The 144,179-nt window shown below is 43.8% G+C and overlaps 1 protein-coding gene and 1 pseudogene across 1 annotated transcript; one reads left to right on the top strand and one right to left on the bottom strand.

Annotated features, from left to right (window-relative positions):
* Positions 1–9,533: 9,533 nt before the first annotated feature.
* On the bottom strand, positions 9,534–16,051 carry LOC126930145 (thyroid receptor-interacting protein 11-like; annotated as a pseudogene).
* Positions 16,052–47,442: 31,391 nt separating this feature from the next.
* NUAK1 (NUAK family kinase 1) lies at positions 47,443–124,294 on the top strand. The gene is made up of 7 exons (XM_050750341.1): positions 47,443–48,030; positions 80,309–80,429; positions 100,033–100,184; positions 103,006–103,071; positions 114,372–114,491; positions 116,650–116,782; positions 119,636–124,294. Exons 1-7 carry the CDS (start codon positions 47,773–47,775, stop codon positions 120,787–120,789), a joined length of 2,004 nt encoding a protein of 667 aa, XP_050606298.1. The 5' UTR covers positions 47,443–47,772; the 3' UTR covers positions 120,790–124,294.
* Positions 124,295–144,179: the final 19,885 nt, after the last annotated feature.

The raw sequence follows: 144,179 nt of genomic DNA, 5'->3' as shown, positions 1-144,179 counted from the left end.
CACTTGAACCTGGGAGGCAGAGACTGCAGTGAGCTGAGATCGTGCCATTGCACTCCAGCCTGGGCGACAGAGATCAGGGGGCAGACATAAAGATCAGGAACTTGTAAAAGTTAACCTCCCAATTAAACCTCTCAGATTTCTCCTGTGTGATATGGAGATAGTAGTGGGTGCTTTGCAGGGTAGATGTGAGGATGAAATGAGATCATGGACATACAGATCCTTGCATACTGCACACTGAACATGCTTTTTTCTCTCCTGCAATTCCCTCCCTTTCTTGCTGCTCTTTGGGAATGTCCTCTCTATCTCTGGGAGTAGCTCCTGGGTCACCTCCTCCAGGAAGCCCACCCAGCTCTCAGTCAGAGTAAGGCTGAATTTCCTCTGTGCTCCCACGTTTCTGTATGCTTTCCTTTCTTGGAGACTTCCTGGCAAGGTAGTCTAAGAAAAGTGTTTATGTCTGCCCTCTGATCTCATTTCAGCTCTTTGGAGGGATTTAATTTTATTCATGAGCCTATTCTTTAGTAATAAGTCCCTCCCTCCCTCCCTCCCTTCCTTCCTTTTCTTTTTCTTTTCTTTTCTTTTCTTTTTTTTTTACATGGAATTTCACTCTTGTCACCCAGGCTGGAGTACAATGGCATGATTTCAGCTCACTGCAACCTCCGCCTCCCAGGTTCAAGCGATTCTCCTGCCTCAGCTTCCCAAGTAGCTGGGATTACAGGTGCCCGCCACCACGCCCAGCTAATTTTTGTATTTTTAGTAGAGACCAGGTTTCACCATGTTGGCCAGGCTGGTCTCAAACTCCTGACCTCAGGTGATCCACCCATCTTGGCCTCCCAAAGTGCTAGGATTACAGGTGTGAGCCATTGCGCCTGGCCAGTTTTTACTTATTTCTAATGGACAGCGCATGGCTGTTCAGAATAAAGACTGCACTTCCCAACCTCCCCTGCGGCTAGTATGGCCATGTGACCAAGCTATGATATAGACAGAAGTGATGTGGGAAACTTCTAGACCCTTAGCCAGAGGGGGTCTGTCTGCTTTCTCTTTCCTCCTTCTTCCCTGTGGCTGGAAGGCACATATGGTGGAAAACCATGGTAGATCACGTGGGTGATGGCAACACTCTGTATTAGTTTGCTGAGGCTGCTGTAACAAAGCACCACAAACTGCATGCTTAATCAATGGAAATTTACTCTCTCACAGTTCTAGAGGCCACAAGTCTGAGATCAAGATGTTGGCAGGATTGTTCTGAGGGAAGGATCCATTTTGGGCTTCTCTCCTTGGCTTGTAGATGGCCATCTTCTCCCTGTGTCTTCACGTCGCCTTCCCTCTGTATGAGTCCAAGTCCAAACTGCCCCTTTGTAGAAGGACTCCAGTCATATTGGATAGGGCCCATCTACTCCAGTATGACCTCATCTTAACTAATTATATCAGCAACGACCCTGTTTCCAAATAAGGTGGCATTTTGAGATACTGGGGGTTAGGACTTCCACATATGAATTTTTAGGGAGGCACAAATACAACCCAGAATAACCTCATAGTGGAGGCTGCATTGCCCCGATGACCTTTCAGGGCCGAAGGCCTTATTCCCACAGCTGCCAGCTCTCAGCTATCAGCCCTCCTGAGAATGGCTCTCAGCTAAAGGGAGTCTTCCAGTCCAAGGCCACACCCCTTCCCAGGGACAGCAGTATCCAGTGACTAGTCTCTCTCTGTGTGTATCAAGACCCTGCTCCGTTATCTCAATTCGGACAACTCTGAAAGGCCACCACAGCTTCAGGGCTCCCCTGGGCCTGGCTGAGGCCTTGATTGTGACTATATCACAGCCCAACTCCTCCCTCTGCTGCTTAGTCCAGCTTTGTACCTCTTCCCACAGGTGTTCATCCTGAGAGGCGCCTTCAATGAGCTTCCTGCATGTGGAGCTCCATCCTGAAGTCGGCTTCCTGGGAAGCCCGCACCGCAACATACCCTAATGACCCCAGAACGGTGAAAAATTCTGTCTCTGATCCCAGGGAGCTGCCATATTAGCCCTGTACTGTTTACACCCAGCCTGTGATGTGAGAAGAAAAGACACTTCTTCATCAACCGTTGGTGTTTTCAGTCTGTTGTTTCAGCAGAGTCTATATCCTAAGTACTTGCTGGAGGCTGCAGGGAGGGATTAACACAGAGAAGGTGGTTGCACCCAGTGAGCTCTGATGGTCTTTCTAGTCTGGATTTTCCAGGATTCCCAGATTCCGTGAACATAGCATACTGGGCAGCGATCCCCAAATCTGTCTGTGCATCACTAAAAAATACTTGTTTGGGAGTTTATCCCAGACCTCCAAAATCTCTATGGTCACGCCCAGATGGTCCTGATGCAGCCAGCTGGGGCAGCCTCTATGAGTGGGATTTGGGAGGCACTGGTGTGTGAGAAACTCAGTGAATTTTGATTGGGAAACTTAGTTCCAGCTCTGAATGTATCTCTTCCTAGCTCTGCTATCTTTCTGGGTTTCAATTTCCTCATGCCTAAAATAGGACTAAGTTATTTGAAAGTCCTGTGCTCTGCCTCCTATAGAAAGTTGCACGAGGCCAAATTGAGCCCAGATGAGGGGTTCTGAAGGGTCAGGAGAGCTGTCTAAATACATGAGGTGCTATTATCATTATTGGTATTGACGTTAAAAGGCTGTTTTGGTCACAGGTTGTGCGAACAAATACTTGACAGATGGTGCTTCCAGAGCGCTCCCAGGGGCCTTGTTACTGGGGGATTTTCCACTGAATGCAGTCCTCTTTCAAAGTTTTTGTTTTGTCTTGAAACCAGAGAGCCAGTGAGAAGCCTTGGTTAATCCTGGATGTGGCCTGAGCAATTCAACTAGCGGAGCATGGGGCAAGCCTTTTATCTAGGCCTCAACCTTTAGTTGACCCGGGAAGAGAAACGCTCAGTCCCGAAGACAGCTCTCCACAGTTGACCAAATGTGAGCTGCAGGCTTATTGCAGTTCCCAGAAGTCTCTGGACTGAGCTGAGCCACTTTCTCTGCCTTGTCTAGATATACTTTGTTTTGGGCAGGTGTGGAGGGGGGAGAGGGAGGGGGAGGGGGATCATAGCATATTGCAGTTATAGGGACCTTAGAACCATCTAATCCAACTAATCTTCATGTTGGTAATCATGACACAAAACCCAGAGAAGCTTAGTCTCCTGCCTAATAGCATGCAGAAAATTAGAAGACAGCTAGGAACAGAACACAGGACTTCTAACCTCTAGGCCTGGGGCTGTTTACCCACCCACAGAGGCTGTTTACCGCAGCTACCTGAGTGCCTCAGCTGAGCGGGGGAGTGGGGGAAGGACTGGACCCAATTCCACATCTCAGCGACTGGTTCTCCCTCTGGTGTGGCAGGGCCCTGTCAGAGGTGACTCTCCACAAAAGCAGCCACAGTGACCTGGCTGACCCTGGCTAACCCGCTTTCAAATGCAACGGAAAGTTGATGAGGGTCTGATTTCTGCCTCCAGGACTGTCCCGACCACTGCCTGAAATTCCTCCATTAACACCCCTCTTTGGGGATGCCTCTCTAGGATTTCACTATTTAGAATGTGCATACCCCTGGGAGCAGCGACACTTTTGACACTTTTCCATCCGCTCTGCCTGAGCAGGTCCTGAGAGAGTCAAGCAGAAAGCATTTGGGGGTGTGGTGGGTTGGGGTGACAGGAGAGGGTGTAGAAGCGAGGACTTGGGTTGTGGAAAACAAACTTTTCTACCCATACTCTGGTGACAGCCTGACGGCTCTGTGGGCCTGGCCCCTGCCCGGACGAGGGGTCATGTGCCCTTCTCACCTGATGGTCTTGACCTGACTTCTAACTTCACCGAGGCAGCCTGGGAAATCCAGGCTCTCCTCGGAATTTCATCTGCCTTTGACTCCGCTCACAGAGTTGAGGTAAGGGTTTTGGGGGGCACCGCACCTGGGAGCAGGAGGTGCTGGGAACAGGGGCCCAGGCAGAGGGCCAGGTCTCCTTCCGGTCATTTCTGGGGCATGGAAGGCCTCTTGAGGGTTTTTGCTTAAGGCTTCAAGTTGGCCTTGGCCAGAGTGCACAGTTGGTGCTTAGCGGCTATGATGGCCATGAGAGGGCTTGGGGAGGGAGTCTTTGCAAAGTCAGGGAAAGCCCTCCTCATTCTTGTGTGATTTCAGGGGAAAAGAGGAGCACTACCTGACCCCTAAATTTGCTCCCTCTGTTGACTCTGCCTTCTCACAAAGGGATTTCTTTGAAAAAATAGGGTCTGACAAAAAATAGCCATCTTCCCATCCTAATGGTGGAGTAGCGCTCCACCGCTGCCTCCTCACCCACTCCTCCAGGGAAAGGAAGACTGTTGTCTATTCATTTATCCCTGCCCTGCCAATCCATTCTCTGTTAAAGGCTGTTCTAAGTCTGAACCTCTTGAGAGTGCGAAGAGCTGGTGGGGGCAGATCCAAGTGAAGAAAAGGGAGCATCGCGGAGGCCTGGGCAGGGTTCAGGAGCAAAAACCGTGACGCCCTGAGACTACCCACAGCTGGAAGACTTACCTCTCCTAGGAATGCAAGGAGATTCGGAGAGGCTGTGGCCATGAAAAGGGCTACAGGGTAAGATCCGAGGACACAGAAACTGCACTTCTCACCCTCTGGTCTTTGCCGGTGCTTCCCATGGACTGTGCCCAACAAAAAGCCAGAGGTGAGGGGAGCCCAGGAGATGCACTCCCCAGGGCTCAGCCTTCCAAGACCAGAGAAAGAACAGAGAATGGATTGGCGGGACAGGGATAAATGAATAGACACCAGAGTCTTCCTTTCCCTGGAGGAGTGGGTGAGGAGGCAGTGGTGGAGCGCTACTTCCCCATTAGGAGTGGGAGACAGGCCAGGTGCGGTGGCTCATGCTAATAATCCCAGCACCTGGGAAGGTGGAGGCGGGCGGATTACGAGGTTAAGAGATTGAGACTGTCCTGGCCAACAGGGTGAAACCCTGTCTCTATTAAAAATACAATAATTAGCCAGGCGTGGTGGCACGTGCCTGTAGTCCCAGCTGCTCGGGAGGCTGAGGCAGGAGAATCACTTGAACCTGGGAGGCGGAGGTTGCAGTAAGCCGCGATCGCACCACTACACTCCAACCCAGCAACAGAGCGAGACTCCATCTCAAAAAATAAAAAATATAAAAATAAATAAGGAGTGGGAGACAGAGGCCAATTTTGGCGCTACTCCACAGGTACAGAAAGCCCCCTTTATCTGTGGGTTTGCTTTCCACGGTTTCACTTACATCAACCACAGTTCCAGAAATAAATGATTCATGTTTGACATATGGTCAGAAGGTCAATAGCAGTCTAACGCCACGTCACGATGCCTGTGTCATTCACCTTACTTCATCTTATCATGCAGGCATTTTATCATCTGATGTCTTCACGAGAAGGGTGAGTGCAGAACAAGAAGGTATTTTGAGGGAGAGGAGAGAGAGACACACCACATTCACACAACCCTTATTATAGTATATTTTACAATTGTTCAATTTTATTTTTAGCTATCGTGGTTAAGCTCTTAACTGGGCCTAATTTATAAGTTAAACTTCATCATAGGTGTGTATACACAGGAAAAAACGTAGTACTGCATATATAAAGTTTGGCACCATCCACAGGAATGTATTCCCCACAAATAAGAGAGGAAAGACTGTAAATAAAAGTCAGGAGTGAATAAAAAGCCCTATCTATCTATCTATCTATCTATCTATCTATCTATCTATCTATCTATCTATCTGTCTATCTTAATCTATCTCTATCGTGTATATCTGTCTACAAATTCTAGAAGAAAATCAGACGCCGTCTAGAATAGCAGCTAAGTGCAGGCTTTAGAACCAGGTCACTGAGTGCTGGCTGGGCCACTCACCAGCTGTGTGAGTTTGAGCTGTTACTTTACCTCTCTGAGGCTCCGTTCCCTCATTTTGCAGTGGTAGCAATGGTGGCTGGGAGAGTCAGATGACTGAGTATATGCAAGGTGTTTAGAACAGCTCCTGGCACGTGGTAGGCAGCTATGTCAACAATTCTTTTTTTATTTGTTTGCTAAAAAAATTTTCTTATTGTGAATGAAGACATTGTCAACTTACATATATCATTTTTATTTGGAGTATATTTTCACCTTAGAGTGGTCTTGAGAAATTAAAAAATGCATTAACTTTAGCTCTATACATAACACAACTTAATATTAAGGTTGGATTGGAAATTTCCCACATTTAGATATTTCCCTGAAAATCAAAAGACAATTTATCAGTTTTACATAGAAAAATCTTAATAAGTATTTAACTTTTTAATAAGTTAAAAGATAAAGACTGGCAAATAATCATAAATGTCAGAGCATTAAAGCAGCATTTTTTCCATAGGAATATATAAAATAAATATTACCTATACTTACTCAATATTCACAAAATTAAAGATAAATTTTTGTTGATGGAAGATGTTTTAAATACTTTGATATGTGGAAAAACTTCATTATCTTTAAAAATCAGGTTCAAATGCTTTTAAGTTTGATGCATGATAGCATTTTCTAAATAATTCTCATTACTCTTCTGTCCCTGAAGACATAGCTTTTCCCCCCATCTATTGATTGGATAAGGATTTTGATAGTTTCTGTACTCTTTTTCAATTAACCATTAAGAGGTTAAAAGAAACCAAAGGCTTTATTTGGGGGAATACTGGACGTTTTAGTTGGCTAGTTGAAAAGAAGCCTTTCCTTTTTTCCTAAGGTTTTGTTTAATTTTGTTTTTTCTTCCTTTCATTTTTTAAAAATCAAGAATGACAGGAATGAAAATTCAAACAATTTGATCCAGAATTATGCTAAAATTAAATTCAACAGCTGGATGAATTTTCTACTACAGTATAGAGGTTGAAAACCATTAGGAATGTGGTGAAAAACTATGGTAGGGAAGGTGGAATTCAACCACAAATTCTGAGTGGATAGAGAAATAAACAGAAAAATTACTGTAGTTAAAATGTTGCAGTTAAATGCACTGTTAGCAATGTCCTACTGCCAACATTAGAATCATATGTTTCATCACTGTCTGGTTACTAAGATGGTTCTGTGAGCAGGTGGTTCATTTCTGACACAACTAAGTTTCAGAAAAATCGATGTGTTATATCTGGTTTAGATCAATGAACACTAAGTATGCATACCAGTCAGCTATAGTTTCAATGACACAATGGAAACATTAGGTAGTATAGCTTTAGGACAAAGTCACATACTTATTTAAATAGCAGCCATTTAATATCACGCTCTGTGATGTTTAACTATGCAATTCACCCACAACAGCTTTTAAAATTATGTTAAACTATGGGATGAGAGGGGGACACGTTGTTTCGGTCAGAGAAGGAAATACTAAAAATGTCACAAAAGGCATTTCAAATATGATGACATACTACCTAAATACCATGCATACCTTTTTCAAATTAAAAGAGAAAACTTTTTACAAATTCTATTTCTTAAAAATAAAGGACTGTGTGTGTGTGTGTTTTTAACTTAGAAACTAATGTTTCATTTGCTCCACACTGAAATGAAACTTCAATGGCAAGCGGCAAATAATGTAGAATAGTCAGTGAAAATATCTCTGCTAGGAGCGTATGAAAACCAAGGAGTATGCTGGGCACAGTGGCTCATGCTTGTAATCTCAGCACTTTGGGAGACTGAGGCAGGTGGCTCCCTTGAGGTCAGGAGTTTGAGACCAGCCTGGCCAACATGGCGAAACCCTGTCTCTACTAAAAATACAAAAATTAGCCTGTCATGGTGGTGCACACCTGTAATCCCAGCTACTTGGGAGGCTGGGGCAGGAGAATCACTTGAACCCGGGAAGCAGAGGTTGCAGTGAGCTGGGATCATGCCATTGCACCCTAGCCTGGGCAACAAGAGGGAAATTCCGTCTCAACAAAACAAAACAAAACCAAAACCCAAAAAACCAAGGGGTAACAACTCATAGAGAAATAATAATGGGCAAAAAACCAAGAGGAGGCAGCTTGACAGTTCTAATATAGAACTTGTATGACCACTTCCTTTAAAGTATACTAAATAAAGAATGGCAATATAAATTAGTTATCCAAAGAGATAGAAGACATTCTGAAGCAGCATTCTCAGTTACTTCATTTTTCAGAAATAGAAGTTTCACCCATCAACGTCTAATTAAGAGTTCTAGTCTTCCAAATATATTAGAAAGTACAGTTAATCACAGCAAAACTTGCAAGCAACCAAAAATAGTTCTGGCCTGAGCCAGGCCTATTTACATATTTGAATTTGTCTCATTTTCACCTTTCTTTGTTACATAAATGTTTCTATTTTAAAGGCATATAGAAATTTACAAAATTTGCAAGAAATGTCTTTTTAAAAATGTACAACTTCAACTAATAAAAATATGAATATCCAGATACAGTTAGGTTTCAAGTTAGGATTTTTTTATGATGGGTTTATAAAAAATTGAGGAAATACTCTCTTCAGTTTCAGACATCTGGGTACTAGTGCTATCAAAGGAATTTCACTGCCCTCCGTCGCTACTGTGATGAGAACAGTTAGGTCTCGGATTGCTATACCTCATATATCAGGAAGTGGCATGTTCAGTGATATTGCTAATTATACTTATGTAGATGCAGCTGTATGGTTTAACACTTATATGAAAGTTGTATGAATTTGTGTAAAGAAACATGTTTTAAGATGATGTCTTTAAATAGATATCGTAGCTGTTAAAACTAAGTGATATATCTGCACTACATATCCAACAATAAAAAGGAAAAAACTAGTGATACATCCAAAAACTTGGATGGATCTCAAGGGAGTTACGCTGAGTGAAAAAAACGCCGGTCTCAAGAGGTTACATACTGATTTCATTTATATAACATTCTTGAAATAACAAAACGACTGAGATGGAGAACAGTTAGTGATTGTCAGGGATTCAGGAAAGGGATCAGGAGGTGGCTACGATTATGAGAGGGTGACACGGGATGCTTGTGATGGAAGTGTTCTGTATCTTGACTGTGGTGGTAGTCACATGAATCTACAGCCAGGGCTGGGCACGGTGACTCATGCCTGTAATCCCAGCACTTTGGGAGGCCGAGATTGGAGGATCACTTGAGCCTGGTAATTCAACACCAGCCTGGCAACATAGTGAGACCCCATCTCTATTTAAAACAACAACAACAAAAGAATTTACACACATGATGACATTACACAGGACCAAATACATACTTCATCTCAGGGCACCGATGACCTTCCAGGGACCATCTTGTTGGCCTATTACCACAAAGTCCTCTAAAGATGATCACTATATGCTTCAAATCAACTTTCCACACTATGCGGAGAAGCCACTACTAGTATTTTTTTATTCTTCATTTAAAAAAAAAAAAAACTCTCTTGACAAACCACAATCTCCAGCTTAAATGGGCTTGGAAATCACAGAAGGAAATAGAAAGCTAACATATAGCTACTAGTATTTTTGTCTGTCTGTATTCTTGTAAATTAAGATGAAAGATAAATCAAATGTTCCTAGCTTAAATTAGGTCAAATCAGAAGGAATAAATCAGATGATATAGCAAACACTTCCTCTTGACACCTGCAATCTCTAAAAGCATTAGGAATATTTTTATTAAATTCAGAGGAAGCATTAACTACAAATAAATACGTGACGTTTTTTAAAAGGCCACTTGGTGATAAAGTACATATCTATAGTGTTCATGGTTTCTTTAAAGTGCTAGACTGTCTCTGGCTTGAGAATCTTCTGTTGTTTCACAAGGTCTTTCAACACAGCTCCAGCGTTGTTGTCAGGTAACACTAGCAAAGGTGTGAATGTGGGCCAAATATCTGAGATGGGTTTCAAAAGAAGATGCTGGGGCCCACCAGGTCCAAGTCCAGCTGGGTTAGTAAGAGGTACACCCGCTGAGTGAGGAGCCAAAAACGGATTTACATCTCGTCTTTTACCCGACCTGGATTCTGCTGTATCTTTAAAACTTTCTGGTGCATTTGTATCTAGTTTTCTCCTTCCTGGTGAATCTAGAGGTTTCATATCATGAACAGAAAGCTTTGGTGGTGGAACAGATGAATGAGATTCTGTTTCTGGAAATTTAAGAAAAAGTTCTGAAAAAGAACTATTAAGCACAGATTGCTGATTTGGTCTCAAAGGTGTGTTGGGAACACTTTTTGATCCTCCTTCAAGCCACCCAAGTCATCCACCTGGTAACACTACCCTGATCGTCATGAAACAACTGCTCCATCTCCTCCCTTCTGACACCCAGGATGCTTCCCATCAACCGGAACATGTCAAGACGCTGATTTTTTTGGTGTGTGGAAATGACTGATGAAGAGGTTTCTCATTAGGACTTTGTCCACTTTTCCTTCTAAGCTGTTTGCTAAGTTCATCAATTTCTTTTGTACATCATCCAGCATTTCTTATCGGAACTCATTTTGTTTTTTAAGTCCTTCAATTTGTTCTTCTTTTGGATCTGACTGTTCTGTAAGTCTTGATGCTGAATTCAATGCAGCATTTGCTTCATCCAAACCTTCCTGTGATGATATCACTTTTCCTTCCGGATTTTCTGCCTTTTTCTTCCATTCAGCTATAAGCTGTTTTTGCTTTCCGAGTTCAACAGAATACATAGCTTTTTCCTCTTGCTGGAAATGCTGTAGTACCATCTGCAGGTTGGCCAGTGACAGAGCATACTGCTTTACTTGTTCCTGAGAGGCAGAAAGCAGCAGCGCAGTTTCATCCCTTTGCTTGGAGACTATATTCAATTGTTCTTGCAATGACTGTACCTACACATTGGCTTGATGACTTGCATTTTCCATTGCATTAGAGGACGAAACCGGCTTTTCCTCCAATACTGTGACTTTCTTTCTTAGTTTAGCCTATCTTCTGTGGCCAAAGCTTCATGGGTATGAGAATCTTCTGATTTTAAAAGATGATTACGCAATGTCTCTAGCTCCTGGTTTGACTGAAATTCTTGGTCACGTAAACGTTGAACCTTTCTCTGTAGGGCAGTGTTTTCCCTTTGTTTTTGTTTCAGGGCCAACATGACTTGGTCTCTCCTGTTGAAACTCAACTGTCTTCTCCTGCACTGATTTAACTGCATTTAAAAGCTGATTTAACTCCCAGTCTTGCTCTGTTCTTTTTCTTTCAGTAACTGTTCAAAAGCAAGAGTCTTCTCCTTCACTGAGTGGCTCTCAAACTCTTTTTCTCGCAGTATCTAGAAAACTTCATGTTAGTCTCTTGTAACGCTTGATATTCTGTTTCCTTTCCCCTGGAAGTTTCTACTATTTTTTCATTTTCTCCTTTTAGTTTGCCAATGTCCATCTCTAGAATTAATATTCTCTCCTTCAGGTTTGTTACTGCCTGCCTCAAAAGTTCATTTTCATTTACTTTGTTAGTGAAATGTTCATTGGAAGAAAGTAATTGATCACTTTTGGCTTTGAGGTCTTTTTCCTTAAGCAACTTTTGCAAAACATCTTGTTTCTCCTTTAGCTGCTTAATTTCTGAATTGGTTTGTTCGTGTTCTTTTCTTTCTAGCTCTGAGGTGGCAGCAATCGAATCAGACAATCTGTGATTATTTTCCTGGAGAGTTCCAATCATTGCATCTTTTTCCTGTAGTGATTTTCTTTGCTCTTCTACCTCTTGCTGAAGCAATTCAGAAGATTCACTCAACACATCAGACTTACTTGCTCTAAGAGACTCTGCTGACTGGGGAGTAAGCAATGACGCAGAAGACAGCTAAGGTGAAATAATATCAAGTTTTCCTAAAAGAAGATCCTTGGTATTGGAAAGCTGCCCAGTGCCGTGCTGAACTTGTGTGAATTCCTGCCCCAGATTTTTGAATTTGGTTTCATTCTGCTCATAACTTTGAATCGGGCCGGTATAGTTCATTTGTAATTTAGAATTATTATTGCTGTCAACCAAAACCTGTGCCTGCAGTTGGTGAAGCTCTTCCTGAAACTGGGCTGACTCGTATTGCATATTTTGTACTGTGGTCACCACTTGCTGTTTCTACTCTTCCTTTTTTTTTTAACTTGCTGTTTTAACTTGTCACGTTCTTGTAGAAGCCCCTCAAACTGATTACAATTAACACCTCCAGCCTCATTACCAGTGCTGGATGTCTGTAAAACTGCCAGTAAAGTCTGACATTTCTGACTTAGTGTATATATTTCGATGTCTTTTTCTCGAATGATACATGATAAATTCTGAGCAGTTTCTCTAAACGTATCTTGGTCACTACTTTCAAATCTAGTGGACAATTTTTTATTTTCATCTTGCAGTTTGATGAGAGCTGCTTCTTTGGCAGCAACTATATCCATCATTTTGTGATATTCTGTTTTCAGATGGCTATTTTCCCTAGTCTTCTCATTCAAAACAGCTAATACCTATTCTCTTTCCATAGTATAGGCCTGCAGTTGCTGTTGAAGATAAATAACATCTTGAGTATAGGAAGTTGAAGAAATTCTAGCATGAAGAGCTTGTATCTCCAAATCTTTCTGCTGAATAATCTCAGTTAGTTTACCAACTTCATCTTTGGACAACTGATCAATCTGTTTAGTTGAAGATATATTCTTTTCATTTAGAAGTTTAATCTCTAGTTCTCTTTCTTTTATTCCTTTCACTGATCTTATCTAAAGCTTTCTGGACAAATGGATACTGATCATAAAGAAACTAAGGACATTTTGTCATCTAGTTTAGAAGAGCAGAAGCAATTGACACAACTTTTAAATGAGAAATTTTTATTGAAAAACTTAAAGATATATTCTTATCTTTAAGTTTTAATTTGGCAGAAAATCTGGAAGGAAAAGTGATATCATCACAGGAAGGTTTGGATGAAGCAAATGTTGCATTGAATTCGCATCAAGACTTACAGAACAGTTAGATCCAAAAGAAGAACAAATTGAAGGACTTAAAAAACAAAATGAGTTCCGATAAGAAATGCTGGATGATGTATATAATTTAAGTTATCTTTAACTTAAAGATATATGCTTATCTAAAGTTTTCTGGACAAATGAATACTGATCATAAAGAAACTAAGGACATTTTGTCATCTAGTTTAGAGATAAATCATGCTTTTCACTTCCATTTTCTATTTTAAGGCTCTGAACTTTTGTTTCTTGAAAAATATCAGAGTTATCTGTTTGAATGTCTTGTCTTTCTTCACGGAACTGGATTTTGATTTGATTGTTTTTTGCAAACTCTTAATTTCCTCATCTGTCTCTAAAAAGAGCTGGGTGTGTGTGGTGTTCATTTGCTCATGCTGGTATCTAAACTCATTCATTTCCTTCTTCTGCTCTTGTAAAGACTGAAGTAGTTGCATCTTACTCTGGTTTTGATCTTCAATTATCTTTTGATGATGTTTAATTGCCTCTTCAAGATGATCCTTGATTATGATCAGTTGAGATACCTCAGATTCTAGTTCAGTAATACTATCAAGGGTTTTAGGATCAGTCACAGGTGTGGTTCAACTCTGCTGTTCCCTGAGTCGTTCCAGTTCTTCTTGCAGACGATTATTTTCTTCTTTCATGGATCCAAGACTTCTGTCCTTTTCCCATATGGTCTGCCTTAAAATTTCATTTTTTCTTAAGGCCTGAGAATATTTATCCAATTTCTCCTGCAGCTTTGAACTTCTTTAAGTTTTTCAATAAAAATTTCTCATTTAAAAGTTGTGTTAATTGCTTCTGCTCTTCTAAACTAGATGACAAAATATCCTTAGTTTCTTTATGATCAGTATCCATTTGTCCAATATTCTGTTTGGGTTCTGCTATTTCAATGTCTTTCTTTTGATTGAGTTTAGTTAAATGCTCATGTTCCAGCTGTAAGGCAGAGGTATTCAAATTACGTGCATTTGACAGTTCTTCAGTGGTTTTCTCTCATGTGTTTACTTCTTCCAACAGGCTCTTTACAGCCCGACACAATTCTGCTTCTTTCCCTCCTTTTTCCATTTTTGGAGTCTCCACATTGGTGATTTTTTTCCCAGAGAAAGCTGATTGTTAGTAGCAATAGATTCTTCCCAAGTGATGCCTCACATCTTCACATGCTGAAACTAACTTTTCATTTTCCATTTTGACATCAAAAACAACTGTCTTTAAATTTTCATTGAGCTGTTCTAATTCTGAAAGACTTTGCTTTAAGTTTCTGACTTTGGCTTCTCTTTCTTTAAGTAAGTTGTCCTTAAAATTACTACTAGAGTCTTGATTTAGAGACTGAGTTAACTCATTCCTGACTCTAGGAAGCTCCTCCTCATTTTATCTAATATGCTCCTTAAGTTCCAAATTCTCCTGGATGCTTACAATTTTTTTTTGTGTGTGATTTATTTAGCTTATCTACTAAAACTTCTACTTTGTCCTCAAGTTTCTGGTTGGTTAAATGTAAATCATTTAGGGCCACTTCACTTTGAATTAACTTTTCTTTCTGTACATCCAACTCTTTAGGAATGTCCATTTTATCATCTTCAAGTTGATGAACTCTCTTTTTTTCATCATTTAGATCTTGTTTCAGTTTACTGATGGTGCTATCTCCTTCATTTTGTTGTTTTGATAGCTGATTTTTTATCAAAATCATGTGCTTTGTAGTTTCTTGATTTTCTCTGTCCAATTCTTCTATCTCAGCTATCAGTATTTCCTTTTCACTAATACTCTAATTGAGTTCTTGTTCCTTTGCCTCCAAATTAAGTCTTAAGTCATTTAATTCTGAATGCAAACTTATGCCTCTTGTAGCTGTACTTTTAATTACTTCATATTCATTGTTGGATTTTAAAAGTGATATCTGAAGTTCTTCCTTTTCTTGACTCAGTAATGACTTCTCTTTTTCTAAAACTTTGATATACATTTTAAGTTTCAGATTGTCTTCAGCAAGACTGTTATCCTGGTTTAAACTACTCAATCTCATTATTTCATTTTTGGCATCAGACAGTGCTTGTTGTACTCTGAACACTTCTTCCACTGAGGCACACTGTGCAAGAATTCTTTACTTTTCTATCACAGTATCACTTTGCTTCATAGCATAAGACTGCAATGTACTACACTCCAATTTCAAGTTTTCACATTCTTCCATTATTTATCTCTTTTCCACATTTAGCTGTTCTTATTCTCTCCTCAAAATAACTCTACCATTTTCTGCAGAAGATAATTTTTTATTTATATCTTTTATTTTATCCTCAAGCTCCTCAATTTTTTTTGGTGGACTTCACTTTTTCTGTTTGTAGAGGTTGGATAGTTTTTGCATCTCATAGATTTTAGAGTGATCAATTTCTGTAACTCCAGAGCCACCTTGTTGTAACAGATTTTTGAGTTCTTCAATTCGTTCTTCATAGTCACTTAATTCTTCTCGATGTCGTCGACTTATTTCTGTTGGTGTGCTTTGTGCAGTACTGATATTTCATGTTGATGGTCATCAATTTCCTGACTTCGGTTCTGTTTCAGTTCCTTAATGATATTTCATAGTTTGCATGTTTCACTTTGGGCAGAGCTATGTGTTCTTTGTGCTTTCAAAGTCTAAGCAATATGCCTCCAATAGCCAACTTCAGACTAAAGCCTTGAAACTTCATATGAGAGTCGGTTTATTTCTCGTTGGAACAAAATTATATCAACAAAGTCCACGTCATCGTCATGGAAAGCTGAAGAATGATAACTAATCACATAAAAGAATGAAGCTGCAGTGGTTGCTGGTACATCGCCAACTCCGGAAGGTACTGACTGAGTAGATGACGGCAGTTTCAGCAACTGATCCCGGAGCACAATCTGTCTGGCTTTAAGATGGCTGATTTCTACCTCTTTTTGTTGAAGTTGATTTCTGCAACTTGTAGAATTCTGGTTTAATTTGAAGCTCTGATGCTTCATATTTCACTTCCAGATCAGTAAAAAGTTTCTTACGCCTTTCATTCTCTTGATCTCAAGATTGAATGAATGGCTTCAATTTCCTTTGTCCTAGAATCAGGTAATTCTACTTCCACTTCCTCCCAGTCCTCCATCAGCATAACCTTTGTAAAGTTTGAAATCTGGCCAGTGAGGGAAGCCAGGCTGTCCTCGACTTGACCCAGAGACTGGCCCCAGCCGAGCCGAGGCTCCCAAGCCAGGACGACATCGCGGTGACTTTGGTGAACGACCTGGCCCGCTCGGAAAAGAAAGGTTTAGTGCTGTCGGACGATCTGACCAAATATCCTTGAACGCCTGCCTTCGTGAGACTAGTCCAAAACACTCAGGATTCGATAACACAAGGCGGGGTTCCTAGGCAACGCTGGCTCTGAGTTCTGCTTAGAACCGCAGAGGCCTGGCCTGAGACTTGACCAGGTGCCTACCTCTAGTGACACAGTCACCCATGCAGGGTTTCTGCTCATTCCCACGAATTCCCGCTGTCCAGATTGGGTCACTTCTTCCTCTGCTCTAGTGCGTTTCCCCAGTTCCGTGAGCAATGCCTGCCAACTCGACACCGGCCGCCATGACACTCGCCAACAATTCTTCCTTTTTTTTAAATTTTACTTTAAGTTCTGGGATACACGTGCAGAACATGCAGGCTTGTTACATAGGTTTGCATGTGCCATGGTGGTTTGCTGCACCCATCAGCTTGTCATCTATGTTTTCAGCCCAGCATACATTAGGTATTTGTCCTAATGCTCTCCCTCCCCTTCCCCTAACTCCCCAACAGGCCCTGGTGTGTGATGATCCCCTCCCTGTGTCCATGTGTTCTCATTGTTCAACTTCCACTTATGAGTCAGGAAATGCGCTGTTTGGTTTTCTGTTCCTGTGTTAATTTGCTGAGAATGATGGTTTCCAGCTTCATTCATGTCCCTGAAAGGACATAAACTCATCCTTTTTTTATGGCTGCATGGTATTCCATGGTGTATATGTGTCACATTTTCTTTATCCAGTCTATCATTGATGGGCATTTGGGTTGGTTCCAAGTCTTTGCTATTGTGAACAGTGCTGCAGTATGTGTACATGTGTCTTTATAGTGAAATGATTTATAATCCTTTGGGTATATGCCCAGTAATGGGATTGCTGGTTCAAATGGTATTTCTGGTTCTAGATCCTTGAGGAATCACCACACTGTCCTCCACAATGATTGAACTAATTTACACTCCCACCAACAGTGTAAAAGAATTCCTATTTCTCCGTACCCTCTCCAGCATCTGTTGTTTCCTGACTTTTTAATGATCACCATTCTCACTGACTGAGATGGTATCTCATTTTGGGTTTGATTTACATTTCTCTAATGACCAGCAATGATGAGCATTTTTTTATATTTTTGTTGGCCACATAAATGTCTTTTTTTGAGAAGTGTTTGTTCATATCCTTCCTCCACCTTTTGATGGCGTTGTTGTTTTCTTGTAAATTTGTTTATGTTTCTTATAGATTCTGGATATTAGAACTTTGTCAGATGGATAGATTGCAAAAATGTTCTCCCATTCTATAGGTTGCCTATTCACTCTGTTGATAGTTTCTCTTGCTGTGTAGAAGCTCTTTAGTTTGATTAGATCCCATCTGTCAATTTTGGCTTTTGTTGCAATTGCTTTTGGTGTTTCAGTCATGAAGTGTTTGCCCATGCCTATGTCCTGAATGATATTGCCTAGCTTTTCTTCTAGAGTTTTTATGGTTTTAGGTTTTATGTTTAAGTCTTTAATCCATCTTGAGTTATTTTTTGTATAAGGTGTAAGGAAGGGGTTCAGTTTCTGTTTTCTGCATATGGCTAGCCAGTTTTCCCAATACCATTTATTAAATAGGGAATCCTTTCCCCATTGCTTGTTTTTGTCAGGTTTGTCAAAGATCAGATTGTTGTAGATCTGTGGTGTTATTTCTGAGGCCTCTATTCTGTTTCATTGGTCTATATATCTGTTTTGATACCAGTCCCATGCTGTTTTGGTTACTGTAGCTTTGTAGTATAGTTTGAAGTCAGGTAGCGTGATGCCTTGAGCTTTGTTCTTTTTGCCTAGAATTGTCTTGGCTATATGGGCTCTTTTTTGGTTTTGTATGAAATTTAAAGTAGTTTTTTTCTAATTCTGTGAAGAAAGTAAACGGTAGCTTGATGGGAATAGCATTGAATCTATAAATTACTTTGGTTAGTATGACCATTTTCATGATATTAATTCCTCCTGTCCATGAGCATAACATTTTTTTTTTCCATTTGTTTGTGTCCTCTCTTATTTCCTTGAGCAGTGGTTCATAGTTCTTGAAGAGGTCATTCATGTCCCTTGTAAGTTATATTCCTAGGTATTTTATTCTCTTTGTAGCAATTGTGAATGGGAGTTCACTCATGATTTGGCTCTCTGTTTGTCTTATTATTGGTGTATAGGAATGTTTTTGATTTTTCCACATTGATTTTGTATCCTGAGACGGCTGAAGTTGCTTCTCAGCTTAAGGAGTTTTGGGGCTGAGATGATGGGGTTTTCTAAATATACAATCATGTCATCTGCAAACAGAGACAATTTCACTTCTTTTCTTCCTATTTGAATATGGTTTATTTCTTTCTCTTGCCTGATTGCCCTGGCCAGAACTTCCAATACTATGTTGAATAGGAGTGGTGAGAGAGGACATCCTTGTCTTGTGCCGGTTTTCAAAAAGAATACTTCCAGCTTTTGCTAATTCAGTGTGATATTGGCTATGATTTTGCTATAAATATCTCTTATTATTTGAGATATGTTCCATCAACACCTAGTTTATTGAGAGTTTTTAGCATGAAGGGGTGTTGAATTTTATTGAAGGCGTTTTCTGGATCTATTGAGATAATCCTGTGGTTTTTGTCATTGGTTCCGTTTATGTGATGGATTACATTTGTTGATTTGCATATGTTGAACCAGGCTTGCATCCCAGGGATGAAGCCAACTTGATCATGGTGGATAAGCTTTTTGATGTGCTACTGGATTCGGTTTACCAGTATTTTATTGAGGATTTTCGCATTGGTGTTCATCAGGGATATTGGCCTGAAATTTTCTTTTTTTTGTTGTGTCTCTGCCAGATTTTGGTATCAGGATGATGCCGGCCTCATAAAATGAGTTAGGGAGGAGTTCCTGTTTTTCTGTTGCTTAGAATAGTTTCAAAAGGAATGGTACCAGCTCCTCTTTGTAACTCTGGTAGAATTCAGCTGTGAATCTGTCTGGTCCTGGGCTTTTTTTGGTTTGTAGGATATTAATTACTGCCTCAATTTCAGAACTTATGATCAGTCTATTCAGGGATTTGACTTCTTCCTGATTTAGTCTTGGGAGGGCATATGTGTCCAGGAATTTATCCATTTCTTCTAGATTTTCTAGTTTATTTGTGTAGAGGTGTTTATAGTATTCTCTGATGGTAGTTCGTATTTCTGTGGGATCAGTGGTGATATACCCTTTATCATTTTCTATTGCCTCTATTTGATTCTTCTCTCTTTGCTTGTTTATTAGTCTGGCTAGTGATCTATTTTGTTAATCTTTTCAAACAAACAGCTCCTGGATTCATTGATTTTTTGAGGGGGTTTTCATGTCTCTATCTCCTTCAGTTTTGCTCTGATATTAGTTCTTTCTTGTCTTCTGCTAGCTTTTGAATTTGTTTGCTCTTGCTTCTCCTGTTCTTTTAATTGTGATGTTAGGGTGCCGGTTTTAGATCTTTCCTACTTTCTGATGTGAGCATTTAGTGCATAAATTTCTCTCTTAACACTGCTTTAGCTGTGTCCTAGAGATTCTGGTATGTTGTCTCTTTGTTCTCATTGGTTTCAAAGAACTTCTTTATTTCTGCCTTAATTGCATTATTTACCCAGTAGTCATTCAGGAGCAGGTTGCTCATTTTTCATGTAGTTGCACAGTTTTGAGTGACTTTCTTAATCTAGAGTTCTAATTTGATTGCACTGTGGTCTGAGAGACTGTTTGTTATGATACCTGTTCTTTTACATTTGCTGAGGAGTATTTTATTTCCAATTATGTGGTCAATTTTAGAATAAGTGCTATGTGGTGCTGAGAAGAATGTATATTCTGTTGATTTGGGGTGGAGAGTTCTGTAGATGTCTGTTAGGTCTGCTTGGTCCAGAGCTGAGTTCAATCTTGAATGTCCTTGTTTATTTTCTGTCTCATTGATCTGTCTAACATTGACAGTGGGGTGTTGAAGTCTCCCACTATTGTTGCATGGGAGTCTAAGTCTCTTTGTAGGTCTCTAAGAACTTGTTTTATGAATCTATGTGCTCCTGCATTGGGAGCATATTTAGGATAGTTAGTTCTTGTTGCATTTATGCCTTTACTGTTATGTAATGCACTTCTTTGTCTCTTTTGATCTTTGTTGGTTTAAAGTCTGTTTTATCAGAGAATAGGATTGCAATCCCTGCTTTTTTTTTTTTTTTGGTTCCTATTTGCTTGGTAAATATTCCTCCATCCCTTTATTTTGAGCCTATGTATGTCTTTGCATGTGAGTTGGGTCTCCTTAATACAGTACACCAATGGGGCTTGACTCTTGATCCAGCTTGCCAGCCTGTGTCTTTTAATTGGGGCATTTAGCCTATTTACATTTAAAGTTAATATTATTATGTGTGAATTTGATCCTGTCATCATGATGCTAGCTGGTTATTTTGCACATTAGTTGATGTAATTTCTTCATAATGTCATTGGTCTTTATATTTTGGTGTGTTTTTGCAGTTGCTGGTACTGATTTTTCCTTTCCATATTTAGTGCTTCCTTCATGAGCTCTTGTAAGGCAGGCCTGGTGGTGACAAAATCCCTCAAAATTTGCATTTCTGTAGAGGATTTTATTTCTCCTTGTCTTATGAACCTTAGTTTGACTGGATATGAAATTCTGTGTTGAAAATTCTTTTATTTAAGAATGTTGAATATTGGCCACACTCTCTTCTGGCTTGTAGGGTTTCTGCAGCGAGATCCACTGTTAGTCTGATGGGCTTCCCTTTGTAGGTAACCTGACCTTTCTCTCTGGCTGCCGTTAACATTTTTTTCCTTCATTTCAACCTTGGAGAATCTGACAATTATGTGTCTTGGGGTTGCTCTTCTCGAGGAGTATCTTAGTTGTGTTCTCTGTATTTCCTGAATTTAGATGTTGGCCTGTCTTGCTAGGTTGGAAAGGTTCTCCTGGATAATATCCTGAAGAGTGTTTTCCAACTTGGTTCCATTTTCCCTGTCACTTTCAAGTACACCAATCAATCATAGGTTTGGTCTTTTCACGCAGTCCCATATTTCTTGGAGGCTTTGTTAGTTTCTTTTCATTCTTTTTTCTCTAATCTTGTTTTTACACCTTATTTCATTAAGTTGATCTTCAATCTCTAATATCCTTTCTTCCACTTGATCGATTTGGCTATTGATACTTGTGTATGTTTCACAAAGTTCTTGTGCTGTGTTTTTCGGCTCTTTCAGGTCATTTATGTTCTTCTCTAAACTGGTTATTCTAGTTAGCAGCTCCTGTAACCTTTTATCAAGGTTCTTAGTTTCCTTCCATTGGGTTAGAACTGCTCCTTTAGCTCAGAGGAGTTTGTTTTTACCCACCTTCTGAAGCCTACTTCTGTCAATTCGTCAAACTCATTCTTCTTCCAGTTTTGTGCCCTTGCTGGAGAGGAGTTGTGATCATTTGGAGGGGAACAGGCTTTCTGCTTTTTGAAATTTTCAGCATTTTGGGGCTGGTTTTCCCCCATCTTCGTGGATTTATATACCTTTGATCTTTGATGATGACCTTTGGATGGGGTTTTTGTGTGGAGGTACTTTTTGTTGATGTTGGTGTTATTGCTTTCTGTTTGTTAGTTTTTCTTCTAACAGTCAGGCCCCTCTTCTGCAGGTCTGGTGGAATTTGCTGGAGGTCCACTCCAGACCCTGTTTACCTGGGTACCACCCGCAGAGGCTTCAGAACAGCAAAGATTGTTGTCTGCTCCTTCCTCTGGTAGCTTCATCCTAGAGGAGGCACCCACCTGATGCCAGCTGGAGCTCTCCTGTATGAGGGTCTGTCGACCCCTGCTGGGAGGTGTCACCCAGCCAGGAGGCACGGGAGACAGGGACCCACTTGAGGAGGATTCCACTTATATACCTTAGCAGAGCTTGAGCACTGTGCTGGGAGATCCACTGCTTTCTTCAGAGCAGGCAGGCAGGGACATTTACGTCCGCTGAAACTGTGCCCATGCCTACAGCTGCCTCCCCCCAGGTACTCTGTCCCAGGCAGATGGGAGTTTTATCTGTAAGCCCCTGACTGGGGCTGCTGCTTTCTTTCAGAGATGCCCTGCCCAGAGAGGAGGAATCTAGAGAGGTAGTCTGGCCACAGCCACTTTGCCACGCTGTGGTGAGTTCCCAACAATTCATTTTTATGAAGAACTAGCAAATAGTTGGGTAACACTTCCTAGCTAAAAAAAAAAAATTTGCTATTCACCAGGTTATGGGGGTGGGTCTCGGGTCTGCTTGCCCCAGGTTAGATTCAGGTTCTCAGTCAGATACCCAGGGGTGACCCTCTAGGGGATCTTTCTGGGGACTTTCTCTTCCAGTTCATTCCTTTGAAAATGGGAGGGAGTGATTCTCACTGGGGTACTAAGAATTTATCACCTCCTGGCGGGTAAGAAGGAGATATTTACTTAGCCCAGACCCAAAAAGGAAAGAAAAGGGAAGGGAAGGAAGAAAGAGGGGTAGGAACTGCAGCAAAAGGCACCAAAGGGGATATGTGGGACCCAAAGACAAGTCCCACGGGGGCAAGTGGATACTGGGTTTCCCCTCCCACTCCCTTCCACAGGTCTTCTCCACCTGAACTGCAGTGTGACTTAGTGGGGTCAGCCAGGCCTGCCTCAAATCCCTCTCTGCCCCTTCTGAGGTGGCCCCTGGGGCAAGCCATGAAAAAAGCCTCAGTTTTCTTACCTGTAAAATAAAGACAATAACCCCCTCATTTTTCTTGTAGGGAGGTTAAATCCAATAAGGCATCTGTGGTGCTTGCTAGAGTGCCTGGAACAAAACGTGAAAGCAAAATTTGATCAGGAAAAATAAAACCAAGGGCCTTGAACAGACATTTCTCCAAAGAAGATACAAGTGGCCGATAAGCACATGGAAATATAATCAATATTATTAATCATCAGGGAGATGCAAATTATAACCTAAAGGAGATACACACACCAACACATGCACCCATTATTATTTTTAAAAAAGAAAACACAACATAACAAGTGTTGGTGAAGATGTGGAGACATTGGAACCCTGGTGCACTGTTGGTGGGAATGTAAAATGGCACAGCCACTGTGGAAGACAGTATGGCACCTCCTCAAAATATGAAACATAGAACCACCATGTGATCCAGCAATTCCACTTCTGAGTGTATACCCGAGAGAAATGAAAGCAGGAACTTGGAGAGAGATTTGCACACCCATGTTCGGAGTAGCATTACTCACAGCAGTCACCATGTGAAAGCAACTCAAGTATCCACTGAAGGATGAATGGGTAAACAAAAGGGATATATCCAACAAAGGAATATTATCCAGTCTTAAAGTGGGAGGGAATTCTTACCAATTCTATAGCATGGATGAAACCTGAAGACATTATGCTCAGTGAAATAATCCAGATACAAAAGGACAAATATTGTATGATTCCACTTATATACCTGTTAAAGCAAACTAAGTATGGCCTGAGAAGGACTCCATACTTTCCATATATTTGAGTCCTTGTGATGAACCGTAACCTAGCTTAATAGGCAGACAAAATTGAAAACCTAACTTAGTAGTATGCAACTGTAACACTAGTGAAGTCTTGGCCAATCCCAGTGGCTACACTTCAACCATTCAAACACTGCTGAGTGTTCAAACTATGTTTAAATAAGGCATATACTGAGCTGTAACCAATCCAGTCGTCCTGTACCTCACTTCTAATTTCTGTACCTCATTTCCCTTTTTTTTTTTTTTTTTTTGTCTATAAATCTTTTTCCACCAGGTGGCTGTGTCGGAGTCTCTGTGAATCTGCTGTGATTCTGGGGACTGCCCAATTCTTGAATTGTTCATTGCTCAATTAAACTCCTTTAAATTTAATTCAGCTGAAGTTTCTATTTTATTATGCCTGAGAGCAGTCAAATCTACAGAGACAGAAAATCTCTACAGTAGTTTCCAAGGGCTGGGGGAAGGGGACATAGAAAAATAGTTGTTAATGGACATGGAGTTTCAGTTGTGGAAGATGAAGAAGTTGTCGAGGTGGATAGTGGTGATGATTGCATAATAATGGGGATGTGCTTGATGCCACTGAACTGTACACTAAAAAATGGTTAAAATAGCAAATGTTATAAGATTTGACATCAAACAAGTAAAAGCAAATAAAACCAAGGAAGTTATCATAGCAATGTTATTAACAATAATTACTATTATTTTTCTGAAAGCAGATCCTGTTTATTTTCTTAACACACTTTTCTTCCCTGAGCCTAGCACGGTGCCAGGGTCTCAATACACAAAAGCTTAAACCAAAATGAAATACACAAACTGAAGAAGCAAAAATCCATGGTAGTTATAAGGATCTTCTCCCCTTCTTCTTCTTTGTCATCCTTCTTCATGCCCTTCCTCTTCCAGCGGGCAGGTCCTATGTCCTTTCACTGTTTTATTTTCAGGACCTAGCACTGTGCCAGTTCACTAGATTTTTCTTCAATGAATACCTTACAAAAGGCTATTCCTGAGAAAGGCTTGCCTCCTAGTTACAACAGAGAAATGCACCTTGAGGCTATTGACTTGGGCTATATAAATACAGCAGGGTGGCCGGGCGCGGTGGCTCAAGCCTGTAATCCCAGTACTTTGGGAGGCCGAGGCGGGTGGATCACGAAGTCAGGAGATCGAGACCATCCTGGCTAACATGGTGAAACCCCGTCTCTACTAAAAATACAAAAAACTAGCCGGGCGTGGTGGCGGGCGCCTGTAGTCCCAGCTACTCGGAGGCTGAGGCAGGAGAATGGCGTAAACCCGGGAGGCGGAGCTTGCAGTGAGCCGAGATCGCGCCACTGCACTCCAGCCTGGGTGACACAGCGAGACTCCGTCTCAAAAAAAAAAAAAATAAAATAAAAATAAATAAATAAATAAATATAGCAGGGCATGAAGAAGCCAATAAAAAAGATGCTCCTCTTTCCTGGAGAGATCAGAAGCTACCCTTGGTTTTTTGAGACAGAGCTCATTAGGTGGAAATGAAAAGCTTTGCCGGGGCAGAGGAGTAAGGATTTGGCGAGAGAACTGGAAGGTTCTCATCCTTTTCAAGAAATTTGGAGTCCTTAATCACTAACCACACATGTGTTCTCTTCAAGAGTCATGTCACTATTTCTAAAAGAACTGGCTTCATTCCCTTTGAATACATGAGATTCTTTCCCAGCACTTTGTCTTCTTCTTCTCCTCCTCCTCCTCCTCCTCCTCCTCCTCCTCCTCCTCTCCTCCTCCTCCTCCTCCTCCTTCTTCTTCTTCCTTTTTTTTTTTGTTGACAGAGTCTCTATTGCCCAGGCTGGAGTGCAGTGGTGTGATCTTGGCTCACTGCAACCTCTGCCTCCTGAGTTCAAGTAATTCTCCTGCCTCACCCTCCCGAATAGCTGGGATTACAGGTGCTCGCCACCATGCCCAGCTAGTTTTTGAATTTTTAGTAGAGACGAGGTTTCGCCATGTTGGCCAGGGTGGCCTTGAACTCCTCACCTCAAGTGATGTGCCCTCCTCAGCCTCCCAAAGTGCTAGGATTACAGGCATGAGCCACCACGCCTGGGTATCATTGAACATTTCCTTGAAAGGTTCTAATTCTGAGATACACAATAGTCACTTCCTGGTAGAGTAAAGTTTATCTCAGGGATTAAGAGCTGGTATGTTAAAACCCTTGAAGACTGGAACGAGGGGTCTGTTGGCCTGTCTGGCTTATTTTTATCCAGTATTTGAACCATCCATAGTCCTTTCTCATTTTGCAGACCATGTGACTAGTCTTTGGAGTGACAGGAAAAGGGAAGAGGCAGAACTGGGGTCTTTGGCTTAATTGACAAGGACAGCATGTGGGCTGGTTGCTGTCTCACTTCTTCATCCTTAGGAGAGTCTGTGCACAGTCACTGTAACTCTCACCACCATCCTTGGACAAACCCAGGTTGCCATTTTATTAGTTAGCTTTTGCTGGGTAACAAACAGTTCCAAAACTTAGTAGCTTATAACAATAGCAATTTGTTTAGCTCATGAGACTGTGTTTTCACTGGCTGTTTCTCATTATCTGGGCCAGGTGGGACTTATGTCTTCTGGGTTCATGTGTCTGCAGTCAGTTGCAAGATAACCCAAGGCCAGGCTGGTCTAGGATGGCCTCAGCTACGCTGGCTTATCTCTGCTTCATATGGTCTCCCATTCTCCAGTGGGCTGGCCTAGCCCAGGCTTATTCCTGTGGTACTACCTAGGGCCTCAAGGGAGTGAGCAGAAGTGGGTAAGGACTCTTGAGGTCCAAGTTTGGAACTGGCTGGACATCATTTCCACTTCATTTTATTGGTCAAAGCAAGTCACAAAACCAGCCTAGATTCAAGGAGTGGGGTAATTGATTCATGGAGGGGAATTATTGCAGCGCATTTTTGTTTGCAGTCTCCCATTCTAACTTTACAAGTTTGCGGTCATCTGGAACAGCATGTGGATTGAAGAAATAATGAAGTCGCACTTAGCACAGTGCTTGCCATTAGTCATGCTCGGGTAATGTTGAGTGAATAAAGAAAACTATCTTCTTAGGCTGAAGAGATAAAGTAAGAACAAGATGCATTTCATGTCCTCAAGAATCTCAGAGCCAACTGGGCATTGTGTCTGATGCCTATAATCTCAGCAGTTTGGGAGGCCAAGGCAAGAGGATCACTTGAAGTCAGGAGTTCGAGACCTGGGCAACAAAGTGAGACCCCCATCTCTACAAAAAGTAAAACAAAAAGTAGCCAGACACAGTGCTGTGCCCCCTCTAGTCTCAGCTATTTGGGAGGCTGAGGTGGAAAGATTGCTTGAGGCAGGAGTTCGAGGCTACAGTGAGCTATAATGATGCCCTGGCCTCCAGCATGTGTGACAGAGCTAGACCCTATCTCTTAAAAAAAAACAAAAAACAAAAAAAACAATGAAGTCTCAGAGCCAAAAGGAGAAGACAGACTTGTAAACAGATTACTCTGTAACAGTCGTCAGTGCTGTGATAGGAGTTTGTATGGTGCTTTGCAGACACCAATAAGAGAAGGACTCCACTCATCCAGCCTGGGAGACAGTGTGCAGGGGAGCTAGAGGCAGTAAAGCATAGTGTTCGGGGCCTGGTTTCCTACCATGTTGCCCACGTTGGAATCTGGCTCTGATACTAATTATGTGACCTGGGTCAAGTCCCTTGACTTCTCTGTGCCTCAGTTCATTCATCTTTGATTTGTGGATCTTAAAAATAGTAGTGTCTACCTTATAGTGTTTACATGAATTTAATTAATTAATTATTACTATTATGATTGAGACATGGTCTCACTCTGTTGTCCAGGCTGGAGTGCAGTGGCACAATCATAGCTCACTGTAGCCTCAAACTCCTGGGCTCAAGGGATCTTCCCTCCTCAGCCTCCTGAGTAGCTGGGACTACAGGCATGTGCCACTATGCCTGGCTAATTCTTTTTTTTAGAGGTCTTGCTATGTTGGCCAGGCTGATCTTGAACTCCTGACTTCAAGCAGTTCTCCTGCCTCAGCCTCCCGAAGCACTGAGATTACAGACATAAGCCACCATGCCCAGGCTGCATGAGTTTTAAATTGATAAATATTTGAAAAACACTTATGACAGTGACTAACACATAGTAAGCATTACACGAGTGTTAGTTATTATTATTATTTTTAAATTACTATTGTTCAGGAATGAGTAGATGTTAGCCAGATAGAGCCTGACAGAGGTTAGTGCGTTCTAAGTATCGGGGGTTTGAAACGTTAGTCAGTTCTCTTCTCCTTCATACTGTAACCCCTGAGAAATGGACACAGGAGTCAGATAGAGGTGAAAAGATCAGTTTTATGCTGGTAAAGGTGGATCTCAGCTTGGGTCTCTCTGAAGTTGGTATGGTCTTCCTGCTCCTTTGCCCTATTAATAGACTGACTTACCTTTTGTTGGGGGCTAAATCCTGCACTGGTGAACTTATCACAGGACACAAGGAAAGGAGAAAATAGGCAGGCAGGTTTCTAGGGAGAGACCTTATTTGGGACAGTTCCCTCTTCCATCTTCCCACTTGGATAGTGAGAGATTGTTGAGAGAGGAAGCAATCTCTTAATATTGTTCTCTCCTGAATGGTGATCCCGTGGAAACAGAAGTGCAGTAGATTGTGTTATTGCATTTCAGATATTCATTGTCCTTCCCACTTTGCAGTGTAAGGAGTACACACTCTTGCCTCATTGGCCTTTGGCCCCCTAATGTGACTTGCCCTTGGCAATGCAATGGAACAGAGCTGACATACACCAGATCTGGTCAGAAGCTTGACATGTGCTCTTGTGGCTGGCTTGACCTCTTGAGCATCCGCCTCCATCATGAGATCAACGTGCCCCAGAGAGTGGCTTCTCTTCCAGTCCGGGTCCTCCAATTTGTAGACAAAAAGCTCACACTTGAACTGGAGCTAAACCCAGCTACACCCAGCAGAGCCACAGAAGACTGGTGAACCCACATTTGAGAAATAATTTCTTATCATAAACCCCTGAGATTTCGGACGTTGGTTGTTGCCACAGGAAAGGATAACTTCTAATGGCAAAGATTATTTTTAATGGCAAAAACTGCATTACTTTTGCACCAGCCTAATACTAAAGGTGAGTAATTGGCATGTTCCTTGATCGTTAAATGAGAAAAGGGCATGAACGAAGTCAGAGAGGCAAGGAGAGAAGGTGCAGGCTGTCAGGGCTGCTGGAGCATCACCATGGACTTGAAGATAGATGGAGAGTAGGCAGGGGACAGGCTAAGAAGGATGGGTCCCGCGGTCAAGGCCTGTGAACTTTAACACCAAAGAAATGGAAGACATTGAAGAGTTTTAAGCATGGAGGTGACTTGAATAAGATGTGAACTTTAACTCATCCAGGAGTTGTTGCAGTGCAATGCATTACTCACATATCTGTGGTGATGCTGGTGTAAACAAAGCACTGTGCTGCCAGTCATATAGCAGTCCGGCACATACAAGGATGCACAGTAGATAATGCTTAATAATGATAATAAATGACGATGTTATGGGTGCACGCATTTAGTATACTGTGCTTTTTGTTGTTATTTTAGAGTACATTCCTTCTACTTATAAAAAGAAGAAGTTAACTGTAAAACAGCTCCAGGGAGGTCATTCCAGAAGAAGGCACTGTTATCATAAGAGATGACTGCCCCATGTGTGTATTACCACTGAAGTCCTTCCAGTGGGGCAAGATGTGGAGGTGGAAGGTGGTGATACTGATTATCCTGACTGTGGAGGACTAGATCAATGTGTGTGTTTGCATAGTTTTTAGCAAAAAAAGTTTAAAAAATAAAAATAAAAAATTAAAAAAATGGAAAAGCTTATAGAATAAGGGTATAAAGAAAGAAAATATTTATATACAGTTGCACAATGTTTGTATTTTAAGCTAAGTGTTATTACATGAGTCATAAAGTTGAAAACGTTAAAAAGTCTATAAAGTAAAAAGGTTACAGTAAGCTTTATTATCAAGGTTCATTGATTGAAGAAAGAAAAACATTTTAAAAATAAATTTAGTGTAGCTTAAGTGTACAGTATTTCTAAAGTCTACAGTCATATCCAGTACTGTTCTCAACCTTCACCTTCACTCGCCACTCACTCAAAGTAACTTCCAGTTACATAGAACTTAGTTACATGTATAAGAGAACGTAATTACATATAAGGAAGGCTGGGAAATATAGTCTCTATTCTGGATGGCCATAATCTCTGTTAAAAATTGGGAGTTCTGCTACTACCAAAGAAAGGGAGAAGCAGATTAAATGGTGTGGCTAAGTGACTCACCCAAAGCAACTTCCAGTCCTGCTCCACTCATGGGAAGTGCCCGGTACAGGGGTACCATTTTCTAATCTTATATACTGTATTTTTACTATATCTTCTTTATGTTTAGATATATTTAGATACAAGAATACTTCCCATTGTGTTACAATTGCCTACAGTATTCAGTACAGTTACGTGCTATACAGGTTTGTAATCTAGGAGCAATAGACTCTACACAAGCTTGTCAACTCATGGCCCACGGGCTGCATGTGGCCCAGGATGGCTTTGAACACCACCCAACAGAAATGTGTAAACTTTCTTAAAACATTATGAGATTTTGTTTTGCAATTTTTTTTTTTTTTTTTTTTTTTTTTTTTTTTTTTTTTTTTTTTTTGTAGCTCATCAGCTATCGTTAGTGTTAGTGTATTGTATTTTATGTGTGGCCAAAGACAATTTTTCCTCCAATGTGGCCTAGAGAAGCTGAAAGATTGAACACCCCTGCTCTACCGTATAGCCTCGGTTTGGAGTAGCCAACACCATCTAGGTTTATGTAAGCATACTCTGATGTTCACACAAGGAAATTACCAAATGATGAATTTCCCAGAGTGTACCCCATCATTAGTTGATGCATGACTATAATTATAAAAGTTCCAGAGATACATTTGGGCTTTCTGAAAAGAAGTGAGATGGCGGAGACTCAACTCCTATTTCAAGTATTAGGTGGAACTTAGGGGACCTAGGCCAGACTGGAATTTAAGAGCTTCGTTTCCTAAATCCTGTCTTTCCCAGATGTGTCCATTGAAAAAGAAAAGAGAGGTGAGACCAGCTTTCCCCATTAAGCTGTGAAGTATGTCTACTGAGGGGAGAGCCGTGGACACAGAATGACAGAAGCTGAGCCTGTGGCTTGGTCCTGCCACTTGCTTGGCTTTACTGAGTCTCATGATATTATTTGCAACTCTGCTTGCAAGTGTAACAAACACCTATTTGAGCTAGGGAAGCTCAAAGTGGGGGATTTACTGTAAAAATATAGAGATGGTTTGCAGAATTTAAGGAAAGAGATGCAGCTGAACCTTTGGCTAAGACTGGGATCAGGGTTGTAAAAGCCATCGGGGACCATACAGCTTCTCTCTGCTCACCTGCTTCAATCTCTGTTTATAGACTGACTTTTTCTGCTTCTTGGTCCACAGCTCTGGAGCTTACATCACCTCTACTCAAGTCATCAGCTCAGACCAAACTAGAATCACTTAATCCTCATTGCAAATAGATGTAGAAAAAGGCCTCTGACCCATTTTGGGTTAATTGTTCACTCTGGTGGCCATCAGGTCAAGGTCGGGGGCACATATTTAATTAGGGGAGCTCATACTTATTTGTGAAGTGGGAGGGCAAGGGCACTGCTGTAGCCTGGGTAGTTATCCCAAATTTTATCTGTAAGGAATCTTAGAACACAAGTTCACTGGTTTAACAGAGACTTCAAATACAGTGGTTTAAATAGGAAGTATATTCCTCTTATAACAGTCCAGTGATAAGAAATGTAGGATTGAGAGATTAAAGCCACAATGCCAGCACACTGGGTTGTACTGATGGTGGAGTCTTACTTTGATGTCTACCATCCCTAGGCTTTCACCCTCATCTCTGATGTTCATGGTTCTCCATCAGATTCACCTTCCAGGTAGCAACATAGGGGAAGGGGAAAAAAGAGGGAAGGCCATTCTCTTTAAGGGCATGACTCAGAAATTGGCCAGATCTTTTTGTTTATAATAGAACTTAGTTACATGTATAAGAGAACTTAGTTACATATAAGGAAGGTCTCTATTCTGGGTGGCCATAATCTCTGTTAAAAATTGGGAGTTCTGCTACTACCGAAGAAAGGGAGAAGCAGATTAAATGGTGTGGCTAAATGCTGCGGGCCAACTGAAAATCCTCCTGCAGTATAATATTTCCTACAAATTGTTCTGAGGATCAAATGACCTGGTTGGTGCAGGCGAAAATGGAAAGCACAATATAACTGTTCACCTCAGCCTCCCTCAGTTTTATGAGCCATAAAACCTTCTTATGAATAGTTTTCAGTCTAGTTTTAGAATTAAAAGCCTTATATTGGAGTTGGCAGGGCTTTGCCATTTGTTATTTGTGTGCCCTGGGGAGAGTAATTTCACCTTTCTGGTGTCAGTTTCCTCAATGATAAAATGGGGCTAACAATAGTGGCTACCTCAAGGGTGTTGGGAAGATTAAGACAACATACGCTGAGGACTTACTACTAATCTGGCGTATAGTTAGTGTTGAACATGTTATCATGATTTATGGTCCCACCTTGAGGTTAGAGCTCAGATTGCAACTGACTTTTGGCTTTTATCAGAAATCAAATCTCTGAGAACCCTTCTTGGTTGCCTCCCAGCAGCCGTCCTCCATCTTCCTTCTCTCCCTGCCTTTCGCTTCAGAGACTGAATGTGCCAGGTACTCAGCCTGCTTTGCAGCTAAGGGTAGCTAGGTGACGGGGTGTTTAGGGAGGCATTTCCATCTGTCATAAAAGGAGAGAAAGACACATGAAGGGAGCTACTCTTTTCTCCTGGCTGAGCCTCCACTTCATTCCTTCTTACTTCCTTCAAAAATAATAGTATGAGAGTCTGATATCTAGAACAAAGGCACCCATCTGTGATTATTGGGTCACAACCCAGTGGATTTTAGAAAGCTAAATGGTAGAGAAGAATAGAAAGAGCCTGGATCTTTGATGACTTTGTCAAGCTACTGAGCCAACCTTGGAACCATTAACCCCAGTCGTCTTGTGTGAGATAATAACATTTTCACTGTTTTTTTTTTTTTTTTTTTTTTTTTTTGTGACACAGTCTCACTCTGTCACCCAGGCTGGAGTGCAATGGCATGATCTCAGCTCACTGCAACCTCTGCCTCCTGGGTTCAAGCGATTCTCTTGCCTCAGCCTCCCGAGCAGCTGGGATTACAGGCGTGTGCCACCATGCCCAGCTACTTTTTGTATTTTTAGTAGAGATGGGGTTTCACCATGTTGACCAGGCTGGCCTTGAACTTCTGACCTCAGGAGATGCACCTCAGCCTCCCAAAGTGCTTGGATTACAGGCGTGAGCCACCGCGCCTGGCACATTTTCATTGTTTAAGGCACTTTTACTTAGCTGTTTTGTTTCTTGTCGCTAAAAGGATTCTCATATAAATCCTCCCATTAGGAGAGGAAAATGCACTCTCACTAAAGCTGTTCAAAAGAATGTGTCACCCACTAAAAAGGCTGTTTCCCCAACAGGGTACAGCAAGTGCACCCCTTCTTAAGGTGACTTCCCTGAAATGGACACCATTCATTTTGTATGTATGCATTCTGATATATTTATTTTTTTAAAAAACAGTCTCATTCCTTCATAGTTACAATTCTGGGCTTCCGCTCAGCTAAGTTCAATATTTACTTATCACCAGCAATATGAAGAACGGTAATAGTGCCAATGATGCACAATAAAGAAGAGACCCCAACACTGCCTTCAAAGAGCTTGTAGTCTAGAGGGGAGAACAAATAGATAAATAGAGGATCCCAATACACAATGGAAAGAGCTATGATGCTATGGAAGGACAAAGAAGAGGAACTCAGCCATAAGGCAGGGGGGAAAGTGGGGAGCAAAACAAACCAGGAAAGGGAATATTTATTGAACACCTACTATGGGTGTGTTAAGTGTATGAGTATGTGATTTTTAACTAGAAGTCTCACTTCTGGCACTAATATATCAGCACAAGAGGTCTGTCTGTCTCCCAGCAAGGACCATCATCAGCATTTTAAGGTAGCCTAATTTACACATCCATACAAAATAGAATGATAGGTGGGGGGGAAATAGAGTCAGCAGGCACTAATTAACATATCTAGGATCAACATATTTGGCCTTGCTTATTCACATATAGCCAATCAGAGCAAGAGGGTGAACAGCAACACCGCAAAGAAACCAATCACAAAAGGGAGTTCCTCAGGACAAAGCCCAAGGACACTGAGGGCAGATGGCTAGATGGCAGGGACTGTGCTGTGCTTCCTCATTCCATTTTCCCACTTCCTAAGTAACTTGTGGAGCTCTTTGTCTAGAGGCTCTGGGTCATGCTCTGATAAGAACTCTTCTCCTAGATCCAACCTGTGGTGAAGGCTGAGATGAAGGCTGAGGTGACACAGCATTCATTCCTACAGGTGAGTGATTCCTACGGGTACCTCCTTGGACATTCTGGCTTCCTAGTAATACCCAGGAGAATCATGATATCACATTCTTTGTGTCCAATTTACGGATGAACAATGTGAGTCCCAGCAGCCTATATTATCAATAGAAATTTGGAATTTGAGCCAAGAGATAAGGCCTTTTATCACAAAACAATCTATGTGTGTGCATTAATGGGAAGGTTTAGTCGAGACAGTTTAGATAATTTTATATTAGATGATTCTTTTATTATTAAATACTCCTAATTTTGTGTGTGTGTGTGTGTGTGTGTGTAATTTGAAAAGGCCTCCTCTGATGGGTTTCTACCTATGACAGAGCCAGTGGAGTGCACGAAGCATAGCTCACTGTAACCTTAGATCCCTGAAAGTTTGGTGGGTGCTCATAAATGGGAACTATGCCAGATGCTTCTGCTGAAGGAACAAGGATGGATTTGTGGAGTATGTCAGTGTCTTCTGCAGCTCTGTTGCCTGCAGGTTTCACTCAGGGGCCAGAGCCACAGTCGAGGCTGGACTCTACAAATTCAGGATAACACCTTCAGAGGACAAGGTCACTGACTCCTGGCCACACCGCCATATACCACTTATTTGCAAAGGTGATGGGAAGTTCCCATTTCATCTGCATTGACACTTGTCAAGCTCATGTGACTATGCCTCAAATTCCATAATTAGAATTTCATCCTTTCGGCTAAAGCCAAATAGGGAATCTGTGTCTTATTAAAGGACATTTCTACCTGGAGAGTGAGGTTTTATGCTTAATAGCCACAAATGTGATGTTCTCACATCCCCTCCTCTCCTTGGATGCCCTTGACAGCTCAGTAATATAGGTTTGACGATTTTACCTGTTTACCTGATGAGCAAACAGAGGCCCAAACGGAAACCAAAATGTAAACCCTTGACTCGAATTCCAGATTTCTATGGATAATGTAGGCTGTTGGGACTCACATTGTTCATTTGTAAATTGGACACAAGAATGTGACATCATGGTTCTCCTGGGCGTTATCAGGAAGCCAGAATGAGGCACCCTGCTCTTTTGCTTGTCAGTTCCTCTGTTCATTCATTCATTCACATGCAGCAAGTGGTTCTTTGCAGTCTTTGTAGACAAACAGCTACCAAGATGCCTAAGCAGAACTTGCTGCCCCAACTCCCCTTTAACTGAGCCCTTATTATTTTCCAGATACCAGGCATATTTTAATACAATCTTCCCCAAATAACTATATTTGTTAGGCATTCTTTCCATCTTGTGGATGCAGAAACTGAGACCCAGAGAAGTTAAGCAAGTTACCTAAAGTCACACAGCTAGAAATGGTGAGAGCTGGAGTTTGACCCAGATCAGACTACAATAGCTTTCATTCTCCATATTACACAGCCTCTCTCACATTGGAATTTCTCTGTGCTTTATTCCCTTCAACTTTGGCTGAACTTACTTTAGATGGATGTAGCTGGATACTAAGGGGCTACACTGGATACTAAAATCTGAGCCAGCAGGTAGGCCGATGATCCAAGTATTTTGGTGAGAGCTACTGGGACTTTTAGGTAAAGGTGTTTATTTAAATTTTCTCTGGAAAATTGCTGTATCTGTGCTGTGGCCAGGTGTGGACCGAGTGGGTTGCTCACCGGCTCCTGCCTCAGCAGTAGGTCTTTGCTTCTTTTCTAGAACTGCCCTAGGGACTACTCATCCACTCTTTTTTTTAAAATTTATTTTTATTATTTTTTAAATTTTTTTTGAGAGGGAGTCTCGGCTGTGTCTCTCAGGCTAGGCTGGAGTACAATGGCGCAATCTCAGCTCACTGCAACTTACACCTCCTGGGTTCAAGTGATTCTCATGACTCAGCCTCCCAAGTAGCTGGGATTACAGGCACAAGCCACCACGCCTGGCTAATGTTTTATATTTTTGGCAGAGATGGTGTTTCACCAAATTGGCCAGGCTGCTCTCGAACTCCTGACCTCAAGTGATCCACCAGCCTCGGCCTCCCACAAGTGCTGGGATTACAGGAGTGAGTCACCCCGCCTGGCCTCTCATTCACTCTGTCAGTACAGAGATTGGTCCCTATGGCCAGAGTCCACTCATCACCTGCTGTCTGTCTGCTATGAGTGGCTGGTACCACCTCTGAAGAGATCGCCAGCTGGTAACATGAGAAGCCAGGGGTGAGAGCGAAGTGCAAGGCTGGAGGGGACTGCTGGATAGCAATCCCCCAAGGACACATTAATTTCCCTAAATGCCCTTCCAGCATAATGAAGGTGCAGAGAATCCAATCAGTTGCCCTTTTGAAAGAACAGTGAGGCAGCTGCTCTTTTTGAAAAAGCAGGACTCCAAGCTGAAGCCACGCTGGATTTCTTTGTCCTGTCCTTTCTCTGGCTCACAAATATTCTACCTTGGAGGCTGAAAACTCATGACATTCAGTTTCATTTTAAAAAGGAGATCGGGACCCTGAAACGAAGTATCTACAAATTATTTCAGAAGTGGCTTTCACAAACATGCTCTTTTTTTTTTTTTTCATTTTGATGATGTCTCTACGTAGGAGGGTATCATTATCTCCATTTTCTAGATGGGGAAACTAAGGCCAGGAGAGGTTGTGTGATGTGATGGGAAATGTTGGGAAATTGAGACTATAAGCTGGCTCCAGTCTGATAAATAACAATAGACACAACATGTAGAGCCCTTTGCAGCTGACAGAGTATTTGCATGTTTAAACTTTTTAATCCATCCATCCAACAAACCCAGGAGGACATGTGATTGTTATCCCTGGTCTTACAGGTCAGTCAGTGACAGGCCTGGCCTTCTAACTCCTTCCCATTCTTCTGATCTCTTTCCATTGTATCACTTCTTCTTGGGTTCCTTGACTTCTTTGAGCCTTTATTCTAGGAGCTGGTATCTTTTTCTGTAGACAGCCAGATAGTAAATATTTTAGGCTTTGATGGCCATATGATCTCTGTTGAAACTACTCAATTCTGCCCTTCTAGTTCAAAAGCAGCCATAGATGTACATAAAGAAATGGACGTTACTGTGTTCAAATAAATCTCATTTATGGCCCTGAAATCTGAATTTCATATAATTTTCATGAATCATGAAATATAATTCTTATTTGATTTTCAAAAGCAACTCAAAAGTGTGAAAACCATTCTTAGATTACGTATGGCATAAAAACAGGCAGGGGGCCATAGCATGCTGGCCCTTGCCCTATCTTCGTCTGTAACATTGGGAAGTAGTAATACCTCCGCCTTAGACTCACATGGATTAAATAAGATCACAACAGTAACGTGTTTTGCACAGGATCCACCATTGCCCTTCTACCAGATGATGAGAGCATGAACGTCTCTGGGTTTCAGTTCTCTTATCTATTAGAAGGGAAGTGTTGGCTACTTCTAGCTCTGAGTCTATACATTTTTGCCAAATTACCTTTTGCTAAAGAGCTTCAACCGCCTTCCTTCTCCCTGCCCTGAGGACATCCATGCCTCCTGGTTTCCGTCTCTTCAGAATTTCTCCACCCCATTTTCATTTGGCCAACTTCTCTTTCTTGGCCCTAGTCGTTATTTTGTACCTTGGCTTGCACTGAAGCGAGTGAACTAGATTTCTTCTCCATTTCTTGGAGAAGTTTTCAGTGGGCAGACCCAGCCACTTGGTGGAGCTGTGGGAAGATGTTTTCCCTTATAAAGGTACCTGATGCTTCCCCTGGAGAACTTCAGGTTTAAAGATGGGGATGCTGGAAATGGTGCTTCTGGGGAAAAGAGGTGTTGTTCATACCTGTGTGCATGTTTCCAGCATCTGTCCACATCCAGTTCATTTGGGCAGTCAGGGTTTTGAGTTCAGATGTTTCAAGAGTCCCGAGTCGGGCATCTGTATGGGAGAGGCCAGGGACAGATAGATCCTAGATCTGGCGAGGTGCTCAATCCAAATTCTTGGAAGTTTCCCAGTTGTCCCTGGTTCTGTCATAGAGGAAATCAGTCTCCTGCCTCACCATGCAAAACATGCAATTTCTTTTTGGAGCCATTAGATATACAATCAAATAGACTTTATCTCTCAAGGAGCTTTTTGTGACTTTTATATAACAACTGTTGGTGAGATGTGATTTCTTCCCCCTTTCTTGGAGAAGTTTTTGTTGCTTAGATATTAGCTACTGTGTAGCCAAATTACCTGAGTTTGTAAGTTGTGAGACCACAGGGTAGTCTCTCGATCTCTTAGCATATCCCATGAAAAATGGGGGAAATAAAAATATCTAATCCTAAGTAAAGTATCATTTTGAGAATTAAAAAAGACCACTTGTGGGAAAGTGTTTTGTAAACTGTAAAGCATCATGCTGATGGGAGGTATTAGAAACTCCTTGAGGGCAGAGGACTAGTAATAAATGTATTACTCTTTGTCTGCAGAATGACTGCACCATCATAGATGCTCAATTAACATCTGTTGAATGAATGAGTGAACAGGTGAATTAAGACCATCATGAAGGGGTTGGCAGACTGGAAATGTGCCTATTAAATTAAGGGTTTCAAAGGATGAGACTGGGAGGAGCAGGAGAAGCAGGCCCTTGAGAGGAATCTAGGGCACGTGGCTTGTCTGCCAGGAAGGCAGCTAATGCATCACTTGCCAGTTAGCCAGCTGCTGGGCAGGCTGGCTCCACTGGGCAAGCTGCCAGGCCCCAGGCCATCTAAGGCTTGTGTGAGTGTCCCAGAGCAGGTAGGCCGGGAGCTTCTGTCGTCACGGGCGGGCTGGTGACCCGCCTGGAATGCCTTCCCTCTCGTGCCTGCTTTTAGAACCTTAGTCCCTGGTGACAGTAAACAGAACGGACGTAGGGCCTGACACTGAGCCACCCTGGGTCTTGGCAGGGTGGGTCTGATAGACCTGTTTCCCAGACTTAAAAGAATACACAGAAACACAGCACAGATAAATGTAGGCAGTTATATAGGAAATATCGGTCCCATGGCTATTTTTTCCTGACCTAGTTTTTTTATTTGTTTGTTTAAGACATAATTACTTGAGAAATGGTAATTGTTTTACATGCTTGCTATAGACCTGATAGAATAAATCTAATAATAATATTATTTAAACAATAATAATAGCAGCTACTATTTTGTCTGTGTTTACCACATGCCTATGTAGTACTATGTTAAACACTTCGTAGACATTTTCGTAGTTCTACAAGGTAAGCATTAACTCTGTAGGATTGTATCCTGTCAATCCTACGAACTAAGTATTATGACTCTACCTATTTTACGTATGGAGGGATTGAGGTTCAGTTACTTCCTGGGGTCACAGAGCTGAATGGTGGAAGAGCTGCTAGAACTCAAACCATTCATCCACCCATTCATTCATTACATAATGATGGAGCACCTACTAGATAGCAGGTACTAGGGATTCATGTGTGAATAATACCAATGAAAACTCCTGCTATGTGGGGACAAACACAACAAATAAGGAAATGTTATAATGTATTACATGGTGGTAAATGCAATGGTGAAGAATAAAGCATCCAGGGAAGGAAAGCAGTGCCAGTAGCCGAATGGGAGGTGGAGAAGGTGGCCTGCAAAGGTAGACAGGATGGTCAGGAAAGGCCCCATGGAGAGGGTGACATCTGAGCAGAGTCGAAGGTACTGGGTTGCTGAACTGTGTGGATCGGAAAGTAGAATTTTGGTTTGTATGAACTTTGTCCAATGTGGCAAACAGGCAAATTGGAGTCCAAGGAAGATTTCTGTGAATTCACTTTTTTTCTTAAGTTCATTCTCACTTTCTTTTCTGGGTTATGCATTTCCCGAATAGGAAATTGAATGGCAAACAAGGGAGAAAGTAAAGGTATCAAATCAATTCATCCATCCATCCATCCATCCATCTACCCACCCACCCATCCATCCATAAATCTGTTCAACATTTCTAAGGCACCCACTACAAGCCAGATCTATGCTTCTGTTAGAAGAGTAAGATCTAGATCTATACTATTGGATATATAAAATATATATAAAATAAACATATATGTATAAAATAAAGATAAAAAACATTATAATACATTTTATATAATTTTATATAATCAACTGTAAATATATTTTACACTGCTTCAGATTTTTTCAATTTAAATTTTCAAATGAAAGTTTTATGGAATACAACTATTGTTTTGCTAGAGTTGCATTTCAGTTTAATCATTGAAAATTTATCTCTGAATTGAGAATTACTCTAAGTATGAAATGCATAATGAATTTTGAAGATTGAGTGCAGAAAAAGGTAAAATATTTTATCAGTGAGTTGTTTATATTAATTACATATTGAAATGATACTATTCCAAATATTTTATTATTGCTATTTATTTTATAGTAATATAGTAATATATTTATTATTACTATTCCAAATATTATTAAAGTTAATTTCTCTTGCTTTTGACTGGTTTTTAACATGGCTGCCAGAAAAGCTAAAATTATTTATGTGGCTTGCATTATATTTGTATTGGATAGCGCCGTTCTAGACCTTGCCATTCCAGAGCTTCCAGGCAACTGCAGGGAGCTGGGCACACAATTGAGTAATTGTAATACCATGTGGTAAGTGCTATAATAGACCCAGGAACCGAGTGCTCTGGGGACACAGAACTGAGCCTTCAGTTCTGCCCAGCCCAGGATCAGGGGAGAGGTGACGTCCTCAGTCAGGTCTCTGAGATGGTAGAAGTTTGTCATCTAGAGGCCAGGAAATGAGGTGTCCCAGGAATTGGGTATAGTGTGTGCGAAGGCCAAGAGACATGAAACCCTGAGAATCACGAAGGGAAAGGAATGTGTGCATTATTCAGCAAGAGAAAAGACCCCAACCTGCCCAGAACCCTATTTAACCTCAGTGAAACCCTAAGCCTCTTCCATTGTAGCCAATTAGAGTTTTTCTGCCACCTGACCCCAGCACGTTCCTGCACGTTCCTGACATTTTTACTCTCGCGACTTTCTGGCAGCCACTCTTTCCAGGGTGGCAGGGTGTTGTTTCTGCTCTGGAGTCCTGCCAGTGCCTTCTCTGTTGATGGGGATTTATCACCGTTCAGTTTCTTTTTTTGATAACAGAAACTTCCAGCAAATCCCTGCTGTTTTATTCCCCAGGAAGAAGCTATCTTATTTTTCAGTACAGGGTTTAGAACAGAGAAAACAAGGCAAATGGGACTGCTGCCAGCTGTCCACGTGCTCCATCCTATTCACAAGTGCAGGAGGAAGGGAAGAAGGAATGTGCAAGGAACGTAAGCCTGACATCTCCAAAAGGAATCAAGAATGTCAGTGTGGGAGAGTGTCATCGGTCATCTCCTGCTCCATTGGTTACCCACTGAGGTGGCTCCCCAAACTGACACTCTTCCCAACAGGCTCAACGGGCCCTCTCAACCATCAAATGCATGAGATAAATTAAAACTAAAACTCCTTCTGGGCTATTTCTGTTGACCCTTGTAAATATCCACTGATTCTATTTATACTTCTGTTTCCTGATATCACTCGTCAACCCCCATGGAAAGGCCTTCTCTTATATCCTTTTACACACAGAATGGAATATCAGTGGGCAAGTTGCAACAAAACAAAACAAAACAAAACAAACAAACAAAACAGCCTACATTTATTGGGTGCGGCTCCTTGTATCTTGCTGATCTTGTGCTTTCTTTAATTTTTTTTAAATTAACTCATCCAATCCTTAACAACAACAACAACAAAACCCTTTTGAGACAGGTATTACTAATGCCCCCATCTTAAAGCTGAGAAAACTGAGAAACAAAGAGGAAGTTGACCAAGATAACACAGCTAGAAAGTGGGAGAGTCAGCATTTGTACTCCGGTTTTTCTGATTCTGGAGTCTCTGCCCTTAGTCATCATTCTTATTGTTTTTCTAGCCATTTGGCAGGGGGAAGAAACATAGCTTTCTGTTGGATTTGTAAGCTTTAGTTTTATTGTAGTTATCTAGTCCATATTCAAGTAGCCTGACTTCTCCCAAGAAGTCTGATGGCTGGAAGTCAGTTGAATGCTATCAACTGTACTTAATACTCGTAGACTGCAAGCCACATGAAGATGAGATCAGACCTGTCTTGTCCCAGCACATTCTCAGACCCAGGTGCCTGGCATGTACGGGAAAATACTGTAGAATGAATAAATTTGTTTCTTCCTGTTTTATGACTTTGAATACTCCTCTTTTTTAATCTCTGACACAAACAATGCAGGAAAAATAAAAGAAAAACTCAAGACCCCAAATAATCTGCTATCTCCTTGAATAAACAGATAGAGAGAAAATAAAAAAGGCATTTTGGGTTCCAACTATTCAGGTACTTGTTATAATCTTACATTTTGCTTTTTCTGTGTAAATACAGATTTGGTGTAAACTGTATATTAGTTAGGGTAGTACTAGCTGTCATGACATATAAACCATCAAATTGCAGGGGCTTAATACAATCAGTTAAGTTTATTATTCACTGATGCAGCAGTCCAATGTCCTGGTCAGACAGTGACTTTATTTCTCAAGGTGAAGTAGGGGCCCAGGTTTCTTTTATCTTGTGGCTTCACCATTCACTTAGGGCCTCCAAGTCCTCTGCTTCCAGCTAGGCAATGTGGAGAAGGCACACCCACTTTTTAAACACCCTGGATTGGAAGAAAAAAACATCACTTTTGCTTCTGTTCCATTAGAGAGACCTTGTCTCACGGCCGCACTTGGATGTATGGAGACTGGGCAACATGTCCCTGGCTGAGCAGCTGTCTGTCAGCTCTATGGATGAAGAAGCATGAATTTTTGGTTGCAATTATCTTCCTTCCTCTACAGTGAAGACTAAGCGCTTATTGAGCTTGCTATTTAATGTAAATTGTCCACCAGACCACATATTTTAAGTTAGAAACGTCACAGTCTTAGGTAACTTTCCAAAACTTCATCTAGCAAAGTGGAAGAACAGTTATCAACCAAAGCACAGGCATTAATTGACATGAGCTCGGGATAGAGCTTGGAGCAAAGCCTTAGAGTCAGAAGCTCTAAATCCCAAATGCAGTTACTATTTGATCACAGGCAAATTAGCCTCTTTGAGACTCCGATTTCCCAGTAGTGAAATGGGCAATGTAACAGCCACCTTGCAGATGATTAGCAGAGCGATATGTATATGTAGGGGTCCTAGCAGGCAGGAGGTAGCAAATAAACAATGACTGCTATTACGATGTTTTCTGAACAAATGTTTCTTTTTTTCTTTTTATTTTTAATTGACACATCATGGTACATATTTACAGGGCACAGTGTGATATTTTGATACATGCATACGACATGTAATGATCAAATCAGTGTTATTCGCATAGCAAACATATTTCATTTTGTTGTGTTGGGAACATTCAAAATCTGCTCTTCTATCTATCTGAATATATATAATAAATTATTAATTTATACAATATTCTACTGTATGTTTTTAAATATACAATATAAATTATTAATTTATTGTATCCTTCCATCCTCCCAATTATTAATTATAGTCACCCTGCCGTGCTATCAAACATGAGCACTTATTTGTCTTACCTAGCTGTAATTTTGTACTTGTTAACCAACCTCTGGCTATCCCCATCCCCTCCCCCAACCTCTAGTAACCACAGTTCTACTCTCTATTTCAACGAGATTAACTTTTTCAGCTTCCACATATGAGTGAGAACATGTGGTATTTGTCTTGCTGGGCCTGGCTTATTTCTCTCAACACAATGCTCCTCCAAACTCATCTATGCTGCCTGAATGACAGGATTCCTGAATGATTTCTTGAGAAAGCGAACATACCTTCTTTCTTTTAAATTGCTTTGAAAATAGAAAGTGCAGTGAAGGCCCAGTAATGAGCTTTATGTAAATAAAAGATGTAGGAGAATGTGGATGTCACACTTTCAAATGCCACCGTTACTACATCTGTCCTGTATCCAGAACAAAACCAGAAATCAGAGTCTAACCAAGCAGTATGATTAAACTGCTTAAAATTGTCCCAGGCCAGGCACAGTAGCTCATGCCTGTAATCTCAGCACTTTGGGAGGCCTAGGCGGGTGGGTCACCTGTGGTCAGGAGTTTGAGACCAGCCTGACCGACATGGTGAAACCTCGTCTCTACTAAAAATACCAAAAAATTAGCTGGGCGTGGTGGCACATGCCTGTAATTCCAGCTACTTGGGAGGCTGAGGCAGGGGAATCGCTTCAACCAGGGAGGCGGAGGTTGCAGGGAACCAAGATCGTGCCATGCACTCCAGCCTGCGTGACAAGAGTGAAATTCCATCTCAAAAAAAAAAAAAAAAAAAGACAAATTCTAGTAGGATCCATGGAAGATGAAAAGCATCATATTAATATCCATGATTTATTGAGTGTATATATTCTAGCCCTTAATCTTCATACCAACCCTGTGGGATGTATTACTGGTATAACTGCTAATACCACATACATTGTTACCATCACCACTTTGCAGATTAGAGAACTGAGGCATAGAGGGGGAAAGCAATTATCCAAGATGATCATAAGTGGTGGAACAGGGATTTGAACCCAGTCACTCTACCTCTAGATCTCAAGCTCTTCATCAAGGAGCCTGGGCTCTTGTTGGAGAAAATCCTTTAGCGATGTGAAAACATTCACACACAGTGCCTGATAGCATTGTGCTGAAGTGTGGTTCCAATTATAAATGTGGTAGGAATTCAGTCTGGAGAGGAACTCCCAGTGCCTGGGCATGACTGTGTGCTACGCATTGTACCGGGTGTTTTTCATCCTTCCCATTTAAGGAGATGGAGCATGGCATATATGGAAAGAGAAGAGGGGGAGCTTTGGAACTGGACAGGTAGGGTTTAAATCCTGGTGCTGCCATTTACAAACTGTGTAACCTCTGGGAAATTACTTAACCATTCTGATACGGTTTCTTCAATTGAAAATAGGGATTGTAAACAGCTACTTTACAGAGGAGGGTTCACTGTCATAAAACAGTACCAGCCTATGGTAGAGCAGATGCTGTTGATTCAATAGATACTGATGAAGTCCCACATATCTGGGAGTAACACTATCAGCCAGAATAAGCCAGGTTATGCTGCTTTAACAAATCCCACTGGCTTAACATAAATAAAGTTTAATATTTGCTGACGCTACTTTTCCAAAGCAGATTGGCTGGGATTTTCTGCCATCTTTACACAGAGACTCAGCTGGCTTGGGGAGGCTCCAACTTTGTACCACCATGATTGTCAAGACAGGAAAAAGAAGACATGGGGATTTGGTCACTGGCTCCTAAAGTTTCCATGTGAAAGCAACACAATCACTTCTGCTCTCATTCCATTGGCCTAAGCAAGTCCTATGGTCACATCTAACTTCAAGAGAATGGGGTAGTGGATTTCTACCACATCCCAGGGGAGAGGAAAAAGTAGAAAACATTTTAAAATACTACTGCAGACACAATGTGTTTCTCTCTACAATAGATCTGCTAATCCGTATCTTAAGAGGAAACCCAAGCTCTGAGAGGTTAAGTCATTTGACCAAGGTCACACAGCCAATCCTCTGTGAAAACAGGACTCAACACATGCCACTCACCCTGACTGTAGGATCTATAGGGACAACATCCACAAACTTTGTATAGAAAGCAGAACAGTTTCAGGATGGGGGGCAGGGAGGCCCTGCAGAAAAGGAATTGAATAGGCATGATGGTGGACAGAATAGGAATTGAATAGGCATGATGGTGGACAGAATAGGAATTGAATAGGCATGATGGTGGACAGAATAGGAATTGAATAGGCATGATGGTGGACAGAATAGGAATTGAATAGGCATGATGGTGGACAGAATAGGAATTGAATAGGCATGATGGTGGACAGAATAGGAATTGAATAGGCATGATGCACCTTTGTGTTTGTGTTCTGTGATTGATCCTGGGAAAGGGAAGAAGGGGCAGGGGAGTTTGTGTCAAACTTCAGTAGAAGAAAAGTTTGGACAGGTAAGAATATCACGCGTCAGAGTACAGCAGAGACACATGTGTGGAGGATGAGGGCAGTGTTTCAGGCCATTACTCTGGCAGCAGTGAGGAGGCTCCCGGGGAGGGCGGGCTGTTGCAGGAGTCCGGGGTAAGGTGAGGAGGGGCAGACAGGAATGAAGGCGGCGGGAATGCAGAGGAAGGGCTGGACCTGAGAGCTGCAGAGGAGGCTCCAGTGAGGTCCACTGGTGGAAAAGAATCGCCATGCGATTTGCAGAACACCAGATATTCCTCAGCCTTCACTCTTCCCACCCCAGTCTGGTATATTGCACCATTTGTTTAAAAAAAAAAAAAATTCCCCAAGACCCTTTTCTCTAGCTTTCTTCCTTATTTTTCATGGTCTCTTCTTAGAAGGGGGGCAGTCACACCGCGGTGGGAGGCCCTTCCTGCCTGACCCTTACCGTGCGGGGTACCGTTCCTGTCACCATCGCCAGGATCAGGCTGGCCCTTACAGTGAAAGGAAATCTTCCAAGGCCCAAGGAGGCAAGAGGCCTTCAAGTCGCCTCCTGCTCAGCAAAGGGGTTGCTCAGCAGGCCGGGGTTCCTGGTCCACCCCAGGTCCCTGGTTTGCCCACCTCCGATGGCGGCCTTCGCTGGCAGTGTGGGCGCCTCTGGGGAGCCAGCTCCATCTCAGCGCCTTTAGAACCTCATCTCTTCCACGTCCCCGGCCTTCCTCCCCTTCCAGGCTGCTGTCCCTGCCGGGGTCCAGATAGTGTCCGAGGGCCGGCGGTTCGACGGCGGGCCCGGGGTTCAGCCTCCCGGCCTCCCTCGTCCCCGACTCTCCTTTCTTCCGAGAGGGCGCGGGGTCCGGGGCCAAAGCGCCGCTCTTGGGATTCTCCTGGACTCGGAGGTGCCCCAGGCGGGCGCAGCTCTGCCCCGCGGGGTGCCAACCTCGGCGGGCAAGGTCCGTGAGTCACCGCCTGTAACCCAACACCAGGCCTCCCTGCCCCCTCCCCCAGCTCCGGCCGCCAGGCCGCGGCGACACCTACAAGAAAATGAAGGGGCGCCTGGGCCCGCGGCGCCCCCGGCCGGATGGCGAGCAGGTCCCGGCGGCCCCCGGCTCGCGGCGCTCTAGCTTCCCTGGCCCCGGGGCTCGGTCAGCCGCAACCGCCGTCCCGGCGCGAGCAGGAATCCAGGCCGAGCGGCCGGAGCCGGAGCCCCGAGGCGGCGGAGGGCCCGCGATAGCTGCGACTGGCGAGCCCTAGAGCGCCCGGGGAGGGGGCGCCCAGCTTGGAATTTCCCGGTCCCCTCCGGCCCAGCGAGGACAAAGCCCCCCTGGCCGCCGCCGCCGCCGCCGTGGCCTACGCCGCGCCGCACAAAGAGCGAGTCGCGACACGCTCCCATCCCCCTCCCAGCTCACAGCGGCCCCGGCCCGGGGTGGCTGCAGGGAGGTGGGGGAAGCCCTAGCTGCACCGCCCCTCGCTCCCCCTCCCCCGGGGCAGCGCGAGCGCCGTCCCCGCCCTCGCCCCGTCTGCGCGTCCTCCAGGGGAGGGGTTGGGGGGCGCGGCGCCCCACATAACACTCCCCCTTCTGCGCTCCGAGCCACCCTCTCCCCTCCTTCCTGCAAACACCACCGCCTCCCCTGCCACAGCCGCCACCTCGCCCGAAGCTCCACAGTTCGCCGCGGCCGGGGGGCGGTGCGCGGACCGTGCGCGCCGCGGGCGCCAGATGTGCAGTCCCCGCCGCCGCCAGTGACCGAGCCGCAGCCCGAGCGGGATCGGGCCGCCTCCCTGATGCTGCGGGGGCGACCTTGAGCGTACCGCGGCTTCCCTTAGTGGGGACCACGACAACCCAGCGCTGTGCCCGGTGTTGCCCTCTGCAGCCCGGCTCGCCCCGCGCTTGGACATGGAAGGGGCCGCCGCGCCCGTGGCGGGGGACCGCCCCGACTTGGGGCTGGGGGCGCCGGGCTCTCCTCGAGAGGCGGTGGCGGGGGCAACTGCTGCCCCCGCGGCGGCGGCCGCCCCGGAGCCCAGGAAGCCTCACGGGGTGAAGCGGCATCACCACAAGCACAACTTGAAGCACCGCTACGAGCTGCAGGAGACCCTGGGCAAAGGCACCTACGGCAAAGTCAAGAGGGCCACCGAGAGGTTTTCGGGCCGAGTGGTGAGTGGGTCAATCCTGGAGGGTGCGGGGGAAGCTGGCTGGACGGGCTGGGGACCGATGGCGTGCGAGGCGGGGATCTGTGCGCCCTAGGGCTCTCTTGACAGAGAGGGGGCTCATTGGGAAGCCCCGAGACAGACTCCTCACTCTTTCCCTAGCACCCCGTGACTCAGGCGTGTCTCTGTCCTGAAACACTTGTTACATCCTGTCTGCACATATTTTATTTTATTTTTTGGTTTGTTTTAAAAAATTTAATCCCAGCAGCAAAGGAATGTTTTAGATTTGCAAACATTTTGCAGCGTTGGGACGGCCGGGGTCTCCCTCGCAGGCACACATTCAGACCATGCCCCGAAATGCCTTATTTCCACAACTCTCCAAATAACCACATTCCCAGCTAGGAGCTAGCCCCTCAAGTCCCGTGTTTTGTAGGTGTCCCTATCCCCTTGCACCCATCTGCCCGCAGCCCCTTGCTCTGCATCCTCCCACTCAGACTCTGCATTGCCCTGATGATGCTGTGGCTGCAAGGGAGGGCGACTCCTGCCTGTTTTTGAGACAAGGTTAGGGAGCAAAAATAAAGACTACTGCAAGTCTGAGGATTCTAACAGTTTGCATTGTGGCTTTGGGAGGAGTGAAATGTCCAAGGCATGTGTAGCTACACAGATAGCTGTGCTTAGTTGCAGCCGGCTCAATTGCGTTTCAGCTTCTGGTTGCAGGGCTACCAAACTGCTGAAGGGGTCTGGCCCCGCTGCTCTTGTGACAGCTGACACCCTGCCAGGGTCCTGGCACCATTTGCACAGCTACAAGAAGTGCTTTGAGTGCCTTGGGGTCTGTCTGCCTTGTCCCAGCCTTGGTTTGTTGTTATTTTCACTTCTGCAGAACAGGCCCTTGAAATCCACACTGCTTGTGGCTAGAGAGTTGGGTTCAAAGTGACTGACTGTTGCAGAAAGATTTTGTGTGGTGTGTGGCAGAAAATTAACATGGTTCTTTGATTTGAAACAGATCAGATGTATTTTAATCGATTTAGGGCCAAAGTCAGAAACTAGTTATGGGGCTTCTTGTGTGCACTTTTGGGAGTGTTTTGGGGGCTCAGGGTTGCTTATAAACAACAAATGACTGCAGGAAAAAAGGAAAATGAGCTGTCAAATAGCAGCTTAATATTGACATGTTTCTTTTGCATTTGGGCAGGGACAGTTCTGTGAAAAAAATGGGGGTGCCAAGTCAGCAAAGTTCAGTCCCCAAATTCTCAAATATCTGGATACCTGGATAATGTCCTCCCAACCCATTTCTCAGATTCGGTGTTTGAGTCTATATAACTTCATCCCATAACGTTATTTTAAAAAAAAATCTGTTATCAATTAATTGGAAATTTGAGATGTACATTTCTTTTTAAAGCTGGCTCTGTAATAAATTCTACAGCAAGCAAGTAGTTGAGAATTCACTCTGGGCAGGTGCCATTTTTGTAGGATGAAATTGTTACAGGGGCGGGTTGTAGGGGTGGCCTCTGATGAAGGCATTTTCAGGTTTGTGGAAGAAGAGGCTGGGACATGTGCGCTTCATTCATGCTTTTCTTCTGAGGTGATATTCCCCAGGCTGGATGTTGAATAAGCAAAAACTAAGCTTAGCTCCCTGCTCATGTTGTCTTAATAGCTGCTGAAGAATCGCACTGGGAAGGTGGGAAGCAGAATAATGAAAACCAGACGCAGTTCGAGTTGCAGGTTGAGAATGTGAGACTATGAGGGGTTGTTGAAGTGGTAAGGGTGTGCCTGGGGTCTGTGAAGGGACCCCAAAGTCTAAATGCTGGGGCACTGCCTCAGACCCTTCTAAAGAACGAACCCTTGTCTTATGGCAGATGCCTTTCCGAGCGTCAGTGGGACTTCCTGTCAGGCGTTCTTCGAACTGCCTGATCCACAGACTAGGTTAGAGTGAAAGGCATTTGCATCAGTAGGCAGCAGTCCGCCTTTCTCTTTGGGGGATGTCTTTCTCTTATTTGCAGAAACTGAACATTCCGTCAGGATTTAGTCAAGAGGCCGCGAGGGGGCGCCCTGAGAACGAGAGAGGCTTCTTTACCAGCCACAGGTCTGAAGTCCCGCTGTGTTATTGTTCAGCCCTAGTTCAGTTTCCCATTGTGCTATTAATTTCAGCTAAATCACTAGTTTTACCCCAAAATTATATAAAGATTTTAAATCTGGCATCAGACCCACGCCCAGAAACTGGCAGTCTCTAAAATGCTTCATTTATTCACGGGGCTGCTTTCTCCTTGATAGCTAAGCTTATAGAATGTTAGCCAGATCCCTGGGTGAAAACCTTGCATAAAACAGATGGGAAAACTGAGGTTTGGGGAAGGGAAGTCCTCCTTGGCCCCCCTGTCCTCCCCCTGCCGAGCACACTGCTCACGGATGGTGTTAAGAACTTAAGTGAGAAACAGGAATTGTCAAGTGGAGAATTTCCTGTGACTGGCTGAACAGAAAATAACACCAAACACACAAGAAATTGGTCAACGAGTTGTTCTTGCCCATACAGTGCCTGGTGACTCAGAACCTGTTTAAAGCAGCAAGAAATTTTCATCTAAAATATGAACTTGGAGTTTTCTTCTGGTACCGATGATGTGCTAAACATTCATAACTTGCTTTGAAGGTGCAGTTGAGGAGAACTGAAAGGGCGCTATCTTAATTTAGCCTTTTGATCTTTGGGTAGAATTTTGAAGTGATGCTTTATTTTCATTTGCACCAGTGCCTTTTACAGCGTCTCTCAAGAGGAGCAGTGGTTCTAACGTATTTTACTAATGTGAGTGGCCCAAGACAGGTGCCGGGTACGGGGCTCTATGAAATGCTGTGAAATCAACATCCCTGTTGAAAGCAGGGGCTCTTTTCAGAGAGGAGAGAAGTTTCAAAAAAATGAGGATGTGGTGGTTTTTAATTGCATACCTGGAAGGACCTTCCGAATAAAACACAACACAACACAGCATCATTTTCTATGTGCCGCTAAAGGCAGTTCTGAAGAAAAGTGCAGAATGAGATGCTTGGAGTCAGCTGGTGCGACCGTGTGCGCCATCCAGGCATCCTCCTGCAGTCTTGCGGCCTCTGCTAAAGCATGTCCGTGAGACCAGGACTCAGAGTGGCTTGTTTCAGAGATGAACAAGCTCAAAAATGAGGCACTCTTGCAGAAAGGCTAAGAGCCCTGGCTTACATTCAAATCCTTGATCTATCCCCTACTAGCTTTGTGTCTTTTGGCAAGCTATGAGACTTTTTGAAACCTCAGCTTCTTCATCGGTAAAACGAGCTACTAAGAGTACCAACTTCATGGACTTGTGAGAACTGAATACAGTGATCTATATAAAACCTCAAAAGGGGACATTAATCAATTTAGTTCCTCCTTTGAGCAGATTTTTTTTTCTCATCTCGTTTTAGGATTTCATTAGCTTTTAAGACCATGAGAGAGACACAATGCATTGTATCATGCAGAGAGAGATAGAAGAAATAATCAACTTTTCAGAGTAATAAAATAAATATCAAATTAATTAGGGAGGTGTGTCCATAGGAAGGTGAGATAATTAGCCAGATTCAGATAGGATCTGAATGCATTTCTCAAGTCTTGAATTTGGGCCTTGTTTATTGCACAACTTTTGTTTTGATACAGTTTTGGGCAGGCCTGTCGGGTGAGCCTCTGTGTCATAATTCAGCATGCATTTTCTTTGAGCTAAGCTCCCTGGACCTGCGGGCCACACAAAGCATTGCAAAAACAAAAAAAAACCAAACAAAAAACAAACAAAACCACACAATTTTATGTCCTGTGATCACCTCTGTGTCAAGGGGCCAAGTTCGACTTCCTCCCTGTACCAGGTTGTCTCTAGTGAGCAGTAGGTGGTATGGTGTGAGCTGGAGGCAGGGTCCCTGGCAGGGAGTATGGGATGAAGTGGCAGGACTGGTGGTCAGTGTGTGCCCCTCCCCCACAGTCTGCCCTGCTGCCCCCGGCCACTAGAGCATTAGCTTGGGTGATGGGGCATCCTCACCTAGCAAGCCAAGTGTTTTGACCAAAAATGGGTGTTTTAAGCACTGGCCCAAAGCTATTCATAGCCTCCTGCTGGAAAACTGCAAATCAGGGAGGTAAATTAGCAAGCTGGCCTGCCAAGCCAGAGGGTGTGTTGACGTCACATGCATGGTGGCAGAAGTGCCATGTTGCAGCTAAGGCCCAAATCCAGTTTTAGAATGTAAGGGACCATGGCAAACATGTGGTTCAAACTTCTCATCTTCGAGGCGGGACCAATAAGGAGCAGAAGTGTTAAGTGACTTTGTCGAGGTTGCACAGCTGTTGAATGACTGAGCTTGATCTTAGAAACCTGATTCTTGGTTTGGTATTTTTCCATCACTCATTTAATAAATCTTTACTGGAGAAAGATATGGGCCTCACTCTTAAAGAACTTATAATCTAGTAGCAAAGATGAAATGTACTTACAAACATTGAACTAATTCTGTTCAGTTCAACGAAGATTTATTACCATCTGCCATATGCTACTCACCATGTTAAACGCTGAGACATAGAAATGAGTAAGACCCAGGGAGCTTCCAGCCTGGTGAAAGAGAAGGCGGAAGTAGTTACTAGGCATGAGTAACTCTTCCATAGAGGATTCGATTGTTTCAGGTGATTTTCAAGTTGGATGACAGCTCATTGAAGCTTAGCTCATCAAACTGAGTTTGATCCTGGACAGAATCATATTTCTGCTGCTACCATTATTTACTACCAGTTGATATTTTGAGAGCTTGTGGTACCTCGCACTGTGCTAAGTGCTTTAGAGACATTTTCCCTCACTTAACCTTCACAGCAACCCTGTGAGGTGTAAAGTAGTGAGACCCATTTTACAGATGGGGAAAATGACACATAGGGAGGTGAGGTAACTTGCCAAGGGTCAGACAGCTGGATGGTGTCTGACCAGTTTCCAAACGAGTTTGTTTGGAAACCCGTTGCTGCTAGAGGAATTGAGAACCTTCCTTAATGTTGCACAGCTGGTGACCTCTGGATTTGGGTGCGGTTCTTTGCTAATGGTGCCAGAAGAGCAGCCATCCCACCCTTCCGGAAGGGGATCTAGAGGAGGGGCCAGGGCATACTGTGGGATTAGAAAGTGTTCTCCAGCTAATGGGAGGACAAGTGCTATTGAAAATAACCCTTGATTTGGGTTTCAGATGATTGAAATGTGAGGCTTTCCAAGGCATTCATTCACTTGTGTTTGGGGGAAGGTGAATATTCCAGGTGACTTGGAATGCAAGGTTTGTGCTGGGACACAATGGGAGGGCAGGATTAGTAAGGTAGGATGGGGGTAATAATAATAATTGATGCTAATGCAAATAATAGCAACTAATACTTCTTGAGTGCTTATAACATGCTAGGTGCATGTTAACTGATTTAATCCTCATAACAATTCTGCTATCATCCCATTTTCCAGATGAAGAACCTGAAGTCCCAGAGATGTTAACTAGCTTGCTCAAGGTCACAGGCAGCAGCAGAGCCAGGCCTGGACCCGGGCAATGTGAATGCAGAGACCTTGACCTTAACTCTCCCTCTAGAGGTGTCTGAGCTGGGTTCTGATCACAGTGGGCCTTGAGCCCATCAGTTTGGTGTGCTGGCTTGGAGCAGGGAGTTTGTGCAAGAGTTGAGTTGGGAAGATAAGAATCAGAGCCAAGTTAGGGAGATGAGATTTGCCTGCTTCTGGTGAGCCGTCTGTGTTTTGGTCTGTTTGTTGGACCTGGAGGAGCTTGTTTTAATGAATCAGGTCAGGGAGCTCTTCACCTGGACACACACAGAGTTCTTTGTTTCCCAAGCAGCCTCAGACCCTGGAGTCCCTAGGGGGCTTTGAGGGGTAAGCGGGTTCACTTCCCTGCCTGTAGACAAAAATGCCCCCACACCATGCCAGTATGTGTTGATCTTGCTTCCTCCTGGGAAGCAGCAGGAGATAAGGGTTTGAGTCAAGGTATCTTGTGTGTCGCTGTGTCCCGTGTGTCTTGAATCCATCCTGCATAGCTACTTATTGTCAATGCCTCGCGTGGTGCCAAGCACATAGTAGGTCCTCAATAGAGGCTTGTAGGATGGAACTGAAGTGAATACATTGAGTGAGAAAATATCTTGGGAGATGTAGAAGTTGTACGTTATCTTTCCAGACCTCAAGGAACTTCAGATTTGTAGGTAAGGAAAGACAATGGTTGGAAATGAATGGCAGGTTACAGAGTAAAGTCTGAAAAGACAGGCAGACCCTTCTCTGCACGAATTCCCCTTCTGTTACGTTTGCACATGCATTTGTTAGGGAGAGACGTATATCCAGGGTTTGTCAGGTTTCTGGCTGTGGCTTCCTGTCCTCAGTGGCTCCAGAGTCAGACAGCAGAAGTCTCATTTGTCTTTCCCACATGAAAGTCCTGGAGCATCTGTAAGTTATGATTTGTGAAGTATCTGCTTTAAAGCAGAATGCATTTATCATCGTACTGGCCCAGACGACATTGTAGAGTACAGGAATGAGAGGATCCCAGGCCTCAGAGTAGGAGGGGCCGGGCCAGATGACCCACCGTGAATGGAGTCTGGCTGAATTGATAAAATTCCCTGGAAACAGCCCAGGAGCAGCCAGATGTTGGCTTTACAGTGAAACTCTTCGGTAAACTTTTAACTGCATGTGAAAACCAGGGCTGGGCAGTTCCACTTCTAGGTTTACCCAGGAGAAATGCAAACATATGTCCACACAGAAACTTATACACAAACGTCCATAGAGCATTATTATTAATAAAAGCCCCAAAGTGGAAGGAACTGATGAATGGATAAATAAAATGTGGCACGTCCATTTCATTTGTGCAATATTATTTATGATCTATTCCATAATTTTATTTATGGAATATTTTTGGACTGTTATTCAGCAGTAAAAAGAAATGAAGTACTTAATACATGCGACAGCGTGGATGAGCCTTGAAAACATTATGCACAGTGAAGGAAGCCAGACACAAAAGGCCACAGATTCCATTTGTATGTAATGTCCACAAGAGACAGATCCATACAGACAGAGTGTAGATGAGTGGGCCTGGGGGTGGGGCTGGGAGTAAATGGGGAGTAGCTGCTAATGGGTATGGAGTTTTTTGGGGGATGCTGAAAATGTTCTAAAATTGTGATGATGGTTGCACCACTCTGAATGTACTAAAAAACCCTGAATTGTGCACTTTAAATGGGTGAATTGTATAATATGTGAATTACATTTCAATAAAGCTGGTAATAACTTTAAAAAGGAGGGCGCAGGATGGAGAGTGGGAAAGCGGTGGAAGCCTGTATCTCTCAGGCCTCTAAGATTGCAACCTCTGGTTCCACAGAAATCTCACACTCATTTTGTGAAAGAAGCGAAGACAATACCCTGCCAACCATGGTCAACATACAGAGCCCCAGGGCCAGGCTGCCTGTGTACATATGCCAGCCCACCCCTTGATAGCTGTGTGACCTTGGGCTAGTTACTAATTTTTAACCTCTGGATTCTTTGCTGTGGCTCACGATAGTTCTTCTTTTATGGATTGTTGAGAGGAAGCGCCAAAGTGACATAGCTAAGCCTTTTGCCTGGTGCCTGGCATGCAGTAGGTGCACAATAGATGCAGCCAGGGCCATTGCTACTCTACAAGGCACCTTGACGCTAATTTTAAAAAGGCCTCCTCTAGGTGGATACATACGAAAAGGCTTCTGTCCTGGCCAGAAGCAGCCCCTCTCTGACTAGTGGCTCTGTGAGAACGACGTGGGCTGGGGCCCATTCACCTGTGCATTGGCTGGTGCCTTGTACGTGTGTGATCTGCACATCCCTGCTTGGCAGCCCTGGTGGTAGCTTGCTTTCTTCTTCTTCTTAGCTACCACTTGTCAATACTCTGTGGCTGAAGCTTCCCCATAAAAAAGATATAACATCTCCATATTGGGGCTCAACACACCTGCTCTTCTTTTCAATCTAGCAATAAACCAGATAGATGTATTTAATATGTGCTTATTTAATATGTCCAGCACCATAGGGACTTTCAGAGGAGGATATTACAAGTCCTGCCACTGAGATACCTCGAATTTAGTTGGGGCTATTAGATTCAGACATCTGGAATAATCTGAGAACAATGCAATAATCTGAGTATAGAAATGAGGTGTCGAGGCCGGGTGCGTTGGTTCACGCCTGCAATCCCCGGACTTGGGGAGGCCGAGGTGGGTGGATCACCGGAGGTCAGGAGTTTGAGACCAGCCTGGCCAACATGGTGAAACCCCATCTCTACTAAAAGTATAAAAATGCGCCAGACATGGTGGCGCATGCCTGTAATCCCAGCTACGCGGGAGGCTGAGGCAGGAGAATCGCTTGCACCTGTGAGGCAGAGGTTACAGTGAGTCAAGATTGTGCCACTGCACTCCAGTCTGGGTGACAGAGGCAGACTCCATCTCAAAAAAAAAAAAAAAAAAAAAAAAAGAAAAAGAAAAAAGGAATGAGGTGTGGAAAAAGAAATCCCAGCTGTCAAATCAGACAGACCTGGGTTCAAATTCTGTCCTGCTAGCCAGGAGCTAGATGGTCCCAGGTAAGCTGCTCATTTTCTCTGGCTTCTGTTTACTCATCTGGAAAATGCAGCTATGAAATATCCTACCAAGTGTGAAATATCCTACCGAGTGAGATTGCCATCAGAAATAGGATTTGGAAGCTTCCAGCACAGAGCCTGGTGCATAGTAGGTTCTTGAAAACTAGAGCTAATATTACTGTTTCAGGGAGAAGTGCTAGGGTGGAGTACCCAGTGACCTTCTTATCTTGGCTCATGGCTCTTCATGCTTAAAATCCTCCCATGGGTTGCATGGGAACCAAAGTCTGAATTTACCATGTCCTTCGAGGCTCCTGCTTGGGTCTTCAGACCACCACTTCCTTACTCCTTTGTTTCAGCCCCGTGTCTTGTGTCCTTCTGAGCACATGGAGAGTGTGTGTTGGACTATGTGTAGGCTCCATTCTTCCTTGTCTATTAGAAAGGCAGCAGGGCTGCTGTCTGTCTCACTCGTCACTGCAGCCCAGCCTGTAGCCCAGTGCTAGGCATCTAGTGGGTGCTCAGTAAGAATGAATGAATGATCGAATGAACAATTGCGGGAAGAAGCACCAGCAATCCTGAGAAGGGAGAGTTCTGTGAAGGCAGGAGTCATCAGGGAAGGCCCTGGGGCTCCATCCTCCTCCTTGTCTGGATCACGCCTCCCCTTAGCATTGTGTGCACAGCATTGCCCGGTGCTTCTCAGTGACAGCTCTGCACCGCAGCTGGAGAGGCGGCTCAAGCCCATCCCAAACCCATTCCCCACCCTTGGAGGCTGCTCCAGGTGGGTAGTTTTTCAGCTCTCAGTAGCCTCCTTGGGCTACTCCCACACTGGCCCGGCTTCCTTCGGAGAGTCCAGCCCTCCATCTGAGAAGCCCGGGTAATCAGCTCTGCAGAGCCTGCAAGGTTTAGATGCAAAATGCGTCTGCAAGGTTTTCAAAACATTTCTTTCTGGATTGTAAATCAAGTACTTTAAGAATGGTAAACCGGCTGGGGTGCGGAGTTAATGTATGTCTTGAAAAAACACCATCATGATTTGCCTTTTAAATTTGAGAAAAGAATTCCACTTCGCTTAGTTTCATTAGAGATATTGAGATTTCCAGGGGGAAGTGCTAAGAGGAGGCTGTGGTAGGTGTTAGCTCCTTCCTTGGAAGGGCGGGGAATGGTGAATGGCTTAGGGCTCAACTTTCATCTATTTGGCTGAAGGGCAATTTCCGTGTTTAAAAAAGGTAGCCGCTGCTTCTCTTAGTACCTCCAGTGGGACCCCATTCACTTCTGCCTGTGTCAGGCTCCCATTATTCATGTGGCTCAAGGGCCACAAAGATGCTCGATTGCAGCAGGTTCAAACGAAGCCTTGCTGGCTGCTGCCATTTCACCATGAACTAGGCTCAGCTCATGTGCGGTTCACCTCAACTGCCAAAGGTCACTCCTATCCCAGTCTTCTACAGGATCATGGAAGGGAAGTGGACCGTCCAATCTACACATTGAAAAGGGAAGCGGGCGTGGTGGCTCATTCCTGTAATCCCAGCACTTTGAGAGGCCGAGGTGGGTGGATTACTTGAGGTCAGGAGTTTGAGACTAGCCTGACCAACATGGCGAAACCCCGTCTCTACTAAAAATACAAAATTAGCCAGGCACGGTGGCGCACACCAGTACTACTGGTGGCGCAACTACTCAGTAGGCTGAGGCAGGAGAATCACTTGAACCTGGGAGGCGGAGGTTGCAGTGAGCCGAGATCACACCACTGCACTCCAGCCTAGGCAACAGAATGAGTCTCTGCATAAAAAAAAAAAAAAAAAAAAGAAAGAAGAAGAAGAAGAAGAAAAGAGAGAATCTGGAGAAGAAAAAGAAAAGAGATAATCTAGAGCTAGGCTTCCTGGATTTGAAAGAACGTGAACCTCCTGTGTAACCTTGAGATAGTCAGCTGTGACTCGATTTCTTCATCTGTGAAATGGGAGTTGCAGGGTTAACAAATTGTATGTCGAGTTCTTAGAAAAGTGTGTTGCCAACAGTGAATGGTCTGTAAATCTAAGTTTCGGAAGGAGGACTCTTTGGAAAGGCAAGATGGGGTCTCTGCCATGTCTGTCCCTGCAGCAGCCTGGGCACGGGGCATTGCACACAGTAGGTGCCGCTTTGTCGAGCACGCTTGCTTCACTTGTAAATTGAGGGGCTGAGACAAAAATGTCCTTAAGGGTTCCTTCCAGCCCATAGGAAGAGATCCTAGGATTCCCTGACAGCCTTCATTTCCTGTTGCTTGTTTTTTGGCAGAAGGACTCCTTGCTGGGGAAAGCGGAAGTATCTTCCATTCTCATACCCACTTTGCAAGTGTACGGAGACTCTCCCTATGTAGATTGTCAGTCTACGTTTAGGGAGGTCTGCTCACCTTCCCTGCTCTCTGGTTCTGTGGGATGTGAATGCATTCTGTTCAGCTCCAGGCAGCCAGGGCTTTCTTAAACATGTGTATGAGGTGGCTTCTGAACTAGACTCTATGTGAGACAGAAAATGTTCACCCATGCTGGGTGTGGTTGCTCCTGCCTGTAATCCCACACTTTGGGAGGCCAAGGCAGGGGGATCGCTTGAGGCCAGGAGCTCTAGACCAGCCTGGTCAACACAGTGAGACTCCTCTGTCTCTATGAAAAAATTAAAAAGTTAGCCGGGCATGGTGGCCTGCCCCTGTAGTCCTGGCTACTTGGGGGGCCAAGATGGGAGGATTGCTTGAGCCCAGGAGTTGGAGGCCACAGTAATCTATGATCATACCACCGCACTCCAGCCTGAGCGAGAAGTTGTCTCAAATAAAAGAAAAGAAAAGGAAAAAAAAAAAAAAGAAAGTGCTCATCCTCAAAGAACCTCTCAGTTTTGTCATCTGTAAAATGGGCTGGTAATAGAACTGAACTCCTAGGTCGTCACAAGGACTCATGGGCCACACACATGCTGAGAACAGTGCCTGACATGAAGCCAGTTGTCAAGCAGTGTTATTTGTTGTTATTTGTGATTCAGAGGAGGGTAAGCTCATGTTCTGCTGGGCTGCTCAGAAGAATCTTTGCTCATTCCTTAAATGTTTAGACTTTAAAGGGACTTTGCTTTTGGTCCCAGTGAGGCCAGAGGCTCGTGGCTGCCTCTGCTCTCAGGATCTCTCTGGGGACACCACTTAGTCTTCCCAAGGCTGTAGCAGTGATTGGGCACATTGAGCACGCGGGAGAGCTTGGCTTCTTGATCCTGGGTGACAGGTAGGCTAGAGGCAAGATTCCAGGGATGAGGAAAAGACTTAAGAGAGCCCTGTCCCCAGGGGAAGGGATGTTTTTGCAGTCTCACTTAAAGGGAAGACTTGACTCATATGTTTGCTACTCTTTCATCCTTGATGATGAACAAATAAAGCTAACCTTTACTGAGCACTTTATTTGCCAGGCCCTGTGCTGAGTGCATTGCCCGTGTCATCTCGCCGAACTCTTAGAACCATTCTATGAGATAGATGCTATCACCTGACTTTGCCCAGAGGTAACTGAGGCCCAGGGCCCCACTGTTTGTAATTTGGGGATGATGGCAGGAAGGCAACCCATGTCTGTCTGAGCTTGAAATTATGAGCCTAGACTGCTTCCCAGGAAAGAGTAGAAATAACTGTTAATTTTTCTTGTGGCAGGTGTTCCCTTCTGCCTCTCTCAGGTAGCTGGTTTAAAAATATTTATTCGAATAGCACTGTGCTAGGCACAGGGGGAGGCAACAGAGAGTAAGATATTGCCCCAATGAGTTCACCCACCTCTTGCTTCTAGAGTGTACATCTAACCCTGGCATTTGAAGATCCTCAGTCTTTGTGGTCCACATTTATCCCTCCTTGCTGGTCCTTTTAAGGAGACTGATTTCTTGTTGTATTTTTTTTTTTCTTCTTTAATCTCTCAGAATGTTATTACTTTCTATCAAACACATCCGTTAGGCAGCCTGGGCTTTCTCAGTATCAATTAAGACAGATACCAGCAAACCTTAGAAGCTCTCAGTGGTCCTTGAGGCAAGATAATTACCTTGTGTGATTCTTAGTAGATTTGGAAGTGAACGCTTTCTTTTATTAGCAGAAGCCATGCAGGGAGGAGGCCAATGGTCTGTTTCTCTGGTGAGCTCAAAGCCCAGCCGTGAACGTGTTTGCCTGGAGAGACAGGGCAGTGATATGCTTGCTGCCCTGAGGAGAACCTCATTTTGCATCTTCCTCATGGTTTGTGGGTATCTGTTTTTCAGGCAGGACCAAATGGAATACTGAGGGAGGAAGCGAATGAGTGTGTGGGCGTGAAGCAGGTGGTAGAGATCCTAGAGAGGAGAAAAATGAAGTGGAAGTCTCCACTTATTTGGTTGTGCAGGAAGGTCCAGGGCAGAGGGAGCATCCTTCCCCTAACAACCCTAATAGCAGGAATCATTGAGTGATCAGTGTGCACCAGGCACTATTCTAACTATTTCCCGCTTTTTCACCTTCAAACCTGTATTATTATCACATTCATTTTGTAGATGAGGAAGCAGAGGCTTAGAGGAAGTCCAACCGCTTGCCCAAAGTCTCAGAGCCGGGATCACAGGATGTAGGGCTGGACCATCTGACTTCAGCGTTCGCGATTACAGCCACTGTTGGAGCCGGACTTAAAGCACAGAGAAGTTGCCTCCGTGCTTGGGAAAATAGCAGTATGAAGAACTTAATTTCATGATCCCAGTCGCTCTATGTCTTACTCATTTATTTCCTCCCAGCGCCTAGTTCAGTGCCTGGCACGCAGTCAGAATGCAATAAATATTTGTCGAATGGCTGTGGACTGTTATGAGTCTGGGTATGTTGGGCGACTTGACTGCTGGTTCCATCACTGCCACAACTTAAGCTGTGTGACCTTGGGCAAGACATGTCCCTCCATGGCTTCAGCTAACTTATCTGTAAGATGAGCGCTCTGGGCCAGATTTTTGTTTTAGAATTTGTTATCCATTCAACAGATATTTATTTATTTATTTATTTATTGAGATGGAGTCTGGCTCTGTCGCCCAGGTGGGAGTGCAGTGGTGTGATCTTGGCTCATTGCAACCTCCACCTCCCGGGTTCAAGCAATTCTCCTGCCTCAGCCTCCCGAGTAGCTGGGACTACAGGTGTGCACCACCACACCTAGCTGACTTTTGTATTTTTTAGTAGAGACGGGGCACAGGCTGGTCTCGAACTCCTAACCTCAGGTGATCCACCTGCCTCAGCCTCCTAATGTGCTGGGGTTATGGTCACGAACCACCACACCTGGCCATTTAACAGATATTTATTGATTACGTTCTTTGTGTGAGATACCACTCTAGATGGTAGGGAGACAGCCATCGTGAGACAGATGACGTTTCTGCTCCCTTCCTTGCAGCTTACATTCAAGCCCCTTCTAGAAACTGCATTTTATGAATCTTCATGCCTTGCGCCAAAATTGTTTCAAAGTGGCAGTTGCTGGATTCTCTTCTGTTTGTCTTCCTCTACTAAAAGGCAAGCTCCACCAGGCCAGGGGTTTTCATCAGTTTTGCCTACTGATGTACCCCAAGTGCCTAGAACAGTGCTTGGCAAGTAAATATTGCTGATACGCATGCATGAATGATTGCAGTATCTCCTCTGCTAATGAGATCTCAGGATATAAAAATTCTAGGGCTGAAGCCTAAGAAAAAAATTAAGGAGCAAAAATCCAATTTTCCGGGAAAAAAAATCCCATTTTCCAGGAAAAACACTGCCTTTATAAAGGCAAGAACAGTTAAGATTGGGATGGTTTGTTATTATTCCTGCTAGTTGAGGGATCGGGGAGTCAGGCAGGATTCCTTACTTTTTCATCTGGTGATGCTTTTTGCAAACCGCAGAGAAAACAAAACAAAAACAAAAACTCTTCCTTTCCCCCAGCCCCTCTGCTTCAAGCAGAAAAAGCACTTGCTTCTTCAAACAGCTCATGAAGGAAAAAATTATAATGAATATTTTGTATTTCTCTGGTGGCGGCACAGTCTGAATTCCATTCAGCCCCACAGTGAGTTCTAATTTTATGAAATGTTTGGATTAGCCACCAATTTTCCGGTGGAATTTAGGAGGCTTGTAATCGTGCTTACGCTTAAAGCGAAGAAATCTCATAAAATCCTTGCAGTGTCTCGGGCCCAGTGGGACGTTGTAGCCAAGGACAAAATGACCATCAGCAGAATGACGGGAGGAAAGAGATCCCTTTGGCAGCTGTGGCCTGGCTTTGCAGATGATGGTGTGATCCTGAGCTGCAGTCTCTGGGGCTTGGCTGGGCTGCATACCATTTTCAACTGCTCATGGGCTGTAAAAATTCCAGCCCAAGCACAATGCCTCGTACCTGACCTTGTTCTTTCAATTCCCAGAGCCAAAGAACATTAGGGCATCTGGTAATTGGGTGAGAGGCATTTGATATAGCACATGGTGCTCTGTCTTCCCCTCCTTATAGCTCATATTACCTTGTGTTGTAATTTCCAGCTCACATATCTGCCTCTTTGCCTCTTGACCTACACTGTCTGATAGGGTCACATATGGCTATTAAAGTTAAAATTAATTATAATTAAATTAAATAAAACATTCAGTTCCTCGGTGGCACCAGGCACATTTTAAGTGCCCAGTAGCCCCATGTGGCTAGTGGCTATCATGGGATGTTGCAGAATAGATCATTTCCATTATCATAGAAAGTTCTGCTGGGCAGGACTAGTGCTGCTGTAGACACTGGGTTGAATGAGGATGTGGCACACACTTGGCCCCTTACCTTGCTTTATTAGCTCCACAGCACGCATTATGATCTATAAAGTATTATATTTCTGAGCAACCTCGTTCATCACATTTGTTGTATCTCCAGTGTCTAGAACAGTTTCTGGTATGCACTAAGCACCCAGTAACGATTTTTAGAATGAATGAAATTGCCTGAATCAGCATTGCTTTGCATGAGCCTAACACATAATGGGCCTGCAAACAAATGGAACACATACTTCTAGAGTTGAAACCATGGAGTGGATTCATCTGATATTTGTCAAGCATGGACTACAGGCTGGGTGCTATGCGAGGCTCCGGGTATATAGTGATGAGCAAACAGACATAGATGCTTTAGGTAAGGAGCTTATTCAATCCAGTGGCTCTTAAATTTTCAGGGATATGGGAGTCTCCTAGGTGCACCTGTTAAAATATGCCATCCTTGTCACTGACCTCAGAGAGTCTGATTCTGATTCAACAGGGTTGGGGTGGGACTTAGGGACACCTGAGTATCTTCTGCATTTTAACGAAGCAACTCAAGTGAATGTGATGGGGGAAGTCCATATGTTATTTTGAGAACACAGCTCTGGACAACGGGAAGCTAGCTGCTGTATTCATTTGGGGATACACCACACCATTTTCTGTAGTCTATACCTTCTCTTGTGATAAATGGAGGGCTCCTATTTGGACCTGAAACTTGAGGTCTCTTTCTTGTTATCCAATCATGGAGTAATAATAGTGGCAAACAATTACATAGCAGCAATTACTTGCCAGGCAGTAGTCTAAGCATGTCAGTCACTGACCTGAATTCATCCCCATGGTAACCCTAAGAGGTGAACACCATTATCATCCCCATTTTTCAGATGGATAAACAGGCACAGAAAATTAAGTCACTTGCCCATGTTTATACTCCTTGTAAGATCTGAAAATCCTGAACTGCTGTGATACTGCTGCTCGTGGCCACTGGACTTGGGGCAGCTGCCTCCTGAATGCCCAGTGTGCCTTTTTATCCTTTTCTGCTAGTTGCTTGGAATCAAAGTTCTGGTATACTTATGAAATGCCTGTTTAGGGGATTACCACGTGTGGATGTCATGAGCACTGTTGGTCTACAAATGTCTACCTCTGTCCCCAAGAAGCTTAACTATTCAATGGCCATTCTCTTGGGCCTACTGTGCAGCAGCCCTGTGTCGTACACCCAAGCATAAGACTTCACCTGGTCTGATGGAGGAGGCAGAAGCACAGGCAAAGAGTTTCTGAGAAAGTGTCACACACAAGATAGATTTTCTTCTAGACGGGAAAAGCAAAGCAAATCTTTAAGATTGGATTTTCCTCTCTTTTGCTGCTTGTGACTCAGGTTTTACATAGTTTTGCTGTTTCACCCAATAGGGGTGTGTGTGTGTGTGTGTGTGTGTGTGTGTGTGTGTGTGTGTAGGGATCCACCACCCCATTCTGTCAGCAGTGTCGTTCATACCTGCTTTTCAGGAAGGATGTACCTCCCTCCCCACCCCCACTTTTTTTCCCCAAGACAGGGTCTCGCTCTGTACCCCAGGCTGGAATGCAGTGGAAAATCTGGGCTCACTATAACCTCTGCCTCCCAGGTTCAAGTGATTCCAGTGCCTCAGCCACTCAAGTAGCTGGGATTACAGGCACCTGCCACCACGCCTGGCTAATATTTGTATTTTTAGTAGAGATGGGGTTTTACCATGTTGGCCAGGCTGGTCTTGAATGCCTGACCTCAAGTGATCTGCTGGCCTTGGCTTCCCAAAGTGCTGAGATTACAGGTGTGGGCTACCACGCCCAGCCTCCCACCCTTTTTGAACCACTTAGAAAGGCAAGAGACCCCTTAGAACTGAGAGCTGCTTAGAACTCCTATCCCACATGGGAATACCTTGAAAAGAGAAACATGAAATGAGGAGGGGTTAACATTTAGAAACCACCTTGTGTGTGCCTTCTGCAAGGTACACTAGATGAGGCAGTTTACATACGTTATCTTGTACGATTTTCACAGCAACACTGTGATGGGGAGTGATGATCATCCTCACTTTAGGGTTAAAAGAAACCGATGCTCAGACAGAGTGGCTGATCTGCTCAAGAAAGCAAGACGGCATTGGAGTTAAAAACTCGGGTCTACCTGACCCCACTGTGGGTTCTTTCCACTATGCGGCTACTAGTTCTCAGGCCCGGCTGAGCATGAGAATCACCTGGGATCTTTTCAAAACACTGACGTCTGGACTTTTCCCCAGGCTAACCAAAGGAGGCTGTCTGGGGAAGGAACCCGAGTATCAGTGACCTACCTGTAGGTCACTGTAATGCACTGCTAGGGCTGAGAGCCACTGGCTAGAGCGTGCTGACAGCAGAGGTTCAAGGGTCTGCTCTCCTGAAGGTGTCCCCATCCATGCCTGGTCAAGCTGGAACCTTGCTCACAGGAAGGTGAGCCCCCTCCTCCATCCTCGCCCCTGTGGGACTGGTGTGTCCGAAGCCATTGCACTGGACCTGGGCCGTGACCTCTTGCTATCTTGCATCATAGGCTGCCTGTAAATCAGCAGCTGGCTTGTTTTCTTTTAGGCCCCAGTTGTAGTGACCTTTGACTGTCTGTTTATTTCAGGGAAATAATTCCATCCTGCGAAATCAATTCCCTGGGGGCTACAGAAGTACATTTGGAGGGACTTCTGTTAGTGGGGTGACCTGAAATGGCTTCTCAGAAGAGATGACAGCTGCTGTTTTTCTCCCAGCCCCCTTCTCACTTTGCCCCCGACATTATTCTCTGAGTCTCAGATTTTGAAGTTCTCATTGTGGTGTTTGTATTTGAACACACCTCTGCATAAGGTCTGTTTGTTATTATTATACTAATAAAGATGATAAGAACAGCCAGTGTTTTTGGAGCATATACTGGATGTTGGGCACAATATTGGGCATTTTCTGTATGCCATCTCACATCACTTTGTCTTTTCTTGGCAATGATGAGGGCAAATCTAAGTCTGAAATTGGACTTCTTATCCTTAGCAGAGGGCCAGTTGCAGTGGTACTGTAAGTTTCTGGTCGTGTTGGAGGCCGTGGTCTGTAGAGACTGCCGTACTGGAAGCGGTAGACTTGGCTGAGATGAGGGTGGGTAGTTGGCTCATTGTGTGGACCGGTGTGAGAAGAGCGGAGAGTAGCCCAACAGCCCCTAGTGTTCAGCCTGCCGTGAGCCTCAGTCAATGGAATGGAGAACGCTGGTTAATTGGATGCTTTGGTTAAGTGGAAATACTAATAAGTTATAATAGAGTGCTCTAAATATATATTTTTTCCAGACAATTGAAGCTCACCCATTTAAGAGCCAATCCTCTTAAACATTGCAGGCATTTCTTTAGGAACTCTTTCTCATCGGGATGCACACTTTCTTGCCTTCTTAAAACAAAGCTCCTTGAAGGTAATTAAAACCTTTTCTTGATGAGTTTGAGAAAATTCTCCTCGATGGTCCTCTGTACTGTGTTTTGGAGTTCTCATGTCTACTATTTATAGTTTGTGTCTGTCATCTCCCTCATTAACTTTCATTCCTCTTTGTGACCTTTTTAAAAAATAAAATTCTTCTTTTCCCTTAGCGAAAATAGTGCATGCTCAATACTGAAAACTCACCAGATACAGAAAAGTTAAAGATTAAGGGGAAAGTGAGTTGTCATGTCTTGCTTCTGTCAGTGAGGCTGTGTCTCTTAGCTTTCTAATTCCATTTTTTCCAGCTTCCCTACAGATTTTCTGTGACTAAGCTTTCCTCGTAATTGTGTTAGTGGGAAAGCTATGGGTGACCATCTGCAGGGGCTCTGTGCGTGGAATCCATGGCATTTCTTTGGGTGGCGTTTCTAAGGGCTTATTTCCCTTCCCCAAAGTCTTCAGGGCTGAATAGCACTCCAGGCATGAAGTTGTGTTTTCTGGGTAACAGGATGAGCTGCGTTGGGGTAAATAGGGCTGGTTGGGGTCACTCAGTTAGGTTGTGGCTGAACTGGGTCTCTTGACTCAAGGTCAAGTGCATTTCCTATTTTGCTACCTCTTGTGTTTTACACTACAGGTTAAGGGATAGTGGTTTTGGCATAAAGAAGCTATTGCTATATTTGGATAATTAAAACCAGGAAAAACCTACCTGTATCTCAATCATCTATGTTGCTCAGGTGACAGATTTTTAGATTTCTTTTTTGAGGCAGTAAGAAGTAGAATTTAGTCCCCTCGTTAGCATGTGAGACCCAGTCTCTGTTGGAACATCAGTCTTAGATTAATACTGAGATGGACTCAGAAACACACTTGAAAGCAACTTGCATTATTATCCTTACATAGCTTACATTTTATGACCTGCTTAAAGATGCAAGGAGCATAAATCTTGGGAAGGACGGTCTTATTTACTTGTTCGTCTTTTCCACAGATGGGATGCTCACATTAGACCCGGGCTGGCTTCAGATGTCTGCTCCAGGATATTTTAGCTGAACTGTATGAGTCCATTAAACAAATGTAAAAGTTTTTGGGAAAGAAGAGCAGTGTCTCAAACCAAATGTTTTACATGGAGAACATCTGGGGAATATTGGTATTTGTGTGTACAGTACATCAGAAAGCAGCTTGGCGGGGTTCCGCAGGGATGTTTCTGGCCTGTGGTTGCTGGATTTGACAGTTTTGTTGTAAGGGAATGGTTCTTATAAAGTATTGCCATCAAAGCAACGCTTGATCCAGGAAGGAGTGTCCTTGCTTAGCCGCACATTCAAATTGTTCTGATTAGCTCTCCGACCAGACCTTCCATTTGAGCAATCCGCTATCTGAGCTAGTTTCCCCCCCCGAAGGCTTTACACTCCAGAGAAAGAAAGCATCTCAATGCCAGGGCTAAGAGTGTTTTCTTCCTTAGCACACATTTCCATAGATTTGACAAATGTGGCAACAGGTGTGGTCCAGTGGAAGCAGCATTGGCCATCGGATCTAAGTACCTGGGTTGAAACTTGGGTGGGGCCTTCATGACCTGTGGAAACTTGGGGAGTTCTTTTCGGTTTCTGTTTTCCTCTCCTGCAAAATTTCTAGCCTGTCTTGTGGGGTGGTGGTGGGGGGAATAAAAGAAAGTGGGATGACATCATATCTACAAGTGGGAGGTCATTCATGCAACATGGCATTGCCTCCGTGGATCTGTGGTCTTAGCCACAAGTACAGAGGCCACTTGGACCAGAGTGGAATCTGGGTAGATTGCCCGACTTCAGCAACTTGTAGATATTGGGCCAAGTTGGTGGTAGTGGGTGGATGTGTAAGAAAGGAATAATTCTTATACAAATTAAGACTTACGATAGTCATCGTTTTTGTTAAAATTAAGCTCAACAAATATTTATTGGAATTCTACTACTATAGAGCCAGATCCTTTCCTAGATATTGAGGACACAGAGGGGAACACGGCAGTTCCTGGCTTGCAGTCTCTGCTTGCTATGTCTGGGGCATTGACAATGAATGACCTTCCCTTTTGTTAGGCTGTCATTATATAGCATGGACAGTGACAGGTAAATATTTTGTAGGTGTGAACATTTTTTGGCAGAGAATGTGGCTGCACTTCCTGCACCTTTGTGCAAAGTAGGTCAGTGTTATCCTTAATGAATCCCTCCCCCGAAACGGGACAAAGCTCCACAATAATTTTTTTTTTTTTTTTTTTTTTTTTTTTTTTTTTTTGAGACGGAGTCTCGCTCTGCCGCCCAGGCTGGAGTGCAGTGGCCAGATCTCGGCTCACTGCAAGCTCTGCCTCCCGGGCTCACGCCATTCTCCTGCCTCAGCCTCCTGAGTAGCTGGGACTACAGGCGCCCGCCACCTCGCCCGGCTAGTTTTTTGTATTTTTTTTTTTAGTAGAGACGGGGTTTCACCGTGTCAGTCAGGATGGTCTCGATCTCCTGACCTCGTGATCCGCCCGTCTCGGCCTCCCAAAGTGCTGGGATTACAGGCTTGAGCCACCGCGCCCGGCCTCCACAATAATTTAATATTGCATTTTGTGGTGTTTGAGGAAGTTATTACAAAAATGACGTCTACGTGGGTCCTGAAGACTGCATTTCAACTAGCACCGGTCAAGTGAAATAGGCCCACTTTATGGAGGAGATGACTGAGTGTAAGGCACGCAGTGTGAGAAAGAGGCAGCAGCGACAATGCCTTGGCTCTTTCTGGAAACAGGAAAATGAATAGCTGAGCAAAGTGAGACTCAGTTTTCTGGTTTGAATTGATTCTTATTTAGGAGCGTGAGAAAGACACAGGGATAGAAATGAGGGAGCCATGCATGGAATGACTTCTCAGGAGGCCCCATCTCTGTTTATACACATCATGTGCCTGTGGGCTCCCAAAAGAACACTTTGCTGGGACGGTTCTTGAAACCTTAGAAAGAGCATCTCCAGGGCCAGCTCTAGAGTCGTATGCCTGCCTGTTGGCATGGGAGAGGGTGAAGTATCTTGGTCTCTTTCGAAAGGCATCTGGGAGGTAGGGATAGTCCTCACAGTGAAGTCAGGGTGTTCCTACTAAGAGGAGAGTGAATAGGGGCTGGGTGGGGAGGACCCCCTGTGACTACTGGCCTCTCCCATTGGATGGTAGGCAACTTGAAGGGTAGGTCTAGGTCATGTTCTCTAGGACTGGATCAATGCCTTATCCAGAACAGATTTTCCAAAATTGCTTGCTGTGGAGCTGACTCATTCCCACATCGTTTTAGGGACATGCCTCCCAGCCCCTCCCATACAATTCTGCCTTTTGCCCACCTGGTCCCACAGAAAGCAGCAGGAACACTGATTGATAGGTGTACTTTTGAAGATGGAAGTGGTTTAAATATTAGCTAACAAAAGGACTTCTGGTGGCGACAAGGCAGTGTGGCCTTGATGGGGCCTTCATGTCCAGAGGTTCTGATTCAGCTCGTATTTATGTAACCCCAGAGGGGTTGGGGATGATAGTAATGTGCCAGGCACTGTGCTGATTGCTTCGTCAGTGTGCTTCAGAGGTTAAGAGTATGGTCTTTCGGCATATGGAGACCCAGATCTCCTATTTATTTATGTGCCTTAGGGCATGTTACTTAACTTCCCTCAGACTCAGGTTATATTCATTGAGAAGGCAGAAATAATAATGTTTTTGTAAGAATTTAACGAGTGAGAGGTTGAGAGGCTTAACAGAAAGGTACTGAGGGCCTGGCACATAGTGAGGGCTTGATAACTGGTAGTTATTATGATTGCTAGCTGTGATTGTGAATCACCCCCAACCCCTCTGGAGTGGGCACTGTTATTATCTCCATTTGGAAGATGAAGATGTTCAGGCTCAGTGATTTTGGGACAAGAAGGGATTCCACATTTGAAAGGTGAGCAAGTAAAAGAAGGCTCAGGGGCAGGTGGCTGGGGTTTAGGTTGACCAGAATGATCAGATGTCCCACTATGGTTTTCTGTTTGTCAAGGGTCCTTCTTAATACTTGGGTTCCAGCTTTTTTGAATATACCATACATTAGGTGCATGCTCGGTACGGGAGATGCCATGGTGCATAAAACAGAAATGGTTTTCGTGCAAATGAAGCACGAAATGAGCAATGGTGAGCAAGGTTATAAAAGGGGACCCATATATGCAAAGGGGTCATTGCAGGGGATGGGCCATGTCTGCAGCAGATGGATGCAGAGGAGTTGGTCAACTGAAAATGTTAATGGCAAGGACAGGGTGTGGAGGATCCTGGCAGAGAAAATGGCAGGTGCGTGTCTAGGGGCATGAGCACACTTCCCAACCCAGGGCACAACTTGGGTCTCTGAGATGACCACAGACCCTTGCCTCAGCCTCCTTGAGGGTAGGAACTGAGAGTTGAGTACTGGGCGAGGCTCATCCCCATGCTGGGACGGCAGGAAATGCTCGTCTGGGGTTGAGCACACGCCTCTGAGCTCAGCCCGCGGTTTCTTGGGGCTGTGCATTTGCAATGAGCAAGAGCATCCCAGCAGGCAGGCTTGTGGAGCACTAATGAGGGAGATGACAAGCCTCCCGACGGATCTTGCAATGGGCTAGGGAGCAGGGACCAGCCTGTTAACTCTAGGAATAATGGACAATGAGAGCTTCTCTTGGAAGAAAAAGATGCTTGTGAGGAGATAATGAGAGAGGCCTCAGGGGCTCCTGAGTGCTCTCCAGAGGCTTTAGGGGACAGACGGCAGCCTGCACCGTTGCTCCCACCCTATCCAATAGGTCTTATACATCCTGATTGCTCTAAATCAGTTTTCTATACAGAAGAGATTCTGTCTGGATAAAAATAACTTCTGCAGAATCTTCTCTTTCACTTTTTTATAAAACCATTCATGATTAAAGTATGAAATAAGATAGAAAATCATGCCTCTTTTTTGCTTGTTATATTTTACCATATTAAGAAATGAAGAAAAGTTTTTTTGGTTCTGCTCACCTGGATCCGCTGAACTCAACTGACTAATTTCCTTTCCCTTTGGAAAACTAATTTTGCTTCTTAGGTCTCTGTGTTCCTAGCTCATTGTCCCCAAGGTTAGTGATTCAGTAGTGGCCTGAAGTTATTTAAAAGCAATGTTTGCAATGAATTAAGAAATAATGGGATGGAAACTTCCCAAGTATGCGTGTTCATGGGTGATATTAAATCAGTCTTCAGAAATTGGAGGAAGGTTTGGATAGAACTGAACTGAAAACAGCGTCTCTGGAATAGCTATGTGAAGACAGACAATAGTTGGAGGTGAAATGCACCACGCTGCAACACAAGTCATGATTTGTCAGCACCCTGAAGAGTATCTGCCACTCCCATCTGGGTTTATTAATGATGCAACAGTTCTGGGGACTTGGCTGTGACTGGGGCCAGCCTCCCATGTAAATGTTGAATTTTGTTGTGGCAGTTTCAGCCCTGCTGCTCACTGTGGCTTAGTATTTGGTTAGGAAGGACCCCTTGCTCAGAGTGTTTATCCCTCCTGGAGTGGGAATCAGGACTCTCTTGTTGCAATTCCAGTGCTACCGATAACTTCATGAACTTGGGGCCTGTATGTACTTTAACCTCCCTGGGACTCAGTTTCCCAATCTGTAACATGAGGAGATTGGCGTAGAACATTCTAAGTCCTTACAGCTCTAACATCCACTGATGATAACAGTGCTCATTTTGGCTTCTGCCATAGGTACTATTTGCCTTCTCTGCCATTCATCATATACACAATCTGCCATGTTGCCACAGCAACCTTGTGAGGTTGGTACCATCATCGTCCTCATTTGCAGGTGAAGAAACTGAGCCGGTGGCGTAATCATCCGAGTCCCTCTGCTTATAGGAGTCGCCTTGGCTGAGTTGCTGTGACTGACGATGAGCCCAAGGTGCAGATGCTGGATTTCTTAGTAGTACTAGCTTGGGTTCTTCTGAGTTTGGAGGTTGATAAATAAAAGTTGCAGAACCTTAAGCTTATCCAAGCCTTGTTATAAACAGTGTCAGAGTGATCAGATGCTACTGGTTGAGGCTGTCCAAGTTGTAAGCAACCTCAGCCCTCTGGCCCAGCCCTTTCCCTCCCTCCCCAGGGCAATTGTAACCTGGAAGAAAAACAGTTGCACTTTAGAATTCTGATTTGGTGTTGCATTTGGCTTCAGAGATGTGAAAGTCCAAAAATAAACAGCTGCTTGGCAACTCCAGTCTCAGCTAAACAGCCTGGCATTTTCAGTCTTTCTTTGAATCTGATATTGCCTGTGTTAGCGTCTCTTGTGTTACCAGAGGCTTTCTCATGCTCTGGGTTGTATGTGTAGACTGTGAAGTAACCCATCCGCACCCAGCTTCCCTGGCCTCACTTCATCCACAGGCCCACCTTGGGCTGGGACTAGGGAGATACCCGTTGGAGGCAAACTTTCCATTTACCAGGGGTGAATTAATTCAAGTCACCGAGCCCCCTCAAGGAAGCCTGTGTTTAATTCCCCTCTGTATAAATGGAAGTTTCATTAATTTCATCAGTCATCTAGTGTGTAACATAACTGCTTCCTGTTTAAGCTACAGAATAATAGATATCGTCAGGGCCACATTTGCCCTGCTTTAAGGTGACTGCCCTCAAACCTCAGAGTGCAGCAGAATCACCTGGGAGGTTGTAAAGAATGCTGAGACCAGGTCTGCCCCCTACCCTGGACACCGCCACCTTCATTCACTAGCTCTGGGGTGGGCCCAGGAATCTGCATTTTAGCAATGTTTCCCCTTTCCCCCTAACCAGGGGATCAGAGGCAGGTGATCTGCTCACCACCCTTGGACAGATAGTGCTCTGGAGTCTCTGACTGTCCTTTTCAGGCTGATTTGTGGCTCACTTTTGGCATGCCCACTCAGCACGAACTCTCGGTGGCCTTTTTGCTATTTCTTTGGTTCTTGCCTGGTCAGCCACGGTTTGTATCTTATGTTTACATACCTCGACAGGGAGTGTAAATCTGCCTACTATTTCTTAGTCATTAATTCCACTTCCCTTGTGGCATCACCGCTTGCAATAATGACATTCTTAGCTCAGTCTTTGAAGGGGAGAGGGGTGGGGGTGAGCCTTAGAGACCAAGGAATGACTGTCCCTGTAGATAAAATGTCCCAGCCCTCTGAGGCCCTCCTGAGCTGGCCCAGGCCCAGTCAAGCACCAATCTGCTTTGTTGTTTATGTTCTGAAAATAAAATGCGTTTTTCATGGCAGGAGAGAAATCGATATAATCACAGGAATCCTCATCTCTTTAATGGAGAATTTTGAGAAATAGAGGTTTGAGAACCAAGTTACAGAGGCTTAAATTTTCAGAACCTCTGATAAGATTGAAGGGCTGATGGGGGCTAGTGAGGGGATGTCACTCTTTAAAGGAAAAGCTCCTAGCTACACATGCCGTGCTCCCTGACTTCCGTGCCTCGCGTCAGAGCCTGCTGATACAACTCTTGGCTTCCAATCCATTTCCTTCTGAAATACATTCATGTAGGACATGAACCAACAGGCCAAAGAGGAAGGGAAGAAGAGGCCCATGGGCCCCAGGCAGAGCTGGCTTGGTTCCCATGGGGCCCGTTGCATCATGGCAACTTGCTGGGGGGTTGTTCTGAGTTGGCCAGGCCCCTCCGTAAAGAGCTGGGGGTCATTTAATTAGGGGCTTTGTTTGCAAGATGGGTGACATCACCGTGGTGACTGTCGTTGGGCAGAGCCTTTCTGAATGAAAGCCACTTGGCGATCCTGGGAGCTTTGGACCGGTGTGGCCTCGGTGGGGCCGTGCCTTGCCCCACACTCTGTCCATCTCCCAGGCAGGAGCAGGAGCCCTTTACCCTAGCTTCCAGCTGGGCTTGGCTGCCTGCTCCTGCTGCAGGTGGCCTTTGGGCTCCTAGGTAAGAAGAGATCCCCTGTGCTGCCTCTGACTTCGTGCCCTGCAGCTCCTGTGGAACGTGCCTGGGTATGAGATCACACCTTGTGAATGGCAGGGAAGTTGCCAGCTCGTGTTGCTGGGATTAGGATGCAAACTTGTTCTCACTAAGCGATGCTAATGCCATATTTATGACTGTGTTTCTTCCCTGCTGCTCAGCCCTCCAGTCCCTCCTTTTGGGACCTCACATATGACCCTGTAAAACTTCATCTGCTTGGAGGGGGGTCCATCTCACTAGGTTTAGGGACCCTTTCTGATCCTACAGGAGATTCTGTTCCCTGTGATGTTTTCTGTTCATCCCGACTTTATTCATAGCCTTAAAAGTCAGCAGCCTCTGGGCTCAAATTCTAGCTCCACTTTTTTTTTTTAAACAAACTATGTAACTTTGGGAAATATTTATCTTTCCTGGCTTCAATGTTCTCATCTGCAAAATGGGATTGTAGGTAGGCTTAAATGAGAAAGTCCGCTGGCACGTGGTTAACACCTAAGAAATACTAGTTATTGTTATTATTAAGAATATTGCCATTGATTAAAAAATGTTGAGACATCAGGGTCAAAGACAAAGCACTAAGACCTGGCTTAGTGTGGTCCCTGGGGCTGGCATCACCTGGGACCTTGCTGGAAATGCAGAATCCCAGGCTGGATCCCCAGACCTATGGATTCAGAATCTGCACTTTTACAAGATGCACAGGTGACTCCTATTTGAGAGGCATTTCAAGAATACTCCTTGAAGGCCAGCTTATATCAATGAATGAGCATGCAGGGAGATGGTTGCAAAAGGAGGAGGGCAGGGATTCTCTTGGTTAGAGCCTCGACAACATACCACCTGCCCAGACTCTCTGCCACGCCCCCAAGGCTGGTCCTACACTACACAGGCATCCTCTCGATAAGACACCAGGATACCCTGGGGCTGGCCAGATATTAATTTTAACCTGCTTTTGCCACTGTGCAAATGTGGGGAGGGGGAGGATATGTATAGTGGTGGAGGGGAGCTGAGAGACCTATGATATGATTTGCTGTGGGCTCATTACCCCTTAAATGTGGTTTATAATCACTGCCATTCAGTGAATACTGTGCGCTGGGGCCTTTACTTACCTAGTTTCCACTCCTCACAACAACCCCAAGAAACAGGATTTTCTAACCCCATTTTACAGGTGAGGAAACTGTGACCTGGGAAGTTAGGGCTTGCCTGAGGTTACCCAGCCGATGACAGTCTGAGCATGTACTCTTCCACTCTGCATCCCCCAGCCCTTCCTAGGTCACCAAGCTCTGAACACCCACAGCAGCGAATGTGGGAGAGGATGCCCAGCAGGCCGCAGAGCAGGTGGTTTTTGGTGATTATTCAAAAAAGGAAAAACCTCCAACCCTCAAGAGGAGGCTGTGCCTGAGTTTGCTTCTGAAACAGGCAGGCACTACAGGGCAGGATTCACAGGTTCTTCACCAAACCTGCTGCTGCAGAAGGTTTAAACATTAAACCATAGGGTGGCCTTATTTAAAAGCAGACCGTTTTATAAGGCACACGGTGCTGTCTAGACTTGAGAACATTTATGAACGTGGCTGTACTGTGAGTCGGGCTCAAACACCTGAGTTCCCTCCTCCTTGCAGGCTCTCTGACTTGTGCAGGAACAAATGGGATTTTTGGGGGTGAAGGGTGTGTGATTTCAGACGTTTGGGAATCTCTTCCTACTGGGCCCCTTCCTTACCTCTGTGTTTCTTTGTAGATGTGAGAATTGAGGAAAACTGGAGAGGAGTTTTCCTCTGCAATGCCGGGCATGTCTGTGCATTTCTTTGGTAGCCCTGGCCATGAGGGTAATTATGTAATTACTGGTGTGAGTTTTGCTTATTGCCCGTACCCTCCCCACCCCACCTCCCACCTTGAGGGCTGGAGCAGTCGCGCTGGCTCCCTCCTGTGTAGCCTGGTACATGGTAGGTTTTCAAAAAGAACAAGTGGATGAACAGCCAAATTTCATATAGGCTGAAGTGTGAATATCTTGAGGCTGACTTTTGATTTTAAGTAGAAACATATTTGTGCCCTGTTCAGCTGAATGGTCAAAGGAGGCAGTGTGGGAGTGGGTAGAGAAATGGTCCTGGGATTGCTTTTTGGGTTCAAGGTGTTCATCCTCCTGTCTGGTTTGGACTCAGGAGCCCTGCTGATAATGGTGTGTGACCAGCTGATCTGATCTTCCTGATTTCAGGTGAGGTTGCAATGTGAAGACCCAGGATGGAGATGCTCTTGTTCTTTATGTACTTTGGAAACATGTCCCTAAGACCTCCAGTGACTGTCCCTTGAGGAGCCAGGAGAAATTCAAGTTTGCTCTGAAAAAGAAAGGAAGAAAGGAAGTTTGTACTTATAGAACACTCACTCTGGGTTAAAAAAGACTGACACTTATTGAGCAGTGACCCCCTGGCCCAGGCGTATTCTTGAGCACCTGACATGTAATCCTCACCAGGACCTCTGAGGCAGGTACTATTATTTCTCTACTAGATGAATGAGAAAACTGGTGCACAGAGAGGTTATGTAACCTGCCCAGGGTCACACAGCTAGAGAGTGGCTTTAGCCTGGACTTAGAGCCATGTTCCTAAGCATTATGCAGTACTGTCTGTGCACTGGCTCAGTGTATCCTTCAACTTCCTCAAGCAGACACTCTTACAGGAGCTGCATTTAGAGATTTTCTTTTTTTTCTTAACAACCCTCAAGCAATATGACAACCATTCTTAGCTCCCTGGGTCCTACAAAAACAGGCTAAATATGCAGCTAATAAAGCAGTTGGTGTGAGATGCTCCAGAGAAGATAAAATGGGAAGGGTATAGAGAGAGGGAGGTGGCCATAAGGGTGGCCTTATCAGCTAGAGGGGTCAGGAAGGGTCTCCCTAAGAGGGTGCTGTGAAGCTGAGGCTTGAATGAGAAAGGTGCAAAGATCCCCGGTGTGTAAAGCATTCAGCATGGTGTCTGCTCCATCTATTAAGTGGCTAATGAATGCTGGCCATTATTATTAGTAGCAGTATTGTTTTTTTGTCTTGTCATTCACTGGCTGTCAGGACCTTGGATGGGTCTGCCACCACTCTGGGAGTAGAGCTGAATGTCTTCCCTCCAGCCTTGGCAGGTGCACAGATGAAAGTGATTTCTAGCATTTGTCTCCTCCTGACTTCCTGTCACCCCTTTGAAATAGGGGAGCAGAATGCACCCTCTTTTACATTTTCAGTGGAAAACTCATTGTAGGAAAAGGGAACATTTTTGTGGAGAGACAGCCACAATGCTTATTAACATTTATGGAACCCTTTTAGTTTCCTCAGTGCTGAGCACGGCTTGATGAGAATGTGGGCACTTTCCTTTTCACACCCAGCTGAAAGCATCCCCTGGCGATTGCACCGTGGGACCCTCCGCCTCGCTGGACTGTTAGGGGGGAATCAGCAAGTGGGCTTATTTTCTTGCCCTTTAGAATGTTGCTACCCTCCTCTGACCCTGCATGGTGAAGAATTTATGCCTATTGTAACTTGACAATAGAGCCTCCTTGAGGCCAAGTTCAGCTTGCTGCATAATCAAAGGGGTGGTTTCTACCCTTGACCATCTTTAGCTTATGGAGGAATGTAGGAGTTGTTCCAGCAGCCACCCACACCCTCCACAGCCTGTGTGTGTTCACTGTCTGCTTCCTTCCAGAACAAGGTCCCAGGATTACAGCCCTTCCTCAGATAAAATAAAGCCATCCAGTCATATCTTTACATTTGACGTAAGCGAAGGGAAGTTTTTCTTGCCATATACTGAATGGGGCTGTCGTGAGGACTTGGGGTAGCTCTGAGTCCGGCTCTCTGCTGAAAAGGGGCCTTTAAGCTGGGAGGCTCATTCATCTCCATGCAGCCTCCTTCTATCCAGCCATGGGTCCACCCACGGTCGAAGGGAGGTGGAGCCTGCCCCTGGGTTTACAGCAGGGCCTCCTGTGTTTGATATTTGTTTATCTATTTCTCTATTGCCTGTGTAGATAGATGTTAAAGAAATTCTGAATCTTCTTCCCATTATGCTTGTCTTGGCAGTATTATTTAACTGGGGTGGTTCCCACATTTTTTGCCCCAGTTCTGCTACCACTTCTCTGGTCTGAGCTTGCATCAGTTAATAACATCAACCCTCCCCTCCCTTTAGCTTCCCTCCTTTCCTTCATCTTTCCTTCCTTTTTTATCTACCTGCCTGCCTGTCTACACTAAATGTTTTCTCGAGTCTACCATATGCCAAGCATGGTGTTAAGGACTGGAGTTAAAAAAAAGCAGTGAATAAGATCCCTACCAGTGTAGAGTCAAGTAAAGACACAAATGCTGACTTAATCACAACTGGGATAAGGAGACTGCAAAGGAGAAATCCAGGGAGCTGCTAGTCAGACATAACCTGTCTTTTGGGAGGTCAGCACATAGCGAAAACAGTCATAACAGCTACCCAGTTCTTGTTGAGTCATAGACGGACTGTTGTATTTTAGAAATGTTTCCATTTGTAGTGCTTGGTGGAGAGCTGGTGCAAGTCAGAAGTAGCACGTGCTCCCAGAAGTGAATATATCCCTGCTGAGGCTGGCTGGGGTTGACTGTGTGATAGGCAAGGTGTAGCCGTGGGTTGCTGATAACGAGGACTTTCTTTGCTCCAGATAACTCTATGCCCTTATAATCCAGAAGGATGGTTTAGCTGCCTTTCCCCTAGGAAAGTTTACCTGACCTCCACTGATGAGAGTCGAGGTCACAAGAGGACCAGCCTGGAAGGGAACCGGGCAGGCTTTCTGATCCGGCAGCACATTGATTGGTGGGCTTCTTTGTTACCCATGGATGCTCCTTCCTCAAGTAGTTTTTGGCCCGCTTAGAGCCAATCTGATTAAGTTACCAACCAGCTTGTTTATGAGCAAAGATGAATCCATTGGCAAACACGCTTTTCCTTATTAGGTTCCTGTTGTCATTCATTGCCTTTTTCTTGGTGTGTTTCTTTTGAGTAATTGCTCTGTGTGTTGGCCCTAGCAGGTCTCTGCAGTTTGGATTTGCAACTTTGGCACTGAGCTTTGGAAACTGACAGGGGTCGGGCAGGGAGATGAGCTGTCACTTGCTTTGTTTTACCCTGATTTGTCTCCAGAAGAGCCCTCTAGTCATACCATGTGCTATTGAAGGTGCCTTGAGCAAGAGGAAGGATGTAGGAAGGAATTCGCTTCTGAGCCCTTGCGTAAACACAGCATAGCCTGGAGTCTTAAAAACCAAGGCTTGAGGCAGAGCTGGCCTTGAGGTTGGCCAGGCAGTAATGATTCTTTATAGCCACCGCTGTGGCAGCTGCACAGTGGAGCTGAGTGGTAACCAGTTTCACCTAACCATGTTTAATCATCAATACCCTGTAAACTGAACTTGCCTTTTTTCTTTTTTCAAAGCATCAGGGTTCCTCGAGTAAATGACTCTGGCCGTGTTAAGCAGCCTCTGCTTTATGAAAAAAACAAAAACAAAACAAAACAAGAACAAAAACAAAAACCACCATCACAAATCCCAGGCTGTTAAAACCTGATGTTTTCTGTTGCCGGGAGAAGAATGTTTTTGCTATATATGAAAGACATGACAGGGGGCTTTTCCAAGCTTTGTTTTGGTTATTGTCGGTTCTGCCAACAAGTAACATCTGTATTTATTTTCCAAACTCCCCCAATGGCTGATTTGCATCTGTTTAGTTCTCTGAATAACATTTCATTTCCTGACTTTATAGGTTGCTATAAAATCCATTCGTAAGGACAAAATTAAGGATGAACAAGACATGGTTCACATCAGACGAGAGATTGAGATCATGTCATCTCTCAACCATCCTCATATCATCAGTATTTATGAAGGTCAGTGATTTTTTTTTTCACCCCCGTATCAGTTACCATTTCTCATACCATGGGGCCTGCCAAGACTTTGAGATAATTGCCCTTCTGGGCAGAAGCCAAGTATTTTTCCTCATGATGCAAAAATAGTCCGGTGTTATCTCTTACTTGGTTACCTTGAACACAACCAGACACATGAGTGCAGCTCATTTTGGTCATAAAATATCTCTGGCAGATGCCTTATTCTGTCTTCTTAATTCCTTGGCAGTTGCTAAGCAACCCACCTTATTGAAAGGCAGTCTGTGAGACAGCCCTGGTTTCTGAAAAATGACAGTTTGCTGGGTGACCAAATAACAGTGGATACGTTGTAAATGTCATTCCCCAAAGTCAGTCGCTTTGCCGGTGGTATGGAGTTATTCAAAGTTGGGTTCTTTGAGTTAGAAATTAACCCTGAGCAGGTCCAGTAAGCACCAAGAAAGAGGGTTGGTGCAGCAGATGCCTTATAAATGGAGCCCAAATTGTGTTGGTGTTTGCCAAAGAGCAGGGTGGGGAAAAGCTTATACAAATGCTCAGGCTTCAATTCAACTCTTTGGTCCTTCATGAGAAGAAATGGAGAGAATAAACCGCCTACAGACTATCATTTATTTTTTAAGACCCTATAAATAAATTACACAGCAGTATGTGTTTATTGTAGAAATGATTGAAATAGAAATGTTAAAATTAAAAAATAATTTTTGTCCTAACTCCCAATTTGGTAAATAGCTTTCTTTCCATAGCTCTGTTTTTATCTATTTCTCTATATCTGTTTGTGGGTTTTGTCCAGTTAGATCATGCTATTTAAACTATTTTTTAGCTTGATTATTTTTTCATTTGTTGTCTCATGCATCTTTTCTGTATCAATAAATATTCCCCTGTAAAGACCTTTGAAAAGGTTTTATAGCATTCTGTTTATGGACATACCATAATTTATTGAATCTAATTTCTTTTGCCAAACACTTAAGTTGTTCCAAATTTCTGGTTATTGTAAACAGGTCTTCACAACTCTCCTTGTGCATCATTTTGACATTCATTTCTGATTATTTTCTTATGAAAATTTCCCAATTTTGGTTTTACTGAGTCAGAGTGTTTCCCTAGAATATTTAAAAATACATGACTGAGTCAGAAAAATAAACTTATTGCCAGGTGCGATGGCTTATGCCTGTGATCCTGGCACTTTGGGAGGCTGAGGCAGGCAGATGACTTGAGGTCAGGAATTTGAGACCCGCCTGGCCAACATGGCGAAACCTGTCTCTACTAAAAATGCAAAAAGTAACCAGGCATGGTGGCGCGTACCTGTAGTCCCAGCTACTCAGGAGGCTGAGGCACGAGAATCACTTGAGCTAGGGAGATAGAGGTGGCAGTGAGCTGAGACTGTGCCACTGCACTCCAGCCTGGGTAACAGAGTGAGACTCTGTTTAACAAAAAAAAAAAAAAAGGAAAAATGAACTTATTTTTAATTTCTGGTCTGATTGTAAAAAGTTATCAGGTAGGGCTAAAAGGAAACCAACAGTGGTGCTCCTAAAGTTTTTCTGACAGTTTTCATTTTTCATCTGGTTCCCTGATCTTTTGTTGCCATTCTTTTTTTCTGCTGCTTCTATTTTTGCCTCTTATCTAGAAGTAAATGTTGGTAATATATTTCTTTTATCCTGGTCATTTGAAGGCTCATTTTTGGAGCCCTTGGTGATAGGATTTTTAAGGGAAATTTTAATCCATTCCATCTTTTATTTATGCCACAAACACCTCTTACAGTGCTTCTCAAGCTTACAGTGCTTCCCTAGGCCAGTGGCATCAGTGTCACTTGAGATTATTAGAAGTGCAGATTCTCAGGCTTCACCCAGGACCTGCTGAATCTGAAACTCTCTGGGTGGGGCTCAGCAATCTGTGTTTGAATAAGTTTGAGAACCACTAGTCTACTGAGTGTCTACTTCTTGTCAAGCACTCTGTTCAATGAGGTTAGAAATTTAAAAGCTGAATGTGATATGGACCACACACTCAAGAAGCAACATGGATCCCACACTCAGGAAGCAATACAGGTCGGACACAGTGGCTCATGCCTGTAATCCCAGCACTTTGAGAGGCCGAGGCAGGAGGATCACTTGAGGTCAGGAGTTTGAGACCAGCCTGGCCAACATGGTGAAACCCTATCTCTCCTAAAAATACAAAAATTACCTGAGTGTGGTGGCATGTGCCTGTAATCCCAGCTATTTGGAAGGCTGAGACAGGAGAATAACTTGAACCCGGGAGGCAGAGGTTGCAGTGAGCTGAGATTGTGCCATTGCATTCCAGCCTGGGTGACCAAGTGAGACTCTGTCAAAAAAAAAAAAAAAAAAAAAAGCAATACAAGACAGTGTGGAAAAAGTGCTATGTAGATGTAGTTTGTTCTCATGCTGCTGTAAAGAACTGTCCAAGAGTGGGTAATTTATAAAGGAAAGAGATTTAATTGACTCAACAGTTCTGCAAGGCTGGGGAGGCCTCAGGAAACTTACAATCATGGTGGAAGGGGAAGCAAACATGTCCTTCTTCACATGGACGGAGGAAGGATAAGTGCCAAGCAAAAGGGGGAAAAGCCCCTTATAGAATCATCAGATCTTGTGAGAACTTACTCACTATCACGAGAACAGCATGAGGGTAACTGCCCCCATGATTAAATTACCTCCCTCCGGGTCTCTCCCACAACACGTAGGGATTATGGAAACTGCAATTCAAGATGAGATTTGGGTGGGGAGACAGCCAAAGCATATCAGTAGACATGTAAGCAGTATATTTTGGTACCATGTTCTGGAAGCTTGGGGGCTGGAAGTTTTCATGGAGGTGTATGGCATTTGGGCTGGGCCTTGAAGGAATTTTTTGATGGGGGAAGAATTGGGGAAAATAGAATTCCAGGCTGATAAGATAAAATCTGAATATGCCTGGTGAATGAGGGGAAGTTTTAGAAGTTAGAAGTGAGTAGAGACACAGACACAACGTGGAAGTGAGTTTTGTTAAGCTCCATAGGCCATGGTGAAGGATTGACCTGTATGGTGTGGACCCATATGGTCCTGTGGCCTGTGAACACTATTGTGATTTGGGATTTCTTGGCCCAGAGTAGAAGGCAAAGAGAGTGCATTCCCAGCATGAAGGTTCCGGGTTCTTTATTTGAGAGGCAGTGTGTGGTCGCTGGCATCCCACATGGAGAAACCCGACTTCTTTACCAGCACCATGCCCTCTATGGCCTTGGGAATCAGACAGGACTAATGGAGAACAGGAAACCATCCCTCTGCCAAAGAGAAGATCAGAGACAAACCTTAATGGAAGAATACTCAGTTACCAACGTGAAGTTGGCCTCAGTAGAGCCCGGGCTGGAGGCTTTAAGGAGAAGAGAAGCCCCCAAAGCTCTTGCTTGTCACTTTAAAGATGCATAGCAGTGCGAATGGAAGTTCTTTAGGTTACTAGAAATAATTTCTATCAAGGCCTCAGGAGGGAACCGGGGCTTCAGTTGGTGAAACCCTTAGGACAGGTTTTAGAGAGTTGGGGAAGACTTGAGGTCTCACATCAGGAGGTCTTCAGTTTCAGTCCCCAGTCCTCCACTGTGATCTAGGTACAACACTTGGGGTAAGATGGTAGGCTTCTCAGTGCCTCAGTAATCACATCTATAAAATGGGGATGACCATTCTAGCTCTGTCATGGGGTTTTCAACAGGATTAAATGGCATGATACATGTATCCGGTAAGCTCAAAAAAAGAGATAATTATTATGAGAACACTGTAATCATCACAAATAGTTCATAACATGGGGTCCATTGACAAGGGTATTTCATGGATGAGCTGCAGGGATCTGTGAATCCCTTGGAATAGTATGTAACTATGTTGTCCAACACAAAAGCCACTAGCCACAGGTGGATATTTAAATGGAAAATAATTAAAACAAAATAATTTAAAATTCATTTCCCCAGTCACACTAGCCATGTTTCATGTGCTCAGTAGCCACAGGAGGCTAGTGGCGACCGTATGGGACAGCATAGCTACAGAACATTTTCATCCTCATAGAAAGTTCTGCTGGACAGTGCTGCTCTATAATGTTTTATGTGTTGTGTGCATGAGTTACTTTTTTCTGAGAGAGGGTATGTAGCTTTCATCAGACTCTCAAAGGCATTCCTGACCTCAAGTAGGTTAACGAGAACCCAGTGCCTCCAAGTGTTTTGTGACCTGCAGGGTATCATGCAAATAAAAGGTGTTGTTTTTATCCAGAAAACTCCCGGGGTCTTACATGTGTCCTTTTTCTTTCTTTTAATTTCTTAGAGCTCTCCAGTTTCTGTTCTGTTCCCTTTCCCTTCTCCCACGCAAGTTCTGTTTCTCCCACATCCACTAAATAACTGTGGAGGAGGGCAGCTCCCCTCCCTTCCCTGGGGGTTGGGAGCAGGAGATTGCCAAGGCTGTATTCCAGCTCCTGCACCTCTCACTGGGAACCACAGTCCCAGGATCCCATGCCTTTATCTGCTTTCTTGCCCAATAGGACCCAAAGATCCAGCTCTGAAAGTGAAGTTAGACATCCTGTCATCTGTAGAACTCTTCATAGTTTACAAACATCTCCCACATCTGGTCTCATTTTATCCCCACAGCAAACCTGTGAGGTGGGCAGGCCAGGGATTCCCATTTTGCAGTTGTGGAAACTGAGGCTCTAGAAGGTTTAATGACTTGCTGGGTGTGTTAGTTTGTTAGGGCTGTTATAAGAAAATACCATAGACTGGTGACTTAAGCAACAAAAATGTATTTTCTCACAATTCTGGAGGCTGGAAGTCTGAGATCAAAGTTAATTCTTTCTGAGGGTGGTGAGGGAAGGATCTGTTCCAGGCCTCCCTCCTTGACTTATAGATGGCCGACTTCTAACTATGTCTTCATACCTCTTACCACCACATGTGTCTGTGTCCAAATTTCCTCTTCTCATGAGAACACCAGTCATATTGGATTTGGGCCTGTGCTAAGGACCTCATTTTAACTTATCTCCGTAAAGACTCTGTGTCCAAATAGGGTCACATTCTGAAGTATTCGGTGTACTCAATGCCTGAGTTTTTGCGGGGATGCAATTCAGCTCTTCATGCTGGGTGTCACGGCTACGTGATGGGTCTCCTGGTCCCCTTTGTTTTCTTGCTCTGCCTTGTCTCATCCCTGTATTTCTGATCCTGTGTCTTCTTTTGCTGGCTCTGCAGGCCACCTCAGCCTGGCCTTTTCCATTCTGCCCCTGCCTGCCCCTGCTGCAACCTGGAGGTGTGGTAGGGGCAAGAAGGGTGGCAACAGTGGTGGTGGGACCCGAGTCTGTGAGCCCATCTGCTGGTCTCCCTGCTACTCACAGAATGAGAGGGGAACCTTCTCTCCGAAAGCCGATTGGTTGACAGGCCAATCAAGAGCCTTAGCTTGGTGCAGAAATGCATTAATTTGCTTAGAAAGAAATGGATGCTAAGGCACCAAGTGGCTATTCGGATACCAGCCAAAGGAGTAGAAGCTGTAAAAGAACTTGCCAATGTCTTCTTTAGCAAAGATCTTTATGATTAAAATAAAGAGCCAAATGTGCACACACATAGTGACAGCAGCAACAACAACATCTACAAAACAACAATAGCAACATGACAACGCAATGATGTGCCTAACCCTGTATGTTTAGAAAGTGTGGGTTTTAATGAAAGGGAGCCATCATCTTGAGCTGTACTCACCGGTGATATTGAAATACCAGTTCTAGAGAAAACGTGACTTATTCATTAATAAAAATGCTAATAAAGTGCTTACTATGTGCCAGGCCCTATTCTAGGCACTAGGAATACAGGGGCCAACAAAACAAGCTCCTGTCCTTCTTGGAGCTGCCATTCAAGGAGAGGAGATGGAGAGTCAACAAAGTGAACAGACTAGGCGGTCCCTTTCGAACTGAGTCTTGAGCTGAAAGACTTTTGAGTAAGTGGTTATTGAGTGAAGACCTGAATGAAGCAGAGACTAAGCCCTTCAGAGTCCTGGGAATTCCATACAAAGGGAACAGCATGCGCAAATGCTCAGAGGAGAGAAGGCACTGGTATGGGTAGAAGGGACAAAGGATCTGGGAGGTTTGCAGGGGTGAGGAGGAGGGTAACAGGAGAAGGAGGTGGAGAAGGCTAGATCTGGACCACACTGGCCAGAGGAAGGAGTGTGGATTCTTTATAAGGAATGATGGGAAACTGCTAGAAAGGAGGAAGTAGTGTTTTTTGATTTACATTTTAAAATAATACTAAGGCCGGGCGTGGTGGCTCACGCCGGTAATCCCAGCACTCTGGGAGGTCATGTTGCTAGAGATGGGGTTTCATCATGTTGCCCAGGCTGGTCTCGAACTCTTGAGCTCAAGTGAGGTATTTTTGGTGGATCCTCTGGCCTCACTTGAGCTCAAGAGTTTGAGACCAGCCTGGGCAACATGGTAAAACCCCGTCTCTACCAAAAATACAAAAAATTAGCTGGATGTGGCGGCACATGCCTGTAGTCCCAGCTACTCAGGAGGTTAAGGTGGGAGAATCGCTTGAACCTGGGAGGCAGAGGTTTCAGTGAAGAGCCAAGTTTGTGCCACTGCATTCCAGCCTGGGTGACAGAGTGAGACCCTATCTCACAAAAACAAATAAAATAAAATAGTACTAGTAATAGCAAGGAGTTATTGAGTGTTTACCTTGGGCTAGGAGGTGTGCATGTACTATCTCGTTTAACCCTTGTATCTGGGAAATATGAAATGTTAAGATCCCTATTTTTTGGTAAGGAAAATTCAGCTTTAGGGGCAAAGTCCATTTTCTAAGGTTACCAACTAATAAGTGGTGGATCCGAGAGTTGAACCCAGGCAGCGACACTCAGAACTCGGTGCTCCCGATACTAACCAGGTCATTTGGTGGTCTGCAGAGACCGCTAATTGGAAGGAAGTATTATTCTAGACCCTGTGATATGGAGAATTCCCAGTCTTCATAGAGGTTGCAGTCTTACATATCTGACAGCATTAAATCCTAGCTTTGTAGGCATTTTAGAAAATACTTCTGCCGGCATCTGAGGAAGAAGGTTGGGGTTCAATTATGTTAAACTCATAGGTCAAGTGTTTTCTAAACTGCAGAACACCATGAAAATTTGATTTTTATATAATCACAATACCCACAGGCCTGTGAAATCTGTGACTTCACTGAAGCAACTCTGCTGCTCACCAAATCTCAAAAATAATTCCTTTCAAATGTATCTTTCTTGAACCAAACCCTGGGGTTAACTCTCCTATTGACCCGTGGGTGAAGGTGATTAACCCTCAAATTTGTCAACTCTGTGTAAATACAAACATAACTGCCTTCTAATGCTAAGTAAATAAAAGAGGATAGACCTACGCTTTTCAGTGTGTGATACCGAGGGGAGCCTAATCAAGAGAAAAGAAAGAAATCTCTGGCACCATCTCAAAGAGGGACCCCTGTTTCCAGTCAAAGGAATTCCATTCTCTCAGCAGGGAGGTAATTGACAATATGGAAAAAACAGCTGAAAAGGAAGTACCCACTGGAGCTTTCAACTGGGTTGCCTAGGATGGAAGAGATAAAAACAGCTTTTGCCTGAGGTTCTGATTTCAGGACCGAAGTTCAAACATCAAAGGCATGCTGTCTCACCCCCACTTCCCCTTTGAAAGCCTAGGAGACCCGATCTGCAAAACCACTGAGAACAAACATCTTTAGCATCCCATCTGGTAACAGTCCGGTATATAAAATTGAAAAGGTGGGTGGAGGGGTGGGGGAGATTTGGCCTGTGACTTCCCTTTGACACCCTTGGTTTTGGTTTCTGGAAATCTCTCCTCTTGGCCATGCAAGATTGCATCTCTTTATGGGTTCTTTGCATTGTGATACGCTGGAACTGGCCAACCCTTTCATCACTTCTCCTATTTTAGGTAAGGGTGATCCTGGGTTTCTGGGACAAAGTTGGAAGCCTCTTTGGCATTTGTTAACTGTGATCTCTTATCCGTTGGAAGTGTTTCTCCAACTTGAAAAGAAACGAAATAGACAAACACGTCCTTTGATAAGCATTTGAATCTCATGCCCCCACCCTGTGAGCCTTAAGCATCCTGCCCATGAGAAGATAAGTTATAACAAGTCTGTATTCTCAAATATTCTCTGAATTCCCACCATGAAGACACTTTGGATGAGTGCACTATCAGTTAAAAGCTCCTCTCATCTTACTAGAGAAATTGCACTACAATATGCTTTTGCAAGCTACCTGTGCTCCCTGAGGTTTGGATAGGTCTTTCTAGGGGGAGATATCACTCTTGGCGAAAATCACTGCTCTAAAAATCCAGAGAAGCAGAAGAGAAATCAAGAGACAGGGGCTGTGGAAAAGCCTGTATTCCTTATTGTACACGGCATTGCCCCCACCCCCCACTCTGACCTCCAGCTTGTGGCCAGGGGCAGTGGAGCTTGTGTAAGATGTTTCCGCAGACCCCAGCACAGGTCCTGGAATCAGAAAGTGTTGCTGCTCCATCCTGTGCCCCTGGAAAATCACCTCTTGAGAATGGCAGGACCCTGGTAAACTGCTTAATAATGCATTTAAGCAGCAGTTCTCAAAGGGCAGTCTCGGACCAGCTGGAGTGTGCCCCAGACCTGCTGAACTGGAAATGCTGAGGGTGGGTTCCAGCACCCAGAGTAATCATTAGCCCTCCAGGTGGCTCTGATGTACACCCAAATTTGACAACCCCACTGTGCTAGAAAAACCCCTCCATAGAAGGTTAGAAGCAAAACCTTCCAAATAATTGATTCTTGTTTCCTTAGAAACAAAAGCAGGGCTGTATTTCTAGCATCAGTTATTTGGAAATACTTACAAGCAGTTTATGTTTCTCTTCTCAGACACAACTGTGCTACTCCAGGGTTCTCAGCCAGGAAGATTTGCAGGCAGGTCCTGATTTAGTTTGTTTTGAAGGCAGAGAGTGGCTGAATTGATCTAACAAGATCAATGATGCTTAACATTACCCACTGTTCTCATTCATTCCTTTGCTTATTTAGTCTTTGAATCATTCATGTGTTTTACAAAAATGTATTGAGCACTTTTGTTCCAGGTACTGTTCTATTAACACTTTTGTTTCGGGTACCATTCATTAAAGTAATGGTGAAAACCGCAATCACTTCTGCACCAACCTAATAGTAGGGCAAGAGTGTAAATTTGTCATCCACGTAGGCTGGGATTCGAATGAGCCAATGGCACTGCCAGTTACTGCTGTGTGACCTTGGGCTAGTGACTAAGCTTTCTGAGGCTGTTTCCCTGTCTATAAAATGGGACCAGTAGCTAGCTACTCTATAGATAATGTAGGATTAAATGAGCTAGTGAATAAAATTGCTAAGCACCGTGCCAGGACCATGCTCAAGAAATGGAATTGATTATTCCTGATGTCATATCTAGGGATCAGTGAGATGTCCTTTCTGGCTGGGGTAGAAACTTCTGTTGGGAGGTTGGAGAAGAGAAGAAGATTGAGGCCAGCTTGCCTGTCAGTGATTCTGAACGATGGAGGCATATTAAAATCTCATGAGGAGTTTGTAAAAAATGCTGATGCCTGGGTCTCACCTGCAAATATTCCAGTGTAATTGACCAGGCTGAGAAATACAGGCTTACTCCTACAACAAAGAGAAAATGAGCCCTGCTCTGGAAACGTGTCTTGGTCTGATCACTTATCATCAGTGAATTCCAGGGAAGAACGTGTGTCTGGCGGCAGTCACCAGTGAGCAGTGAGTGATACGTTCGGGCTTGGGTGTACTTAGCTGTTGGGTTGCTGCCCTCATCAGAGACTCAGAGCCCCATGAAACGGTTTGTTGAACTTGGCAAAGTAGTGTATTATGCTTGTGTTTACTCTTTTGAACCCATGGCAAATCATTGAGCATTTTAACACACTCCCTCTGCTGCCAGATTCACAAGTTCCACATGAAGTCCCTGCAGACTGGATCCGAACTGAGGACTCGCCCCTGTTCGTAACACAGCCCCGGAGCGTTCTCTTCACGTGTAATCATGTGAACGAGCGCTTCAGCTGTGAGCCTGTCCAGCCATGTTTCTAATGAGTTTCCTATTAAGTTAGCTATTTGACCTTCAAGTTATTACTTTCATTGTTTTCTTTTGATTACACCCAAGTCATTTTTCTAGAGGCTGGAGATCAGAAACAAAACAGCTACAAACTAACGCTACTCCCAGGCTGTCCTGCCTCGCCCTCCTGGGTTTCCTGGAATTCAGTATTTTCCAGTGCCTTAAATAATGCCACTTATACTTGACACTAATGTTTAAAGAAAAAAAAAAAAAAACCAACTCTATTGCCCTTTACTATGGAGTCTTTCGGAATGAACTGGGATAGCTTTCTTAATTTGCACAGACAGTCACCAGCATGCATTTGGGAAGGCTCACAGAGCACAGAAGAGGGGCCTCCACAATGGCCATGTACAACAGCGGGGATTTGGATATTGAAAGGGGGGTCAGATTAGATGAACTGTAACTTTTAACCTACAGAGTCTGGGATTTTTTTTGATTTGGGGAATTTGTGCTCCCCGCCATGACTTCTGACAGCAGGTGCCTCTAGTAGGTATGGCTCAGAGATTGACACCCATGCTTGGAATGGCCCTAGGCACCAAAGAATGGAAGAGAGCTAGGTTTGCCTTCACCTCAGCTTTTACTGGGGGGCACTCGAATCCTCCGATGTCTTTAAGTGTTCATTCACTATTTCTGCCATTCCTCCACCTCCAGCCCATCACACACATACCTCAAGGGCACGAATGCAGCCTTGGGTGTGGACTCTGCCACTGCATACCCATAATTCTGGATTTGATGTCTTCCTTAGTTCCCATTTGCTGCTGAATCGGAACAGCTAACACTTCTGCTTACACTTGCTGCCGTGTGGTGTGATAATACTTACTATGAGGCATAAGGTAGAGGCTTCGTTTTAGCAGAGGAAGAGCCTGCGGTACAGAAAGGCTAAGTAACTTGCCAAGGTCACCCAACTGGGAAGTGGCTGGAGCCAGAGGTGTGATGACCACGGGCCTGGCCTTTCCACTTTGGTGAGGTGGTGAGGGTGAGATGAACCCCTGTATCAAAGCCCTCTGCCAAGGTTTCCAGGGGTGGAAGACTAAGGCTCTCTTCACAAAGGTATTTCTATCCCCATCACTGCCAGAACTGGGGAGCATGCTTTTTCAGAAGTTCACGGCATCAAGTACAAGAACCCTTGCTTCTTTCTGGGGGTAGTTGTGAGAGGTTCTGATCAATTGCCGGGGCTTTCTACATTCAGGATTGTGTGAGTGAGTTGTGTTTTTTTTGAGAGAGAGAGAGAGAGAGAGAGAGAGTGGTGTGTGTGTGTTGTGTATGACACAAAGGCTGAGACAGAGCAATAGAGGGAATGATCAGGGAGGCTCTGGAGTGCGTGTGTGATATTGAGTGTGTATCATGAGCCTGTGGTGATGGCTGATAGAGCCCATTTCCACCTTAGGGTCTTTCTTGGTTTCTAGAAATGCTCCCCAGGGATGGTTGTGGAAGGAGGGTGGAGTCCAGTGGCTTGTCCAGCATGGTGTTGTCAAGTCCCCTCTCCCACACAACTTCTCTCTCTATCCTGACCACGTCCCCTGCCTTCCTAGCATTGGATATTGGGCCCCATTGGCACTATTAATCCTAGCAAGCATGGATGGGTCTTGGCAAGGCTTCTGCATTCCCTCTTCTGCAGGTGGCTTCTATACTTTCTTACCATTTCTTCTGCCTTCCGTGGAGTCCACGTCTGGCCGTGGGTGGCCTCGTTGGCTGTGGTTCTCTTCGGGCATGCCAGCCAACATCTAGAAAGAGTTTTGGTTCAAGAAAAGACAGTGAGTGAACAAAAAAGCCTTTTGTTATGCAAACCAGGAACTGCACTGAATCAACTCAGACCAATTTATTGACAGGGAGATGCCAGTTTACATTTCTCATCCTCACTGCTCTGGGCTTTCAGATTCAAGAGATCAGAGGACCATTTAGTGAAGCCGTGAGCCCACGAGGTGTTTGAAATTGACTTCTAGGGTGGAAAGTTTTGAAGAACGAATCTTGTATTGACTAAGTGACTCAGTTGGTTTGCAGACAGTCCTTTCAAAGAAAAGATCACTTCATTTTTGAAGTGAAAAATAAGCTACTTTCTGTGAGGATTGTCCTGACCTTTAATAAAAGAGCACCCATGAGGACTGGAAAGGTACTTTGGTCTGAGATTTTGGGAAAATGACAAAAACGCTGCTGCCTAGGGAGGCAGTGCCGTGGAAGAAATGGCAGCACCCTGGATGCCACCTAGGAGACGGAGCTGATAGAAGGCAAAGGTGTGAAGAGAATTCTCATGGGGCCACTCCTAGGCCCTAGGCCTTTTTTATTAAAATCAACAGATGGGCTGGGTGCAGAGACTCACACCTGTAATCCCAGCATTTTGGGAGGCCGAGGTGGGCCAATGGCTTGAGTTCAGATGTTTGAGAGCAGCCTGGGCAACATGGCAAAACCGAGTCTCCAGCAAAAAAAAAAAAAAAAAAAGATAGTAATAATAAATAAATAAATAATAAAAAAATTACAAAGATTAGCCAGGAGTGGTGGTGTGTGCCTGTGGTCTTAGCTACTTGGGAGACTGAGACAGGAGGATCACTTAAGCCTGGGAGGCGGAGGTTGCAGTGAGCCGAGATCTTGCCACTGCACTCCCGCCTGTGTGACAAAGCAAGACCCTGTCTCAACAAACAAACAAGAAAACCAACCAACCAACTAACCAAAAAACTCAACAAAGGACTCTTCCTCCCTGGAGGTTACAGAAAGAAATTCTCCCTTTCTAAAAGCCCACCCTTCCTGGCACATCCTGTAAATTGGTCCTCATTCTCTCTGCTTTCCAGGCCTCTTTCTTCCAAAACAGCCCAGTGTATTCTGCTGCCACGTGGCCAGTGGATGCTTAAAATCCCAGGATCTCCTCACTCATCAGCGTTTCCCTCAGACCAGAGCACTGTTTTTATAATACACATTTTCTCAAGTTCTACACGTTGTGTTATTAACCTCGAGAGCTGCAGGAGGCAATCTCTGGGAGCTGGGTCATTAGCCTGGTTGTGAAAGCCAAATGATCAGAGGACAGAACGGGACTGTCAAACCGAACATCTGATGAAATTCAGGATTAATGTGGAGAAGTAGCTGTTGCTATAGCAACCAATCCCTACTCTCCTTTGAAATGGAAAATAAACAGCAAACAAGAAAAATAATTTAAGTTGGTGTCTGGGAAGAAGGAAGGCCTGCTTGTGGAACAGTTGAAGAAAAAGGAGAGTTCGGGTATTTTAGGATATGTTGAAACAATGGTGAAACTATCTCAAAAGCAAAACCCGAGTCATTTTTGGGTGGTTCAGTTCCATGCCTGCTTTTTCTAGAAAGCTTTTCAGGTTCCTTCTGGGTGACCTCACTGATCTTTCTGATTGTCCAGGTACTTAAAGTCTGTACTGTACAGGTTAGCTCTTGAATTATTTTTTAAGTACTGGTCGTTTCCAACTTGAAAGCAACTCCTTAGGGGTAATGACTGTGCCTTCTCCTCTTTTATATTCCCTTTGACACGTAGGAAAATACTCAGATTGATGCCTCAAATAGGCTGATAATAAAGCTGTTTCAGAAAAATCGGTGAGATTGGCTCCATTTAATGAAGGAGAACCTTTATTGGATGTAATGCGAAAAGCAGAACTGGATGATGGAGGCAGGGGGTGGAGAGTCGTGGCAGGAACATTTGCTTTTGAGTTGCACAAATTTGCCATCCAATCTTACTGGGTATCTACCCAACAAAAATGTATACAGATATGCATCAAAAGACATGCACAAGGATATCCATAGCAATACTATTCATAACAACCCTCAACTGGAAACAGCCCAAATGTCTATCAACAGCAGAATGGATAAACCACACGATACATTCACATAATGGAGTACTCTAGAGCAATGAGAATGAACAATCTTTGACGACATTGAGCAACATAGGTTATTCTCACAAACATATTGAATTAATGACAAAGGAAATATACTACATGATTCCTTTTTTTTTTTTTTTTTTTGAGACAGAGTCTCACTGTGTCACCAGGCAGGCTCACTGCAACCTCCTCCTCTTGGGTTCAAGCGATTCTTGTCCCTCAACCTCCCGAGTAGCTGGGATTACAGGTGCCCACCACCACGCCCAGCTAATTTTTTGTGTATTTAGTAGAGATGGGGTTTCACTATGTTGGCTAGGCTGGTCTCGGTCTCCTGACCTCGTGATCCACCCACCTCAGCATCCCAAAGTGCTGGGATCACAGCCTTGAGCCACCGCTCCTGGCTATGATTCCATTTTTTAGAACTTCAAAACTCATCTATGATTTTGGTTCATATTCCTTATATTCATGGTGTTGGTGTATCTGTATCTTTGGGGAGATGATTAATGACAGAAAGAGGACATGGCAAGAGTGCTTGCAGGGGGCTGGCAATATTGTTTCTTGATGTGAGTGCTGGTGCCCTATTTATTTATTTTATTTTATTTTATTTTTTGTTTTAGAGATGAGGTCTCACTATGTTGACCAGGTTGATCTCAAGCTCCCAGCCTCAAGCAATCCTCCCATCTCGGCCTCCCAAAGTGCTGAGATTACAGGTGTGAGCCACCATGCCTGGCTTGGTTCCCTATTTATAAAGTAGGGATAATATGGCTCCCTATCTCATAAGATTGTTGTGAGGAATAAATGTTTTAATCCATGACATGTAGTAACTGTTCAATAAATGTTAACTATTCTTATTACAAGCGTTCTAGGGAAGGAGAGATCCCTGTCTGGGAAGTCTCCTGGAAAAAACTGAGCCCTGAACAATTTCGTAGGTCCAGGATCCTGGATGCTGTCCTGTGCCTTGCTCCTGTCTCTTGGATTGTTCTCGGTGATGTTTGGTTGCCTGTGTGGCTCACCTGCAGCTTCTCTGGGCCTTCAAGTTCTTGTGCTTTATTCATCGCCCTCTTCTTTCTCTCCTCCTAGTCCCTGGCCCTGCCAGTTGCTGGTGCTTCTGTTTCTGCTCTGTTCCCTTCCTCTTGCTGACCCTTCTACCTGGCCTGCCTTTCCTTCCCCTCCAAACTGGGAACAGTCTTCTTTCGGTATCCCCAGTGCCATCTGCATAGTAGGTGCTTTCTGCTGTGCTAAATCCAGGCTCTGCACCACCTGGCCATGGCCCCAGTGCTGTGGGCTGACTCAGGCTGAGCTAAGTTTCTATTCAGGGATTTAATTTTCCTGGTAGGCCTGGCATGTCAAGGGCCATAGTTTTCCTTACCATTCTGGAGCCACCAGGCTTCTGGGTAAAACTGTCTGGCCAAGAGACACAGGCTTTCATTTTTCAGAAAGGAAACCCTTCCCAACTGGTGGAAAATAAGCTTTTGCTTAGTGACTAATAACATAAACACAGACAAGATTTCTGGGCTTATAAATAACCAGTTGTAAAAGTGCCCAAGGGAAGCAGCCGTTTTTTGCTAGAAGAATGGCCAAGAGTATCCCTGTCACCTTGTAGATAGTGACCTTAAGCATGGGCAAAGGAGCGTTGGGCCAAGGGTGCGGAAGCTGCTCATTCTTCAGTATTAATTCCCAAGGCCTTGCTCTTATGCATTATAAATCCTAGACTATTCTGAAAAAATAACACCCGCTCTCTAAGGTCCTTTCCTGCTCGAAAATGCTGTGATTCTGCGGCAGCCACAACATGTTTTAAAGAGCGATGCCAGCAGGGAGAGGAAAGTGTTAGGGTTTTGTTTTGCTAGAGCTGCCTAAGTGGCTGATGAAGTAATTGTGAGAACAGCTTCCATTTGTTGAGCACTGGCTGAGGCACCGTGCTGAGGGCGAGAGACCTGTGAGGAAATTACTAGTCTCATTGGACTGATGAGGAGGCCGAGGGTCAGAGGGGTTGAGATAGATGAGTAATAATGGAGTGGCTGAGAGCTTGGGGGCAGCAGTCAGACTGCTGGGCGCAGTGCTGGCTGTGCCTTGTACTCCTTGTAGTTACGGGAATTATTATTCACCTTGTCCCTGGGTGTTCTTATCTGTAAAACGGGGATCCTCATAGTACCAAATCCTTATGATGTAATTCATGCAGAATGCTTGTTAGCGTGGTGCCTGCACATGGTAAGCCTACAGCAAATTTTGCTGTTACTAAGAAAGCCTTCAAGAAGCTTCATCTGTAACACCCCCAGCCTGCTTGATGAAACACTGAGGCTTGAAGTCTAGGAATCTTGTTTGCTCTCAGTTAATTTAAAGTGGCAGACATGGGCTGCTTCCTATGAGGAACTGGGGGATGGTGTCCCAGAGCCAGGCCTGGCCGCCTGGACAGTTCTCTGATCACCTTGCTCACTGGCCCTGCCTAAGAGCGAGGGGCCAGTTTTGTCCCTCGGATATCATCTCATTCATCCAGTGCTTTCCGAACTGGCTCCATATGAGTTCTTCTGGATGCCAATTGGAGGACTGAAATGGCCCAATCAACTGAGTTAAGGAAACCAGGTTCTCCGAGGACAATCAAGTATTAACGTTTGGCTTGTGTTTGACCATGGAATTCTTTTCTTCTTCAAGACAGCTTGCAGAATGAGTACCCCATGGGATATGCATTTGGAACTATTTCTTGACCCCTCCAAATGCAGTCAGCAGGGAGGCAAGTGTGAAAGGCTGGCAACCAGTAAGGATGGGGGTAAGGGGTGTCCTTGGAGGTGAGACAGGTAGACAGATCTGTGATATATTTTATTTTATTTTTGAGATGAAATCTCACTCAGTTGTCTAGGCTGGAGTGCAGTGGTGTGATCTCGGCTCACTGCAACCTCCACCTCCTGGGTTCAAGCTATTCTCCTGCCTCAGCCTCCCCAGTAACTGGGATTACAGGCACCTGCCACCACACCTGGCTAATTTTTTATATTTTTTGTAGAGATGGGGTTTCACCATGTTGGCCAGTCTGGTAACTTCTGGCCTCAAGTGATCCACCTGCTTCAGCCTCCCAAAGTGCTGGGATTACAGGCGTGAGCCACCGTGCCCGGCTGGACTCGGGATATATTGTAGAGATAGGATCAGTAGGACTTGCTGATGGAAGCTGCTTAGTAAAATATTTGGTGTATTGGACTGTAGTGTGCCGAATTGTGTTTACGTCTCTTTGACACCAAATCAGTCAGTTGGAGAGGGAAGAATCCAGCCGTTGAAACAGCCCTTCTGCCTGTGTGAGGCGAGTGGTCCACACCTCCCGATAGTCACTGAAGGGCCAGAGGCTTTGGCTCCCTTAAAGACGCACCAGACTCTTTGGGGTATGAGGTTTCTTGTTTGTTTATCTGTCAAAGTACTTTCCTTCTTCCTACATCCCTTCTTTTTAAAATTAGAAAACCCGCTGCCCTCTCCAGGGCCTATCACTCTTTCGTTTTTGGGGCCTGAGCCATGCATCCCGAGGCAGTCGGGATGTTTCCAGTTTCCAGAGTTTATTGTTAATGAAAAGTGCACAACAGGCTGAAATCCCTGGCAGGAGCCAAAGCTGCAGGGTACACCGAGGCCAGCAGACGCTGGAGCAGCCAATTTTATCTGGATGTTCTCTCCTCCTCCTCCCTACCCTCCTCCTTCCCCTTCATTTTATCAGGGAGGTTTGGCTGGACTTGAAGGAGCCAAAAAGGAACTGGAGGGGTCTGAGCTTCTAGCAGCCAGCAACAAGGTATGGGAGGACAGGGAACCCAGGCCTAGGATAGGTTCCAGGTTAACTCAGTTCTTCATTGAATGTGTGTCTGCCTTGGTGCTAGGCTCTGGGGATGAATTAGTATTGATAGCAACAATACTAGCTAACATTATTGAGTGCTGTAAGGGGAAGGCCTTGTAAACATTGAACGTACCTGATATCAGGAAGTCCTCCCAGCAGTTCTAAATACTTGCTAATATTATTCATGTTTTATAGTTGACTAAACTGAGGCCCAGAGAGGGCAAGCAACATCCCTAGAATCACACAGCTCTAGGAGTATCTCATTCCAACACTATAGTTTTTAGCTCCGTCCATCTAGGCAGAGGACATGGATATGTAAACCAGGAAATAAACCATAGCACCATTTGCATGTGCTATGAGGCAAGTATTGACTAGTGCAGTGGGAGGGGTGCTGTGGAAACCACGTATGAGCACATTCTTGGCTAATGAATTAGGGTGCTGGGCATAGGGGGCCTGATGGAAATGCTAGAAAAGTGGATGAGATGGAGGGAGGTAGGCAGGGGACCTTCAGGGAGGGCCTTGGGTACCCTGCAAAGGTTTTTGTACTATTTCCCTTAAGAGTGATGATGGATTTCAAAACAAATATTGCTTATTTTATCCTTGCTCAAAGGACATCTTATGTGAAAGTCCAAAGTATGAAACAGGTGGCAATGGAGTGGCTTTGGACAGCCTGTCATTTGTGGCCTGCCTTCTCCCTGCCTCCATGCATGGGTCCCTGGCCATCTGCCTGGAACCCTGTCTTTGAACATCACAGCTAGAGAGCATCAGAGTTGGAGAGAAAGAAGCATTTACAAGCATTTGGGGAGACTGTTTCCTTGGTGGTGTGGAGGTTGAGTGAGAAGGGGCTGGACCTAGTGGCAGGGAGCCGGCTTGAGACGACAGTAGCAGCAGCCCTGCAGGCTGCGGCGTTAGTTCCCCATCCATGCTGGGGGCCGGAGCCTTGCTGATTCCAGCCAGCTCTTTGGGAGGCCGTCCATCTAATGGCTCTGCACTTGATCTTTGAAGCCAAACTGCTTGGTTGCAGGCTGTGCCAGATTCTTAACCTCTGTAGGACTCAGTGTCTTCATCTTTCAAACAGTAAAATTACAGATATTTTCCTGATCGTTTGTTGTAGGGTTTAAACGAGTCAGTACACGTGAGGTACTTAAAACCTTACACACAAATTTGGTGCATAGAAAGTGCTATATTGTTATTTATTATTAATGTTCAAAAATGCCTTTATGTAGTTTGAGTTTACTCATTTAATAAATATTAACTGAGCTCCTACTATGTTACTATGTGCCAAATACTGTTCTGGCTGCTGAGGATACACCAGTGAGTGAAACTGGATGACCCCCTTTTACATTTGACTGGGGGAGACAGAATAAACAAATACATGGAATGAATGTGTAGTAGGGCTGAGAGGGGCCCATGGTATCGTGCACAACTTGGTGGGCCACATTAAAAGCTTTGGGTTTTATTTGCCTGAGATGGGAAGTTATAAAGAGATGACAAGATTGAGCACCCATTTTGGGGTCAGAGTAGCTCTATCAGGACTGGGTACCTGGTCTATATCCAATGGTTAATAAATTATTAGTAGTGTTTATTGTTACCCATTATTCTGTCTACAGGAGAGCCGTTCCGGGAGAGGGTTGTGAGAATGATCTTACAAGGAGAGTGGGGTCCTCAGAAAAGAGAACCACATTTCCCTTAGCATGACAAAGGCGTGTCCAGGAACAATGGCGGTGACACACACCATTGCCCACCTGGCGGGACAGCACACCCAGTGCCTCGTGATGCTGAATTGACTGATTGGTCCTCTGCCTGGCGACATCTCCGTTGTCCTCTCTCGCATTCTCTGTAGCATAAGTGAGCTTGTTGGCTAAACAGGGTGTTTGTGTATTGCTGTTTTCCCTCTGCAGTGTTTGAGAACAAAGATAAGATTGTGATCATCATGGAATATGCAAGCAAAGGGGAGCTGTACGATTACATCAGTGAGCGGCGGCGCCTCAGTGAGAGGGAGACCCGGCACTTCTTCCGGCAGATCGTCTCCGCCGTGCACTATTGTCACAAGGTATGGCTGCGACTGGCCCGCAGCTTTGGCCATAGATGGTTTTTATGGCACTGCATGATTTTTTTCCTGTTATAAAAGTGATATCTGTTCATGGCAACATGTATGGAGAATTTATGAACTAGAAACAAGAAAATTACCATCACCCACGATTCTGGAATCCAGGGATAACCCATTTTTGACATTTTCACTTGTTTCTTTTCAGTTTTCTTCCTCCTCCTTCTCACATTTTTTTTTTTTAGGCAAACTTTTAATTTTGAATAATTTTAGATTTACAGGAAGGTTTCAAAGGTAGTACAGAGAGTTCCCATCTATGCCTCACTCAGTTTACTCTAATATTAACATCTTACATATCTGTGATACGTTTGTCAAAATGGAGACACCAATGACCTTTTTCTGTTCCAGCATCCAATCTAGGGTACCACACTGGATTCAATTTTACATCGTTTGTGTCATGCTTTTTTACTTAATACTTTGATCTAAATGTTTTCCTATATTATTAAAAATTCTTTGTGATTCTTGATTGTTGGACATTGAGGCTGTTTCTAATTTCTGGTTATTACAAATAGTGATCAATATATTTATATATGAATATTTTCCTCTCATGTGAATAATTTACTTAAGAGAGATTCCAGAAGTAGAATTACTGGGAGAAATGTTCTTGAAACCTTTCTATACTCTTGGGCCCTTTTCTTGCATAGGTTACCTGTATGCACATACGTCTTATTACAGCACACCTCGATGGGATGTGTTCAGAAGATAATCCAAGCTAGTTGGGAGGCTGAGTGGGGAGGATTGCTTGAACCCAGGAGTTCAAGACCAGCCAGGGCAACATAGCAAGATCCATCTTTGAAAAACTTTTTTTAAAGTAGCCAGGCATGAGGTTGCACACCTGTAGTCCCAGCTGTTTGGGAGGCTGAGGCAGGAGGATCCCTTGAGCACAGCAGTTTGGGGCTGTAGTGAGCTATGATGGTGCCACTGTTCTCCAGCCTGGGTGACAAAGTGAGACCCCATCTCCAAAATAATAACAATAATAATATAGCCACAGTAGAGCCACTCTTGGTTTCTGGAAAAGGCATGAAGAACACGGATAATTACAAGCCATGTCTCAGCCATTATTGTTATTACTCATTTTGACCATGATTTTCATCTCATTCAGACTTTCTCCAGATCTGTCACACCCTGAACAGTCATTTACTTTGAGGATAATGTGACTTGAGTCCAACAGGGCATCCAAAACAGAGTCAACTTGTTTATACAAATGATCGCAACATGGGGCCTCCTGGTTTGTTAAATATTGTGTTTAATTGAGAGTGGGTCTGTAAGTAATTAGAAGACAGTTACTCAAATCTAAAACCCTTAACCCGTGTGAACATTGTTTGACCTCTCTTTGTTGACTCAAAATGTGCTCATGATTTGAATCGTATAATATTTTGTATTGCATCATCAGGTATTATTGTAAATCACCATAGGGATGATAGTTTTGTGATTTGAAGTGTGTGAACACTTGGATTCTGTATGAATGAGGCTTTATTAGACTCATTCCATCTTATTACGAAAATCAGGAATGAAGCAATGTAAACCAAACTGCTCCTGATATTTAAAATTAATGGAATCAGGCGCCTTATAGTCGACATCTTTCTTCTAAGAGACTTGGCTTTGTGCATTTCTGAATTCAGAAGGCCTCCTTGCAGGCTTGAATTAGAAAAAGATTAGTAGAAATACATGTTTTCATTCCTCCCTCAGAGCAGTGCTTTTGGAGATATTAAGAATGGTCAAATGAAAAGGAAAATAAACAAGAAAGAACCACCCATCAACATGCCTGTTGGTTTGCTCAAAAGAGCAGCTTTGATTGCAGATGTCCTTTATGCTGAATGATGTTCAGAATCATTCAGTGCCCCCCGCTACTTGTCCACGCACCCCTAAATAGCCAGTTCTTTCAGGCCCACTGCTCTTCCCATGCTCACCCACCCCCTAAAAAGATAATAAAAAAGATAGTCTTAAAAAAGAATGAAGAAGGCTAATGGTTACTGCTGTGTAGACCGACAGCCTATTGGCTGATGACTGCTTTTCACATTTCAGCTGGCTGGCTGCTGGTCATTGAAGTTCAGCCTCCAGCCTTGCCAGAGTTTGCCTGAATGGAAAGGTCAGGCAGGACGGCAGCCACCTGCTTCGGTCAGGCCAGTGGTCCCGGTCTCACTGGTCTGCGCTCACGCTTCACCTTTCACCCAGCCCTGAGTCCTGCTGAGCAGAGAGGGACTTTCTTAGCCTTCTCTCCAGGCTGCTTAGGAAATGTTATCCTCAGGACAGATCAAAATGGGTCGCAATAGATTGAGCCAGATGTCTTTCCAGCTGGGGAGGCAGGCAGGCACACAGACAGACAGACAGACAGACAGACGAGGAGTGCCTGTGAGCCCCACAAGTCTTGAGTCCCCAGCAGAGAAATCTGTTCTTCCCTGGGAATCCCATCCCAGACAGACATTGTTTGCCGCTGCCTGGGATTATATTGCTTTCACACAGTGGAATTACATTCCGACAAAGAATCCCCCTGCTGTTTTACAGGCTCTGGGGGAAAACAGATTCCAGTCATTTTTCCCTTAACCACACAGCAAGTGACTAATGCTCTCCTGTCGCTGGTCGGTCGCTGGCGGGGGAGCGTCAAGACAGTGAGAGCAGCCTGAAGGATGGAGGCGAAGACCACCGGGCTGGCGCATTTCTTTAATCTGTCAGACATTTCCCTTTGCGCACCCTCCTTCTTCCTCTTTCTCTCTTGTTCTCATCCCAGCCGCTCCCATTCAATTCCCTCTTTGTCTTCTCATTTCAGAACGGTGTGGTCCACCGGGACTTGAAGCTGGAAAATATACTGCTCGATGACAACTGCAATATTAAGGTAAAGCTCTTGTCTCGTTGATGGATGTGCAGGGCCTGGGTCTTGCAGCCTTGTGGAGGCTTAACCTGCTCCAAGCCGCAGCCTGGAAATAAGGCAGCCACTTCCTACCTGGCAGGCTGGTGGGGAAGAGTCTCTTTGCTTGAGCTCAAAGTCCAGTTCAAACAATTAAATTCGACAAGCAGTTATTGATCTCCTACTGCATGCTGGGCATTGTTCTTCCTCCCTGGGTAAGATGAGATGACTGAGATACACTGTCTCTCCTCAGGAAGCTTGTAGTCTAAAATCACCACCATAACAATACTTTTAGCAACCAATAGATACATATGTATTTTATATTTTTGCCTGATATCACTTAAATTCAATCTTTATGACAACTCTACAAGGTAGGTACTGTTATTTACATAATTTCACGGATAGGGCAACCGAGGCACAGGAAAACTAAGTAATTTGCCCAAGGTAATCCAATGGTAAAGAGTGGAGTTGGGATTTGACCCCATGTTTGTCTGATTCATGAGCCCAAATTCAAGTTTCTTTGCTTGATTTTCTAGCAGGGCCCTAAATTATTTTAGAGCTGGAACTCTTTTCCTGGCCATTTCTTTGTCACTCTCCACCCTGTCTCCTACTTCTCCCTCTCCACCTTCCCACTCCTGAAACCAGCCATGGACTTGGGAAGCTGACCAAAATGGGGATGGTGCTTGCTGTTGGGAAATAGCAAGTTCTGGAGTTTACTCACACAGAGAGTATTATTGCTGGCTGCTGCTGGAGCTGGAGAAAGCTCTCCTGGCCCACAGGGTTCAAGTGCCTCCTGGGGAGCCCTCTGAATGTCCTTTTGACCATGTCTACAAAATAAGCAAATAAGGTTTCAAAATAAACGGAGCTCGCTGCATGGGTTTCATTATGAAATGGCCTGAGTACTCCCGGCACCAGCAGGAGCCCTCCAATTGGCCGCTGGTGACGTTAGTGGCTTATCCCTGGTCCCTGGACAAAGCATGGGAATGATTTTTTGTTGTCGCTGCTATCAGTGGAGGAGCGTGTGATGAGACTTGTTTCTTTGCTTGGAAGGATGGAGTCGCTTTGGTGTTGGGATTCTCTGTACAGATCATGGCGGCAACCATTAGTCACCATCATCCTTTGAGAGGCCCCTGGAAGCCATGACCCAGTGACCTCTTGCTCTTGAAGAGTGGTTGACCGTAGTCACATGCAGTCCATAGAATAAGGAGGAAATAGTTGGTCGAAGTAGTTCTCCATGGCAATAGGAACTGGAATCTCAGGGTCTATTTCTGGCAAAGTGGTTGGATTATTCTAGAAGGAGCACTGGTTATAGAGTTAGGAAATTCCGGGCTGTGTGGCTTACTAGCTTCTTGACACTGGGAAAACCACTTAACCCTGTTTCCTCAACTGTAAAATAGGGTAACAGTACTACCCACAGGCCTGCTTAGAGTAGTGAATGAGACATTCTGTGTTTAGTTTTGTAAACTACTAAGCACTTGTGTCCGAATGAGTCAAAGTTAAAAGCAGTGGCTTTGGAGTTAGATATTGCAACCCTGCCCCTTAGTAATGGCAGTATTTGGGGTAAGTTTCATGATGATTTAGGCTTTAGTTTCCTCATCTGTCAAGTAGGGATGCCAGTTCCTATCTCTGCAGATTATTGTTTATTTGTTCTTTTTTTTTTTTTTTGATGAATATTTTCTGAACAGTTACTGTGTGCAATGTCCTGTACCCAGTCCTGGGGAGTCAATAACAAACGTGAAGATTTTAGACAATACTACAATCAAAGCAATTCACGCTTAACTGTTACTATACTGGGAGCCTGCTTAAGTGGCTGGCCACTGGAGAGGGAATTGAACCAGAAGTCAGCTGCTCTGAAGATGCCTAGGTCCTGGGGAGTGGTGATCAGGTCATGGCTGAAAAATTGGTCCTGGCTTGAGGGCCACATTTTTCTAAGGGTTTGTGTCATCAACCTTATTGACTTCCTCTCCAGATTCTTCCTGCCACCTGCCCCCTGAGCGCTCAAAACTAAATGTCGTCTTTACAAGGCCTGGAATGTGAGCCTCTTGCCTAGGGATTGGGTTCTATGGTGCAGTGTGACCCCTTGGTCCCATGATGTATTCCCAGAAGTGATAAGACACATAGCTTTCTATGCAATCATAGAATTCCCTAATGGAGGAAAAGAATGATTAGAATTCTGAAAGCAGTTGTACAGGGAAACAGTGAGGCAGGAGCCCAGAAGAATGGCTTCGTTTGTGTAAGCAAAAGGGCAATGATGTTGGGCCTGACAGTTCCCCTGCACCAAGTTCTTCAACCTGGGGTCCCTGTGCATGACGGAGGGAAAGAGCACACACACAAAACAGTATTAACAATGAAGGCTTAGGCATACACTTTTCCTTAAGAATTTCTAATCCTGGCATTTCCCATGGTAAAGCATGGGTACGCATGCACACATACATCCCAAAGAGAAACCAGATCTTCCCATTATCAACACTTTTTAATTCCTTTCCTCCTTGTTCAAGGAATCCTACTCAGATCTGAGAATCTACATCTTCAAAGAACTTTGGGGGTCATTTTCCAACCCCTTGTTTTAATGATTAGACCCAGAGAGTCTAGATGATAATGCCCATGACCACACAGTGACTCAGTCTAGACTAAATTATTGTGTCTTTGCTTCCCCAGAGTGTGGACTAGTGCTTGGCACACAGTAGGTACTTCAAAATGGTTTGACTTTGGAATAAAGGAATGACGAGCTGGGATTAGAACTCATGTGTTTGACTTCCGGGCAAATTGTCTTTTCATCATCTCGCATCCACTTCCAAGGTTTTAGAAAATGTGATTCAGCTGGTCTTGATTTGTCTTCTGGTGGTATATGCTCAACTCTTCCTGACTCAGCATTTTGCTGAAACATATTTAGAAAGGACCCTTGCTGACAAAGGCAGGCAGACACATGGCCACAAGCTGGCCTCCATGCTCAAGAGAGCCCCTGCCATCCGCGTCTGGACCTGGGGGACCACGGACACATGAGCCACCAACCTACAGGACATGAGCAGCAAGGTCCTCTCTTGGAGCTCCCTCTGGTGCCTCTCTAAGTGTGGATCCATTTTCCACGTTTCAAATGTGGAGGACTTTGGCCTAGGAAGCCTATATAAATGCTACTGGTTTAAACTTGTCACATGTCGCTGCAGTGGTGGGGAGAGCCATGTAGCTCATTCCTCTCCCCTTCCCTGCCTGATGTGGATTTGCAGAGAGCACATCTGGCCTTGGAAATTATCTGGCCACTGCGAGAGGGTGTGGCTTCTAAAAATATTCACACAGTCGGTCAGCAGAAAGAATGAGAGCAATGTGCTGCTTTGGGCTGCATTCCGCACTCTGGAAGCATGTCTACTAAAATAGACACCCAGCACAGCATTAATTTGCAATTAATAAAAAACGGGCCAAATACACAGCCCACTCTCTGAGAGAATGGAATGCTGACAATTCCCATAGAAGGCTCCTGTAAAAATGTCTTACAATGAGAAGAGGTCCAGGCACCAGGGTCAGCCGACCTCTTCCAAGAGGGCTGGGAATCTGGTGAGCTCCCAGGGCTCAGAACAGAGGGGCTTAAGGGAAATGGCCTGCTGCCCCTTATGACAATGGAAACGCGGCTGCTGTGGATAAGAAAAGAAGCTTTGAATGGCCAGGGCCAAGATGAGATAGAAACCTCTGAAGCTTAACAAGACCAAGTGGGGCAGCTCAGAGTCAGCCTCTGGGCTTTGATGATATGAATGTGAGAGCTGTACTCATGCATGAATTAATCAATTCATGTGTTGTGTGTATATATCCATGCCTACCTGCATTCACTCATCCATTCCTGCATTCACTGAGGAGTTGAATATCTCTTCTGGGCAATATTTATTTGATCAGAAATATTCATTAAGGTCCTACTGTGTCTTGGCCCTGTGCTGGGGATGTAATAGAGAATTAGATAGCCAAATTTCTGTCTTGGAACTCAGGATCTAGCAGTTGTTAAACTAGCAGTGATAATGAGCCATGAGGAGGATACAGAAGTCATTGAAGAAGAGAAGGTACCTGCTCTAGTGAGCTTAAAATTCCAGTTGGAGACACAGCAATCAACAAATAAACACATAATGTGATTGGCTGGTAGTGAAGAAAATCCATGCGGGGTGACAATGAAGAATAGAGTTGCTCTTTTAGCTAGAGTGGTCAGGGAAGGCCCCTGGTATAGGACTTGAATTCCTCTCATCCCCCAAGCTGTGTCTGGCTTCTTGACCTTGGCACACATGGTTCACACTGTCTGGAATGCTCTGCTCGTTCCGTTTTGCCTGCTCCTTCTTTGAGGTCTCTGCTTGAATGTCTCTTCTTCCAGGAGGCCTTCCCTGATCCTCCTCCCTTGGCAGGGCCAAATGGCCCTGTGTAATGTATTCTGGAAGTTGTGAGCAGGAAGTAGTGGGTCTGTCTGGCTGGATGGACCAGAAAGCTTTCATGTAGGAAGAGGAATTGAATTGGGTTTTGAGGGATGGGTAGGAGTTTGATAGTAAGGAACATGATAATGGCTTTTCAAGAGGAAGAAACAGCAAGCACAGGAACACAGCATGGAGACTAGAAAAGGAAAGTAATGCTTTCTGAGCCCCTGCTGGAGGCTAGAGCCCCATGTCAGACCTTCCACACCTTATTTCATTTGGTCCTCAGAATGTCTCCACTGGGGTGGGTGTGGTTACATCATTTTACAGACGACGAGGCTCTTGCAGCAAATAAGTGATAGGACTGGCTACAAACCTATGGCTATTTGACTCTAAAGACCAGACACCTGATGAATTCTACCCTCTACTCTCACTATCCAAATTTGCCCCACATCTAAGAGCACATCACACAAGGGCACTGTTTGGTCTGTGCTTTAGTCAGCCTTACCTTGTCTGCAGGCAGGCTTGCAGACAGCTGTCCCTGCGAGAGACTCTCCAAGTGCTAATGGTGGCTGATGGCCAGGCTGAGTCATGGTGGCCAGAGTAGCCATGCAGGGATGCCAGGGCTGTGTGCTATGAGCTGGCACTGGCTGCTCATTAGCATTCATGGAAGCTGCTGCTTGGACGCGCCCTCTTTTAAGAGCCTCCTCACGTTGTTCGTGGTGGGAATTTCTTTTCTTTTAAGAGAGGCAGCATGAGCTTAGATCCTCCGAAGATGGAAGCTGGCCCCACTCGCTTCGGCTCCTTGTTCCACTCCGCGCCTTCACTTCCTGGCAACTCAGGAGTGAGGCTGTGGTGGGTGAAGCCACAACGATCAACTCCAAGGCCGGAAAGGAGTTATGGAGTGTATCTTCCTGGATGGAATTGCTGATTTCCCGAAGAATTACGCAGAAAGTGCATTTCCTCGTCAGCCACCTGACAGCAATAACTCCCCTTTTATGTAGCAGTTTACAGCCAAGGCACCTGTTCACCGATGTCTGAGGCAAGCCACTTTACCACCCTGTGCCTCAGTTTTCTTATCTGCAAAATAAGGATAATTTTAGAATTCACTATCCGCAGTCCTCCAGATAGGATTGTTGTGAGAATTTACTACATTAATATATGTAGCACTCATAGAACCGTGCCTGGCACATAGCAATGCTGCTACTGTTACTTTTATTTTTAGAGACAGGGTCTTGCTCTCTCACATAGACTGGAGTGCGGGGACACCATCATAGCTCACAGCAGCCTTGAACTCCTGGCCTCAAGCAGTCCCCCTGCCTTAACCTTGAAAAATGCTGGCATTGCAGGCATGAGCCACCACACCCGGCCTATTTTAATTCTTTTCTTGTTTAATCTGGCTTTGATGTTCACAGCACCAAGCGATTGGTGGTATTGCAATTCCATTTTCCAGCAAAGGAATGTGAGACTCAGAGAGGTTAAATAAAGTAGTCATAGCTAACATTTATTGAAGGCCTACTGTGTGCTAGGTAGGCATGGTGTAAGCACTTCCACGGATCAGTTTATTTGGTTTGGTACCAGCACTTCCAGGTAGGTGACATTATTATCATCAACTCCATTTTACAGATGAAGAAATGCAGGCTCAGAATGGCTAATGTGCAAGTGTGTATTATACACTGGGGCTCTTGTTAAAATGCAGTTTTAGTGGATCTGGGGTGGGGCCTGAGTGTCTCAGGTTCTGAAATGTTCCCAGGTGATGCTAATGCTGCTGGTCCGTGGGCCAGATTGGAGTGGGGTGGGATTAACTAAAGTGCCTTCCGTTAGATGCTGGTAAGAGGTGAGGCTGAGATTTGAACTCAAGTACTCAAACCCTGAATCTTTTCCTTTTCCCATCCTACGATGCAGCTTCTCACCCTGGACATGCCTCTGTTATGAATGAGTGATAAGATCTCCTGGCTGTTTAATGGGCAATGGCTTTAATGCTTTCGGTTCCCCGTTTGCCTGGTCTAACAAACAATTGTTAGGTTGGCCAAACCATCAGTCTACCATAATGGCTGTAATTTATAGCGTCAGCTGGTCCCAGGACTGTTCTAGGAGCTTTACATACATTTTCTCTACTCTTCTTACCTATGTGAGGTGGGTTCTAGTCTGAGTCCCATTTTGCAGATAAGGAACTCAAGTAACTTGGCAGGTCCCACCCATCACCTAGTAACGACAAAGCCATGGTTAGCCCCAAGTTCTCCTGGCCCCAAAACATCTGATCTGTGGAGTGCACCACACTTCCTCTTAAACACTGCAGATGACTGTTAGACCATCACTAATTATTATCATTGCCATCAGCATCCTTTCCTATCAGTTAATGTCAGCAAGGTGACACTGAGTTTTCACCAGATAAGCTCATTATTAACAGTGTTCTGGAGTTAATCCTTTTATGGTGGTAAAATATGTGTAACATGAAACTTACCAGTTTTAGGCATACAGTTCAGTGGCATTAAGTATACTCATATTGTTGTATAAGCATTACCATCATCCATCTCTAAAATGTTTTCACCTTTCCCAGCTGAAACTCTGTCCCCACTAAACAGTAACTCCCCTTTCCCCCTCCTCCCAGCCACTGGCAATCTCCATTCTATTTTCCATCTCTATGAATTCGACTACTCTAGGGACCTCATGTACATGGACTCATATAATATGTGTCCTTTTGTGTCTGGCTTATTTCACTTAGCATAACGTCTTCAGGGTTCATCTGTGTTGTAGTGAGGTTAATCGTTTTGAAATATGAATGAATAATCCTTCCTCATTTATCTTTCTAACCCCAATTCTCATGCAGCAGGGAACACCTCCGGAAAGGCTTGATAACAATAAAAAACTCCAAATATTAAGGACCCAAGCCTTGAGTTCCACGGCTCCTTTTGAGAATCGAGGCTGAACTGAAGCACAGGGCAGGGGCAGAAGGTGGTTCTGAACCAGTATAGAGCAGGGGAACAGTCAAAACAACAAGTGAAAATGCCAGCTAGGTACCTTCCTCCAAGGCTTACTTGCTAGTGTGTCAGCAAAATACTACAGCCCAGTCGCCTCGTTGCTGGAAAGTCATCCTCTCCTTTTACAGCTGATGTTCTGTTGGAGAAACTGTACGGCTTGGGAAGATCCATGCGCTCCTTCATGTACTTGCTGCCCTTTTTTGCAACCTTCAGCAAAACTTCTTATGCCCTGGAACCTTCAGCTGCTTCACTTTTAGAGCGAGGGGCAGGATTAACATCTCTCAGGGCTCTTTCAGGTCAAAGTAATTCTGAGATGCGATTATTTTTGTTTTATGATGTTTAAAATCAATATTTCTCAAATTTCAGTTTTTCATCCTTTTCATGGATTTTACCTTTCCGCAGTATCCTCACTGCTATTTTACTTAATATTTTTGTTGCGTTCAGGTCACTCTTTAAAGTTCTGTCTATTTGAAAAAGAAGCCCTAAATAATTACCTTAAGTGGAAAACCAGAATCACTTACCAAGAATAGAAGATAAGCTCAAAACTAAGTATAATGGAAACCAAATAGCATTATGAAGTTCCAACTTCGTGTTGGTTGCTGCCGCAGGCTAGGCCCGAGGCCTGGTCTCTTTAATAAATACTAAAGAGATGCTGAAGACACACCAGTGCCCAACCGAGACTTTCTCCTTGACTTAATCCAAAGAACTGAAGGTGAATCCAGAAAGGAATGAATTTTTCATTTTATTATTCAACGTTGTTTAATTCCATTATTATTTGGCATCTAAAATGTCTGTATTTCTTCACTGTCAAGAGTCCCTGGCATTGGGGTAAACTCTGCTTCTAGTATAATGAAGGTAATTAACTCTCTGGATTTAAAGTTGGGAAGCAAATATATATTGAGCTCCAACTCTGGGCCAATTACTGTTGTAAGGACTTTACATACTTTTTGTCATTTAATCTCCGCCATGGCACAGTAGGGATAGACACTCTTCCTAACACTGTTTTACAGATGAGAAAACTGAAGCTTCAGAGAGATTTCATAACCAGTGGCCGTTTCCCCTCCTATCAATAGTTGATATAAGTTCCATATGGCATTAAATCTTAGAGCCGAAGCCTAAGTTTCAATGGCTCAAGGTTTGAGAACGCTCTGTGTGTGTGTGTGTGTGTGTGTGTGTGTGTGTGTGTGTTGATTAATACTGCTTTCCCTTCGAAGTGCCAAGAACACAGGCTAATCTGGATTTCTATTAATCTTGTGTCAGTGGCAATGACAGTTTTACTGGGAGAGGCTGATAAACATCAGTCTGCGAGGATGGGAGTGGGCCATAACATAAACACACTTCTCCAGAACGGCTACAGAGCAAAAGAGGCTGCCCAGATTCGGAGTGAAAACTCCCAGCGTGAGTGTGCACATGTGCAGTGGGTGCCTCTCACACGCACGTGAAGCTCATTTAGTGCCCCAGGCACTGCTGCCAGGCGGGAAGAGAATGCGTTTTCCTGCGTGTAGCCATTCCATGCCTCTTCTGATTGACAGGGCACACTTCATAAAGCTTCCAACCAACTTCCTGCAAGCAAGTCAGGGGCCTTGATAAGAAAGTGGAATTCAGGGCAATTAAGTGCAGTCTGAGCCCAGAGAATGCATTTTCTGAGGATGGTTGTACACCAGCTGCTTTCAATGACATTCCGTTCATTCGGGGATGACTTTTACAAAATAGGCTGCTTCTAGGGGCTGTGACCACAACAGAGCCTCAGTGGTATTCAGGCTGTGCTGTCTCTGGGCATGTGAATCATGCAGCTCTTTTCCAAGCCTCAAATGGAAATCAGCTTGGAGAATGATGGAAACCTACAGGGGCTCAGCTTGCAAGGTTGACTTAGAGTGGAGTGAAATATGCTGGTGACCCAGGGGAAGGTGGCACTGTGGTTTGAAGCTTTAGAGACCCGGGGGTTTATATTGCTGCATATTAGTTACTCGTCTCCTTAAATGAGTAACCTCATCTCCTTAAACCTCAATTTCCTCATCTGTTAAATGAATTTTTCAAAAAATTTGCGGTAAAGTGGACATAACATAAAACTGACTATTTTAACCTTTTTTAGGCATAAAATGCATTCACATTGCTGTGTAAACCAGGTTTTTGTTAAGATTAGATTAAAGAATTTAAAGTGTTTGGAGCAGTACCTGATAACTGGAAGTTTTTCAAAAAGTGGCAATTAAGTTTATCATTATTATTATTATTTTGCATTATGTATTAATCATCTTGTGCTTTTCAAAATATAATGCCTGTTCCAGTGACAAGTGTTTCTTGGGTATGGGCGGGTGCTAAGGAGTGGATGATACAAAGTTAAGGGGAGGATGTGGAACCTGCCAACTGCCTCAGGAAACTCAGAGTCTGGTAGGGAAAGCAAATATATATATGTATGTATATATGCATATATATGTGTGCATATATATACACATATATATGTAAAAATGCTGTCATGAATAACACATAAAACATTTCAAGAAACCAAAGGAGAAGAGAATGATTCCAAGGAGCGTGGAGTACAATGGAAACAAGGCTAGGTGAAACATTTGCATGAAACTTGAAGGTTATGAAGCACTTTTACACTCACAGTCTCATCTTTTTTTTTTTTTTTTTTTTTTTTTTTGGAGATTGAGTCTCCCTCTGTGGCCCAGGCTGGAGTGCAGTGGTGCGATCTTGGCTCACTGCAACCTCTGCCTCTCGGGTTCAAGTGATTCTCATGCCTCAGGCTCCAGAGTAGCTGAGATTACAGGCATGCACCACCATGCCTGGCTAATTTTTATATTTTTAGTAGAGACGGAGTTTCTCCGTGTTGGCCAGGCTGATCTCGAATTCTTTTTTTTTTTGAGACAGAGTCTTGCTCTGTGTCCCAGGCTGGAGTGCAGTGGCGCGATCTCGGCTCACTGCAAGCTCCACCCCCTGGGTTCACGCCATTCTCCTGCCTCAGCCTCCCGAGTAGCTGGGACTACAGGCGCCCGCCACCACGCCCGGCTAATTTTCTTGTATTTTTAGTAGAGACGGGTTTTCACCATGTTAGCCAGGATGGTCTCGATCTCCTGACCTCGTGATCCGCCCACCTCGGCCTCCCAAAGTGCTGGGATTACAGGCTTGAGCCACCGCGCCTGGCCTGATCTCGAATTCTTGACCTCAAATGATCTGCTCGGCCAAGGTCTCATCTCGATTGATTTATTTTTCTTCTTATTCTTATGATAATCCTGTGAGCTAGAACAGGGAAGGGATCATGGATTCCCATTTTCTGGTGGGTAAACTGAGGCTCAAGGTCACTGAGTGACAGATGGATAGGTGCAGAGTTGGGCTGAAATATGATGACTCAAAACCCAATGCTGTGAGTCAATTAGTCCACTTCATCTCAGGTCACAAGACAGTGAAAATACAGTTCTGATCAGGGTGTGAGTGGATACAGAGGTGGTATCACCAGTTGCGTAGGTCAGGGGTTTTCCACAGTGTGATATGCACGCCACTGCAGATGCAGTATGATTGGGTAGACCACAGAGGGAGAATTCCTAAATTAATAGTTACACGCTTTAAAGTTCATCAGAAACATCAAGCCAGTGATTTTGTGAATGTTATTTCTCAGAGCAAGTCTAAATTAAAGTTTAAATAGAGCATCCATTTAAAGAGTAATTTCTAAGTAAGTCGCAAAGCTTGTAGTCTGCAGATTTGGTAGAACTTGTGATGGATGCCAAGGACTGCAGCTAGGAAACACGGACCTGCTTGGGCTGAGTGGTCCTTTATGAAGACTCAGGGCTGGAGAGAAAATGGCGATCCAGCCAGCAGACCAACCCAGGTGCTGTTCATCCACTCTGTGTGCTGTGTGGTGTGAACTGATTCAACACAGACATAATCTGGAATGCTAACAAGTCTCCCTGGGTCTTGCTTCTCTTTGTAGATTGCTGACTTTGGGCTTTCCAACCTGTACCAGAAGGATAAGTTCTTACAAACGTTTTGTGGGAGTCCACTCTATGCATCTCCTGAGATTGTCAATGGGAGACCTTACCGAGGGCCAGAGGTGAGCAGCTTGCCCGATGCATATGGGGCGGGGGAGGGGAGGGAGAAGAGGGAGGAAGGGCAAAAATTGGATTTGAGAAATGCTTAAAAAAACAGAGCCTAAAAAAGCAAGCAAGGAAAACTTTTCCTTATATGATTATAAAAGCAATAATATATACTCCTGGGAGGAAATTTGGAAAACCCAGAAAAGCCTAAAGGAGAAAATAAAGGTACCTGCCATCCCCCCACAAAAGAGAATCACTTAATACTTTTGTGACTTTTAAACTTTTCCCAATGTAGATCTCTGCATTTCAAAACTAATTGAGATTAAGTTAATAAAAGGCAAGATATACATATGTATATGACACACATATGTATATCTTGCCCTTTACTATCAAAACTATCTTGTGACACTTTCCAAATTCATTATTAAAAACATGATTTTCAGCCAGGCATGGTGGCTCATGCCTGTGATCCCAGCATTTTGGGAGGCCGAGGCGGGCAGATCACGAGGTCAGGAGATCGAGACCATTCTGGCTACCATGGTGAAACCCCGTCTCTACTAAAAAAGACAAAAAAATTAGCCGGGCGTGGTGGCAGGCACTTGTAGTCCCAGCTACTCGGGAGGCTGAGGCAGGAGAATGGCGTGAACCCGGGAGGCGGAGCTTGCAGTGAGCGGAGATCGTGCCATTGCACTCCAGCCTGGGCGACAGAGCGAGACTCTGTCTCAAAAAAAAAAAACAAAAAAAACAAAAAACCCACATGATTTTAATGACATTTTATTGATGAATATAGCATAATTTATTTAGTAATGTCTAGATGTGAACATTTAGTTTTTTCCCTATTATATCAAAACAGACACAAAAAACAAAAAATTGCCTCACGCTGGAGTAAATATCTTTTTTTTGTATATATTTTTGGCAGCATGCATATCTGACTAAGGAAATACATTTTAATGACATCTTCTAATTCATGAGAAATACATTTCCCTACATGCTAGTGTTTCAAGGGCCACTGTAAGATATGGGTATGTGGAAATTTTATTTTGAAAATGAGTGAGTTGTGCGTGATGATTCTCTTTTTGAAAGATGGTTCTCTTTTCAGAGAAGTTCATCCACTCAGTATCCTTTAAATAGCCGCTGCTCAGTGTGTTGAAATGTTTTCTTTTAAATATTTATCTGTTTGAGAGTGTTTTGGGGCAGGGCTGAAGGGTAAAGAGAAGGATGCCAAGACCATCTATCAACTGCAATGAAGAGAAAGTCTTTCTAAAATAAGAATGCGAGGGAGGAGCATAGAACTCAATTTACAAACTTGTACAAACTCAACACTAAATTTCTCGTAGATAATGAATATTTTGGTCTTTGATGACCTGTTTTTTGAGGTTACAGGCTGGCAGCCTGTGATCTGGTCAGCAAACTCCTTTATTTGGCCACCTTAGTTTTTATTTTTAAAAATTGAGCAAACATGTAATAATTAGGAGATTTCATATAAAAGTTTGGTTTCTGACTTATCTTGAAAAACCAAAGAATCTAGTAGTGCTGGGCCCACCTTACTACATGGCAGCAATTAGCTAAACAGAGGTTGTCTGCCTAAGACGGGTGAATGTACTGTACAGTTTGTCTCCATCCCCAACACTCTATGTCGTAACCCCAATTCTTTCTTGCTTTGTGTATATCTGTTGTTTGCTTGGCTCTTACAAGATTTCAGTTTGTAATTCCTGATTCATTTGAAGAAAGTGCAGGAAGGAATTGATTCCTGGATTAGGAATGAAGAGCCCCACATCCCAGTTTTACCTCCATCACTGGGGCAGGGCCTCTGGAGAAACCATTTAGGTTCTTCCTGCCTCAGTATTCTCATCTGTCAAATGGGGCTGAAAATAGTCCTGGCCCTAACTGCTTCACAAAATTGTAGTGAGGATTAAATAAGATAATCTGTTTAAGAAAGTACTTTACCAATTGGGACCACTGGCCTCTGTTCAGAATGGAAAGGTCAGGCTCTGTAGCAGGTCCCAGCTGCATTGCTGTCAGATGTCAGGCTGTACTGGGAACCTGTCTTTCAGGTGCTAAATTTAGTTCCTGGGGGCATTGGGGGTGGCTGCTCACAGGCTGTGATGCTAATGGTTTGGAAGGCACCTTGGGATCTGTTTCCCAGCTCCTATATGTGCTGTCTCTCTGCTTCAGGTGGACAGCTGGGCCCTGGGCGTGTTGCTTTACACCCTTGTTTATGGAACAATGCCCTTCGATGGTTTCGATCACAAAAACCTCATTCGGCAGATCAGCAGTGGAGAGTACCGGGAGCCCACGCAGCCCTCAGGTGCGTGCCCTGTGGAGGGAGGGCCAGAGGTGGAGGGGAGAGAGACCTGTTTACCCACTCTCATTTTCTGCGTTTGTTTTAGTATGTCTGTCTGGAGTCTCCTGGTTTTCCTCTTTCTTCTTCCCAGAAGCATCATCCTTGGCAAAGCTTGCTTGTTAGGCTGCTTTCCCCAAACCTTCCCAAAGGAACTTTTCAGAGCGCACATTCTAGGAGTCCTGTTTGCTTGCTGTGTGGATCTGGGCAAGTCACTTAAGCTCTTTGGATTCAGATTCTCCACCATAAATACAAATTTTGGAAAAGGTATTAGACGAGGTCTCTCCCAGTCTGAGTAGACATAGAAACCACCCACCTCAGAATGTAAATACTGTGAGGGTGGCCACTGCTCTGTCTCTCACTCCTGTGCCACTGGCATAGGGTATGGCTCATGGGCACTGTCTCGTTATTAATTTCTGCATAACAACTCTACCCCATCTGCCCCCACAAAACAAACTCAGTGGTTTACACAACCTTGAAATCATCTCTTTCACTCCTGTGGGTTGGGAGGTGCTCTTCTGGCCTTCCTTGGGGTTTTCCCTACAGTTGTAAGCAGATGGCAGCTGGGGCTGCTGCTGGGGCTGAACAGTGGACCTTCCTCGGTGCCCTCTGAGGTGCCACCCCACAGTGGCAGCAAGGGGTTCTAAGAAAGAGGAATAAAAAGTTGCTGAGCCTTCTTTCTTTTTTAAAAATTTGTTTTTCTTGAGACAGTGTCTTGCTCTGTTGCCCAGGCTGGAGTGCCAGTGCTATGTCCACGCTTGTACCCAGATTGTGTCATATCTGCTGTGTTCTATTGGTCAAGACAACCACAGTCATGAGCTCCATCTCTTGATGGGAAGTATCATGCCTGTACAGGGAGTGTGTACAGCTGGTCATCATTGGTCATTTTTGTTAAAAAATGAAGTTAACATTGGCACTTCATTTATATACATACTATACACATGCATATATATACACACACATATATATGTATATCTGTATATCTGCACATACACAGTTGATTCTCATTATTCATAGTAGTTATGTTCTACAAAGTTGCTAGAAACACTGAATTTGTGAATACTGAACTATTGCTCCTAGGGGAAATAGAGGGTTAGATTCCTGAGAGCCTCTGCTCACAATATTTTTGTCAACTGATTGATATATAACCTTGTTTTATGTGTGTCTCTGTTTAAAGACACCTTATTTAATCTATATTATTAGTTCATTAACATCAAACTCAACAGCCAACAGCACTGTAACTCATGCCTGAACAAAGCTGATCTAACACACTTATCTTCTCCATAAGGCACATCACAGCCTTCTTGTGCTAGGAACACTAAACAGTGCTTCAGCACTGTTTTGGGGGGTCATTTAAAATGGAGGAATCGCCAATAAAAATTCCAAAAAGTGTGAGAAACACAGCACTAAATAGACTGAGAAAAAGACACTTTGTATAATAGTATGAGATCTGAAATAAGAAGGCAGAGTGTTGCCTTGTTTGACCTTAGCTGTGAATACATACGTGTGTTGGGTGGGGTGACTCTAATTGTTTGCTGCTCTGTGCATATGCAAAAATGACTGCAAAAGAGCTGTGAATATTGATTTTGAGGTTACAAATAAATTTTAGCGAGTAGACAAATTTGCAAATACAGACCCTATGGATACTGAGGCTAGACTGTTGTATGTGTATATATATAGATATGCATTCTCTCTCTCTCTCTATATATATATAATTTTTTCAACAAGCCAGCCTATTCTTTTTGGAAAAATTCAGAGTGACCTCTAAAGTGGTCTTCTTTGCCTCACCAGCTAACTGATGTCAATGCGGTTCCTGGCACATTGTAGGGGTTCAAGAAATACTTATTGAATGACTGAGGATGATCATCTTGGTACTTTTCAGAGGTGTTTCTTGCCCCAGTCCCTTTTACCAGGCCTTTGCCAGCTTCTCATTCGCCTACATAAGCAGCTGAGGGGAGGTGGCAGCTTCCCAGAATATAATTCACCCCAATTGGGGGAACACAGTTTGAACCTAAAAGTCAGTTTATAAGCTGTGAGAGTCAGTTGGTTCCTGTGGCCTTCTCAGCATCCCTTTAGGGGTTTTCCCTAATTGTCTGGCAGCAGAAATTTGCAAGTAGAATTTTCAGACAGGCTGTGAATGGGTAGCAGATATAGATCACTTCTCTGATCTGACAGCTCAGTAGGAGAAGGCTTATGTCAGAGAGGGAAAGAAGGCGAGCTCACTGAGTATTGGTCTCAGAACCTGGCCAGGACCTTGGGGGGAGGCCAGTTTCGGAGACAGCTGCTCTTACTGCCCAGGTGTGTCAGGTAAGTGCCTCTGAGCCACACTCCATGTTCTGTCTCTGGCATGCTTGCCCAGTGACTGCAGGTGCTGTGTGTTTATACAAGCCCACCTGTGGAGGAATAAAGAAAGCAATGGTGATCTACACCTGTTTTTCCTTTGGTAAAATGATATTCGCCAAAGGAATGGTGGGGCACCTCTCGGGGTCAAGTCTGGATTCTTTCTTGGTTACCTGACCTTCCACATTTTCTAAAGATTCAAGATGATGAAAAGCTTCATAGCTCTATGACATTTCCTCACTTATAGGGAAAACATGCCACCATGTGATGGCACCCCGGCCTGTTCCAAGTCTTGATTACGCTTTTGATGGATGGTCTGAAAGGCTGGGGCATCCTGCTCCATAATGTGACTGGACCAGGTCTCCAAATGGATTTTTCCTAGAGGGAGTGTGTGTCTTTCATCACTGCTGGAGGGTCCCACTATCACAAAGCTAGAAGCTCCCACGTAATGCCCGATTCTTTTTGTCCCTTGTCCCTTAGATGCTCGAGGACTCATACGGTGGATGCTGATGGTGAACCCCGATCGCCGGGCCACTATTGAGGACATTGCCAACCACTGGTGGGTGAACTGGGGCTATAAGAGCAGCGTGTGTGACTGTGATGCCCTCCATGACTCTGAGTCCCCACTCCTGGCTCGGATCATTGACTGGCACCACCGTTCCACGGGGCTGCAGGCTGACACCGAAGCCAAAATGAAGGGCCTGGTCAAACCCACGACCTCTGAGGTCATGCTAGAGCGGCAGCGGTCGCTGAAGAAATCCAAGAAAGAGAATGACTTTGCTCAGTCTGGTCTGGATGCAGTGCCTGAAAGCCCATCCAAGTTGAGTTCTAAGAGGCCCAAGGGGATCCTGAAGAAGCGAAGCAACAGCGAGCATCGCTCTCACAGCACTGGCTTCATTGAAGGTGTAGTTGGTCCTGCCTTACCCTCTACTTTCAAGATGGAGCAGGACTTATGCAGGACTGGTGTGCTCCTCCCAAGCTCACCAGAGGCAGAGGTGCCGGGAAAACTCAGCCCCAAGCAGTCGGCCACGATGCCCAAGAAAGGCATCTTGAAAAAGACCCAGCAGAGAGAATCAGGTTACTACTCTTCCCCAGAGCGCAGCGAGTCTTCGGAGCTGTTGGACAGTAATGATGTGATGGGCAGCAGCGTCCCCTCCCCCAGCCCCCCAGACCCAGCCAGGGTGACCTCCCACAGCCTCTCCTGCCGGAGGAAGGGCATCTTGAAACACAGCAGCAAATACTCAGCGGGCGCCATGGACCCGGCCCTGGTCAGCCCTGAAATGCCCACACTGGAATCCCTGTCAGAGCCTGGTGTCCCTGCCGAGGGCCTTTCCCGGAGCTACAGCCGTCCTTCCAGTGTCATCAGCGATGACAGCGTGCTGTCCAGCGACTCTTTCGACTTGCTGGATTTGCAGGAGAATCGCCCTGCCCGCCAGCGCATCCGCAGCTGCGTCTCTGCAGAAAACTTCCTCCAGATCCAGGACTTTGAGGGGCTCCAGAACCGGCCCCGGCCCCAGTACCTGAAGCGGTACCGGAACCGGTTGGCAGACAGCAGCTTCTCCCTCCTCGCAGACATGGATGATGTGACTCAGGTCTACAAGCAAGCGCTAGAGATCTGCAGCAAGCTCAACTAGCACTCCAGGGTGCCGGGGGCAGGTGGGGGTACGAGGGAGGAAGGGGAGCAAGACTTGGGCTCATAGGCTGGTTACCTCTTTGCTGGCCATGACAACAGACTGAAAAAGGATTGGCACTGTCTCACTTGGCCAAGTTTGCAGCCTTGAGCCAACACTTAAAAGGGAGGGGTGGGCTCTTCTGCCAGTTCTGACAACTGTCAGTCAGAATTTGGGCCCTATTTGGCATTTGCTTTATGGCACCTCCTAGAGGACCAGCTGTCCAGGAGAGGTGGTGTTGACTGGCACTCAGTGGGTAGAGAGGAAGCATATGGGGAGGGAGCATTTCCTTAGAAGTTATCCAAATGCTTCTGGAGGAGGGGCAGGAGACACTTGGGCTGTTTGCCTTGGGTGAGCCCGAAGAACTTGCCCCTTTTCTCCTTGCATTAGCAAGCTAGGTCTGGCTGCATGGACCTGGCAAGTAGATTTCAGCAACTTGAGCTTGAGTTGATGATCAATTAATAGTGGCTGCCGGTTGTGCTGGTGTGAGTGGCCCACATCATGGGGAAGGAGTGCTGTGATTGACTAGTAATGGCTACCACAGGAAAGGGAAGGGAAGCAGTAGCACTAATGCTATGTAGTTGTTATCTTTGATCTGGCTGGGCCCTCGGAATTGGGTTTAGTCATCCTGTGGGATCTATGTTAACTCTTTCATCCACTGGTGAGGCATTTGTTAATTTGCTACTCAACTTTGAGGAAAGACAGGGCCTTGGTCAGAGAGAGAACACTCTGAACTCTGCTAAGGACATAGAGTCAGCCCATGGTGATTTAGCTCCTTGCTGTTCACCTCCTCTTTCCTGATGTCTGCCTTGCTCTACAGCACAACCTCTTGAGTGTGGACAGGGAGAAAGATGATGGTGTCAGAGGTAAAAACTATTGTATATGACAGGGCACAAGATGGTCTGTGATCTTTGCACAGATGAATGGAATTTGATGTGCACCAATAAGAGGCAACTTGTCACTTTCTTTCTCAATATTAACTGGAATGCTGCCTCTTGGGTTCTCACATGCATGGATGCTTTGAGTTGGACGTGCTACTGTCCATAGTTTCCAGAGGATTACCTGGCTCAACCATTGGCTCTGTTCACCAATGACAAATGGTTTGTTTCCCCATCCACTGAGTGTAGCATCCTCAGAGGTAGATAAGTTTGCTTCTAGGGAGTTAGATGTAGGTGGGATATTGGGATGAGGAAAGGAAAATCAGGTAGACGGTGCTTTTTTCCCCCAAATCTAAGTATTCTATGTCATGGTTTTAAACTTTGACATGAACTCCTGGGCTTTGGGGGAAAAGAAAGTTCCATTCATTTAAATGAATAAGGTGTTGAAAGAGTGCAGGGGGTTGGGAGGAAGCATGTAAGAGAGTGAACATTTCCTTAGATGTCACCCAGATGGTTCTGGGGGAGGTAGAAAAGAGGTGCGGCAGGACTCTTATCTTAAAAAGTAAAAAAAAGAAAAAGAAAAAAAAAAAGAAAAAAACATTAGATATGTAATTTCTAAACACCCGGATCACAATGACAAGATGCCACTCCAACCATGGGACACCTTCAGGATTCTAGGTTTGGACTTCCTGGTCTCTTTGGGATGACTTCAGATTCTGCTGGCCAAGGCAAATTGAACTCATTTCAAGATGGCCACCACTGGTAGCCATGTAGATAGACAGGAAGACCGGTCTTGGGAACATCTTTGGAAAAACCAACAAAAAATAGTTCCTAGAGAGAGAAGAAAAAATTCACCTTACAGTGCTAAGAAAGTGCATCAGAATGGAATTGCCCTTTCCTTAAGGAGACAGTTTGGTTTCTCCCCTTGCCACCGGCTCTGGTGTTTTGGCTTGTGCATTCCTTCAGGTTGAGCTGAGCAGTGTGTTATGGGAAGCTGCTCAGTTTCCTTTCATTCAATTCCACCTCCTTCCTGAACTCTAATAGAGGTTAAAAGGGAAAAAAAAAAATCTGTAGATAGCAAATTGTGCGTGTGTGGGGGGCGGGGGGGATGGGGGTGTGGGTGCATGGAGGGCAACCTGCAACTCTGAGCTCCCTACTTCCTGCCTCATTTCATTCTGGCTTTTCTAAATAACCTATGCTGCTGCCCTGCTGGCCTCTTGCGCACGGCAGCTGGCCGTGTCCTTAGCTGTCAGTATGACTTAGATCTAGCACCAACCTACTGGTTGATGTCCTTTTTCCTTTTGCCAAGTGATTGAGTCTGTTTAGTATTTTCCATCATTCTAGTGTTTAAATAAAAATGACACTATTGAGGAAAGTCAGTCTACTCCCTTCTTCCTCCCCCCAAACACGTGTTCTCTTTCGTCAGGAAACTCAGCCAGTGGACTGTGGCAGAGAAAATCCTCCACTCAGAGGCAGAGACTCTGAGTTAAGTCATAGGTGGCCTTAGGCATCTGCATTGTTTGTGGTGGTTAAGTTTTCCTTCCAGTGAGGGCTGGAAGGATGAATTAGCTGGTCCCTGAAGCCCTGCTTAGCTCTGACACTGCCAACATCCTCTGATTCTAGGTGTGATGTTGACTGTCTTTTCAAGGAAAAACTTGCAATAGAGGGAAAAGCCGTTAAAGCAGCTCCCTGCTTCATCATTAAGTCCTGTCATCCCTACCAGCCAATCCCAGTCAAAGAAGTTATGCTTTATTCACTTCCATGGAATTACAAGTGAGAGACACTTTTAGGACCTGATGGACAAAGCAGGAGATTCGCTGTCAGCTTTCCTGATCCTCTCCTTGCTTCTGTGGGCCTTGCACCGTCTTAGTTTACACATCTGCCAAAGGGGTAGAATTACACTTCTTTTTACAGGTAAATTTCAAGGCACGATCAGTTTTCAGGAAGTGCTTCAAGACCCCAGGTGAAATGAAAATGCTAAGTACCCTCTGAATTGCCATCCCTGTTACCAGGTGCTGCTTCTTCAGATGATGGGGAGCACTTTTCAGGGTGAAATTCAGGCGAGTTTTGCCCAGGCCTGCTGTCTTGAGTACAAATGTGAATGATCGACTGACTGCTTGTTGCCAAACTGGAAATGTTCTGTAGGGATTTACTGGCATGGTATCATTCCTAGAAGAAAAAAAGAGAGAAACTTGACTGCACATTAAAAAAAAAAAAAAAAAAAAAAAAAAAAAAAAAAAAAAAAATCCACGTTGTGACTTTTATTTAATTTCTATTTTTTTTTTTTTTTTGGTAATAAAAAGTTGACTTTTTTTATTTGAATTTGTCTTTTTTATTTATTGGTCTGAAAGGCATTTCAAAGGTATTATAATAATATATTGGTGTAATTTAATTGGTGAAACATGCTTTATGGCTCCTGTCAAAATTGGTTTTCACTCATTTGATTGGTTTGAGCCCAGAACAGCCTACAGGGGGAAAAAAAGCTGGATAACTACCCAAAGTGTTTGTATTTTTATTGGAAACTGATTTTTGTTTCATTTCGGTTTTTGTTTCTGTTTTTATTTTTAAATTAAATAAATTGCAATGAACTGAACCAGAGAGCTTGCTTCTTTATTTGGTGGTTTTTCTTAGTCAAGTAAGTGACAGAATCAATATAAGTAACAGACACCTACCCAAATGAGCTTAAGCACAAAAGGGAATTTATTCGAAGTTCTCATAAGAGGAAATGCAGCTTGCAGTGCAGCTGGAATTAAGAATTGGAGTGGTGGATTGAAGAGGACAGTATACCCTCTATTCTGCTTCTCTTTGCGTATCAGCTTTCTTCTCCTTTTATACCCTGGCTTTCTCCTCCCTGATTATGGAACCTACCTTGGCTTATCCCATAGCTTCCAAATTTACATGTTCTCAGTCTTGGTTTGCAACAGAGACTACTCACCAGGTTCCTTAGTTCTGAACTCTAGACGTCATCAAAGGCTAACACTCAGCCACGCTTTTCCCCCACATTGCAGTTTCCTGTGCCTGCCCTTTCCCTAGGCACTCCCTTCTATCCCAAGGGCAGGAAGTTGCTAATCTGATTGGGATTAATCAGAGTCCAAGATCAGTGGGTCATGATTTCCTAATGGGGAAGGCCACTCGCGGCTCTGCCTAGAATGACATAGTATCTTAAGTCCCATTTTGCCACTGTTTCTTGTGCAAATAGACCCTCCACAAAGCTCTTGGAAGGAGAGGTGCATCATAGAACAAGATTGAAGAGTTCCTGGATCCTGGCCATAATATCAAGTGACATCAAACCCTACCCTAGTATCAAATATTAGAGAGTGATGCTGTGCACAGAATAGTAGTGTTATAGGATCCATGCCAGAAAAGTCTGACTTTCCAAATAAATTACAACTCGCACCCCTTTTCTAGTTTACTGGAAGAACATCTGATGTAGCATTGCCATATTTAGCAAATAAAACTATAGAATGCCTAGTTACCTTTGAACTTCACATATACTATGAATAATTTTTCAGTATAAGTGTGTTCCAGACAATATTTGGGTCATGCTTATACTAAAAAAAATAAATTTGTCTGAAATTCAAATTTAGCTGGGCATACTGTATACTATCTGGTAACCTAACCTGATAGGGCTTAGTTGTTCAAATTGACCAGGTGCTGGGTATGGTAGGAGGTTGGGGAATGGATGCTTATAATTGTGGCTTGCCAAATTAGAACATGTTGGTGCCTCTCAGGTTGGGCCGAGGTGGGAAGAATTCCAAGTTCAGTCTGGACTTGATAATTGCAATTGAGTTAAGTTGCTACACCTTTTTGGAACTCAGCTTTCTCATCTGTCTAATGTGTGTATTCATTGCCCTCTTACCCAACTCTAACAGGGGTACGAAAAAGAAGGAATGAGAGAAATTCTATGAAGTTACCTTGAATATAAAACTCAATATGAATGAGAAACAATAGTCCTTTCTTGGCAGGGCAATATTCACTGACTTAAAATAGGACATTTAAAGACCTGTGGGCTTTTAATTCTTACTATAGCCCCTGCCCCCACTAGCAAATGGGCAGTCATTTGCAGGTAGAGGCGCTGTAGGTCATTTGTGGAGTATATTTGCTTAGAAGTGTGGACCTTGGAAAAGACATAATTCTCTATCCAGGCAGAAAGAATAGCCTGTGCGTGGCCTAGAGGCTGGACCAAATGTGACATAGTAAGCATAGTGAAAAAATAGGGTTGCTTGTAGTGGCAGCAGCTGACATGTTGTCAACTGTTGTGGGGTTAATGGGCAGTGGTCACTTTAAGGAGGAAAAGTTGAGAGAACTAATGTGTATTTAACTTCTACATAATGCTCTCTCCATCTTTGTTCAGTAGCAAATGACAGAAATCCACTCAGACCATGCTAAGTAATGACTAATTTACTGCTTCATGGAACCGAGAAGCCCAGGTGTGTTTCTCAGGCACAGTTGGATCCAGGAGTTCAAGGGATCTCACTGGCCTCCTTTTCACTCACTCTCCTTGGATGAGGCTTTATTCTTAGCATGCCCTCTCCACATGGCAGCAAGATAGCTCCTGGCCAAAGCAGGGTTATGACGTTATTTGAGAGTGTGATCCCCCAACCAGATAGGTCTTAATGTCCTAGCATTTATGTAACAAGGAAGGACTGTGATTGTCTTTGTTTGGGTCATGTGTCTCCTTCTGGCCCATCACAGAGTCTGGGTGGAGAAGTGCTCTTATTGGCCAGCCTGGATCATATACCCACCTTGCAGTATATTTGAATGACATGGAATCACACAGAATGTGGGAGGACAGTTCACCAAAGGAAGGAATTCAGAGCCAACGATGTTAATTACACATTTTGGGCTTCAATTTCCTCACTCATATGGTAGCATTAAATAAATTGCTAATTTTCAGAGTTATTGTGAAGATTAAATGAAATAAAGTACCTAACGCAGTGCCTGGCACATAGTGGATTTTTAATTTATACAGATAATCTCAGGGAAGATAATAGTAGTAATACTATAAAGAGGAGAAATATTTGTTAGGAAGATTTTAGCTGTAAAATCAGCTATAATATCAGAAAATTCAGCTGAAATTGGCTTAAACACTACAGGGGCTTTATCGGTTCATATACTCAGAATTCTAGAGGTTGGGGAGTTTCCCAGTTACTTGGGTCTAGTGAAATAAGTTACATATACAACCCCCCTCCCCAAATTACATATAGTAAGTTCTATGGAAGAAATGGATGTGGTGCAGAGATAGAGAAGTAAGGGTGGGAGCTACCTCCTGTAGAAAGAGCATTCAGGGAAGGCATCTCTGAAGAGGTGACTTTTGGGCAGAGATCTGAAGATGAAGACTAGCCATATGTAAAGTGAGCATTCTGGGCAGAGAGAACAGTGTCTGCAAAGGCCCTTGGGTCTTCACATTAGAGCTTTACAGGATTCATTTCTGGTTCCATTGGCATAGGACAGCCATGATCCAGGGAGCATGATGTTTTGTTAAACATGTATGGCCATGTTTTAACATGGACTGAATGTGATCATTTATGACTTTGTGTACAGATGGCTGCTTCCTTCAACAGGTGGTCCCCAGACAAAGATACATGCCATGATGTGCAGTTTTAAATGAGAATATGTTTCTGCTGCAGAAATTCACTGCCAATTTATTGAAATTTATGGAGAGGATGTTCTTAATCTACAGAATCATGCAAAGTTTGGGGTATGGAAGTGGAACAGCAGTGTTGCTATATGAAGACCAGAAAGTGCAAACAAAGGGGTTTTCATGTCACAAGACTTGTCTCCTCCTGGCACAACTGTCTGGTTCCAGTGGGAGGTTGCATGGGAAATTTGCAATCAACTTTGTTGTAAAATAGTGAGTTATTTTCATCCTGATGAAAAATTTACACTTCTCTACCTGACTGGGAATAACCATTGAATCTTGACCATTTGGTTCCCCATCCACTCCATGTACTAGTGTTTGTTTGTGAATTAGTCTGGACAGACTATGTTATGCTGAAGTAACAAATAAACCCTGAAATGTCAATGTCTCAATATAATAACAATTTCTCACTCCCACTAAGTCCAGTACAGGGCTGTTCTCTTGTCATGTCACCTCCCAGCAGGTACTCAAACACCTGAGCTGCTTCTATCCTGTGGTTCTGACATCTCCGGGTTCTTCATTTCTAGCTGTGCAAATGAAGGAGAGAGCAGCAGTCGGAACCTTTTAAAGATCAGGCCTAGATGTGGTGTGCATCATTTGTGTCCACCTCCCATTGGTCAAAACTCAGCCATCTGGCCTCGACCTAATCATAGACAGTCCTCAAGTCTACAGTACTTAAAAAGCAAAAAGTAAAATGGAATCAGATGAACACTTAGCAATGTTTCGGCCACAGCTTATTTTTGCTTCCTGGTGGGAACTCTCACCATTAAGAAAAATAGTTATTGTTAGTATTAACCAAGTGCTTACCGGGCTGCAGTCCGTGTGCCTACCCTTTGCATTTATTCTCTCTTTGAAGTTTCCTCATGTCCCTTTATCTCCATTTTTACAGATAAGGAAACACTTTTGGAAAAGCGCAGTAACTTGCCCAAGTCAACCAACTGTTAAATGTGCATCTGGATTCAAATATGGGCCTGGATGACTGACTTTCAAGCCCAAGCTCTTAGTTGCTCTGTTGGGAATCAGGGATGATCATTCTGCAACTCAGTCTCCTTGACAGTAAGCCCAGCCTGTTGCCATCTCTGTTGATATAAACAACATTTCCTGCAGGAGCTGAGCAGATATCAGGAACAAAGACAGTTGCCCAAATCAATGCACTCTCCAAACAAACATGGAGCAGAGAGCAACTGTCCCCAGTACCCCACTGATGTGAAGTTCTAGAAGCTCCCGTCTCAGCAGATGGGATTAACAGAATGATTCATGTTTCTTAACTACTCTACTGTGGGATGGGATGGAGGTCACTCCATCCTGAGCACCTGCAATGGCTCAGAATTCAGTAAAGGAGACAGCAGGTCTCCAATGGCTGTCCAAAGCTGTGCATGCACATATTCCAACAGGGCTCTATATGGCCTTTTCTATGTTGTGGTGCCTCAGGGGACCCTACTTCTAGAGGACTGAGAGCTCAAAGCAACCTGGTTGGGGCCATATGGAAACACAGGATGCCAGGCTGGGTTGCATGGACCTGCATGGGGTCAGGCACTGCAACAGCAACTTCATCACATAAAAATCAGTGGGTCATCATGACTTCAAAGCCCAGTACAGGGCGATGACACTGGCATGGCCCTCAACCAGACTTCCCCAGAAACACCTCACTGTCAGTGAAATTCAGGGCCGGGGACAGTTCATTTTGGAGGCAGCTGGAGAAAAGGGACTCCAAAAAATAGCTAGCTTGAGAATGTTCTGCAAATTGGAAGTTGTGAATCACCGAAGCTGAAAAACATCTGATTCAGCAGTGCCTAGGGCGTTCCAGAAGTTTCAGCTGTCAGGCCTTGGAGTCCAGACAAAAGCATGTGTGCAGAGCAGAAAGCCAGATGCAGACTTCTTACCCAGTCCTGCTGGTCATCTCCAAAGGCATGGATGTGGATTCAATTGCTAGGAAGTACAGATGGTCACTGGAAATGGGCTCTGCTTAGACTGGCTTCTTACAAACACGTGTAGCAAAGCACTATTTTGATGAAGGAGAGAGACATGGGTGGCTGGGGAAAAGTTGCCTCCCATTTTAGAGAAACAACTTATAATCACATGCTCAGGTCCTTTGGGGATCTAGAGTGGTGGGATCGTGTTGCCCATGAAGCTACGTTGGAGCTAATAGGAGTGCTCCCTGTTGAGAAGGGGATTTCAAAGTGAAGAAACAGATTGAAAGAGGTGAGTTATCCTTCAAGTTTGCAGTGCAGTCATGGCATGTCAGTGCTTTGACTAGTTTCATCTGAGATTTTTCCTATTCTTGCACCAGAAGAGTGAGAAATACATTTATTTTTATTGTAAGTTACCCAGTCTCAGATATTCAATTATAGCAACAGAAAATGGACTAAGATAGTCATCTTCATGTTATTGAGTTATAACAGTTTTTTATATATACCAGACACAAGGATTTTGTGGGATACATTTTTATAAATATTTCCCCAGTTGTTGAATCTGTCTTTTATTTTTGATTCATAGAGTGATTTGAAAAGCAGAGGCTTTGAATTTTGATAAAGTCAATTTTATAAATTTTCTAATGGTTGAGCTTTTTGTGTCCTATCTCAGAAATTTTTGCCTACATTGATGTTGCAAATATATTCTTTACATTATCTTTTAAAAGCTTTATATTTAAGTTTTTGCATTTAGGTGTATGATCCATTTTAAGGTAAGTTTTATTTACTATGTGGGGAATGATTAAATTTTACTTATTTTTTTCTGTATGAGATGTTAGTTTTTGGAATGCTATTTATTGAAATGACCATTCTTTCTCTGTTAAATTGACATAGCACCCTTGTAAAATAATTAACTATGGATGTGTGGGTCTATTTCTGACCCTGTATTCTTTCCCATTAATTGGTCAATCATTTTGCCAAAATCATAGCGCCTTGATTATTGTAGCTTTTAGTAACTTTTGAAATCATATAACTTTGTTTCTATTTTTAAAATTATTTTGGATATTTTGGGTCCTTTGCATTTCCAAATAAATTTTAGAATCAGTTGTCCATTTTGACAAAGCAGACTGCTAAGATTTTGATTGCAATTATAATAAATCTATAAATCATCTGGGGAGAATTGACATGTTAACAATACTAAGTCTCCCAACTCATGGACAGGGTGTATGTATTTATTTAGGTCTTCTTTTATTTCTGTCAGCACTATTTTTTATTTTCAGTATGTAGAAATTACACAGTTTTTGTTAAATTTATTCCTATGTATGTTATAGTTTTGAACTATTATAAACAGAATTCTTTACAAATTTATTTCCCAAGTTTTTTTGTGGCTAGTATGTAGAAATAGAGTTGAATTATATGAATTGGCTAAATTCACTTAGTAGTCCTACCTGGTAGCTTTTTTTTAAAGATCCAGTAGGATTTTCCATGTGCGTGGATTTTTCCATTTTAGGTTCTTTGTGTATAAAATTTGTTCTACTTCTTCCTTTTTAATTTGTATGTTTGTATTTCTTTTCCTTGCCTCATTACAATACAACAAAGCACACCTAGTACTAGGATTTCCAGTATGATGTTGAATGGACATAGACTGAGCAAGTGTCTTTCCTCATTCTGAACTTAGTGAAAAATATTCAGTCTTTCACGATTATGTATAATGTTAGTTATAAATGTCTTCTACCAAGTTAAGGAAGTTTCTTTTCTTTTTCTTTTTTCTTTTTGAAACCGAGTCTGGGTCTGTTGCCTAGGCTAGAGTGCAGTGGAGAGATCTCGGCTCACTGCAACCTCCACCTCCCGGGTTCAGGCAATTCTCCTGCCTCAGCCTCCCAAGCAGCTGGGATTACAGGCGCCCACCAATATGCCCAGCTAATTTTTGTATTTTTAGTAGAGATGGGGTTTCACCATGTTGGCCAGGCTGGTCTTGAACTCCTGACCTCAGGTGATCCACCCGCCTCTCGGCCTCCTAAGGTGCTGGGATTATAGGCATGGGTCACTGTGCCTGGCCAGAAGTTTCTTTACATTCCTACTTTGCTGAGAGATTTCTTTAAATTATAAATGGGTAAAGAAATTTGTTAAATACTTTTCTTAAATTTATTAAGATAATTATGTTTTTTCTTCTTTAGTATGTTAATATGGTGATTGTATTGGATGAGTTTTGAATATTAAACCAACCTTGCCTTCCTGAGATAATTTTCACTTCATGTTGTATTGTTCTTTAAATATATTGCCAAACTCGTTTTGCTGATATTTTGCAAAATATGTTCTTTTCACGCAAGACGTTGGTTTATAGTTTTTCTCTCTCTCTTTAATGTCTTTGTCTGGTTTTGTCTCAGGACAATGGTGACCTTAAACTGTGTTAGAAAATCTTGTCTTCCTTTCTATTGTCTGGAAGCGTTTGTGTACAGTTGGCATTATTTCTTCATTAAATATTTGATTTAGTATACCAGTGAAGGTATTTGGACCTGGAATTTCCTTTGTGGAAAGCTTTAATGTCATTATTTTTGATCTTTTCTTCTTTTCAAATATAAGCATTGAAAGCTGTCTGGTTTTGTTTAATAATTGCTGAAGCATTCCACAAATATTGACATGGTTTGTTTTCATTTTCATTTGGTTCAAAATATTTTCTGATTTCCTTGTTGATTTATTCTTTTCATATTTACTCATAATCTTATGGTTGCTGTGTTTTCACTCTTTTATGTTCCAAGTCTCCCTCTGGTATCAGTTTTCTTCTTTGTGAAGAACTTCCATGAACATTTCTTCTTGTGAAAATCAGTTAGTGACAACTTCTCTCACCTTTTGTTTGTCTGAAAAAAAAAAAATCTTTATTTCAACTCTACTTTTGAAAGATATTTTTTCTGGTTATCAAAATTTACATGACATTTTACATCTTTATCCCTCAAAGATATCAGTCCTCTGTCTTCTGGTTTGCATAGTTTCTGATGAGACATCTGAGATAATTTTTCTCTTTGTTCTCTGGGTTTATCATGTCTGTTTTTCTGTGCAGCTTTTCATATTTTTCATTTAGTAGTTATTTCTTTAGCAATTGACTGTGATTTCTCTTGGTATGGTTTTCTATGTGTTTATCTTTCCTTGAGTTCATTGACCTTCTTGCATCTGTAAGTTTATAGATGTCATCAAAAATTTAGATTTTAAAATTGCCATTATAAATTCAATTTTTTTTTTCTGTTCATCTTTCTCCTTTTGGAACTCCAGCAACATTTATGTTATACCATCTGATGTTGACCTACAGCTCAGTGAGGCTCTGCTTATATTTTTCAGTCTTTTTCTTTTTCTCTGTGGTTCCTCTTGAATTTTTTTCATTCCTGAAAGTTCCATTTGGCATGTTTTCATATGTGTGTATATAGTGTGTGTCACACACACACACACACTATATACACTATAGATAGATCTATCTATATATGCATACACTACATATATATAGTGTATGTATGTGTTCCTTTGTATATACATATATTCTTTCATTATACTCATGTTTTTCTTTAAACACTTGAGCTTGCATACCTGAAAGATTTTAAAGTCCTTGGTTGATAATTCATTCATCTCTAAAATGTATAGATGTTTCTATTGATTGATTTTCCTTCTTTTACAAATCATATGCTTTCATCATAATTACTAATTTTTTAACTAGAGGTTGGGCATTGTGTATTTTATATTGGTTATTGGTGGATTTTGTTATATCCCTTTGAAGAGTGTTATGCTTTGTATTGGTGGGTCGAGTGACTAGGATGCAATTCAGCTTGATTCTTTTGAGGCTCAATTTTTATATTTTTAAATGGTTAATTTAATCCCTTTACTGAAGGGCTTATTTAGCCCCACTACCAAGGCATAAAACTTCCATGGCGTTACTACGTTTCCCATGTATTTAGCATTGTCTCTGTGCTCTGGCTGGTGGGAAGTTGAATATTTTCAGCCCTGGGTGAGCTCTGAGAATTGTTTGGCTTGCAGCTCTCTAGTGATTTTTTTTCTGTTAATTTTCCTTGCCCAGCCTTATTTGCATGTGGAGATTAATGTTTAGCTAAAGATCCAGAGTGCCCCTATGCAGATTTCTGGAGCTCTTTCTTTGTATAGTTTCCTTCACTCCAGTACTCTGTGCTTTCCAAATCTATCTACCCTGGCCTCCCTGATCTCTGTGACTTTCTCTGTTTGGGTTCATCCTCCTGGTGACTCAGTCCAAAAATTACTTCCAGGTTAAGATGGTGCAATTGTCTGGTTTACTTTAGTTTTTCATTTTATTGGTGGTTATGGTCCTGTGTTACTTGCTGTTTAATGTCTGAAAACACTTCTTGAATCTATTTTGTTCTGTTTGTAGATTGTTTTTTCAGTGGGTCAGGGTATATCCCATAGGAGTTTCTCCTTCATGGGTAGAAGCAAAAGTTGAGATTAAGTCTTTTGCCCAGTCACAAATAGATGTTAGCAGAACTGGGTCTAAAACCCAAATATGATAGACTTCAAAGCCTGTGCCCTTCATCATGATCAAGATCCCATTCTCCCCTTTTTTGGACCACATTCCAGAAAGAAGGCAGGTAAGAACCCAGTCAGTAAAAAGCAAACTGGCTATTCTTAGTGTTACAATTCCAGTAAGAAGGATTAGGCAGGGAATTTGCTGTTATAGTTGGCGACTTCTCAGAAGTGCCCTGCCAAAGTTAGCTTTTATTTATTTTCTTCCTTGTGAGTGAATGGAGAAAGTATGGGGCAGTTCTTCATTTATTTGTTCGCTGGTTCATTAATTCTATCATTTATTCCTCCATTTAAGATTATTAATGGAACACCTGCTGTGTACCAGGCACTAGGTTTTTGTTGTTGTTGTTTTGGGAGGGAAATGCAGCTCCCAGTGGGTTTTGCTTTGCTTTCTTCCTCTTCATTCTTTTGCTGTCTCCCAAACTTTCAATATGATCATGTGGGAAAGTCCTAGATGGTGACATTTTAGGGATGACTCCCTGGACCCTCGTGTAGTTTCTGGGTTGTTAGGAGAGAAGTTAGGGTCTCCTTCCAAATTAAAATAAACGCCAACACCCCCGGGGAGGTATCATACTTTAAGCCATTGTCAGCCAAATCTTGGCCAGCTATTAATGTTTCAGGAAAGATTTATTAAGTGTTAATTAAGAGTAAGCATGAAGAACAACATAGGCCTCTTGGGAAATGGGACAGGATGAGAAAGCAAAGGAATTCTCACAGAAAATGTGGCAAGGATAAATTCTGAAATTTTGTCCCAAGCTGAGACGTATATGTCCTTTGTCTTCTTTGGTCTGGGTGTCATAATAATAACAAAGTTGAGTGACACTTTGTAGGTTACAGTTCCCCCCACCCACTCATTTGTTTTTCTTGAAGCCACCTCTCAACAGCCTTTGGAGAACATTAGTACTGCTGATGAAATGGAAATTGGAAGAAGGAAAGTCACTAGCTCAAGTTGCCCAGCTGATAAGTGTTATGGTCTGAATTTGAACCGAGGCCATCTAACTCCGGTGCTTCTGGTCCTAATTCTGCTTTGCCATCTAAACTTGCAAAGCTGCTTGCTATGACCAAATCATCTCTGTCTTCATTACTGGTTCTATCAGTTCAGGATTTTCCTGTGCAACTCTTTCACAGAGCACCAAGTTTGGTGTCCAAGGTGATTTGGGCTTTTTGCATGCATCCAGATATTTGTTGCCAACCTCAGGAACCATTTCTTCCTCTTTGTGGCTGGTTGATTGGAATGGTAGCAAAAAAGCAAGTCTGGCCAGCTACTTCGTGGAAGACCAGGAAATGACAAAGGACACAGGATGTTCTTTAAAGTTCTGAACAACATGAGGCCAACTAAATGGGAATGAAAGGGCTTTTGAGGAGAAATAGGAATTAAACAATAGTCTATCATCAGGTTTACTGCTGCTGGAAAACAGAATGGAAATGTATTTGCAGGGTGAGATTCTAAGGCTATTTTTAAGAGAGGCACCAGCAGGCATTCAGTGAAGGCTAGATGGGTTAATGAAGTAAACGCATTTCCCGCTTCTCCATGATTTATATTTCTAAGGCTGCACTACATAGTAATTCAATAAAGCTGAAATGGCAGGAATGTCTGGCAGATTTTTTGGAATATGATACTTGGCTCATTATGGTGGTCCAGTTTCAGTATCTGGATAAGGGTGAGATACAAAGGGACATCAGGAGCAATCTTTTCTTCTCTCTTTCAGCCTCTACCACTTCAGCATAGCCTGCTCTATCTCAACCTTACTCATGTCAATATAATACGTTATTATTAAAGGCTTCCTGAAGCTTATTTTCTATTTGAGAATGATGCGGTATTCACTGCCTGCCAATCATGGTCTTCACAATTAGGAAGTTCACAATTAAAAGTTTCTTTTCCTCTTGATGTAACAAGAGAATTTATCCTGTGAGTAATACTGGAATTCATCCTCATGGTCATTTTCCTCTGTTAGTGCCCCAGGGACTATTTGAAACTACTTCTTTGTATGTGTATGTGAATATATGAGACAGAGAGACTCGGGGGAGAGGGAGAAAGAGATAGGAGTGAGAGGGCAGAGAGAGGAGAAAGTATTAATCTCATAGAACTCTTAGTTTCCATTCTGACAGCATTTATTGAATATATAGTCTGTGCCCCTAATGGTCCTATAGTGGAAATCTATATGGTCCTATATGGAAATCTGCTTTGTGTCAGTTCTACATCACTTATTTTGGGATTCTGTTTCTGGCAAGGCAATGTGATTCAGTGGGACCTCACCGGGCTGTAATTACCTTTCACACTATAGGGACAAGCTCTTCACTCACTCTGACTAGTTCAATTTTTTTCTTCTGGACCTAATAATTAGTTCAGTGTTCATTCTAAAGCCCAAACAGGACCAATCAATGCCACTTGGGTGATCAAGTATGGATGTTGAGTGGTGGCGGGGGTGGGGGTGGGGGGATTTGTGATGATTGTTGTCATCATCTTCTCTTTCTTTCTTTCTGTCTTTCTTTCTTTTTATTCTGGACTCGCCATTAGGATGATGTAAATCTAGAGATACTACTGGTGGCCAATTTTTATCACCAAATGATAACAGAGATGGCCTAAGAATGAAGCCAAGAAAGAGCACCACAGAACTAAGAGAGTAAGTGAAATGTGTATTGTAGCATCATTTGATCTCCTGAGCCAGGCTACCCTCAAAGCAAACACTAACCTGAGACTTCATAGTGATGAGAGTTATTCTCCTTTTTTGGGCTGAATTAGTTTGATTTGGGTTTCTGTCACTTGCAATGGAAGAACAGCTTCTGGATACCTGAACACGTGGAGGTTCCTGGAGGGTGGTGCACCCAGGAATCTTCAGATGTTCCAAGCAAGAGAAAGCATGGAAACTGTGCACTCCTTCCCCCCATTTCTCACCCTATGCATCTCTTCATCTGTATCCTTTGCAATATCCTCTATAATAAACCAGTCAACTTAAGTTGTTTCCCTGAGTTCTGGGAGCTGCCTGAACAAATTAATTAAACCCAAAATGGGGGTCATAGGAACCCCAACCTGAAGCTAGTTGGTCAGAAGTTCTAGAGGTCCAGACTTGTGACTGGTGTCTTGGTACAGGAGAGAAAGAGAGTCTTGGGGACTGACCCTATCTCCAGGTAGCTAGTGTTGGCATTGAATTGGAGGATGCCCAACTGGGGTCTACTGCTTGGTGTGTGGTGACAAATCTCCACATCTTTGTTACAAAAGTCTTCTGTGTTGATGATTGTTGTGGTGGTGTGAAAGCAGAAGAAAAGCAAGGTTTGGGAGAGTTTTTCCCTACACAGATCGTGACGACAGTGTGAGGAGGGGAGGAGTTGCTGGACTCTGGAAGGAGAGAGCTCTGTCAAGAGGGCTTCCTTGACAGGAGCTGTCACTAGGGAAAGCAGCCAGCCAGAGGTGACCTTGCCGGAAGGGAGCCTGGGAAATGACTGCTGAACCTCTGCTGAAGTCAGAGGGCAGATATCCCTTCCTGTAGTTGACACGGGTCAGCTTCCAAGGCTCAGAGCAGGTGGAGAAGGGTGGAGAATGCACCGAAAGGGGCATTATATGGTTTGGCTGTGTCTCCACCCAGATCTCATCTTGATTTGTAGCTTCCATAATTTTCACATGTCTGGGAGGAACTTGGTGGAAGGTAATTGAATAATGGGGACAGGTATTTCCCATGCTGTTCTGGTGACAGTGAATGAGTCTCACAAGATCTGGTGGTTTTATAAAGGGGAGTTCCCCTGCATACGCTCTCTTCTTGCCTGCCACCATGTGAGACAAGACCTTACTCCTCCTTGTTTTCCGCCATGATTGTGAGACCTCCCCGGCCATATGAAACTGTAAGTCAATTAAACCTCTTTCCTTTATGAATTAAACAGTCATAGGTATGTCTTTATTAGCAGCATGAGAACAGACTAATACAAGGCAAATAAGAGATCCTCAGTGGAGGTGCATGCTGTCACTGTCCCTATCTTATAGATGAGGAAATCAGAGCTCAGAGAGGCCACAGTGATAACGGGCCAAAGATTATATCAATCAGTGGTAAAGACAGATGACAACTCAGTCCCCCTGACCATAAAGCTGTGCTCACTGCAGTCATCCTGGCCCTGGGGCTTTTGGCTGGACCTGTTTGCCTCTGAAAAGAGACCCACAGGCCTGTGTGCCAGGCTGGAGGATGGGGATGGAGATTGATTGGGCTTCTCCTTCTTGCCAGGCACTGTGCTAGGCATTTAACCCACAACAGGCCTATTGAGATAGGTGTTGCTGATTCCGTTCCATACGTGAATAATCTGAGCCTCAGAGAGGCTACGTAACTTGCTCAAGGGTACACAGCTGGTGGATACTGACCTAGGTTCCAGAGGTCAGATTCCAGAATCCATGATCTTTCCACTATGTCCCGGGGCAGGGACCTAAGGAGCAGAAAGGCGAAAGGAGAGGGAGAGAGGGAGAGGCCGTTGTGCGCATTGTTTTGAGACGGTGGGCAGGAACTGGGGAGAATTCTGGTGGCAGCATCTTTCTTGGGCCCAGGAAGCATAAGGCATGTAGGCAGGAATCCCAGAGTGCCATCTGGAGTTCCAGAACATCCCTAAGCAGCCTTTATATCTGCAGGCCTGTGCCGGGCCGCAGACTCACATGAAAGCATAAAAACGCTCTGTGGCAGATGGGAATTTGAAATCACGTGTTGTGAGCAGCCAGAGCCAGGAGCTGTGACTCCCATGTGGCGCTGTCAGCATGTCTGAGACACCGCTTCTCATCCTTCCTCCCCTGCCTGTCCTTTCCACTCTGAGTTTCTCCCCCCTCTCTCTCCTTTGCTTTCACTATTAAAATTTTATTTTATATGTTTTTTATTTTATCTTAGCTTGAGTTTTCTCAAGTTTCCTCTGCCTCCTCCCTGGACGTGGAGACACATCTTCACTTTGTTCTTCAGGCCTCTCAAATTCAACGTGTTCAAATAAAAATCCCATTCTTCTCACTTAGCAAATCTGCCTCTCCTCCTTGTTGGTTTTGCATTTTGCCTTCTGGCACCGGATACCCGGATGAAAAGCTGGGAAGGGCCGGTTTTGCTTCCTGCCTCACCTCTCCTTTCCCTCCTTCTATCTCCAGTTGGTTTCCCCATCGGTCTTGGTGCCCCTTCTGCTTCCTCTGGCTGGTTTCCGCACTCTTCATCTTTCACTGAAGCTCTTTAGGTATTTTTGGAGCTGAGTCCCTGACTGCTTGGTCTCTTCTCTGCTTCCTCCAGCACATTGCCACAGATGTCACTTGAAAACATTGTCCAGGTGATACCAACAGTTTTAGCAAGAAGAGAAAATGGAGGCATTGTCTACGTGCCTTTGGGAAGGAGGGTGTAGAGGGCAGGCTCACAGCCCCCACAAGACTCCAGCCCTAATTCTGGAGGCATTGAATGTTAGTTATTTCCATGGCAAAAGGGACTTTGCAGAGGAAATCTAGGTTAGCAATGAGTTGACTTAAGATAGGGACATTATCCTAGATTAGCCAGGTAGGCTCAGTGTAATCACACAAGCCCTTAATTGCAGAAGGGGAATGCAGAAGGGAAAGTCAGAGAGATTTTAAGAATGGGAAGGATTCAAAGCTCTGTTACTGGCTTGAAGATGGAGGGGGTCCCGTGTCAAGGAAATGGGAACCTCAGTCCTACAGCTGGAAGGAGCTGAATTCTTTCAGCAACTTGAGTGAGCTTGGAAGGGGCTTCAGTCTGGAGCCTCTGGAAGAGAATGCAGCTCTGCAGGCACCTTTTCAGCACTTGTTAGATCCTGAGCAGAATTCAACCATGCCATGCCAGACGTCTGAGCTACTGAACTCTGATGTAATGAATGGTTTTTGTTTGTAAGCCCCTACGTTTGTGGTACTTTGTTATGGCAGCCCCAATACAAACTAACACAGGTAGAAAACTAATACACACAACAAAAGCCAGAAAGATAAATCAGAAACCAATAATAATGATTATGTTTATGGTTATGAGGGGACAGAAATAGGGAAACATCTCTGACACACAGGGAAATTAGCATACGCTGAACGTTTGCTGTAGACCAGACACCATGTCAAGTCCTTTGACTGCTATACCAGACCAGGATCTGAGTTGTAAGCAATAGAAAGGGTCTTTGGCTAATCTAAGCCAGAAAGAAATTTATAAAAGAATATAAGGCATCTCCCAGAAACTCCAAGAAGGCTGGAAAACAAGGCTTGGGAAATAGTTGGGAATATAAAGGAAGCAAGGTGGCCAGAACTCAGCCAAAATTGGACCATAGAGTCAGGGTATTGGGTAGACTACAGCTACCCTGGCTGCCCCTGGCACTGTGGCTGCTGTGCTACCACAGCCAGCTCTGGCCTTTGGCCATTGGGCATTGCTAGGGGTACCATTGCTCTAGAAAATGGGATGGTTCTGGTAAGTACAGTATTGCCAAAATGGATCCTGCCTCATCCCTGTGTCTGTGGACCGTTACTTTGAGATTTAAAACTTTGAGCAGGTATGTCTGGTTGGGTCACAGGCCCAGAAGTTTCAACTGCTGTGCAGCCAAAAAAATGACTCACAGAAAATGGCAAATCATCCTGCACATCTCATTTAATCCGCATAACAACCCAGCAGGGAACTACTATTATCCCCACTTAATAGATAAGGAAACCAAGGCTGCCAGGAAGGTGAAGCTCCTTTCCCAAGATCCTGAGCTTGTATAGGGCAGAGCTAAAACTTGAACTCAAGTCATCTAAGCCTTATATGCACATCCTGTGGCCTCTTCTTGCAGTGACAGTCAAGGTTCAGATCCTTTCTGAGGAAAGAAGAGGCAGGTGGATTTTATCTGGTGTGTGGTTCAGAGAACTCTGGGGAGACAGGTTGAATGGGAGCAGTAGCTGGCCAAACAGCTCTGACCCATTTGCTTTTGAGGCTTGGGCATGGAAGAACTTTAAATTTTTTCCCTGTTTAGTGAAATATACCTTCAGACATCTGTTCTGAGTTGATGCCCTATTGTTAGTATATATTGCGTGGCATGGCATACTCTCTCTCAACTTGAAATTTAAACAAGGGACGTTGAGGCTCTGCTGATGAGACCACCACTGGGGAACTTCATCTTCTGTCTTGCCTCTCTTTGCCCCCTTTACTGTCCTTCTCCACCAAGCATTGCAAAGGAAATGAGATGGAATCCCAGGTGGGTGGGATTCAGGATTCAAGGATCCCAAGGTGGGCATCCTTGACACAGCTCTCTTCTCCTGCTCCATTATCCTCCCAGCCCCGAGCCAGGCCAATGACAGAAAGAACAAAAAGAAGGCCTCGTTTGTAATCTATTTCCTGATTTGAGATATCTGGAGCAGGTCCAGTCATAGGCCACTGATTAAAAGCGGTTTAGTTACTGTCACTGGTGTGAGGACCAGGCTAAATGGAAACAGGCCAAGCTCAGGCTCCACAGAGAGGAAACCCCAATTCAAAAGTTCCCTGGGATGACCTCCAATAAAAACTATCTGTGAGGGTGACTTATGAGTACTGACAAGAATTGGTTCATTTAGGCATTATTTATGATAAATATGCAGTATATACATATACTCAATATAGATATACATTCAATATTCAAATATAGAAAACAAATATTCACTAGTTTTGCACACATGTAGGCCTATGCAGTAGAGTTTAGGAATTAAGCACGTGAACTCTTGATCACCTACTGTGTGCTAGGCATCCAACACACATCATCTCACTTAATATTCACATCACTCTCTGAAGAGGATATCATTGTGAATATCACTGATATTTTACAGGTAGCAAAATGGAAAATGATAGCAGACATAATGTAAGGGAGATCGTTTTCATACATTGGAAAGTACAGTGGGATGGTTGACCATAATTACTGCCATTATGATTAATCATCATCATTAGTTTTAATAATGACTGAAATAGAGAGGGTTGATGTTAGCCCACATTACTAGGCCACAGCCAACCAGGATGTCAGTCAGGAGGGACTGAAAGTTGAAGGACAGGGTCATTCCTATCCAAGTGAGTCCAAAACTCACTCCCTGTATCTATTTAGGCACACTCAGTCCTAGGTATTTTTCTCACATAACTCATCTGATCCTACAACTGCCATAAGAGATAGAAACAATTATTCCTCTTTTACAGTGAAAGAAGTTGACATGGAGAAAAAGACTAGGCAATTGTTCGCACCCTGGCCAACTCCGGAGCCTACTGGCTTTACCACTAAGCCAGTGAGCTCATTGCTCTACCACCAGCCTTAGTCACATTTCAGCAAGTGTGTAGGATTGCTAGACTTCACTCATAAAAGTATAGAATGCCTAATTAAACTTGAATTTACATAAGTGACGAGTAATTTTTTTAGTATAAGTGTCTCCCATGAGACATGGCCATGTGATAATGCGTGTAGAGTCTGTTAAACACCAGGCACATAGTTGGTGTTCAAAAAGTCTCATTTCCTTCTCTTATGTCAGACTGCTAATTCCTACCCAACTCTGATATCTATGACTCTTCAGTATCAAATCCTAAATTCCAGCCGGGTACATCCTTTGATTATGTTCACCAGCCTCCCTTATTGCTTCCTTCTAACTAGGTGCAGTCAAGTGACTAAGTTATTTTAGATGAAATGCAATCACAAGTGTGACTTAGAGTTTTAGAAAGTTTAGAAAGCTTTTGGAAAGTTTCCTTCAAAGGGAGGGGACAAACTCGTCTTCATTCTTTTGGTCTTTCCATTTCTCCCTTTATCTGGCCTATAATGTACATGGAATGACTGGCATCTGGCCAGTCATCTTGGACAATAAGGTGACCTTGAGGATGAAGCCATTGCATGAGGTCAGTGAAGCAGAAAGACAGATGCCTGTATCCCTTCCTAATGACCATGGATCCACTATCCCTGCCAGGGACTGCCTATCTCTAGACATCTTTTGTGCATGACAGAAACAGGCTTCTTCTTATGAAGTCTGATCTCTGTTAGTAGCAGTCAAATGTAATTCATAACTGATATGCATTATCCAGTATATATTTCATGTGTACCTATTATAAGCCAGACATTGTGCTGGATTCTGGAAGTAAAAGAATGCCATTATGTAGCTCAAGGTCTTTTCAAACTTTCTTTATTTAAAATTTAGATCAGAGCCAGGAGCAACCTCAGCAACTTCTCAAATCAATGCATTCATTTTATTTATTTGATATCTGTACTGCTTTTTGCCTCAGAAAATTTTGTAAGTCATTTTTCTCAGCTCATAGCACAGAGTCATCATTAGTCCTTGTAAAGGCTCTCTCTTGTTTTATTTTTTCCCTTTTTTCTGACTTCTATGACCCTCTCTCCCTACAATAAGTAATAGCCCTAAAGTGTGTATATATACACATATATGTATATATGTGCGTGTATATATACACATATATGTATATATGTGCGTGTATATATACACATATATGTATATATGTGCGTGTATATATGCACATATATGTATATATGTGCGTGTATATATGCACATATATGTATATATGTGCGTGTATATATGCACATATATGTATATATGGTGTGTATATATACACGTGTGTGTATATATACACATATGTGTGTATATACACATATATGTAATATATATTTGTATATATGTATGTAATACATTTGTATATATGTAATATATTTGTATATATGTATGTAATATATGTACACATACACACATAAACCATTAAATAAGACTGTGTTCTTGTAAAATATTACCAGTCTATGAGTCTGTAATTTTCCCAAATGATGATATGCTATAAACCTAATTCTTTTTAATTTTTTTCACTTAATACTATTTTTCTAATACAAATATATTACTAACAATAAAACTACTGAATGAAGTTTAAGATTTCTCTGCAAAAATTTTTGTTGTGGTGGTTCGTAGAGTATATCCCACTAAGGATGAATAGTTAGGATATTGTGTTCAAACATTTGTTTTTAATTTTGGAGTTAGTCTTTTCTCCCCTCTTTTTGGTTTAATTTACTTTTGAATGTGTAAAACACATAGTTCCAAACACAAAACTAAATTAAAAATTCTACTCAGAGATGGCTTCTTCCCATCCTTACCCCTCCTTCCTGTTTATTTACCCCCATAACCAGAAACATAATCATGATTATTGGTTTCTGGTTTATCTCTCTGGCTTTTTTTTGAGCAAAAGTAAATACATACATATATATTCTCATTTCTCTTTCTTATTTCATGAAATATAGTGCACATATAAACAGTGTTCTATACCTGGGCATATATATGCTGGAGTTATTCCAAACATATATGCTGGAATTATTACCAAGAATATATGCTGAAGTTATTCCAAATCAGTAAACAGAAATTTTTAAAAAACTTTTTACATTTGCACTTGCATAGTACTCGATTGTGACAATGTACAATAGTTTCTTCAACTAATT

Source organism: Macaca thibetana, chromosome 11, assembly GCF_024542745.1.
Source record: "Macaca thibetana thibetana isolate TM-01 chromosome 11, ASM2454274v1, whole genome shotgun sequence".
NCBI classification, from domain to species: domain Eukaryota; kingdom Metazoa; phylum Chordata; class Mammalia; order Primates; family Cercopithecidae; genus Macaca; species Macaca thibetana.
Note: the sequence above shows the minus strand (reverse complement) of the source record. Positions and strands in the feature narration are given on the sequence as shown.

What these genes read in the sequence shown, in the direction of transcription:
- NUAK1 (XM_050750341.1), top strand. Translation starts at nt 47,773, where the DNA reads ATGGAAGGGGCCGCCGCGCCCGTGGCGGGGGACCGCCCCGACTTGGGG. An exon ending in GACCTTACCGAGGGCCAGAG is followed by an intron (nt 114,492 to 116,649) that starts GTGAGCAGCTTG and finishes TCTCTGCTTCAG; the next exon opens with GTGGACAGCTGGGCCCTGGG. An exon ending in GGAGCCCACGCAGCCCTCAG is followed by an intron (nt 116,783 to 119,635) that starts GTGCGTGCCCTG and finishes CTTGTCCCTTAG; the next exon opens with ATGCTCGAGGACTCATACGG.